The sequence below is a fragment of the Pelobates fuscus genome, chromosome 3, assembly GCF_036172605.1.
Source record: "Pelobates fuscus isolate aPelFus1 chromosome 3, aPelFus1.pri, whole genome shotgun sequence".
NCBI classification, from domain to species: Eukaryota; Metazoa; Chordata; class Amphibia; order Anura; family Pelobatidae; genus Pelobates; species Pelobates fuscus.
In genome coordinates this window covers 397,619,826-397,764,004 of record NC_086319.1, presented here as the reverse complement: position 1 = coordinate 397,764,004, position 144,179 = coordinate 397,619,826, and the positions used below count along the sequence as shown (strand labels likewise).

Genomic DNA, 144,179 nt, shown 5'->3' with positions numbered 1-144,179 from the left:
TTGCAGCACTACATGAGGAAAGGTGCATATCATGTTTACAAGAGCGGTATGTGGTATAAAGTGCAAAACTGTGCAGGCTAGCCACTCGAATAGGGGATCACTCCCAAATCCCAGAAAGACCCAAATAGACAAATAGTATAGTTAAAAACTTATACCGTTGGGGGCTCACAGTCACAAACGTGTGTGTATAATTACCATTAGTGATGTCCCGAACGGTTCGCTGGCGAATAGTTCCTGGCGAACATAGCTTGTTTGCGTTCGCCACGGATGGCGAACATATGCGATGTTAGGTCCGCCCCCTATTCGTCATCATTGAGTAAACTTTGACCCTGTACCTCACAGTCAGCAGACACATTCCAGCCAATCAGCAGCAGACCCTCCCTCCCAGGCCCTCCCACCTCCTGGACAGCATCCATTTTAGATTCATTCAGAAGCTGCATTCTTTTTTTTTTTTTTTTAAGACAGAAGTGTGTTATATTTGAGCATGCTAGGCTGAACGTGCGTATATCATGGCTAGTTGCACTGAGGGTATGAGTATATAGCAGTACATTGTTGTGAAAGATGGCTGTCATGTTTAGGGTGTAGCTTGCACGTTATCAACTGTGTATTTATATCAGCAGCTCCACCACTAGTTATAAATCAAGTGTGAGTCGCCCCATGTGATGAGACTAGTGAATAACATAATACATGAACGTTTAAGGTAAAGTCATGTAAGGAACTACGACAATAAACTCTTTAGGAGGTGAAATAATGACATGTTTAAACGCTTGCTACTTTACGATTAGTTAATGTGCAGAGAGCAGTTCATGTGATCAAAGGCATGGTGTGGAGGATCGGCTATAGTGGGACATGCTTGGCAGGCTGCTGTTTACTGCTTGTGCTCATCCGATCCCTTCTGGGCGCCAGTTGCAGACCCTGTGAGTCCTTGATACCTGGAACAACAAATGCAAGTCTCTGGCTGAGTGCTGGGTTCACGGCTTGAGGTGGTGGAAGCTTGTTTTGTCGGGTGGTCGGATCTGTCCCGGTGGTGCCTCACGTCCGGTGCGGGATTGTGGTGGCTTATGGTGGAGGCGAGTGCTTGACGTGGGGCAGGCTCTGCATTTCTGTTTGTGCCTCCGGTCCCGTCTTCGACGCCTTTTGTGTTGGTGGATTTTAATGGGGACTGCTTCACTTAGCTGTGGTGGAGCTTGTTGGGGCTGTGGTGGAGCTTGTTGGGGCTTCCTGCTTGTTATTTGCTTCCAAAATTGATTAAAGAGTCTGTCCAGCTTAGACTTAATATCCTGCCATGCTTTGCTGGTACCAGGAGGATACGCGGCTGCCGCCATATTGGGAGAGTCGCAGATGAGTATGTCAACCTGGGCGGCTGTGCTCTGTGCGTCCATTAGCTCCAGACAGCCTCACATGGGTGGACCGGGATAACCCCCACCGGTCCGAGGGGGGTGGGTAATGGAGCTCCTGCCGGGAAGTAGCTGCTCCTGGGCATCCCAGGATCGGGAGATTGGCCGCCTCTCCTGCCCGGTGAGCACCAGGCCACACTTGCCACGCGGAGGTAAGTAAGACTCTGTCAAGTTGCATGTCGGGTCGGTCAGGTAGGAGCAACATTGCTGGGTCATCCCCTTCTGGGGTGAAATTCGCTTGTTGATACCTGCTTAAAGTGAGATATTGAGGGAGCTCACACAAAGTGCGTCTTTCCTCCATTACAGCTAGGCCCCGCCCCCGGAAGCTGCATTCTTAGTGAGAGGAGGGACAGTGTAGCTGCTGCTGATTTAATAGGGAAATCAATAGTTAGGCTAGTGTATTCAGTGTCCACTACAGTCCTGAAGGACTCATCTGATCTCTGCTGTAAGGACAGCACCCCAAAAAGCCCTTTTAAGGGCTAGAACATCAGTCTGCTTTTTTTTAGTGTAATCTAATTGCAGTTGCCTGCCTGCCAGCGTGTCAGGCTCACAGCGTATACTGTGCCCACTTGCCCAGTGCCACCACTCATATCTGGTGTCACAATAGCTTGCATTAAAAAAAAAAAAATTTGACTGTAGTATAATAGCAGTCAGTTTCCTTCACACGTGTGCGTTTCAGGGCCTGCCAGGGCACAGTGTCACACCAGTGCAACTCATATCTGGTGTAACAGTAGTGTACATTTAAAAAAAAAAAATACAGGGGGCTTGTTGTCACCTTTCGGGGACCCTTGGTGTTGTACGTGGCTGGGTGGAGGAAGAGATCTTCAATGACATCAGTGAGGACAAAGAATGGGACATGGCTAGCTTGGTATCCAACCTTGTGCAAATGGGAAGTTTGCGGTTGTGCAAATGGACTGTTTGCGGTTGTTTGCGGTGCGTTAAACGGGGAGTTTGGTCTATCACTATGAAGCGGGCGTAACCCTTACACTACCTGATCGATACAACATCATACCCGATGTTTTAAAGCACGTTATTCCAAACAATTTAGGAATGTTAGGTGATTTATGCCCTTTATGGATTAAAACCAGACTCTGCATCAACCATGTAATTTTCCATGGGAGTTTTGCCATGGATCCCCCTCCGGCATGCCACAGTCCAGGTGTTAGTCCCCTTGAAACAACTTTTCCATCACTATTGTGGTGAATCTGGTGGTGAATACTCCGGTCCATTTCCATCCATCTGCATTTCTACATAGACCATCACTACGGACTGCTAGACCTGTGGACTCAGCCTATTTGAGGCACCAGCTTTTTAGCACATATTGAATGTCTTTCAATTGTGCCACACCGTTTGTGAGTGTTTTGAATTTATTTGTTTTACCACTTTTTTATTAAAGGTTACACTATGATGTTCTCTGTTTTATCTCCTTTTATGTGAACATTCCATGCCCATCTATTAGAGGGTAAATATACTCACTATACATTCTTGTGATAAGTGGCGTCCTATTTCTGTACAGTTTCTTTTTGTACGGATGATGTGATCGTAACATAATAATAACAAAATAAAAAAAAAAAAAACATTTTATTTCATCACAGCACTGAAACTACTCTAAATAGCAGATCACTTGATAAAAGTACTTCCCTTTTACACAAAAAATATATTATAAATACACGACTTGAGAAAGTTTAGCAACAGCCCACATCTTTGCCTCTATCTATTTGAGAAAGATGAAGGAGCAGTTAATCTTGCTTTTTCCTGTGATATTTTCTACTCTTAAATGAACAGTACATCTAGATTCTGAGTGAGTATACCATGAGAACATCGAGATTTACAACCTTGTGTACTCACAAGGTCGCTGTAATAATTAGTGTAACGTGAGCTCTGCTAAGAAAATAAGATTTCATGTTTCACTTGTTATTTGAGCACCATGAACAGTTAATTCAATCTTACCTGTGGGTATCGGTACAATCCTAAAATATGAGCTATCTGCATAGAGTAAGTTGAGACAGAGTGACCAATAAGAGCTGCCAAAGGAACATCTTGTTGGCATCTGTACAGGTTGCCCCAAGCCTGCCAGGCTTGTAAAGTGCCCGTCACAACCCTTTGCAGAACTGTACAGGAATCATGGATGTCAAAGCCCAGGGTGATGTTGGGTAAAATGTTTGGATCCTGGTTGATTTCATCAACAGCAAATCTTATTGCCTGGATGCCCTGATAGTTCTCAACTCTGAACCTGTGCGAGTAAAAAGGGAGCAACATACAGATTTTAGGATCACTTGACAATATACACTTTGGGAAGAAACAAAAAGTTAAAAAAAAATTGATTTGCATTTTACTACTTTATACTGATGCTTTTAATGTTTTTCAATTAAAAGCATTTCAATTTGAAAATCTATGCTCAATCCTACCAATTCTCTTGCCCTTGTGATCACAGCATCAACTATATTTTCTATAAAATAGCACATTACTCATTTGCCACCTTACTCTGTTCAAATCTACTCCTTGCAGCACTACGTGAGGAAAGGTGCATATCATGTTTACAAGAGCGGTATGTGGTATAAAGTGCAAAACTGTGCAGGCTAGCCACTCGAATAGGGGATCACTCCCAAATCCCAGAAAGACCCAAATAGACAAATAGTATAGTTAAAAACTTATACCGTTGGGGGCTCACAGTCACAAACGTGTGTGTATAATTACCATTAGTGATGTCCCGAACGGTTCGCTGGCGAATAGTTCCTGGCGAACATAGCTTGTTTGCGTTCGCCACGGATGGCGAACATATGCGATGTTAGGTCCGCCCCCTATTCGTCATCATTGAGTAAACTTTGACCCTGTACCTCACAGTCAGCAGACACATTCCAGCCAATCAGCAGCAGACCCTCCCTCCCAGGCCCTCCCACCTCCTGGACAGCATCCATTTTAGATTCATTCAGAAGCTGCATTCTTTTTTTTTTTTTTTAAGACAGAAGTGTGTTATATTTGAGCATGCTAGGCTGAACGTGCGTATATCATGGCTAGTTGCACTGAGGGTATGAGTATATAGCAGTACATTGTTGTGAAAGATGGCTGTCATGTTTAGGGTGTAGCTTGCACGTTATCAACTGTGTATTTATATCAGCAGCTCCACCACTAGTTATAAATCAAGTGTGAGTCGCCCCATGTGATGAGACTAGTGAATAACATAATACATGAACGTTTAAGGTAAAGTCATGTAAGGAACTACGACAATAAACTCTTTAGGAGGTGAAATAATGACATGTTTAAACGCTTGCTACTTTACGATTAGTTAATGTGCAGAGAGCAGTTCATGTGATCAAAGGCATGGTGTGGAGGATCGGCTATAGTGGGACATGCTTGGCAGGCTGCTGTTTACTGCTTGTGCTCATCCGATCCCTTCTGGGCGCCAGTTGCAGACCCTGTGAGTCCTTGATACCTGGAACAACAAATGCAAGTCTCTGGCTGAGTGCTGGGTTCACGGCTTGAGGTGGTGGAAGCTTGTTTTGTCGGGTGGTCGGATCTGTCCCGGTGGTGCCTCACGTCCGGTGCGGGATTGTGGTGGCTTATGGTGGAGGCGAGTGCTTGACGTGGGGCAGGCTCTGCATTTCTGTTTGTGCCTCCGGTCCCGTCTTCGACGCCTTTTGTGTTGGTGGATTTTAATGGGGACTGCTTCACTTAGCTGTGGTGGAGCTTGTTGGGGCTGTGGTGGAGCTTGTTGGGGCTTCCTGCTTGTTATTTGCTTCCAAAATTGATTAAAGAGTCTGTCCAGCTTAGACTTAATATCCTGCCATGCTTTGCTGGTACCAGGAGGATACGCGGCTGCCGCCATATTGGGAGAGTCGCAGATGAGTATGTCAACCTGGGCGGCTGTGCTCTGTGCGTCCATTAGCTCCAGACAGCCTCACATGGGTGGACCGGGATAACCCCCACCGGTCCGAGGGGGGTGGGTAATGGAGCTCCTGCCGGGAAGTAGCTGCTCCTGGGCATCCCAGGATCGGGAGATTGGCCGCCTCTCCTGCCCGGTGAGCACCAGGCCACACTTGCCACGCGGAGGTAAGTAAGACTCTGTCAAGTTGCATGTCGGGTCGGTCAGGTAGGAGCAACATTGCTGGGTCATCCCCTTCTGGGGTGAAATTCGCTTGTTGATACCTGCTTAAAGTGAGATATTGAGGGAGCTCACACAAAGTGCGTCTTTCCTCCATTACAGCTAGGCCCCGCCCCCGGAAGCTGCATTCTTAGTGAGAGGAGGGACAGTGTAGCTGCTGCTGATTTAATAGGGAAATCAATAGTTAGGCTAGTGTATTCAGTGTCCACTACAGTCCTGAAGGACTCATCTGATCTCTGCTGTAAGGACAGCACCCCAAAAAGCCCTTTTAAGGGCTAGAACATCAGTCTGCTTTTTTTTAGTGTAATCTAATTGCAGTTGCCTGCCTGCCAGCGTGTCAGGCTCACAGCGTATACTGTGCCCACTTGCCCAGTGCCACCACTCATATCTGGTGTCACAATAGCTTGCATTAAAAAAAAAAAAATTTGACTGTAGTATAATAGCAGTCAGTTTCCTTCACACGTGTGCGTTTCAGGGCCTGCCAGGGCACAGTGTCACACCAGTGCAACTCATATCTGGTGTAACAGTAGTGTACATTTAAAAAAAAAAAAATACAGGGGGCTTGTTGTCACCTTTCGGGGACCCTTGGTGTTGTACGTGGCTGGGTGGAGGAAGAGATCTTCAATGACATCAGTGAGGACAAAGAATGGGACATGGCTAGCTTGGTATCCAACCTTGTGCAAATGGGAAGTTTGCGGTTGTGCAAATGGACTGTTTGCGGTTGTTTGCGGTGCGTTAAACGGGGAGTTTGGTCTATCACTATGAAGCGGGCGTAACCCTTACACTACCTGATCGATACAACATCATACCCGATGTTTTAAAGCACGTTATTCCAAACAATTTAGGAATGTTAGGTGATTTATGCCCTTTATGGATTAAAACCAGACTCTGCATCAACCATGTAATTTTCCATGGGAGTTTTGCCATGGATCCCCCTCCGGCATGCCACAGTCCAGGTGTTAGTCCCCTTGAAACAACTTTTCCATCACTATTGTGGCCAGAAAGAGTCCCTGTGGGTTTTAAAATTTGCCTGCCTATTGAAGTCTATGGCGTTTCGCCCGGTTCGCCCGTTCGCAAACATTTGCGGAAGTTCGCGTTTGTCATTCGCGAACGGAAAATTTTATGTTCGCGACATCACTAATTGCCATACATATATTCCAATTAGACATGTATGGAAACAAAAGGAAATATATACATAGTGAAACTGGCGCCATGGGCACCAGGTTCGCACCAAGTTATGCTAACATCTTTGTGGCTAACTATGAATCCTGAGATTTACCAAAGAACATCATCAGGCATGAACAAATTTTGTGCAATAAAAATGATCTCACTCTGTACAGAGAGCAGGAGGTGGTTTCTCTTTGTAGGTAATTTTAGGATATATTTTGTCCACATGAATAGGCAACACTCCACCAATGATAATATCTCCAGGACTTGACATGCCTGTAAGTTCAGTGCTGGGTAATCTGCATCCCTGGTCAGTGGAATTAACTAACTGTAGAACACAGAACGTGAAAAATATCCACATCGCCTTCAAGACTTCAGTCAAGATCATTTAAACGCTTTCTAGAACAGGCAATGGAATCGGAAAATAGTCTCAAAATATGTTAGGTTTTAATAAAGCCTTGGAGAGAAGGAGAGAAAACCAAAAAAAAGGATATTCAATTTGTGTTACATACTTTTAACTTCATAAAATTACATTATCAAACAAATCACTGCAAATCAACTATACTGTGTGTTCATTTATTTTGTTTTAATGAAAAACTTGTTTTTCTTTTAAATTCATATGAAAGATTTTGCTAATTCTATCACAATTCAATTCACGCAATGTAAGGCATATTAATGTATCCCCCCTATACTTTTTTTATGCTGTCCATTAGTTGTAAAAGACTAAACTTATAAGAATGATTGACAGGGAGATAAGATGGAGACGCCCGGTTAGAGAACAAAAAGGTGTGAATTTTTATATTTCATTTTATTTTTAATTTCTCGAAAATAAATATTGTTAAATAAATAGAGATAAGTAAACATATTATTAAAAGTCCTGTGTTGTGACAGTTTCCCTTAAAGCTCAGTTAATATTGTGGCATATGGAATATGACAAAAAAAATAAAAGGCATGTTAAACTCTGATATTTTTAAGCACATATAACCTCTCCTATATCTTGGGAATATCAGACATCAAAATATACCACTTTGTTGCCCACTTTCTGGCCAAACATTGTCCAGCCTTTCTTATAGTTAATAGCTTGAGTTTGATGCTCTATGCTTTTATTTTCAAGATCCCAACATCATGTTTTGCCTGCATAGACTTAAATGTGAAACTCTTTATTGTCATTTGTAGTTCAGTATATTACAAACTACAAAGTTACAAAGTTATGTCTGAGGAGGCCAGAATTACAAGTGAAGAAAAGATTTAGTAGGTTAAGGTTCCAGTTTGCCTACTCCTTATGAGAGCAATATGGCAGCCTCCATGAAAAGTCCAAGGTCAAAACATTCGGGGCTGAAATGAAGCACTCTTAAAGCATACAATAATTGGGAACTATTTTGTATGTAGTGGGTTTTTCGTCTGCTTAGCAGTTTCTATATTAGAAAAGAGTACATTAAACAATTATGTAGATATTAATGCTGCATACCTTTTTATTAACTTTTTTTTAACTTGGACTTGTTGGTTTCCAGGAAGGTAACTAGAAAACCTGTAAACAACGTTAACCAGCTTCCAACTTAAGAAGTTGGTTATAATCAATCAGCATGACGTACCTGATTCTCACAGAGACTCACACATCTTAGCTGCGTCAAAACATTGATATTAGTCTCAAATTGAAATATCACAGGATATTATTGTACCACCTGAACCCTCTCCAGTATCAAGACCAGAGGAGTCACAGTTTATTACAATAATACATAATAAATAAATAAATAAATAAATAAATAAATAAATAATAAATAAGTAATAAATAGAAAGGGGGACCAGGCACATTGTAAAATGCATTTAACCAAGCAGCATTTAATCAATTTATTTAAACTGGTCTGTCAAATGTACGGTCAAAAAAATAAATTCCTGGTCTAGAGGTGCATTGGTAGAACTGTGTAAACCATGTGTGTGGGTAGTAACTGACCCCCTCCAGGAATGTGTATCTGCTGGAGATGAAAAATAATGCAGGAAAGAGGAAGCTTAAAGGGTACTCATATAGGGGTTAACCCAGAAACTAAAGAAGTTAGTGAAAAGAGGAAAAGTGAGTGCCCTTAAAAAGTAACTTTTATTAATAATCTTCCAGGTTAAAATAGGTCATAGTAGAAATCTAAATAAATAAATAAACTAAAGTATATACAAAAATATATGGAGTGAACAAACATACCGGCTACAATACAGAGTTAATACCGTATATAGTCCATGCGAAGTGATAACTTCACATAGCACAAGGTTTGTTACTTACCTAGCTCTATTTTGAGAATTGTTACAAGATGTTTACCTTGTTATGCTACAGCTGTGTTACTTTATATCTAGACAACAGACTTGCCACAATGCAGTGACTTCAATATACATAGCTCATGTGTATTGCAAAACTTTGTTTTGCAGGCATTACTGGCTGAAGGTTTCTGAAAACCTTTGAATAGAACCTCATTACGATTATATACTCTCGGTAATTATCATGTTCACTCCATATATTTTTGTATATACTTTAGTTTATTTATTTATTTAGATTTCTACTATGACCTATGTTAACCTGGAAGATTATTAATAAAAGTTACTTTTTAAGGGCACTCACTTTTCCTTTTTTCACTAACTTCTGCTGGAGATGCGCCTATATATCAGATTTTCCCTAACAGTTTTCACAAATTAAAAATCAATAAAAAACTGTCTGTGAAGGACAAAACAGTCAAACATAAAAAAAATATATTCTCCTACTCTGTTATGTTTTAAATACGTCTATTTTACAAACACAAATATGTTTTGCTTTATTAATTCTCCATAATTCTAAATTTATCTCATAAATCACATTGTTTAACCATTAACATCTCTAACTCACAGATATCTTGAAATCACTATCAATCAGAGGAAGCTGTATTAGGAGTAGATTTTCTAATCACAATAAAAGCAGTCGTAAAATTTAAAAGATTTGTGTAAAAAAATATATTTTTCAGTTCTACGCTGATATAGTCTCTCTCTCTCCCCCTCTCTCTCTGTAATATTTAGGAAAAGTGTACCACTAACACAGTTCTGCATTTGATCTAAGGTTGCACTCACCTCATTCTGTCTGGATCTGAGTCATACAAAGAGTGAATCCTCATTTTATATCCTCAGACATGTCCAGTACTGTTTGTGGATAACTGGTAATTATTTCTCAGCATGAGAAGGGATTGTACATTTGAGAATATTAACTCTCACAAGTCTAGTTTTGCGACGGACGCCCTGAGGTAATTTAAATAATCTGGGGATTTCTTATTCCCAGATATGGGACAGATACTTACCACTCTGATGTTAATTAGTCATGCTCTCTGCAATTATTGAAAATCATCACATTTCTTAAAATGAAAAAAAAAATGCATCAATTTCATATATTAATAAAAAAAATCGAATTTCACAGAAATAAATATAAGTATATATATTTTATAATGTATTTTATTTTTATATTTCATTTTTGTTATGGAGATGATCTGAATAGAGGAGAATATTTGTATTAGCCAAGACCAGAAAAAGATATAAGTTGACCTTGGGCAGCCGCATAGGGTCCATGTGTTAAATAGGGGCATTGAACCCATGAACTTGCTTGCCCCATTCACCATCCCTATGCAAAGAAAGAAGAGTGGGCCCCAAACTGGTAACCTATCTCAGACCCATTGAGCTTTTCATCCTTTTCTGGGCATAATGATAAATACACAGTACCTACATGTCTCTGCATGTCTAAGATTGGTTGGGGTCACACAGAAGCGAAAGTCAATTTATATACTGTTAAATTACCATTAAAGCCACCCAGGTCACTTTATCTAAATGACGTGGCTTGGGTGCAGTGGTCCAGTCAATTTAAATGAACACTCTACTGCTCAAATAAAATTACAAAACCAACTGAGTTAAACAACAAGGAATTAAGAGGGATAAAAAAAATGAGTTTATTAGCCACATATGGGGTATTTTAAAAAAACAAACTCAAAGTGTGTATTAAAGTCTGCATAAAATTCTCAATAGGAATTTGAGAGGTCCGCATAGAGAGGTCTGTTGATTCATCTACTACTTAAAAATCCCAATGGATGTAAATTGGATTATAATAACCAGACTGGTGCAAACCAAAATAATTCGGTATGTCGAATCGATGTTTCAGGTGATTAGGGTTTCGCCCAAGTGGTGTTTTGGTTCCTATGAATTTTATTTGTGTGATCATTTCACGACAAACTATTCTGACACATCAAAATGGCACAGAAATGCACTTATCAATGTAGTGCAAAATATATAGATAATCTAAACACATTTTGCAGTACACAGATAGATGTATTTTCATGTCATTTGATTTACAGATCAAATGAGAAGAAGTAACCAATAGAGGGAAAAAGGTGGTGTGGTAAAACATTATTTCATTATATATTTATCTTTTAAATATTTATTACATATATAAAATATAAATATAGATAGTTTTTTGTTTGTTTGCTTTTTTTGCTTTGTTGGTCACTTCTCATTTGATCTGTGAATACAATTAACATTTTGTGGCTGTGAAAAAACCCATCAATAACCTTTCATTTGGCATCGTGGATGGAACTCTGAATCATGAAACAAAACAACTCATTTACTCCTCATTCACTTCAATTTGAGGTCCAGGATTTCACAGTTGACACAGTAGGGCAATATAAACTGAGTGCTCTGATACATGTTGTATTGTACTGTCAGTGTACATGCTAATAATTTGTCCAATAATCCATGTGCGAATTATTAACTTTTCTGTCACAATTTCCTATTGATTGATTGATAGTAGGGGATGATGTTAACATAGAGGACTAGCAATAGGGGACAATTTTACTTTCCTCTCCAGGTTGCGAGATATGCTTTTCAATATGGATATGTTCTCGGTCATCTATCTCTTTCCTTCTACCCATGGTTCTCAAGAGCTTGATAGGGACCATTTCACATTCCAATAATTTTCTTATAACCATAACATTGTCTCTGACATCAGTTACATCCTATATACAGCACTGGAGGATCCCCTCCTATCTAGTTAACAAGAAATCCTTGCAAGCTCTGTGTGAATCAAATAATTGATTACATGACGCTCTGTGATAATCCCAAGTTTCTATTGGAGACTTCCAAGGCTGTGATGCATGGGTCATAATGTCTCTAACATATATAAAAAATAGCTGCATGATCAAAAGCTAGAGCAATCAGTCAACACCTATGTTATCTCCTCTACAGAACTGACCAAACATGCTGAGCTCCACCACACACAGATCAACAATCTGTCTGCTCATCAGTATAGTTGAGCGGACACCTGGATGTTCAGGTTTGCCAAGTTTGGCCGAACTTCGTCAAATAGTTTGAGTTCGTCTCGAACTTGACCCCGAACTTGACCCCGAACCTGAACCCCATTGATGTCAAGAAGACTCGCACTTTTGGGCACTAAAATGCCTCTTAAAAAGTCCTGGAAAGGGCTAGAGGGCTACAAAAGGAAGTAAAATGGGGGTAAAAGTAGGACGGTGGGTGGGGACCCTAAATAACAATGAGGGGGGACCTACTGTCCTCCCTCTTAGCCGCCACCCCTGCGCGGTAGGTGGGGGCCCCAAATAACAATGGAGGGACCTACTGTACTCCCCCTGGCCCCCACCCCTGCGCGGTGGGTGGAGGCCCTAAATAACAATTTGGGGGGGGGCACCTACTGTCCTCCCCCCCCAGGCCCTACCCCTGCGCGGTGGGTGGGGGTCCTAAATACCAATTAGGGGGGACCTAATGTCCCTCCCCCAGCACCCACCCGTGAGCGATGGGTAGAGGCCCTGAATAAAAATTGGGGGGGACCTAATGTCCTCCCTCCGGCCCCCACCCCTGCGCGGTGGGGGCCCTAAATACCAATTAGAGGGGGGAACCTATTGTCCTCCCCCTGGCCCCCACCCCTGGGCGGTGGCTGGGGGCCCTAAATAATGTAACACCCCATCACCATCTCCCCCCAAAAAATAACCCCTTCCTACCCCCCTTGTCCTAATAATAATGAGAGAGGACACTTATCTAAATACCTGTAAAAAAATAAAATAAATAAACTTACCATTTGATGTCTTCTTTCTTCTAAAATCTTATTTTTTCAGCCCCCCAAAAAAGGCCAAATAAAAATCCATAGTAACCGACGCACTTAAAAAAAAAAAAAAAGAGAGCAAAAAAAAAAAAAACATTTTCACCCATGGAGGGCAGACAGAGCTCTGCAGGGTGGGGACAGGCTTATAAAGCCTTGCCCCGCCCTGCAATTAGGCTCAGAGCACTGCAATTTGACTCATAACTCTCTGATTGGTTACTTTCAATCCACCAATCAGAGTGTTGTTATGAGTCAAATTACACAACATGGGAAAATTCCAAAGAACTTTCCCTCGCTGTGTAAAATGACACAGATCACTCTGATTGGTGGATTTCAAGCTAACCAATCAGAGTGCTGTGACATGTAAATGTAGAGACTGTCAGTCTCTTCATGTCATGGTACCTGTGGTGTCTACCTCAGAAGAGGTCAGACATCTGGAAGTGGTTCCTCAGAAGGGGGCTTGCACACCCGATCGTTTCGGCCTTTCCGGACGTTTACACGCCAGACACGATAGCTCCGCCTCCTTTTATGATGCGGCGCTCAATAGCCGACGTCATGACGTCAATGACGTCACGACCCGCAAGAAACCGCAAATCAGGACATTTTGGGGGCGTGGTCACCAATTAAGGAGCCAAGGTATAAAAAAGACTCATTTGCAATGATTCATTGTCCTGTCGTGGTTCTAGCTTGTCTGGTCACTCAGTGCTCCTATTTCTCTTGGTTATTTGGGTATTGATTCGGCTCAGTATTTCGACCCTGTTTCCCTCTCTTACCCTTAGACTCGGCTTGACTCTCGCTTACCTGTCCTCTCGTTCCCTCGACCTCTGCTTGTCTCTGACCATTCTTTGTCTATTCCATACATTAGTCCGGCCATCCTAAGGTCCGGTATACGTACCTACTCCTGTTTGCATTCTGCGTGTTGGATCCCTGTCACGATCCTGACACTTCATTTACCTGTCACAGCACTCTTATTGGATGACTTAAACCCACCAATCAGAGTGCTCTGAGCCTAATTGCAGGGCGGGCAAGGCTTTATAAGCTTTGCCCCACCCTGCAGAGCTAAGACTGCGCGGAGTCCTCCATTGGTGGAAATTGAATTTTTTTTTGCACTCATTTTTTTTTTTGGCGTTGGTTATTATGGATTTTTATTTGCCTTTTTTGGGGCTGAAAAAAATAAGATTTTAGATGAAAGAAGACATCAAATGGTAAGTTTTTTTTGTTTTGTTTTTTACAGGTATTTAGATAAGGGTCCCCCCTTATTTTTTTTAGAATGAGGGGGGTAGGTAGGGGTTATTTTTTGGGCGATGGAGGGTTACATTTTTATTTAGACCGCCCTGGGGTGGGGGCAAGGGGGGAGGACAATAGGTCCCCCCTTATTCTACCTTTAGTGCCCCCACCCACCGCTCCAGGTTGGGGGCCGGGGAGAGGACAATAGGTCCCCCCTATTCTAAATTTAGGGCCCCCACCCACTGCTCAGGGGTGGGGGCCGGGTGGGAGGACAGTAGATCCCCACCTCATTCTTATTTAGGTCCCCCACCAACCGCTCAGGGGTGGGGGCTGGGGGGGAAAAGTAGGTCCCCCCTCATTCTTATTTAGGGCCCCCACACACCGCCCAGGGGTAGGGGACGGGGGGAGGACAATAGGTCCCCCCCTCATTGTTAGTTAGGGCCCCACCTGCCACGCAGGGGTGGGGGCTGGGGGTGAGGACAGTAGGTCCCCCCCTTCATTCTTATTTAGGGCCCCCACCCACCGCTCAGGGGTAGGGGACGGGGGGAGGACAGTAGGTCCCCCCTCATTGTTATGTAGGGCCCCCACCTGCCACGCAGGGGTGGGGGCTGGGGGTGAGGACAGTAGGTTCCCCCCTTCATTCTTATTTAGGGCCCCCACCCACCGCTCAGGAGTGGGGGCAGGTGGGAGGACAGTAGGTCCCCCCTCAATCTTATTTAGGGCCCCCACCCATAGCTCAGGGGTGGGTGCTGGGAGGGGGAGGACACTAGGTTCCCCCCACATATTTATTTAGGGCCCCCACCCACCGCTCAGGGGTAGGGGCTGGGGATGGAGGACAGTAGGTCCCACCCTCATTGTTATGTAGGGCCCCCACCCACCACACAGGGGTGGGGGCCGAGGGGAGGTTAATAGGTCTCCCTCCACATTGTTATATAGGGCCCCCACCCACCGCTCAGGGGTGGGGGCTGGGGGGTGAGGACATTAGGTCCCCCCTCATTCTTATTTAGGGCCCCCACCCATCGCTCAGGGGTAGGGGCAGGGGGGGAGGACAGTAAGTCCCCACTCATTGTTAGTTAGGGCCCCCACCCGCCACACAGGGGTGGGGGCCGGGGGGAGCACAGTAGGTCCCCCCTCATTCTTATTTAGGGCCCCCACCCACCACTCAGGGGTAGGGGCCGTGGGGGAGGACAGTAGGTTCCCCCCCTCATTGTTATGTAGGGCACCCACCTGCCGCGCAAGGGTGGGGGCCAGGGGTGAGGACAGTAGGGCCCCCCTCATTCTTATTTAGGGCCCCCACCCACCGCTCAGGGGTGGGGGCCGAGGGGAAGGACAGTAGGTCCCCCCTCATTCTTATTTAGGTCCCCCACTAACCACTCAGGGGTGGGGGCCGGGGGGAGGATAGTAGGTCCCCCCTCATTCTTATTTAGGGCCCCCACCCACCGCTCAGTGGTAGGGGCCGGGGGGAGGACAGTAGGTCCCCCCTCATTGTTATTGAGGGCCCCCACCCACCACGCAGGGGTGGGGGCTGGGGGGAGCACAGTAGGTCCCCCCTCATTGTTATGTAGGGCCCCCACCTGCCATGCAGATGTGGGGGCTGGGGGTGAGGACAGTAGGTCCCCCCTTCATTCTTATTTAGGGCCCCCACCCACCGCTCAGGGGTGGGGGCAGGGGGGAGGACAGTAGATCCCCCAAAATCTTATTTAGGGCCCCCACCCATTGCTCAGGGGTGGGGGCCGGGAGGGGGAGGACAGTAGGTTCCCCCCTCATTCTTATTTAGGGCCCCCACCCACCGCTCAGGGGTAGGGGCTATGGATGGAGGACAGTAGGTCCCCCCTCATTCTTATGTAGGGCCCCAACCCGCCGCACAGGGGTGGGGGCCGGGGGGAGGTTAATAGGTCCCCCTCCACATTGTTATATAGGGCCCCCACCCACCGCTCAGGGGTGGGGGCCGGGGGTGAGGACAGTAGGTCCCCCCCTCATTCTTATTTAGGGCGCCCACCCATCGCTCAGGGGTATGGGCTGGGGGGAGGACAGTAGGTCCCCCCTCATTGTTAGTTAGGGTCCCCACCCGCCACTCATTGTTATGTTGGGCCCCCATCCACCGCGCAGGGGTGGGGGCCAGGGGTGAGGACAGTAGGTCCCCCCCTTATTCTTATTTAGGGCCCCCACCCACTGCTCAGGGGTGGGGTCCGGGGGGGAGGACAGTAGGTCCCCCCTCATTCTTATTTAGGGTCCCCGCCCACCACTCAGGGGTGGGGGCCGAGGGGGGGAGGACAGTAGGTTCCCCCCTCATTCTTATTTAGGGCCCCCACCCACCGCTCAGGGGTAGGGGCTATGGATGGAGGACAGTAGGTCCCCCTTCATTCTTATGTAGGGCCCCCACCCGCCGCACAGGGGTGGGGGCCGGGGGGAGGTTAATAGGTCCCCCTCCACATTGTTTTTTTTTGTTTTTTTTTTTATTTATAATCTTTATTCGGAGATCAACTCCTTTTTCCTTTTTTTTTTTTCTTTTTTTTACAAGATCAACATTGTTCACAAAAATAGTAAAAAACATCACATAGCAAACAGTGGGCCAAACTAACAATCGAGTTCCTATTGCATATAAGAAGACGGAATAACAATATTGTTCTGAACACATCCAAATTTATCTAAAATTCCCACTGTAAACACCCCCACAGACAAAAACATACAAAAAAAAAAAAAAAAGAAAAACAGAAGACAAAAACAAAACACCAATTGGTCATATCAGGTCATACTTAATGGAAATATCGGTCTCGATCATGAACCCAAAGTATTTCAGAAGAGTATCTATAAATCACCAGCAAGCATCTAGCCTCCCAAGCCAGGAGTTATATCGCTCTTGATATTTTCTATTTAACCCAGCTTCCATTTTTAATTGGTATTTAATTTGTTCTTTAACTATCGACCAGGATGGCACTAACGCCATTTTCCAATACCTTGCGATAGATAATTTGGCCGCTAAAAGAATATGTAAAATGAGCGGAAGTGAATTGTGACTAGCCTGGCGGATATCTAATTGTAAAAGACACAGTTGTGGTACAGGGGCTAATTGAATCGTGGTGATATGTTTTATCTTAGCCAGGATCATTTTCCAGAACTTCTGTATATAGCCACAATTCCACCATATATGTAAATAGTTGCCACAGACCAGATTACATCTCCAGCATATGGAGTCACCTGAAGTGTTAAACTTCTTAATTTTGCTAGGTACCATATACCATCTGTTTACAACTTTGAATTGACATTCTGCCAGGTTAAGACAATGAATATATTTATAAACCAAGTTTAGAGCTTCTCTCCATTGTTTACAAGTAATCTGAATATCCAGGTCTTTTTGCCAGGAGTTTATTATGGGTTCCAAAGGTTTATCTAGGTCTTTTTGCATTAGGCTTAATCCCATAGACAATAATTTTTTGGGAGAATCTCTGTTGAGGATATTGCTTAAATCTTTCAATCGATTAGAGTTTTCTAAATTAACATATTGATTGCAAAAACCTTTTAACCTAAGGTAATTAAAGATCTCCTTATTATCTATTTTATATAATTGTTTTAAAGTCTGAAAGTCCATCCGCCCGTTACTATTAGATCTTGAAATTTATGTATCCCCTTCTCGATCCAGCTTTTTGAGTTGAAGTTGAGCATATAATGTGATATATTTCCTAAGGGAAGGAGGGGAATTAGCTTATTGTAAAGACCTAGGGATTTTTAAATTTTCCCCCACTCTCTTAGAATATTTTTCAAAACAATACTAAGTGATATGGGGTTCGGCTTGTGATCAGTCCTTAATTTTAAGGGCCAGAAAAGCGGAGACAGATCCTCCAAAAATCCCTCAGTGGGGGTAAGGTCTTGTTCTAGTTTATACCAGATCTCATTCTTACTATCATTTAATTGGGTGATGGCCGCATGTGTGAAAGTCGCGGCTTTTTGGTATTCCTTTAGAATAGGGATCCCCAGACCCCCCATTTTCACTTTTAAGGATAAACGGCTTAGGGCTATTCTTGGGGGCTTATGTAGCCAGATAAATTTATTTATAAGGGATTGAGATAACATTAACCAGCTGTCAGGGCACGGTAAAGCCACCATTCTAAAAAGGTAAACCCATTTTGGGATGATGTATGACTTGATTACATTAATGCGGCCCCACCATGAGATCTCTAAGTTTTTCAATTTTTTCAATTTCTTTGCAGTAAGCTTAAGGAGAGGTAAAAAGTTTAATTCCATAATCCTATTAACGTCTCTTGCGATTTTAATTCCTAAATAACTAAAAGACAAGTCTGACCAATCAAACTCAAATCTTTGACTAAGACTGGCCCTCAATTCCTGAGGAAATTTCACTGCTAAAGCAGTAGATTTGTTAACATTGAGTTTATAACCAGAGTATAATGAGTATTCGTCTAAGCAATTAAAAAGAGCTATTGCGGAGTTTAAAGGCTCTGTTAATGTTAATACGACATCATCAGCGTACATTGTTAATTTAATACAGACGTCTTTAAGATTAAGGCCTTTTATTGCCTCATTTTTCCTTATTGATATTGCTAAAGATTCTATTGTCATTAAATAGAGAAGAGGTGAGAGCGGACAGCCCTGTCTTGTCCCGTTATTCAACGGAAAAAAATCTGAGCTGAATCCAGCCCCCATGACTTTTGCCGAGGGAGTTGAATATAAGGCCATTATTGCCTTTCTTATGTTCCCTAGTAGACTAAAGGCTTGTAGGACCGCGTCGAGGAAATCCCACCTGACCCTGTCAAACGCTTTCTCTGCATCTAGAGACAGGATCAGGAGGGGGCATTTCCTCGACTGGGCCCAGTCCACTACATCTATCAGACGTCTAACGTTGTATACCGAAGATCTTTTAGAAATAAAACCCACTTGATCCCTATGGATTATATCCATCATGATCGTATTTAATCTGCTTGCCATTATTGATGAGTAAAGTTTTAAATCTTCATTCAGCAACGAGATAGGTCTGTAGTTAGTTATTAACTCTGATGATTTTTGATGTTTAAGAATGGGGATTATGTTAGCCTTTAGCATCTCCGGCGGGATATTACCCTTTATCATAAACTCATTAAAAGTATCCGTTAAACTATTTACTAAGTGTTCCTTCAAGGACTTATAGAATTTATTACTAAAGCCATCCGGGCTTTAGCTTGGATGACTTCTTCTGAATTAATAGGTTCATTCAATTTTTGCAGTTGGGAATTCGATATTTTGGGCAACTTTAAATTCTCTAAATATTCTGTTAAATTTACTGGGGCTTGTCTATCCGGGAGATTATATAGTTTGGTGTAAAATGATTGGAAAGCTTGGCCTATTTTTGATGGGTCTAAGAGAACCTTATCCTCTTGGATGGTCTTAGTTACCCTCATCTTGATTGAGTCCTTCTTCAACCTATTCGAGAGTAATTTATCCACTCTATTACCCTTGTAATACCATGATCTTCTTAGTTTTTCTAATGAGAAGTTTGCTTTCTAAATCAGTAAGTCATTGATATTATCCTTAATAGTTGTCAGTTTTTCAATAATGTCTATAGAAGGGTTGTTCTTATTTATATACTCTAGTTTATCTAGTTCTATATAGAGGTGCGCGAGATTGTGGGAGTTCTTTTTTTTTTCTAGAGACCCCAGCTTAATGAGGTGTCCTCGAATTGTACATTTATAAGCACACCAAATAGTGGGAAAGGATAGATCATCTTTAGTATTTTCTTCAAAAAATAAATCAGTAGTTAACTTAATTTGACTTAAGTAGTCCGGAATATTTAGAAGACGATCGTTCAGTCTCCAATTAGATCTATTTTCCTTCAAACCATCGTCTAAAATCATTATTAACGCATTATGATCTGACCATGAGATGTTTTTAATATAGACTTTCTTCAACATTTTTGAGATGCTTGGATTTGAGACTATCAAGTCAATCCTAGAGTATACCTGATGTGCCTGTGAGAAACACGTCAAATCATGTTCCATAGGATGAAGGGTACGCCAGAGATCCAAAAGGCCCCTGTTCTTTAACAAGTTACTAAAGGATTTTGCTGAAATTTTTAGCTGTTTATTGTGATAGTCCCTAATCAAACTTCTCCTATCTAATTCTGGATTAAGAATGCAGTTAAAATCCCCCAGATAGATTACCATGCCCTGACTAATTCTGTCAACTTTGTCCAACACTTTCCGGATGAACCTTATTGGGGCTTGATTTGGTGCATAGAGGTTCACAATCGTATACACCTTATTATTTATTTCACAGATTAATATGTGGTACCTGCCTTCTGGGTCCTGTATTTGATGAATAAGTTTGAACGCTACTCTAGAAGAAATAAGGGTAGCAACTCCTCTTTTTTTTTATCATATAAGGAGGAGGAGAAAATAAACGGATAATCTTTAGAGTTTAAACATGACCTTCCTCTCCATTCCCAATGTGTTTCCTGCAGCCCACAGATGGAAATAGACTCATCTTTCAGAAATTTTAAGAGGATATTACGCTTTTGTGGTGAATTCAAACCCCTAAGATTTAATGTTAATACTTTTATCATTGGAATACCAGTTGAAATTTAGACAATCTCCCGTGGAACCCTCATGATGAGAAAGACCATATATGACCAAAACATAACTAAACAACAAGCACGTACAAAAAACATTAAATCCCCAGTGGCTCCCTACCCTTCCTTCCTTAGGAGCCATCCTTTACCCAATATTGACCGTTACCTACCAAGGTGCAGGCCAATTAAACTCAACCGCCTGGCGGTTGGGGGGAACAGAAGAAGATTATATCTAGTTATCAACCCGTAAGCTTCATTTATAAACTATCTGGAATCTATCAGCAAAGAGGATAATAGAAGTATCCCCTATTCACCCAGGAGGCAAAAAAAAAAAAAAAAAAGAAATATATGTGGAATCTTGGCCTTAGTTTATACCGTTACAATAAAATTAACGACAATCATCCCTTAATCCTTTATCAAATGTGTCTTCTTAGCGAACTCAGTAACATTACTTAACAGTGCCTTACTTAACAGTGCCTGTCCCCCTTAAACAAGTGAACTTATAACTATGTGTGATAGGTATATATTATTTGTGATATGCACTGTAACGTGGAATCACCTATGATGTCTAGTAAAATTTTACCAGTTCTATATTATCGAGTGTAATCCTTATATAAATTATAAATGTACGTGTGGTTGAGTTTAAACCCACTGCAATATTTTATCTAATCGTGCTTCAAGAGGGCCATTATCCTAGCCTTACATTAACCCATGGTAATTCGTGTTTTGCAAAATAAAATTGTGTAAAAAACACTTAAAAAGTTTATCTATCTATACTTCACAGACAAAATCCTTAATCTACCTTTAGGAAAAAAAAAAAAAAAAAGAAATACATAAACTTACTAGCCCCTCCATCAGTTAAATGTTTAATCTGATAATCTGATGATCAAATCTAAATGTTTAGTAATAACCATTGGTGGAGTTTATCCACTTCCTTAAAGACTTCCAAATTATCTTTGTGATAGAACTTTAGCCCTGTAGGGAATAACCACGTATAGCCTATGTTATTTTCTCTAAGCTTTTGTGTACAAGTTAGGAATTTCTTCCTTGCAGTTCTTGTAGCCAAGGATAAATCATTGAAACATTTTAGATCTTCAAATTTTGAGTCCTTTAGGGGTTTCATCCTTAGGGCCAGATTAAATTTAGTCTTTAAGGAGAGGGAATGAAAACTTGCTATAACTTCTCTTGGGATATGTGCTGGCAAACTACTTGGTTTTGGCAGTCTATGTACATTCTCAAAAATGATTGGAATATTCTGCAGCTGGATGTCTAGAAAGTTTAGAAATTCGATCAGATAAGTAGAAAGCATTTGGTTAGATATGTTCTCCGGGATTCCTCTGATCCTGATATTTTTTCTCCGGGACCTGTCTTCCCAATCCACCAATTTTGTTTCCAAGAGATTTATTTTCTGCTCCAAGGAGTTTATCTTATCTTCCATCATATTATTTTTAAGCACCGAGCATTCCAGCTTCTCTTCAATGGAGGTAATCTTAGTATTCAATTTCTTTATTTCTTCTTTGAAAGTAGTTGTGATAAGGTGCATCTCACCTTTTATCTTTTCCATTTGAGCATCGAAGCAGTTATTCAAAGTGTCTCTATCGATATTAAGGAGATCAGCTGGAGGAGAAATACAGTTCAAGTTAGGACCGCTTATATCCACAAGACTTGAATTCGCCATATCTTCTTCGCTGGGCTTGACAGAGCTCACTTGACTTAATCTCCTTTCTTTCTCTTGTGAAAAAAAATAATTTGACAAACGTTTATCAGCTTTTGGTTCGGCTTTAGATTCGGATCTGAATTCAGCTTTTTTATCTCTGTCTTTCCTAGTGTTAGGCTTGTTCTCACCTTTTTTTGCCGCCATCTTTTCCCTTGACGCGTGCAAGCGTATACGGGGAAAAAAAACAAAAAAACAAAGTGCCCTCAAAGTGCCCTCAGTTTTGCATTCAGTTTTAGATGGCACGTTAGAGAAGGACAGATATGTATATGTATAGATTGGATAAGTTATAAACCCTCTGCCTCAAATAATAAAGGCTTTAAAAATGAGTTTTAGGTATAGTAATTATATGTCCCAAAAAAGAAAAGGGAAAAAAAATACATCCCAATAAACGTTCTCTGGGTTTTCTTTTTTTTTCTTTTTCAAGGGCTTTAAGAAGCTTTAAGGAGCTTCTCAGGCTTCTGGCTTCTGGCCTTCTGGCCTTCTATAGCCTTAACCCCTTAATACCGCAGCCAAATGTACAAGTTGTGATCCAAAAAAAACGTAAACAAAACCTGGCATTTGCGCTATATGTCTGTCCAACCGTAATTCACCTCTATTCAGGGGAAACAGGGCTTTCATTTAACATCAAATATTTAGGTATGGAACATAACTTAATATGAATACAATATAAAAAAATGAGAGAAAATAAGATTTTTTAAAATTTTCTTAGTTCTTTGTGACATTCTAACTGTGAATGTCATAATACTGTTTGCTTTTACTGCAATAAAATACACATATTTGTATTCAGCGATGTCTCACGTGTAAAACAGTACCCCCTATGTACAGGTTTTATGGTGTTTTGGGAAGTTACAGGGTCAAATAAAGCATGTTACACTTTTCAGTTTTTTCACATTGAAATTTGCCAGTTTGGTTACGTTGCCTTTGAGACTGTATGGTAGCCCAGTAATGAGAATTACCCCCATGATTGCATACCATTTGCAAAAGTAGACAACCCAAGGTATTGCAAATGGGGTATGTCCAGTCTTTTTTAGTAGCCACTTGGTCACAAACACTAGCCAAAGTTAACATTAATATTTGTTTGTGTGTGAAAAATGCAAAAAACTAATTTGAAAGCCAATTTTGGCCAGTGTTTGTGACTAAGTGGCTACTAAAAAAGACTGAACATACCCCATTTGCAATACCTTGGGTTGTCTACTTTTGCAAATGGTATGCCATTATGGAGGTAATTCTTATTTCTGGGCTACTATACGGTCTCAAAGCCAACGTAACCAATCTGGCGAATTTCATTGTGAAAAAACTGAAACGCAAGCCTTATGTTTGACTCTGTAACTTTTGAAAACACCCTAAAACCTGTACATGAGGGGTACTGTTATACTCAGGAGACTTTGCTGAACACAAATATTTGTGTTTCAAAACAGTAAAAAGTATTACAGCAAAAATATCGTCAGTGTAAGTGCCGTTTGTGTGCGAAAAATGCAATAAATTTCACTTTCCCTGACGATATCATTGTTGTAATACATTTTACGGTTTTGAAACACAAATATTTGTGTTCAGCGATGTCTACCGAGTAAAACAGTACCCCCCATGTACAGGTTTTATAGTGTCTTGGAAAGTTATAGGGTTAAATATAGTGCTAGCAAATTAAATTCCCTATACTTTTGGCCTGGGTTGTTAGGCAGGTCCCGCTAATTGTAATTAATTAGGATACCTAATTATGTAAAATTATTACATAAATATATATGTAAAATTATTATATATACACGTGTGTGGATATATATATATGTATATATATATATGTATATAATTTTTTTACAATTATTTTTATTTATATATAGGTATACATATAGTGATGTATACGTATATACTTAGGTATATACATATATATATTATTTCGTTCTACAAGTATTTTGATATCAATATATATATATTAATATCAAAATACAGTTAGAACGAAATTACACACATATATATATTTTTAATTATTTTTTTTAATTGTTTTTTTTTTTTTTTAACGTATTTATATTTTTTTATTATAAAATATATATATATATATATATATATATATATATATATATAATTATAATTAAGTATATATTTAATCAATATCCTTCTACGTGTATTTTGATATTAATATATATATATATATATATAATTATATATATAAATATTAAAATACACTTAGTGTATGTGTAAATGTGTGTGTCTATATATATATATATTTACTTAGATCATATATATAATATATATATAAATGATCTAAGTATATTTTATTTTTAACTTTAATTTTTTTTTTTTTACTTTAAGGGGTTAAGAGGGGAGGAGAGGGGCAGAGACAGTGTCAGCCAGTGATTTTACATCACTGGCTGACACACAGGATCAGTGATCACAGTGACAGGCTGTCACTGTGATCACCTCCTGCAGATCACGGTAATTGGCCACAGGGGGAGTGCCTGGGTGGCCATGCATGCCCCCCACCGTGATCTGCAGGGGGATCCTGCCTGAAGTTACTATGGGTCAGCCAATAGGCTGACACATAGTAACCTCTGATCGCAGTGACAGGCTGTCACTGCGATCAGATCGCAGGGAGAGGCTGTCTCTGCATTCAGATCGCAGTGACAGCCTCTCACTGCGATCAGACTCTGCAGATCGCGGTCACTGACCGCAGGGGGACTGCCTGGGGGGCCAGGCATGTCCCCCGACCGCGATCTGCAGATTTAAAATGCGGCCGGCTCCATGTGTCAGCCGATTTAAAAATCGGCTGACACATGGTAAATACCGATCGCAGTGACAGCTTGTCACTGCGATCGGAAGCTGCAGACCGCGGTCCCCAGGCACAGGGGGGCTGCCTGGGGGGCCAGGCATGCCCCCCGACCGCGATCTGCAGCGGCCATGTGCCACCGGCCACGTGGGGGGTAAGACCGCCCAGGACGTACTATGCCGTCCTGCGGCGTTTAGAGCCGCCCAAATAAGGACGGCATAGTACGTCCTGCGGTCTTAAGGGGTTAAATCACCAAATCGCCTTAGATCACCAATCGTTTCCCAGCCTCCATGTTCACAATTCACAATAAGAGGTAAGAGGTGAAACCAAGCAGAATTCGAGGAGCAGTGAGTAAGAAGGGTATGAAGGGAATTTATAGCGTTTATCGTTTATCGTTTATCATTTAACGTTTAGCCTTTGAACACAGTTTTGAAGGTTAACACTAGATATCAACTGGTTCCCAAGTTCTGAGTGCATTCTTCATATTGGATTAGGTTAGTTATATTGGTACTCGTTCTAAATACACTTGCTGGTTCGTGCAAAAAAGCGTTATCATGCAGTACCTCAGCAGTACCTCAGCATACTATATTCTTGCTGTACCTTCCCAGCTTCCAGGGCGGGAACTAGGAGCAGAGAGGACCCACCTCTCAAACTTCATCCGAAATTACTGTGTCTCCCTTAATCTCCCGTCATCTTACTCCGGCTTATTCCGCCTCACCTCCCACTGTGCTGCGCCGTGCTGCGCCGTGTTGCTCTGTCTCCCCCCTTCTCACTCCTCAAAGCTCCTCCGGCAGTCATCAGCAGTTTGCGATGGCAATTACGGTAGAAGCTCAGCAGTTATGCAGGCAACACAAAGCGTCCGCCATCAGACGGCTTCGGTTGCCGCTTCCTCTTCCCTCTCCCTCCGCTCCCCTCGTCCGCGCGACGTCACCACGTGCACGTCACGTCATCGCTCCTCCCCCACATTGTTATAGAGGGCCCCCACCCACCGCTCAGGGATGGGGGCCGGGGGGTGAGGACAGTAGGTCCCCCCCTCATTCTTATTTAGGGCGCCCACCCATCGCTCAGGGGTATGGGCTGGGGGGAGGACAGTAGGTCCCCCCTCATTGTTAGTTAGGGTCCCCACCCGCCACTCATTGTTATGTTGGGCCCCCATCTGCCGCGCAGGGGTGGGGGCCAGGGGTGAGGACAGTAGGTCCCCCCTTATTCTTATTTAGGGCCCCCACCCACCGCTCAGGGGTGGGGTCCGGGGGGAGGACAGTAGATCCCCCCTCATTCTTATTTAGGGTCCCCACCCACCACTCAGGGGTGGGGGCCGAGGGGGGAAGGACAGTAGGTTCCCCCCCTATTCCTATTTAGGGCCCCCACCCACCGCTCAGGGGTAGGGGCTGGGGAGGGAGGACAGTAGGTCCCCCCCTCATTGTTATGTAGGGCCCGCAACCGCCGCACAGGGGTGGGTGCCAGGGGGAGGACAGTAGGTCCACCTCCACATTGTTATATAGGGTCCCCACCCGCCGCTCACGGGTGGGGGCTGGGGGGAGGACAATAGGTCCTCCCCCTTATTTTACTTTATGGCCCCCACCCGCCATTCAGGGGTGAGGGCCAATAGGTTTTTTATTTTATTTATTTATTTCTAACAGTGAGAAGCCATAGGCTACTCACTGTATAATAGACATATACCGCTATACCGCGAGTAGGGGCATAATTTACTAATACTTAGTCATCTTTACTTAGTATTAGTAAATGTGTCTGAAAGACCAATTTAGGTCTTGCAGCCTTTTGGTAGATAGCTCACATGCTGCACTGGGCAATCACACCATTAGTAGGCATGGCTGTGATGGCTTCTAAGGGCATACGAGTCAAACGCTTGTTAAATTGGCTGCCCTGCAGCCTTTCAAAACACGCCATTAAATTGCCGAACACCGAACTCCAACCCAAACATACAGTGAAATGTCCGTGTCCGTGTTCGGGTCCGGGGTCCAAAAACTGTAATGTTCGGTACGAACCCGAACTTTTCAGTTCGGGTTCGCTTAACTCTACTCATCAGCTCCTACTGCAAAGGTCTTCAGTTTCTCAAAAGATGTAACAAACCGTCATATAGAAGACAAATTCCTCACTCTTTTAAACAATTCTATCTCCTTATTAATGACCTTATTCTACTATTTATTAATAGTAATTCTACTATTTATTAGTAACTGGAATTTTATGTGACAAATTGCCCTGTGTCCTTGGTTTATGGAGAAGACTAATTGCCAGCCTCCTTCCTCATGATTATGGCCCTGTTGGGTATGGCCCTTTAAGAACAGCATTGGGGCTTTTGGATTTTTATTGGACCGTGCTGGCCCTTTAAGAACCATCTGGGGACATATTGTGACTTTTGGGAACAATGCCCCTTTAAGACTATGTCCCCAGACCTTTAAAATACTTTTCTTATGGCTTTCTCCCACTTGGTTCAGTAAATGGGGCTTACTGAACCAAGTACCACACAGGCGGACCACCCAGAACTGGAAGTGTGCAGCTAATTTACCTCCCAGGCTGGGAGCCTGCTGTAGATAAATTGCCGACCGCTGGGTGGCCGCAGTTTGTGCAAATGAACACGTGGTGGCGGCCATCTTTGTTCATTCGAAAGAGGCCAGCGGTATGTTTAGCCGAATCCATGGAACTGATATCGGCTACACATTTCAACGAACACCGCTGACTCTTACCTTCTCCTACACTCAGTTTTCAGCTACAGAGACTAAGTCCCGTTCGGCAGTTTGAACTCACTGTTATATTAAGCTAAATGCACGAACGGCCCGTTCGTGCGTAAAATGGGACTTAGTCATTTTTCTGTGTAAAATAGACCGATCGCACAGCCCAAATCTATGGAACTGTTTTGTGCAGGAAAATGTGCTTGCTGTCAGTCATAAAGGACTTCCACCTAACTTTTTAACTCCTGGATGGAATTGGCAGAATTTTGGATTTGTTTGTAATTAAAGTGTGCTGAGTTCGAATATGTAATTTTTGTGTAATTGATGGGAGTGTTTGTACTGTATACTACTTGTTTATTGGTTGTTCTGCAAAACCCTATGGGTGGTCCCATGTAGGGAAAACCTGCATAAAAGAAGGCCCTTTGGTGTCAAGTAAAACAGATCTTCTTGACCCTCAACACGTAGTCTTGTCTCGTGATTGGAGGGAACTGCTATATCACACTGGGGATTGCTATGCTCTGCATACTCCCTTAGCTAATCACTACTAAGCTCTTTTAAGAGCTTGTTCCTGCTTCACTCACTTGGAGGAGAGGTTCACCCACTGGAACCTGGAGCCTTGTCGTAGGTCCAGGGTGGGTAGGCGACAGCGAGACTCCAACCAAGCTGCGGCGGTTCGTGTGGTCTGCGGTGGCTGTGGTGTCTGCAGAGCGCTTGGAGCCCTCTGTAAGCGCTAGGAGTATCATTCAACGGAGGTACCCAGTCGGGGTGCCAGGTGATCCGTTACACTACCATAAGACAAACTAGGCAGCCACCTAGGGCGTAGTCAGTGGTGGAACTACAGAGGTTGCTAACATGGCGAGTGCAACCGGGCCCCTGTGTTTCACCTGTGAGTGGGGCCCATGAGCTGGCCGCCTGGCCACCCTAGCACACCCAGGAAGGACGTGACTTTACAGTAAGGCACCTGCTTATCTGAATGTCAGGTGCCTACTATTCCGAAATACATGGGAGGGCTGAGTATGAGCAGCAAGGGGTTGCCAATGCTTTTGATCTTCTTCATTGCTCCCTTACATGCCCTCTGAGGTGATTCTGAGAGCTGGAATGTTGTGTCACTCTGGACCAGCATCCCTAAGCAGAACATGAGGAATAGGATGGGAACCTGGGTTGGCTTAAAAAAATTTAAAAGACTATAAATACAATTAATTTGTGAGTGTGTGTGAGAAAATGTGTTTGTGTGTATGCGAGGTTGTCATTGAAAGCGTGTGTCTGTCAGTGAGTGAATGTGTGTCTGTCAGTGAGTGCGTATCTATCAGTGAGTGTGTGTGTGTATGTTAGTGAGTGTGTCTGTCTGTCAGTATGTCAAATCAGTGAGAGCGTGTGAATGTCAGTGTGTCTGTGAGTGACACATTCACTGACAGTGTTTGTGTATTGAGTGTCTATAATTGAAAATGTGTGTGCCAATGACTGCATTACTGTCAGTAAATGTATGTCAGTGTATGTGTACAAGCAAAAGATGTGCCCTTTCTTAATTTTTTCATATGGGCCCTGTGATTTTTAGTTACACCCCTTGGTTCAGCCTCTCCGCCGGCTTTTATTGTATTATACATTAATAATTAATAATATTGTTTGGCTACTTCATTATCTGGCATCTGACCTCATTACCTGTAACACCTTTGGACCACTGTCAAAAGAATTCTAGGTGGGGATTATACTGTAACGGATCGACGGGCACCTCGACTGGGTACCTCCGTTGAAGGAAGCTCCTAGCGCTTCCTGAGGACTCCAAACACTGCAGCAGACACCACAACCACCGAACCGGAGAAGCATACGAATGCTCTCAAGCATTTGAATGCTGTAAACAGCTGAACAGGAAAAGCATACAATCAGCTTACACTCCTGGCAATCAGCATACAATCCAATTCCTCCAATAACGAGACGACACTTCATTTTGAGGGCAGGCAGAACTGACTGTACTGGCACATACAGCCTCTTTGATTCCCAATCCACAAACATAGTACTGCCCACAGGATTGTATAGAACAACCAATCAATCCCTACAATACACACAGACACTCCCAACAAAATCCTCCCCTCTGCCTGTGATATGATTACTGAACACAATGGGTAATATAATTATCACAGACAGAGAAATACAGTTTTATAAAACATATCACAGGGACCCCAAAACATGCAATAACCCCGTATAAAGTATAAGATCTGGGTGAATCACATATCCAAAATTCACCCAGATCCGTTCAGTAGTTTGGAAGATACAGTTTAATGCAGATTCCGCAGAACATATACAGATTATATAAAATATAATTACTGTATAATGTGTCCCCTGTTGTATAGTTTAAAACTACTGCATGATGTCTTTTTGCACCAAATACCGGCGAGATGGCACCGTGTAGAAAAGTCACAACAGTGTCTGTGAGTTAAAATGGCCGCCATCCATTGTTCTCACCATGTGCTTCATCCATTGTTCTCACCATGAAATGGTGGCCACCCAGTAACTCCACAGTACGTCCCCAGATGGTTCTTAAAGGGCCAGTAGCAGCTTAATAAAATACAATATGCCCAAATCAGTTCCTAGAAGGGCAATACATTCCAGGGCCATAGTCGCAGGGCAGGAGGTGGGAAGACAGGCTTCTCCAATGCCAACCATGCCTGATACATAGAGCAGTCTATCTTCTTATTTTATTAGGGATATCCTAAGAGTGGGGATCAAAAGTGAGGATCAAAGAAACACAATTGTCCGTTTAACCCTAATAATCCTCTAGGACAAGAATGTCAAACATGCGGCCCACAATGGTAATTTTTGCGACCCGGCTGCCCTGAGGCTGCTTTCAGCTGTGGCTGCGATCAGCCGCAAGACAGGAAAAATATTTCCTGATTCTTGCTCTCCCGGCCACAAGATGGCAGTGTGGCTGTGTGTCTGCTGAGCAGACCAGAGCAGCCACATCCCCATCCCTCCTGCTCGCAGTGCCAGAGGAGCATCTGGCCTTCTTGAGCAGGGCTGGAGCTAGAAGACGGACAGCAAATCGTAAGGTAGGAGAGAGGGGCTTGGGGAAGTGGGTAGTGTATTTGAAGGTTGGAGGGGGTAGTGTATTTATTTAAGGAAGGGAAGGGGCCAGTGTATTAGCGTGCTGGGGGGGCAGTGTATTAATTTAAGAGAGGGAAGGGACAGTGTGTTAATGTGGGGGAGGGAGGGAGCCAGTGTATTAAACTGGGGAGGGAGGCAGTGTATCAATGGGAGGAAGAGGGGTGGTGTATTAATGGGAGGGGGCAGTGTGTAATGGGAGGGAGGGGGGTCAGTGTATCAATGGGAGGGAGGGGGGATGTGTTTTAATGGGAGGGGGGCAGTGTATTAATGGGAGGGAGGGGGCAGTGTATTAATGGGAGGGAGGGGGGCAGTGTGTAATGGGAGGAAGGGGGCAGTGTATCAATGGGAGGGAGGGGGTCAGTGTATTAATGGGAGGGAGGGGGCAGTGTGTAATGGGAGGGAGCAGGCAGTTTATTAATGGGAAGGAGGGGGCAGTGTTTTAATGGTATGGAGGGGGCAGTGTGTAATGGGAGGAAGCGGGCAGTGTATTAATGGAAGGGAGGGGGCAGTGCATTAATGGGAGGGAGGGGTGACAGTGTATTAATGGGAGGGAGGGGGCACTGTATTAAGTTGGGGAAGGAGGGGGCCAGTGTATTTGAAGGAAGGAGGGGGCAGTGTATTTATTTATTTGAGGGAGGAAGGGGGTCAATGTATTAGAGTGGTGGGGGGCAGTGTGGTAAAGTAGGGGTAGGGAGGGCAGTGTATTCAATTAGAGCGGAGGGAGGAGGGGCAGTGTATTAGATTAAGGGGCAATGTATTGTAAGTTTGATGATCTCAGCCAAAGTGATAACGATAAAGATAACGTCATTTGTTTTTTACAGCTGTGCAACAGCATACATTCACCATTTCAGTCCCATTACCAAACTTTTCTTAATATGTCAAGGTAGGTGAACTGAAACATTGGTTATATGCAAATGTACGTCTCCTTAAAATAAATTAGCTCTTTTGTTTACTTTGAAGCCCTACAAGTGCGAGGACATCCAGTGTCAGTTAGGCAACTTTTTTTATACTGTACTTTTCTAAATAAACCTACGTTTCTATATAAACTGACGTTTTTGTTTTTTTGCGGCGCACAGAAAGTAAACCTTGTTTATTTGGCTCGTCTTAGCCTTTGAGCCTTTTTGCTCTAGCAGATGGTTTCACCATAGGAAGATAAGTAATTGCCACATGTTTTAAGTGCACTCACAAGTATATATGCTGCTTTATCATTAAGGAGTTCTCTCAAACTAAAACATTTTGGGATGATATCCAAGCTTATCATCACAGCCATAAATTACCATGGCAACCTGTCACCTCTGAATTTGCCATATTGCACATTTCCTTCTACACCAGTAGCCAGTTTACTAACAATAGCTTCCAGAAATTAATTCTCCAGGTATGGGGCCATTTATCATTACCAACACTAATGTTGTCTCAGGTTGTCTTAAGTTTACCTAGCAATTTAGAATAGATGGGCTGCATACACTACTTAACAAACGTGAAAAATCCAAACCAAGAAATACTACATTCCCACATTAGATCCACTTATGCAAAAACGAAAGTTGAGTTAGTCAACCATAGACATTTACACGTTGGTATTCATCCAAAGTGGTATTGGATCATATTGACCTCACATGAGTAATGTGGAGCCAAGGTCTACTCTTTACCGTTATTCCACTTTACCTTAAGCTTCTTTGCTGAAGGATAGACATTGTGATTCATTATTAGGTTCCTTATTGGTTTTGTAGTAAATAGAGTATTCCTCTTTGTCATGTTTCTATTTGTCCTAGTTAATGAGAAGTGTTTTTCTCTTTGTTTAAAATAAAAGTAAAAAATGAGCATAGCTTTCTAATCTTACCAAATATTTCACATTACAGAGCAAAGCTCTGACCACTGAATTGTACTCATGTCCTGAAAAAATGTGGATGCCAAGATAATGCAGAAACATGCCAGTCAAAGTTTTCAGAGAAGCATGGCAACATGAGTCCAATAAATGATGCTTTTTTGATCAATACAAATTTTCGTCATTTCCCAGCAGTTATATAGCACAGAAAAAATAGTGCATGTAATTAAGATATAAAAATCAACAATCATCTATATAACATATTTCTGGCAAGTGTTTTCTTATTCAAAATAAATCATCAATGGTCATTTGTGTGAGCTCTTTTAGTGAGAAGGATCAGAAGAGCCTGGTAAAGAAACAGCAACGTCAGGAGAACATTATTTATGCAGTGTATTCTACCAATCCAAAGATTCTACCTCCTGTCAGAACAATTCTAATGTCACCCAGGATTTTCTATTTTAATACAGGTACTCAAAGGACAAGAGACAAAATGGTGTCATTTATTTTGAAGCAAATACCCTTAAAACAACCGTTGATTGTGTTTTCTTATGGGCGAGAGTTGCTGTAATACCTGAATTGTTTCAATGAACTAACAGATACTTCATTCAGAGGGATCGTTTGGCCTACTTAACCCCTTAAGGACCGAGGACGGTTCAGGACCGTCATCGGCATTTTTGCATTGCCGACCGAGGACGGTCCTGAACCGTCCTAACGGTCCAATGTACTTACCCGATCGCCGTCGTTCCCCCGGCAGCGATCGGCGGTGCTCCCGTTGTGGGGAGACTGCCTGCAGCCCAGACAGTCTCCCCATGGCGGATTAGGACCCCTGGGGCCATGTGATCGCCCAACAGGGCGACCACATGGTCACAATAGGTGTCCATGTCTCTGCCTGCAGGGGGACTGTCTGTGCTGACAGGCAGTCTCCCTGCTTAGTGTAAAATCATAAAAAAAATAAAGTTTAAAGTTAATAAATAAAAATTATAATTATATATGTGTATATATATATGATATATAGACGTATATTATATATATATATAATATACGTCTAAATATCATATATATAATGTCATACTAAGTGTATTTTTATATTAATATGTACATATATTAATATAAAAATACACTTATAATTAAATTACACACGTGTATATATATATAATATATATAATAACTATATATATTGTGTATATATTATTATAAACTACAAATAATAAGTAATTTAAATTAAACTAAAAAAATTAAAAATAATAATAAAAATTTTAAAAAAAATTATATATCTATACGAAATTTTATTCTAACTGTATTTTGATATTAATATATATATATTTATATCAAAATACACTTAGAATGAAATTGTATATATATCTATGTATATATAAATAAATAAAAATAATACGAACTATTCATATGTCCATATACAAAATTACATAAATACCGTAATTATATAAATATACACGTAGACTTCAAATATATAAATATGCATATATATTTAAATTCTATGTGCGTATTTATGTAATATTTTTACATAATTAAGTTATTTTATTGATTGCAATTTAAGGGACCTGCCTGCCAACCCAGGCCGAAAGTTCAGAGAATTTAATTTGCTATCACTGTATTTTACCCTGTAACGTTCTACGACACCCTAAAACCTGTACATGGGGGGTACTGTTTTACTCGGGAGACTTCGCTGAACACAAATATTAGTGATTCAAAACAGTAAAACATATCACAGCGATGATATTGTCAGTGAAAGTGACTTTTTTTGCATTTTTCACACACAAACAGCACTTTTACTGATGATATAATTGTTGTGATACATTTTCCAGTTTTGAAACACTAATATTTGTGTTCAGCAAAGTCTCCTGAGTATAACAGTACCCCCCATGTACAGGTTTTATAGCGTTTTTGAAAGTTACAGGGTCAAATATATGGGTCATATTTTTACATTGAAAATGGCCAGGTTGGTTACGTTGCCTTTGAGAGCGTATGGTAGCCCAGGAATGAGAATTACCCCCATGATGGCATACCATTTGCAAAAGTAGACAACCCAAGGTATTGCAAATGGGGTATGTCCAGTCTTTTTTAGTAACCACTTAGTCACAAACACTGGCCAAAATTAGCGTTCAATTTAGTTTTTTACTTTTTTCACACACAAACAAATATGAACGCTAACTTTGGCCAGTGTTTGCGACTAAGTGGCTACTAAAAAAGTCTGGACATACCCCATATTGAATACCCTGGGTTGTCTACTTTAAAAAAAATATGTACATGTGGGGTGTTATTTAGCGATTTATGACAGATAATAGTGTTACAATGTCACTATTGATACATTTTAAAAATATAGGTTTTGAAACCTCAATATCCTACTTGTACCTATAGCCCTATAACATGCAAAAAAATTGCAAAAAGCATGTAAACACTGGGTATTTTTAAACTCAGGACAAAATTTTGAATCTATTTAGCAGTTTTTTTCATTCGTTTTTGTAGATGAGTAAAAGATTTTTTACATAAAAGTCAAAAAACATGTATTTTTTTCAATTTTTCATCATATTTTTTCATTTTTTAAAAATTAAATTACATGAGATTATATAAATAATGGTATGTAAAGAAAGCCCCTTTTGTCCTGAAAAAAACAATATATAATTTGTATGGGAACAGTAAATGAGAGAGCGGAAAATTACAGCTAAACACAACCACCACAAAAGTGTCAAAAAGATGCCTGGTCGCAAATGTACAACATCGCAAAAACAGTCCAGTCCTTAAGGGGTTAAACATCTTCAGCAAACTATGGTTGTTGAATAATACTGATTACTGAGAGAAATTATTCACAAGGCCCATACAACTGACCAGGTCATTGTTCAAGGGGCTATACTCAACATTGTGTGAGAAAGTAGAATGAGAGAAACACTTTAATTTTACTGCTGACAATTAAATGAAACTTGGTGGTGGAAGGTATCTCACCACCCTTTGACAGCACGGATTATCTCAGTCCTGCTGATAAATTGGATGTGTGGGAAAGGGTGTAAATAGCCTAACTTTAAATTCCAAGACTATTAGCATTGGTAGGTATCCATAATGGTTATGAATACTTACTAAAATCTAGCTTAATTAGACAGTTTATTGTGTTTTCAATATAAGGGTATGGTGATCTGACCTAAGTATTACCTATAGATCAGATAACAGTATTATGATCCCATGATCTGTATTGTCTTGCAGGAAAGTCTTGGTTCCTTTGGTTTGTAATATTAATGTTTTTTTTTTTTCTTTGTTAATGCACTATAATGTTTAGCTATAATATATAAGGGAGACGCCTCTTGTTTACCATTGCTTCTTATTATATAATCATATTAGTATATTGCTTGTCAAAATTAGCAACACTAGATTATAATTAACGTAATGATAAAATAAAATTGCAATTTGATTATATGCCATACATAGTCTTTTATTTTCATATACAACTGTATGCATATTATTATATACATAATGTCAAGAAATTCAGAAAATTACTAAAAAATATTGTGGTTATTTTCAAATCTATTAAGGTTTATGTGCATTAATTGGTTTCGCATTCTAAATCATTAAACCCATAAAATCTCACATAATATATTGTTGTAAAACGTATTAATTATGTTATGATATATTTATAAGATAATTGTGTAAAATACACAACAATCCCCAGGACTCCAGGTTCCTACTACGAATAAAAAACAGTGGAGAATAATTGGCTGCAAAATTGAATTCCCGAGCATCTAGAGGAGGACTTTATCTAGATGATTTAAGTAGTCCAAATTAGTCTATTTATTTTTAACATATTTTCTGCACAACCACTTGTTTAAAAATAATTAAGGATTTTTAACTAATGTAAATGGCCTGCAATTTAGATCTGAGTTCGATGTATTCAGGTGTAGTTTACATTATTTTCAGAAAATAGTACATAGTCATATAATTATATAGGCTGAAAAAAGACTTGCGTCCAGTCCAATTAGTTAAAAACCTACCAAATGTAACAAACTTTCCTCGTACACCCAGAATGAAATCAACCATTGATAAAGAACATACATATGTTAATTAAATATATTTGCCAATATTATTTTAATATCCAATGGTCACACTATCAAGGAATGCTGACTGTTTAGCAATATGAACATCTGGATGATAATCTGTTTTATATAACAAAAAATGATAACAGTTTTTGTAGAAGTAAAAATACATTTAGATTTGTTTTTTCTTCCATTTTACTTATAACGATTTTTTTTTACTTTATTAGTGTCACTCATTAGATGCTTTTTGATGTTCCTATTAGGATGTAATAAGATGATATAACATTTGGGAGCAAACATGAAACAGACAATTGCCCAGCTTGACGACTGAATGGCAAAAATCTCCATGGCTACAGTGTACTTTCCACGGGCACTTAGTGAGGCTGGGATAAAAGATACCCATACAATGAGAAAAGCCAGCATACTGAAAGTAATGCATTTGGCTTCATTGAAGTTGCCAGGAAGTCTCCGAGCCAAGAAAGCAACAAGAAAGCTATTTAGGGCAAGAAACCCAAGATATACTAAAGTTCCCCAAAAAGCTGTGGGTGAACCTTCATTGCATTCAACCACAAGAACTTCAGAGTTGTAGCTAGAATTGTGTTCTTGGAAAGGAGGAGAGAAAGCCAGCCAACAGATACAGATTAAAAACTGCATGAATACACCAAGACCGATAACTAGATAAGACACTTTTGGCTTGGCCCACGTCTTTAAGCTGCTGCTGGGCTTTGTGGCCCTGAAAGCAATTACTACCATAACTGTTTTTGCCAGAATACATGAAACGCAGAGTGCAAAGACCATGCCAAAAGTCACCTGTCGTAGACGGCATTTCTCCAAGTGTGGATAGCCAATGAAAGCCAGGGAACAGAGGAAGCAAAGTGACAGCGATACCAGAAGAAGACAACTGAGAGTGTAATTGTTAGCTTTCACTGCAGGAGATGTCCGGTGATATACCAGTAACCCTAGAATTGCTATAGGAATCATGGAAGATGTAACACTGGTGGATGAGAGAGTAATACCTAAAGGCTCTTCGTATGAGAGGAATTCAATGTACTTTGGAAAACAGCTATTTTTATGAATACTTGGCCATTCATTCCATGGACACGTAAAACATTTCAGTGAATCTAGGGTTAGAGAGAACAATGAATTATGAAATCATGTTAGTCTTCTCTGTATTGTGTTTTGCTGTTTCATGCTCTACTTACCAGTTTCATTGGAAATTTCTCCTGGTGGACAAGGGATACATTCAAAGCAACAGATAGGTTTTCCTCTGATTGATGCCTTTCTAAACCCTGGTTGACAACTCTTACTGCAAACTGAGGGCGGAATCTGAGGATAAAACAACCACTACTGTTCTTAAGAAATATTTTTATACAGGTAAATATGAACTAAGTTTTCCTCTAGGTACCACAAGAATATGCACATTTCAGATATCTTACAGTGATATAATGATATGGTACTATGTGCCTTTGTTTCTTTCTCTGGCTGGTTGCAATCTGTAACTCTTTATTTTTTATAAAAATACATGGATTTGCATTCTAATCTGAGAATTTACATCTTAAGAGGACCCTCCAGACACTGCATTTTACTGTAACAGTTATGATGCAAAGAGTTTTTAGGTGTTTCAGTCAAACTGTTTTTGAGAAGTTTGACAAAATACTCAACTCTCACAGCACCTCAAACTCTGATGCTGCCACTGAGATAAGAGATTGATTGACACTAACCAATGGGATAGAGGTGAATTACTTTTTACATGATAACCTTTATATTTAGCTGTTGTAGTAGTACTTTGTTCACTCATTTAAACAATAAACAAAGTATTTAATAAATGTATGCATTAACAGTTAAGTAATAAATAAGTCTTGGAATACTAGAGCACAAGCTCAGCATTAGTTTAAATAGGAAAAGTATCTTCAAACTGTTTTTTGTGTGTCTTTTTTGGGATCAACAGCAAAAAAACAGATGTGAGGAATGCTGAAGGATGCACATCAACATTTACAAAAAAAATGCAAGCTAACTGTAGAGTAAAAATAAGAAATTAAACAAAAAAATATCATCAAAATAAATAAGATTTGTAAAAAATAATATAGAGATGTTCCAAATAATATAAGGCAGTGGTTCCCAAAACCAGTCTTTAACCCCTTAACACCGCAGCCAAATGTACAAGTTGTGAACGAAACAAAATGTAAACAAAACCTGGCATTTGCGCTATATGTCTGTCAAACCGTAATTCACCTCTTTCATATTAAATGCACCCCCCTTATTATATATCATTTTATTCAGGGGAAACAGGGCTTTCATTTAATATCAAATATTTAGCTATGAAACATAATTTAATATGAAAAACATGGGATAAAATAAGATTTTTTTTATTTTTTTAGTTCTACAAGACATTTTAACTGTCAATGTCATAATACTGTTTGCTTTTACTGCAATAAAATACACATATTTGTATTCAGCAAAGTCTCACGTGTAAAACAGTACCCCCTATGTACAGGTTTTATGGTGTTTTGGGAAGTTACAGGGTCAAATATAGCGTGTTACATTTGAAATTGAAATTCGTCAGATTGGTTACGTTGCCTTTGAGACTGTATAGTAGCCCAGGAAATAAATTTACACCCATAATGGCATACCATTTGCAATAGTAGACGACCCAAGGTATTGCAAATGGGGTATGTCCAGTCTTTTTTAGTAGCCATTTGGTCACAAACACTGGCCAAAGTTAGCGTTAGTATTTGTTTGTGTGTGAAAAATGCAAAAAACGCCAATTTTGGCCAGTGTTTGTGACTAAGTGGCTACTAAAAAAGACTGGACATACCCCATTTGCAATACCTTGGGTTGTCTACTATTGCAAATAGTATGCCATCATAGGGGTAATTTTCATTCTTGGGCTACCATAGGGTCATAAAGGCAACGGAAGCAATTTGGCGAATTTTAATGTGAAAAAAATGAAACACAAGCCTTATATTTGACGCTGTAATTTTTTAAAACACCATAAAACCTGTACATGAGGGGTACTGTTGTACTCAGGAGACTTCGCTGAACACAAATATTTGTGTTTCAAAACAGTAAAAAGTATTGCAGCAGTAATATCGTCCGTGTAAGTGCTGTTTGTGCGTGAAAAATGCAAAAACCGTCACTTTTACTGGCGATATCATCGTTGTAATACATTTTACTGTTTTGAAACACTAATATTTGTGTTCAGCGAAGTCTCCCGAGTAAAACAGTACCCCCCATGTACAGGTTTTATGGTGTCTTGGAAAGTTATAGGGTTAAATATAGTGCTAGCAAATTAAATTCCTTATACTTTCGGCATGGGTTGTCAGGCAGGTCCCGCTAATTGTAATTAATTAGGATACCTAATTATGTAAAATTATTACATAAATATATGTGTAGAATTAATATATGTATATATATATACATATGTGTATATATACGTATATATATATATATATTTTTTTTATATTTTTATTTATATATAGGTATATATATAGTGATGTATACGTATATATATTTATGTATATAGATAAAGATCAAAGGTAGGAAAAGCACTCCAAGGACTTCTTTCAATGTAGAAAATAAGTAAATTTTATTCGGCAACTGCCATAAAAACTTCAACGTTTCAGTCCTGTGTCAGGACTTTCGTCAGGATCCTTTTTTTTATGGCAGTTGCCGAATAAAATGTACTTATTTTCTACATTGAAAGAAGTCCTTGGAGTGCTTTTCCTACCTTTGATCTTCATAAAATTTGCTGACAAGCACCGGGCTATACCTACATCTTTACAGGAGTGCAAGCATTGGACAATATTATGTATATAGATATATATATTATTTCGTTCTACGTGTATTTTGATATAAATATATATATATATTTGTGACGAGAGCAATCTCGCCACATTGCATTGGAGAAGCCTGGCTGCCCGCCTGCTGCCTTTGGACTATGGCCCTGGGAGATTGGGCCCTTTAAAAACAGTATGCGGCCATACCAGAGTGTATGTCACTCATTCTGGCCCTTTAAATACAGTGGGGTCATTTGGTACTTGCCCTGTGTGAGCTGTGGTAACCCAGATAGCTATGCCATGGAGCCTATTCGTGTGATTAAAGACTTTGGCTCTATGGCGATTAAACTGTATTCGGTTGGTCTGAGTGCAATTCACCTAATAATGTGCACTCAGACTTGAGCTATCTGGGGATATGTGAAATGTCTGTGTGTTATGTGTAAAATGTGACTTTATGTATTTTAAAGTGTTTTATGTCGTTTTGCAACCATGTGGTTAATGGAGTCTGCCTCTAGTCCTGGATAATTGGATTACTTCTCCAATTATCTCCAGGGCAGAAGGGAGGAAACCGGGATGCATTGTGGGGATGTTTTTCTTCTGTTTGAGCCAGATTTTGCCATGCTGCAAGCCAGGGCCCAAAAGATACTTTTACTAACTTTTGAACCCCTGGTCTGATTCATGCAATTTTTGAGTATGTTGTTTCCCCGAATGGATTGATTGTGAATATGTATTGTTATGTGAATGTGATGTATGGTTTTAAAGTTATGAAAGTTGTGTAAAAGTATATTTTGAACTGTATGCATAATGGGATTATGTGTCACACTAAGGGGAGGGGATGTGTGGGATGTAACATCTATGTCATTGGTTATTTTATGCCTCCCCCTGGGTGTGGCCTGTATGTGTACTCATGTAATAAAAACCAGGCTGGGTGCCCCAGCACCTCAGACCACTGCTTGACCTTCAACACGGAGCCTTGTCTCGTTCTTGGGGGAATTCACTGTATGCTGTTGGAGATTGACTGCTAGGAGTTTAAGCTGATTGTCTGCTTTTCCTGTTCGTCTGCTAGCAGCTATTTGTGAGGTTCCAGGTATCCAGTTCGGGAGTGTGGTGTTCTGCAGTAGCTGTGCCTGTCTCTCAGAAAGGGGCATATCGCCTAAACGGATTTTAACCCCTTGTCTGCTGAAACGGTCCGTTACAATTGGTGGCAAGCGGCGGGATCGTTCCTACAGCCAGAAGAACAGCTACAGGAAACACAATTTCTTTGGATTTAGAAGTGGGGGCAACGCATGTCCCAGTACAGCGACTCTAAAAGCAACAGAATGGAACCAGCAGTGTTATACGAGGAGGAGGACCTGGATCGCCGGGATGCATTAAGGAAAAGCATCTGGTACCAGGCCCTGGATGTACAATACCAGCGGGGTGAGAGTCTCCCCAGTGAAGAGCAGCGGTTGCAGAAGCAAGTGGCCCTGCGGATGCCCTTCCTGGGAGAGCAGCCCCTGGAGGAATGGATGAAGGAATTGGAGCTCCGAGTATGGCAGGAGATTTGGCTGGAAGATGCCTACCAGGCACTCTGGTGGTATATGGCACAGTATATACCCTGGACAGCCGAGCATGACAAGCCAGAGGGAGAGGAGTTTGATGGTCCTGGCTTGTTATGGGAGTCCTTTGCAGAGACGGACTTCGGGAGCCCTGCGCAGACCAGACTTCAGGATATTTTCTACACAAGGGAGGCTAGGCATGACTGGGATGACCCCCATGAGGTAGGGCAAGACCTGCTTCACCTAGCAACCAGGGAGTGGGAACTGGAGCAGGACTACCGAGATCTCTTCCACTCCATTGGGAAGGCTCAGCAGGACAGTAAAGTGACAGACCCAGATCCAGACCCATTCCGCTGGGAAGATATTGTGGAGATTTACTGGGAAGAACCCCAGGTGGCCGGTAGAGATGGGACCGAGGTCTCTCCACCGGTCCTGCAGGGAATTGGGAGCCCAGTCTCCATTCCCCAGCGGCAGGCTGAGTTACAGGGGGCAGAGGTAGTTGGTCCTACCCCCCAACAGCAGAGTGATATGCCGGGAAGGCAGTGTGAAGTGCAGGGAGAGGAGAGCAGCATCCTCCCTCCCCAGCGGCAAGCTGAGTTACAGGGGGCAGAGGTAGTTGGTCCTACCCCCCAGCAGCAGCGTGATTTTTTGGGAATAGAGAGCCCAGTCTCCTTTCCCCAGCGGCAGAGTGTCCAGCAGGGAATAGAGAGCCCAGTCTCCTTTCCCCAGCAGCAGGACACTGTATTGGGAGAAGAGACAGTCGGTCTCCCTCCACAGAGGATGGAAGTATGTATGGGAGAGGAGCTTGCTACCACCTCTCCCCAGCGGCGGATCATTGATGAGCAGGGAATAGAGAGCCCAGTCTCCTTTCCCCAGCAGCCGGACACTGTATTGGGAGGAGAGACAGTCGGTCTCCCTCCACAATGGCGGAAAGTATGTATGGGAGAGGAGCTTGCTACCACCTCTCCCCAGCGGCGGATCATTGATGTGCAGGGAATAGAGAGCCCAGTCTCCTTTCCCCAGCGGCAGAGTGTCCAGCAGGGAATAGAGAGCCCAGTCTCCTTTCCCCAGCAGCAGGACACTGTATTGGGAGGAGAGACAGTCGGTCTCCCTCCACAAAGGCGGAAAGTATGTATGGGAGAGGAGCTTGCTACCACCTCTCCCCAGCAGCGGATCATTGATGTGCAGGGAATAGAGAGCCCAGTCTCCTTTCCCCAGCGGCAGAGTGTTCTATTGGGAGAGGAGCCTATTACCCCCTCTCCCCAGCGGCAGCTTAAGGTACCAGGGGGAGACTGTAAGCCCCCCACCGGTGCAGATGGGACGTGGTCTCTGCACTTACCACACAGGGGGTAGGGATGGTCGGTCCTGCCCCCCCACGACAGGGCTTTTTAGCCAAAGGGGAGACAGTCGGTCTCCAGCAGCAGAGCAGTGCAGCTAAAGGGGAGACAGTCGGTCTCCAGCAACCAGGCTTCAACCAGACTACTCCCGTGGTAGTGCTGGCATCAGGGCAGAGTACCGCTGGTCTCTGCCCACTCAGCAACCCACCAAGGCAGCCTACCAGTCCCCCACACAGCCATGGTGAGGCACCTGGACATGGACAAATTTCTCCTCTACCCAGGTGTAGTAACCAGTTATTGTGGGTGGGCTGTACTGCTGTTTCTGTTTTGTGGGTGGGCTGCTGGACTAACAAGGGCACTGACCGGCAGGAGGTCAGATACCCTGTTAGTCTGTTTGGAAAAGGGGAGAGATGTGACGAGAGCAATCTCGCCACATTGCATTGGAGAAGCCTGGCTGCCCGCCTGCTGCCTTTGGACTATGGCCCTGGGAGATTGGGCCCTTTAAAAACAGTATGCGGCCATACCAGAGTGTATGTCACTCATTCTGGCCCTTTAAATACAGTGGGGTAATTTGGTACTTGCCCTGTGTGAGCTGTGGTAACCCAAATAGCTATGCCATGGAGCCTATTCGTGTGATTAAAGCCTTTGGCTCTATGGCGATCAAACTGTATTCAGTTGGTCTGAGTGCCATTCACCTAATAATGTGCACTCAGACCTGAGCTATCTGGGGATATGTGAAATGTCTGTGTGTTATGTGTAAAATGTGACTTTATGTATTTTAAAGTGTTTTATGTCGTTTTGCAACCATGTGGTTAATGGAGTCTGCCTCTAGTCCTGGATAATTGGATTACTTCTCCAATTATCTCCAGGGCAGAAGGGAGGAAACCGGGATGCATTGTGGGGATGTTTTTCTTCTGTTTGAGCCAGATTTTGCCATGCTGCAAGCCAGGGCCCAAAAGATACTTTTACTAACTTTTGAACCCCTGGTCTGATTCATGCAATTTTTGAGTATGTTGTTCCCCCGAATGGATTGATTGTGAATATGTATTTTTATGTGAATGTGGTGTATGGTTTTAAAGTTATGAAAGTTGTGTAAAAGTATATTTTGAACTGTATGCATAATGGGATTATGTGTCACACTAAGGGGAGGGGATGTGTGGGATGTAACATCTATGTCATTGGTTATTTTATGCCTCCCCCTGGGTGTGGCCTGTATGTGTACTCATGTAATAAAAACCAGGCTGGGTGCCCCAGCACCTCAGACCACTGCTTGACCTTCAACACGGAGCCTTGTCTCGTTCTTGGGGGGATTCACTGTATACTGTTGGAGATTGACTGCTAGGAGTTTAAGCTGATTGTCTGCTTTTCCTGTTCGTCTGCTAGCAGCTATTCGTGAGGTTCCAGTTCGGAGTGCTATTTTGTATCCAGTTCGGGAGTGTGGTGTTCTGCAGTAGCTGTGCCTGTCTCTCAGAAAGGGGCATATCGCCTAAACGGATTTTAACCCCTTGTCTGCTGAAACGGTCCGTTACAATATTAATATTACAATACAGTTAGAACGAAATAAAACACATCTATATATTTTTTAATATTTTATTTTTAATTATTTTGTTTATTTAATTTTTTTACGTATTTACATATTTTTTTTTAATATTATTTATAAATATATATATAACAATAATTATATATATATTTAATCAGTATAAGTCTACGTGTAATTTGATATTAATATATATATATATATAATTATATATATATTAATATTAAAATACACCTAGACGGTGTATGTGTGTGTGTGTATATGTGTATATATATACTTAGATCATATATATATATATAATATATATATGATCTAAGTATATATATATTTTTTTACACTTATTTAATTAATTTTAATTTGATTTTCAGCCAGCAGGGGGACCAACTGTCATTACAGTTGCTCCCCCTGCTGGCAATGCCTGAGCCAGCTATACCGGCCATGTGATTGTGAGGTCCTCGCAAGGACCTCACTCTCACATGACCGGGGGACACCGGAGGAGGAAGATCTGCCGCGGGGGGGCTCTCTGGGAGTCCCCCCAATCGCGATCGCCGGCGTGGGACCACCGGCGACCGGGTAAGTTAAAAAAAAACGGCGGGCGTATATTTACGTCCTGCGGCGTTTAGAGACGCTTTTAAAAGGACGTAAATATACGTCCGCCGGTCTTAAGGGGTTAAGGCACCCCTATCAGTCCAGGATCTAGGGATTACCCAGTTGTTGTTAATCCCTAAATCCGAGACTGGTAGAGGTGCCTTGAGGACAGGTTTGGGAATCACTTGTACATGGAGATAAAAAAGCTATAGCTACACAATTAGGCACCTTTCTCTCACCAGTAGCCCACTGTATCATGCTTGTATTTATGAAGAGGACTTTATCTAGAGGAGATGAAGTTGCATAGCTTCCCACCTTGATATGTTTCATTGTGCTTTCTGGACCCATTTGCCAATTTACAATATCATATGCCGGAGGAGGGTTCCCATTGGAATCAAAGAACATATCCCTTCCACTGCTTAGGCTGAAATTAATCCTCTTCATGTAGTGCAGCAACTGCAAAGACACCACATCAATATCTTAATCATGAATATCCGCTCAATTGCAAAAGCAACTTACTATTATTCAACAATGTGACTGAAATGACTATGGCCTCAAATTAATGTTGTTGGACACGCTTATTAAATAATGTAATATTTTTGGATAAGCTTTGAAAATATATATTTTTTTCAAAAATGTTTTCATATAACATTTCAGATAAAATGTTTTTGTTTCTAACAAGTATATCAATATATCATAAAATATATCAAAATATTACAAAGGACCACCTATGGGAAGTCATTTCTGCTCTCGTCTAGTCATTCAAATCATGACATTGAGCCTTGTGATGGATCTGCTGTACTCCCACTTAGTACACCCACCATGTCAGCTTCCTCAGTGCTACCAAGGGATTTTGAAGAGTTTCAAACCTAGTCATCAAAGCTTGTCTGAGGACATTTTCACTAGTTCATAAATTAGTTCTTCAAAATACTTTCCCGAGTGAGTACTGTGACGTTTAATTAATGAAAACTATTATTTTCTTATTTAAGGTTGATTTACAAGGCATGATTATGTCAGGGTATTTATCAAATTCTCACTATAATATCATTGTGAGACTTTGTCGCAACCTCCTGGGTCATTTTGGTCATACTTGTGAATTTATGCTTACTTAATAACATGGTAAATGTATACCCGAACAAACCCCTTGTCCTTAAGGTAATCAAGTACTACATGTAGTGTTATATTGTAAATGGAAAGGGTTATCTTTTTGAAGTCTGATATCTTTGAGATCTAATCCATATGTATAACTGTTGGCAATTTTACCACATGACAGGAGGCTTCATATTTGCATATCTTTCTTTACTGAAAACTCCAGCAGCATAGAAACATATCAACCAATCAGAAAACAGTTATGGTGCCCATAAAAGGCCCTGTCTATGACATCACTTCCTCTTTATTTGCTACTCCAGCCTACAACAGGTCAGAGTATTTTGCCTCTCCTGTGTAACCTCATTTTTACAGACTATTTATATTCGTGTTTACTTTCATACTTCTTGCTCCTATACCTGTCCCTCCTTGACTTATACTGTATCCATGACTGTTTTCTCACTGTCCTCTGTTATACTGGTGCATTACCTGTAGCAGTTTTGTTTCCTTTGCCCGTGCCCCACGCGTTCCGCGGACCTGTTCTCCTTGTATTTCATTTTCCGGCACTGGTTGGGACTGTGTGGGGACGGGTGGAGGGAGGGCGGGGCGTTTTTTTTTCACCGTTGCGGACATTTGCGCGCGAACAGCAGACATCTTGGATCTTGTGTCTCACGAGATCTACGACGGCCGCCTTCCCTCTTGCTTTACAGAGAATCACTCGATCTGCACCTTTAGTGTTGCCTTTTCCTCAGGATTGCTACTCACTGTTATAAATCTAACATCACCAAATATACTTATGATGAATGTGTAACACTACCTGTCAGTTTTCCAATACACTTTCCCTCAGGATTGCCCTCACTATATCAAACTGCTCCATGTACTGGTGATGAGTGTTTTACACTGCCTGGCGGTTTCACATATATGAACTAATTACCAATCCACTTGCTGGATATTTGAGCATGCAAATCATTAAAGGAAACTAAGTGTATTGCAGAGTACCCTTCACAGGGATACATATATTTATATTTACTGTACCTAGTGTACATATTGAACGTGGGTGTCCTCGGGGTAATTTTTCATGTCACACCACCTGAGGCGACCCCCAGATATGCATGCAATGCTTGTAAGGTGCCAATAATTATAATGTGGGTGTCCTCTGGGTTACCATGGCACACCACCTGGGATGAACCCCAGCCGAATGCACGAGGGTCCTGCGGCTGCAGACCTTAAGGAGACAGGCCCCACACACTTCTATAATAAGCCTGATTGTTAAAAAACGTGCATACAGCTCTGGCGTACATCCCTGAAGAAGTCCAACATTTGACCGGACGAAACGCGTTGGATTAACCCCTTGTGGACATTCTTTTATTTATGTGTGTTTATTTTACATTTTGCTGTAACTTACTGCTGCTCCTAACTCCTACTGTGGTGACTTTGAAGGAAACATCCATCCAGGAGTGTACATTAACTTGGAGATACGCTGTTTTTATACTTCTTAAGTGTAAGTGCGACCAATAAATTTGTTATACATTATTTTATACGTACTTCACTATATTTTGATCTTCTTATTTCACATATCTGGTTGGAAGACATTACATCTCATCTCATACTCATCAAATACCCCTGAGTGGGTGAAAGGCCTGATTACCTCATCCGTTTGTGAGTGTATTCATATCACATTTATTTCACATCCTTATTACATACTATTTTACGCTATGTTAGCTATTTGATTTATTCACACAGAGCATATGCCTGGAGAGTCTACCTAAATACAGGTCATTCTATTATATATTGTATCTATACGTATTCTGGGTGATTTCCACTTCTTTGTATATGTGTATATTTTCTTAGGTGGCTGTGAAGTACACCTGGGATCACTTTCAGCTATACGTTTTCTTCACCTCTAGTGTATATACTTCTCTTTTTTTGGTTTTACACTAATTGCAAAGATGGTCTATTTTGCGGATCTGGCGCTCCACCAGGGTACACAACTCAACCCTAACACCATCAGAGAATGGGCGCAATGCTCGATATGCCTCCTGGGCAACGCAAATGACACACTATGCGCTGAAAGACGCAAATCTGCACTGGTCCGCATCGACAACAAACTCTTCGACTTAGGAACGAAATAATTTGGTCCAAAAGCACAAGGCCTACTATTTGACGAAGCGTTCATTGCAGAACTCAAGAAACACGTGAATTTATTCACCACACTAAATTAAGCCCAAACCTCGCTAAAACAAGTCTTCCACAACCCCTACGGGGAGAGGTGTTTTTGGGAGGACTGGTCGGTAGCGTAACCGAGCCACCAGCCGCTTCTGGGCGACAGGTTCCAGATCGTATACACAGTCCTCATATTTCTCCCATCTACTACACAAAGTACCTCATCCTACAGAGGCGCGGATAGAACCAGAGGCTTCAGAGGTTGGGGCCGCGGCTGCTCCTCTACTAGTGAGTGCCCCTACATACCTAACTGTTTCCAATTTTATGACCGCAGCCTGTCTCTGTTTTACAGAATTAGGAGACAATTACCAAAGACGCCTGGGTTCTCCAGACAGTACAAGGCTACGTCATAGAGTTTTTTTTATCACAGCCGTTCAGGTTGCCCCTTCACCTCCAATACGCATGCTGGCGGAACAGTAACGCCTTGTGGCCAAGGAAATCCGCACCCTCTTCAAGAAGGGCGCAATTCAATATGCACCGGAGGGGAAGGCTTCCTCAGCAATATTTTCCTGGTCAAGAAGAAGCCAGGAGACTACATCAATTGAACTCCTACGTGGTATACAAACACTTCAAGATGGAGGAAATTCATCTTCTACAAGACCTCCTGAGCGATAACGACTGGTTTACACATCTGGACCTCAAGGACGCATACTTGTCAGTATCCGTTGCCCTAGACTGCCGACGTTTCCTCCGATTCCAGTGGAGAGGACAAACATGGCAGTTTACGACTCTGTGGTGCTCACAAAGCTACTGAAACCAGCGAGGGCACGCATCCGAGAATTTGGGCGTGCAATGTCTTGTATACCTGCAAGACTTGCTGATCCTTTGCGCATCCAGGCTACGATTGCAGACAAAATTTGTCGCTCACTTTCTGGAATCCATGGGTTTTGTATTACACAGACAAAGATCACTTCTCCCTCTGAGTCGGGCCAGTTCCTCGGTTTCGACATTGACTTGGAGAACTGCGTTCTGCATCTGTCTACTGCAAAGATCGCCTCTATAAGGAAAGATATCAGACTTGCTCTAAGGTTGGATACGATTCCTCGCAGGATACTCGCCCGGATTGTGGGACTCCTCTCCTCCTCCATAAAAGCGATATTCCCGGACCCACTACACTACAGGGCCATGCAACGACTGAAGGCGAGATACCTACGCACCGGTCACTCATACGACCACTGGATCCCACTGTCAGCAGAAGTGAAGATGGAATTTCGATGGTAGTTACTTCACATACAAGCTTGGATTGGCAAAGCGATCTTTGGCTCTTCCTCTGGATCCGAACTTCGAAGCGGTGGATGAATCCCTGCAAACGTGGCCAGCCATTCTCCACGATAGCAAGGGTGCTTCGATACACACGCACGCACAAGATATCGCTCCTGCTCATAACACCCCTCTGGCAGAGCCAACCATGGTTCCCGGATCTCCTGGAGATGTCTCATGAAAACCCTCTACTACTCCCTACCTTCCCTCTACTTCTGACAGGACCTCGAGGGGAAGCCCATTCCCTAGTCCTGGAAGGACAGCTGGCGCTAGTGGCCTGGACAATTTCAGGGGATCCTGGTCAGTCCTGATTCTGATCCCTTTACTGCCCCTGTCTCACTGATCCTTAACTACCTATCTCATCTGTTCTCGCTGGGACGATCATATCGATCCCTCAATGTGATCAGATCTGCCATATCGGCGGCACACGTTCCGGTACAAGGCAGACCAGTAGGTCAAGATCCACTGATTTGTTGGCTACTGCGGGGTACCAAATTAACGAGACCCCCAGCACCCAAGTATTCACGCCTCTGGCAGGTGGATGTGTTGCTGAAATTCCTTAGGGGTTGTCCGGCCATTCCCTATCTGTCGCTGAAACATCTCAAAACCAAACTGGCCCTCTGGTTATGCCTTGTCTTATTTCGACGGGTGGCAGACGTTAGAGCGTTCGATGTGGACGGTTTCTCTCTCACACCGGAAGGAGTTAACTTTTCCATATCAAGACGAACTAAATCAGATTCATCTTCAGTGGCATACCCGTATTTTGGGACAGACCCCAAACTATGTGTTGTCAGGACACTAATGAGGTATTCAGAAATCACAGCTCCCCTTCGAACTAATTTGATGGGTCAACTCCTGATTTCTTGCGTAAGGCCTCACGGACGGGTGTCTACGACAACACTGGCTAGATGGGTCCGCTGGCTATTATTGTTAGCGGGCGTTGAACCTTGCTTCGGAACACACTCGGTCAGAGGGGCGGCAGCCTCCCAAGCCTTAACGGCAGGCGCCTCCCTAATCGACATTTGGTGCTGCGCGGATTGGACCCTTGAGAGTACATTTAGGACGTTTTACTTTTGGCAAACATCTCATGCTTCCTTCACATTAGTCAATTCGAAGCTTTAAAAATGCAAATATGAAGCCTCCTGTCATGTGGTAAAATTGAAGATTGTATTAGCTTTAGTGTACTAATAATCTTAATTTTAGTAATAACAGGAGGCGAATATTTCCCGCCCTATAGGATCCCTCCCATGTCTTACTCAAGTTGAACAGAATACGTCTTTTATGTTCAGGAAGACATGTACAATATATGGTTGTATGTTTAATACTTAGACATGTATCTTGAGATGATTGTACAGGGTGAATAATTAGACATGTACCTTGTTGTGTATATATTTATTAAATAACATTAATTTAGAATTAATATATTGATTTGTTACCCATTCAGGCATCCAATGTTATGTCAGATTCTTAATGTTTATTGTATGCGGACAAATTATCACGCCAGAGACCTTTCACCTTTTTCTTTTCTTGCAGTGTGAACGTCTTCTCAACAAGACAAAGATTCACCTTCCATACCTCTACATCACGGAACTACTGGAGTTAGATATTCTATTATGTTATTGAACTGTTGGTGTTTAATATGATTATGTTTTATAGTTGTTATTTGTTGTTTCGCTTCAAAGAAAGAGGAAGTGATGTCATAAACAGGGCCTTTTATGGGCATCATAACTTTTTTCTGATTGGTTGTTATGTTTCTATGCTGCTGGAGTTTTCAGTAAAGAAAGATATGCAAATATTCGCCTCCTGTCATTACTAAAATTAAGATTATTAGTACACTAAAGCTAATATAATCTTCAATTATTTAATAACAATTTAATCAGGTTTACCATACTACATTACAGATATGATCACTTAACTCTGTGATGTTTATATGGAGTCTTAGGTCTGTATTTTAATAAGGTGACTATATATATATATATATATATATATATATATATATATATATATATATATATATATATATATATATATATATATTTCATTATGATCTTCCTACATTTAGAATAAACTAATCCTGGCTGGCATTTTACCACTGTATTCTTGACTAAATGTAATTTGAATGCAATTGAAGAAAAGGCAAAGGCACAGAGGATGATACTTGCCTGGAAAGAGATATCTTCTGTTCCTCTCCCAAGCAAGTATCAACACTTCTGCCTACTGTGTCCAACTACTGTCTTTACAAAGGCACTTGTGGCCTAGCTTTTTCTTAACTTTTTCCGGCTATCCGGGACCACTGCAGCCAGCCTACAGGTCAGAAAACTCTGTTACTTAGATCCATGAATAAACCAGACAGGACACACAGTTCCCAATGAAACTAACACACAATACTTTATTTTAACTCAAGACTAGTATTACACTTAACTTATGGCAACAAACTAAATCCAATACATATAACAAAATAAACATACAGACACTCATAATATCACAATATAATATTTGTGAAGGTGTGAGGAAGACAATGACTAACAAGAAATATGTCCCCTGCCTGCATAAACTATAACATGCTTTTGCCACATTTTTTTAACACTTTAAAATTTAATTTTAACTAGATGCAATTTTGATGAGCAATATGACTTCTTACCTGCCATGGTTGAAACCTCCAGTTATCAGGACAGTTTCCATTAATGAAAAACCCTTTTCCAATTTTGGAAGAGCTCATGTCATGCAAAGCTTGAGCTATTACATGCACAGCACTGTATAAATTGGATAATATTGCTGTATTAGACACATTATTCAGTAAGACCTGGAAGTTTTCAATTTCATCTGTTGCTGTGCAGTTCCGTGATTGCTTCTTCCTGGGAAATGCAAAGTTCTGAAGATCTGTTAATAGGCAACCAATTTGTTCCTCCAAGAACATTGTATACCATGCCTCTCTTGGTGGTTCAGTGAGACTGACTTGTTTGATAAATTCATGAAATCCAGGGATATCGCCGCTATAGAAGGCAAATCCTAGGGTTCCTGCAAGAAGGCTGGAATATGTGCTTGTAGATAGGAATGCTGATTTTGCCCAGGCTTCGCTAGCCACCCATATCTTCTGGGATACATTGTGTTTCAATATCTCATCAAGAAGAGGAATGAAGCTTATATCAGTTGAAAAGACAACTACAACATTGGATGTTGACCGCTTTATGACCTGGGCAATATGTGGAATATTGTTATTAGGCCAAGTCTTTTGGATGTATTCTGTAAACTCCACACATACTCCAGATTTAATTAGTTCTTTTCTGATTACCTGTATTCCTTGTTGACCATATTCATTGTCCATAGCCACTAGCCCTATCCACATCCACCCAAAATGTAAGACCATCTGTGCCAATCCCATTGACTGGAAAGCATCACTTGGGACAGTGCGGAAGAAAGATGGGAACTGTGTTCTGTCACTAAGGAGGGAACTGGTTGCAAAGTAGCTGACCTGTTAGAGGAATTAACAATTTTTCATTCATCAACATTCATTGCATAACTGCAAGAGTGAGTGTGTTACATACAAATATAGAAGAATCCTGTAGATGTATGATACATTCATTGTCCTCAAAAGTCCAAGTCATATGAAAAAATACATACAATTAGGAGAGCCTGTGGTTTAGATGGTGCTGGTGGCTTTTAAAGTAGCAACTGTTCCTTCTTTAGTAATTTTCAATAGCGTCTTGATATAGTACCTGTGGACCCAGCTGAAGTGTAACTTGTGTGTTCCTTATGGATGGATCTCCATAACCTGCTCCTAGATGTAATCAGCAGACTTGGATATTTAATGTTGGCAGAATTGCAATTCAGCCAAATTTGGGTTGAAAAGAATAATTCTGAGCATAATTCCTAATCCCAAAGCAATTAAAATGGCCAATGGCGGAGTCATATCAGTTGCTTCGGAATTCAAAGTTCACTATTTGTCCGCTGGCTGCTGGTGCTAGGAAATAGTTAAAAACGACCTGTGGTACACTGTATTAGTACAAGGGAGGTTTTATATCTATACCACGTCACCATGCTAAACAGTGAGCAGCCAGTGACTGCTCGCTGAAATAAAAGACTAGCGACTCTGCATTTATTGCTGTCCATCCACTATTAATTTCTCCACCCATGCCCCCACAGTGTGGCTCTAATTAAATTTAGATAGTGTACCCCTCATGGAAACACTCTCAGTCAGCAAATAGGGGCTAAAATTCAAATAAATGATTCAGGACTTAGTCTCACCATTGGCCCCAACCCATGGTCAGTGGGTGTGGACTCTAATTAGTAAACCATGGTGATCCTAATATCCCCCTCTTTCTTCCACCTATGGACAGAGAGTGGGGGCTATAATTTTGATAATTGGGGGTGGACATGCCATTGTACACCCCCAAAAATGATGTCCACTCCCAGTAAAATCAAATATGCCTACCCCCTTCACCCTATTAAAAGTGATGTTGTGTGGGGCCCAATTGATTTATTACCTGTAAAAAAATATATACTTACCTTCAGTTGTCTTCTTTTTTTCCTAAATGTTTAGCCCCACAAAAGGCCAAATAAAAATCTTTAATAACCGACTATTAAAAATAAAATAACCCAGGGGCGTGGCTGAACTGGTGAGCCGCATGGGTGCTCTGTGCTAGTGCTCCGGCGGTGTGAGGACGGAGGGGCTATTACAAAAGCATTTTATCAACGGGAAACCTGACACTTACGTGGGAAGAGATAAAGATGTCCCAGAGACACAAAATTAACCAGCAAAAGCCAACAGAGTCTCTTTCTTTTTGGTGAAAGCAGCGGCCGTGAGGATCAGAGAGGGCCTTGAAAAGTCCCAAGATGGCGGCGCTCCACGATTGTGGGATAACTCTTTCTCTCCTCCAAACTCCCCAACCCCATCACAGGACGATGGGCACATTACCACAGCCACCATGAGGGCCATGATGGCAGAACTAGCCACAACTCTCCAAGCCACGATCACTGGCCAAATACAAGTTATGGCCTTGGACATCTGCAAAGAAATGCAGGAGATTGGGCAAAGGACCTCCAAGGTCAAAAACAAAATGGCAGAATTACAACCCCCTACAGAGCCTTAGGCTAGATAACGACTCTGCCTGAGAATATGTGTAGATGCTTTCTATATGGAACCTTACAGTGGTCTCATGTCAAAGGATGACATTTTGTCATGTTAACAAAAACAAACAAAAATAAATAAATACATTCTCACACAGAACCCACCTTTAGAGTGCACTTTACATTCATGCTAGGTTGTTATTGTGTTTCTAATGTTTGGTTCTGTTATGATCCTGTAATGTGTCTGGTTGCCCACCATTTGCCCCTCTACCTTCTGCCAGGGAAACCCCCCCTCCGAGATCCATGCCACTCTAGTGGAGAGAGTGTCAGCTCACAATGTGTGAGCTCTCCCTTTTTTGCTGTTGGCTACTAGCCTCCTTCCCCCCCCCCCCCCCCTCCTCCCTTACCACTGGGTCACTAAATCCATGTTTTGTACACAACACTATACGCTTTAGGCCCGGATCTAGGGCTCATTATATCACTAGTAACACAAATAAATTGTTGTTCCTATCTAAGACAGGATTCTATCCCCCCCCCCCGAGGGGTCATTAATCCTATTATACTTGTCATGATGCGACCACCACCCCCATCACATTATGAAAATAGTCACTTTTAATGTAAAAGGGCTTAACTCCCCTGGTAAATGGAGACTGTTGTACCAAGACTTTGAAAAACAGGGAGTGGATATTGCATGTGTTCAGGAGACATTTAAAAAAAATGCAAACTCCAATTCTGTACTCTAAGTGTTATCCCATACAGTTCCATGCATTGTCAGAGACTAAAACTAAAGGTGTCTCAATCCTCATCCATAAGAATGTGGCATTCACACTACAAAGAAAACTTATTGATCCGCAAGGTAGATTTATAATCATACAAGGCCTGTTTAATGAGATCCAATATACCCTAGTTACAGTTTACTTCCCAAACATGGACTCCAGGAACTACCTCCAGGCCTTACTTAACAAAATAGAACCCTACAGACAGGGAGGCAACGTAATTCCGTGTGTAAAAATATAACCAAAGTGTCTTCTTTATATGGCCTCTATGACGCCTGGCCAACATCACACCCCACTGAATGGGACTACACATTTAATTCCAGAGTACATAATACATACACGCACATAGACACGTTCTATGCAAACAATTTGGCCCTATCCCAAGTATCCACCTGTGAGGTGGATGATTTCACCTGGTCAGCCCATTGCCCAGTGACTATCCAACTTTTTGACTCATATCAATTCAGGGGTAAAGGTAACTAGAGACTCACTGAATCCCTGCTCACCGAAAAGACTTTACCCGACAACAAAGCCGCCCCCTCCCCTGCCTTGGTAGAGCAATTGGGTGTTCTGTACCAATGCCTCTATTCCCTTAACTCTGTTAAAACAGCATACTTCCTCCACAGATTGAAAGCCACTTCATACCACATGAATGGGAAAGTAAATAAATATTTAGCAACTAGGCTCTGAGATAAACTAGCAGCTACTAGGGTACCACACCTGACAGATGAGAGGGATGGAAAAATATTGGGCCCTCAAAAAATAAGCGAACAGTTTGCAAAATGTTATACCAATCTATGCAACCTACAAAGGGATCCCAACACCCACAACCCAACCCCTCAAGATATACAGTCATACCTCGACACCATTCCATTGACTCGAATCACATCTGACCACAAAAGAAATTAAGGACACTATCAACCTCGTGGAAATGAACAATCAAGGCCTGGTGCAGGGAAACCACACGCCCCCTGGTGTTGAGCACCAGGGTTTGTGTGGCAACATACCAGGGCCCTGATGCAGCTTCTGCAGATCCCAGGAACTAGAAAATATGCAGACCTCCCAGGATCTGGATAGGAAGGCTCTGCAGCAGATATGTATCTAGTACTAGAAACAAAGCAAGACTTGAACAGGCACCAAACAAGATAAGACAAGACTAGATTAGACATACGGGGAAGTGTTGTACTACTCCCTAAACACCTGCAAAACACAGGCGCTCTTGCTGGGAATTCCAGTGAGTGTCCTTTCATGCCTACACCGAACCTTTCAGTTTAAATGGTGAACAGACACAATTAAATACCTAGGCATTACAGTCATGAAAAACCCTGCAGACCTCTATGCTGCTAACTATATCAAAACCTGGAATGCTTGTTGGACACTATTACAGAAATGGAACACATTTTTTCTTTCCTTTTCGGAAAGAATTATAGCACTTAAAATGGTTGCTCTGCCCACACTCATGTACCTATTTCGCACGATCCCCATTGCACTTCTATCGGTCTGTTTTAAGTCGATATAAAGGGACATAACCAGATTTGTGTGGGCGGGAAAGAGACCAAGGGTGAACCTAAAATTAATAAAAGCTCCTAAGCTCAGCCCTTCCCGATCTCCAAACGTACTTCCATGCCACTGTGGTAGCAGCGAATATACCGCATCTAATGTTGGAGATTCCTCCCCAATGGGTAAAACTGGAGAATCACCTCCTTTCCCCTCATTCAGTTTCTGCAATAATGTGGCTACCAAAACACCTACGCCCCCCAATACCAACATGTCTTAGGGAGGTTGCATTGTTTCTCAATATATGGGGCAAACATAAGGGTGGCATGTGTGAGGACAGGGGTCATATCCCTGGCAACCCTGCTGGCGGCTCTCCCATACCTGATACCAGTGGTGTATCCTGGTTGTGTGCTGCCCTAGGCAGGACAAAACTCAGGCGCCCCCCTCCTCTTCCCCCACGCAACCCCTTCCCCCCCTCCCCGTCTTCTAAATACACACACACACATTCACTGACAGATACGCATACACTAACAGAAACACACACTCACTAACAGACACACACCAACAGACACACACTAACAGACACACACACACACACACACACACATACACACACTAACAGACACACACACACACACACACACACACACACACTAACAGACACACACACACACTAACAGACACAGACACACACACTAACAGACACACACACACTAACAGACACACACATACACACACACTCTACAACAGACACACACTCACTAACAGACACACACTCACTCACATTAACCCTTTTTTTTTTACTTTAACCCCCCCAGCCTCCTTACCTTTTGGAATGCTGGGGGGGGTCATCTTTCTCCCTGGTGGTCCAGTGGCTGCTGGGCAGTCGGGCAGCGCTGGCGGGCAGCTGGCGAGGGAGCACTTCCTCTGAGCTGTCTGCTCAGCTCCCTCGAGCGCCGCAGAGTGAGGCTGGGAGCCGGAATATGACATCATATTCGGCTCCGCCTCCCAGCCTCACTCTGCGGCCCCCTGGAAAATGCAGCCCAAGGCAAATGCCTTGTTTGCCTCGCGGCTAAAACGTCCCTGCCTGATACCGATCTTTAATGCAAGACCCTGGATAGCTGCATCCACCTCCAGCAGCTATTTTACCCACATATCCTCCTGAAATGTGACACTTTGCTGTCCTCCTAAGACCACGATTACAGAATAGGAAGGTATGTGTATTAACCAGTTTAAACAGTTAAAAGGTAAAACAATCTCCATGTGTTATAGACTGTTTTCACAACACTCACACTTTGCTAACCCAACTGCGCAATGGGAGATAGACTTGAAGTACAAATACACCCAGAAGCAGTGGGAACATATCATTAACCTACCCAAGGTAAACTAACAAAATCTGCTGCACACATAGAGCAACACTATAAAATCCTTTTTAGGTTGTATATGGTGCCAAGCTGCCTACACAAAATCAACCCCACCACATCTCCAACATGCTGAAGGTGCGAGACAGAGGTGGGATCTGTGCTACATGTGTGGTAGCAGTGCCAGGTAGTATCAACCTTTTGGACGGCCATACACAACATTATTACACAACTGGCAGGGTGCACATTGCCCTTCTCACCCCACACATGTCTCATTCTAGATATACCCACTGACAGGGCCGGACTGGGGCTACACAGCAGCCCTGTAAAAATCTATGGCAGCCTCGCAGGACGGCGTGGGGAAAAAAAGGTGAGTAAAAACACTATTTTTAAACACACACAGACACACCATGACAGACACACATATATACCATGACAGACACACACATCCCATGACAGACACACACACACACACCCCATGACAGACACACACACACATACCATGACTGACAGACACACACGTCTTGACAGACACACACACACATGCACACATCATGACAGACACACGCACACGTCTTGACAGACACACGCACACTATGACAGACACACGCACATGACACAGACACACACACACACCATGACACAGACACACACACACACACACCATGACACAGATACACACACACCAAGACACAGACAGACACACACACACAGACAGACACAGACAGACACACACACACACACCATGACACAGACACACACACACACACACCATGACACACACACACACCATGACACAGACAGACACACACACACACCAAGACACAGACAGACACACACACACCAAGACACAGACAGACACACACACACACACCATGACACAGACAGACACACACATACACACACCATGACACAGACAGACACACACACACACCATGACACAGACAGACAGACACACACCATGACACAGACAGACAGACACACAGCATGACACAGACACAAACACACACTGACACATAATATAGCTACCTGTCAGCGACCGGCGTGCAGGGCAGACAGCTGGGTCAGGTGTGCTGGCGGCCGCTGGGGGGAGCTGGCTGTTCCGGTGACTGCTGGGGGGAGCTGGCTGTTCCGGCTCTGCTCCCCAGCACGCAGCTTAATGAGACCGGATATTCCGGCACCGGTCTCATTAAGTAGCGCGGGGGAGCAGAGCCGGAACAGCCAGCTCCCCCCAGTGGCCGCCGGAACAGCCAGCTCCCCCAAGCTGTCTGTCCGGCCTCAGGTGCCGACGGCCCACCGGGAAATTTCCCGGTATCCCGGTGGGCCAGTCCGGCCCTGCCCACTGAGATACCAAGCTGATAGTACATACATACTATCATACATACATAGTACAAACCGAACAAAAATTAATAGCTAGAGCGTAGTAATCAAAGTCAAAGAAATCGACTCTTACGGAGGTGCTTTATAAGGTAGACAGAAAACGCTCCATCGAGCGGTACATTAACCCCTTATTCACACCAACTAAAATGTATCTGCACTCATGGCAGATGTGGGATACATGGAGATTGAGTACTTGAAAAGAAGAGTACGAACTACTCCCAACTGAGCTGAGCAAGCAATCAGAAAAGTGGCTTTAACTGTCACTGTTAAAATCTCCTGACGTAAGACTTTCTGTAATATTACTACTATTAAACTGGTTCATGGATTGCAGGATAAAACTTACCAGGAAAGGTTAAAGGATCTTAACATGTATAGCTTGGAGGAAAGACGAGACAGGGGGGATATGATAGAAACATTTAAATACATAAAGGGAATCAACACAGTAAAAGAGGAGACTATATTTAAAAGAAGAAAAACTACCACAACCAGAGGACATAGTCTAAAATTAGAAGGACAAAGGTTTAAAAATAATATCAGGAAGTATTACTTTACTGAGAGGGTAGTGGATGCATGGAATAGCCTTCCAGCTGAAGTGGTAGAGGTTAACACAGTAAAGGAGTTTAAGCATGCGTGGGATAGGCATAAGGCTATCCTAACTATAAGATAATGTCAGGGACTAATGAAAGTATTTAGAAAACTGGGCAGACTAGATGGGCCGAATGGTTCTTATCTGCCGTCACATTCTATGTTTCTATGTTTCTATGTTTCTATGACTGAAATGTAACCCTGTGTAAGATACTTTGATGTATTTCTCTAATTTTTGCAATAAACATGACTTTTGTGTATTAAACAATTACCTCCCCCCCCCCCCCCCCCTTCCTTCACTGCCCCTTTTTCTCCCACCTTGGAAAAATGAATAAACTTTCAATTTTGAAAAAAAAATAAAGCACTTGAAAAGAGGAGTACGAACTACTCCCAACTCAGCAAGCAATCAGAATAGTGGCTGTAACTATGTCTCTGTCACTGTTAACATTTCCTGACGTAAGGCTTCCTGTAATACTACTGAAATGTAACCTTGCTGTGTAATATACTTTGATGTATTTCTCTAATTTGTGCAATAAACATGACTTTTGTGTATTAAACGATGACCCCCCTTCTACTCCCCCTTTTTTATCTTCTGTGCGTTGGAAAACTTCAGAAAATTTCAAGTTGAAAAAATAAATAAAAAAAATAACCCTATTTGCAAAAAAGCTGCAAAATAATGAAAATCGCAATGCATTAAATAACATCCATCTTACTGATTGGGAGAAGCTTTGGGTGCAGTATGGAAAATACATTGATTCAAATTCTTTAACTTCAAACAATGGTAGGTGTGAAGATAAGATTAACGACTGGCATGGTGAAAGAGTGTGTATGATGAAATATATCCACGGTAGAAAAAAAAATTGAATCGTGCATGGCAATAATTTTGGGTTCTTCTAAATTAATACGGTCTGATTTTCAAAATGTTTCGGTGCTAAAGAATTTCAGTAACAAATGTTCGGTTCAATTTGAAACTCTGTTTCGAGTCAAAAAGTTCGGGGGAAGTGCTTAAATGAAGAGTAAACTGTGCCTATAGTGTCCCTTTAACAAGTCAACAAGTATCAAACTGTAAATTTGTGATTCAAAGTTGGTGTTAAGTGGCAGAGGTTGTTAGACTTGTGCCACTCCTGAATATCAAAATTTTCCAGTTGTGAAGAATGTTGGAAGAAATTTAATATGAAATTATGTGACTCGAAATGATAACAAATTTCCAAGTATAGAAAATATGTTAAAAAAAAAACTAAAATATTCTTGTACTTTGTATCTCGTTTATTATAATCTGTCACTTAAACAATTATAGAGTATTAACATGTTATGCAAAGGCGAGTTCACATCCTATAAATCATATCACAAAATTACATCATTTTCACTTACTTGTGGATACCTGCTGAGGCCTAAGATATGAGCCATGAGCATTGAGTTTGTTGAGGTGGAGTAGCCAATAAAAGCTGCCAAGCGGTTAATGCCTTGGCACTGAAAGTTAGCCAAGGCTTTTTCTTGACCTGTGAGCATCCAGAAAGTACCTTCTAACTCCCTTTGTAACACAACACAGGAATCATAAATCTTGAATCCCAGGGAGATATTGGGCAGTATATTGGGATTACTGTTGATTTCTTCTGCAGCATGTCTGACTACTTGTATCTGCAGATAATGCTCCAGTGGGAATCTAAGTGGAGAGATATAAGTATACAGATGTCATGTGATATAAAGGTTTCTCATAAATAAATCACTCTTTACTAATGTTTTGTCTGAATAAAAATCTGTATACAATTATTACATTTTTTTTTATTTAGGACTGGTCCTAAATGTGACTTTTCCACTATGCATTATTTACAAAATGTATAGCTCAGTGTATGGAAATTGGGAAAATAAATTATTCAAAGAGAGATAGAGATAGAGGAAGTTGTCTTTATTAGCTGTTGTGGTGTGGTGACATGTTACATTCTACTTTACTAATTAGAATTTTGTTCTTATTTTGTTATGTTCATTGTATTGTTTTTCTTAATGCATGTGGCGGCATGGTACAGGCAATTTATACACAAACCCGCAGCAGGGGGTCTCTATACAATTAAATACAGACTCCTCCCCGGAGTCTCTGTGTCTGGAAGATAATTCAGTGCACTTTGCTTAAACTAGTTATATCCCAGTCACAGAGGTACAACGCACCAAATATTAAACATCCCAAAACACTCACAACTTTACAAAGGACCCCCACAAATATTATATAACCAGATAGCCTGGATCTGAGCACCCAACATATCCAAATATCACTCGGATCCCATGAACACTGTCGAATCACCACCAGTGTAAAGTTTTGACCCAAACGAGTCCCAAACGAAAGAACTACCGAACAGTTCCTATGGCTCTTTGGTAGCAATTGTTCGCATAGTACATGCAAACAATCTTACTGAATGGCACTCTCCTGAGATTCTTGGAACAGAAGCAGGCATTTGTCAAAGTTCAGCGGTGTTCACGAGTTAGTGTGTCCGATTTTAGTTCCATGCAATCAACAACCGAACACCACTGGCAGCATTCATGCACCATGATGGCCACCCAGCCGAACACTTGGGACACAAGGTGTAAACCGAAGATTGAGGTGTCAGGAGAGGTTAATAGGGTGGTCCGCAATTCGTGCGTTTGTTCAGTTCCCGAACTAAAAAAGGAAAACACACGAACCAAGTATTTTAAGGGTCAGTTACATGGCCCATAGTCCTTGGGCAGGAAGCTAGCCAGCATGCTCCTCCAGGAGCTCGTGGCATAAGCATCTTTGCCCCAATGCAGTACACAGAAAATATATTAAAAGTAATGCAATCAAAATAAAATTGAAAACAAATTAAAACAAAACAAAAAACGCTTACCTTCTAAGATCCTGAATCTGTCAGGTTAGATGATTGTATGCAGCACAAACAGGAGCTATTTCTAAATAAGGGAACTTGACTTATCCCATAAAGTTCTGCAGAGGCTTATGGGTTAAGTCGTAATGAGGGTTAAGTAAGACACATGCAAACAACTCATGCACTGGAATATATCATTGGTGGGACACACTGGGTGGGTTGGTAGGTGTAGTTGACTAGGTGGGTAGGAGTATGTGAACAGGATGATAGATAAGGTGTGACATTATGGGCCATGCACCCATTCTGTCTCACCGCTGGCGTCATTAATCTATTTTGAGCTTATATTTATGAAATCTTGTGGTGCGTAAACTCTATTCCTGGAACTTGAACCAGCAATGAAGGCGTGATTATGCAACTCAGTATGAAATTGTCTGATAATATTTATTATTTGTGGCAAAACCAACCTCGCCACTGTGAACTGGAGAAGCCTGGTTGCTCGCCTACTCCCTTTGGACTATGGACCAGACTTTAAAAAGGTTTATTTCCCTGCAGAAAGGCTTATTCGTGCCTTTCTGCCAGGGTGTTCGGTAGATTTTATTTACCGAACAAACTACCGTACGAGGGACCACCTAGGAGATGGAGTGTGCCGTCAATTGACCGCCCAGAAGCTGCGGTTAACCGCAGCTTAATTGATGAACGCTATGTGGCCTTTGTTTGTTTGCCGAACACGTGGCAGCGGCCATTTTAAGTCCCGAACGGCTAGCGGTGTTCAGCGCTAACACTGTGGAACTGAAAACGGACACTTACTTGCGCGAACACCGCTGAGCCGTCCGCCCCCTGGTTCCTATTCATGCCCTTGGTGTCGAACACCGGTTCAGTCAGTACTTTGGGATATGTGAATATGTTAACCCAGATAGCTAAGCCATGGAGCCCATTCGTGTAACGAAAGACTATGTGAAAGACTTTGGCTCTATGGCATTTAAACTGTATGTATGTGATCTGAGCGCCATTCGGCAGTAATGTGCGCTCAGATCTAAGCTATCTGGGGATATGTAGAATGTATATGTTTTACGTACTAAATGTATCAGAATGTAATTTTATGTCTTTTACTGTCTTTTTGGCTGCCATGGGTAATGGAGTTTTGCCTCTGTACTTGGAGATAATTGGATTACTTCCCCAATTATCTCCAGGCCAGAGGGGAGGGATTGTGATGCATTGTGGGATTGTTTAAAGTTGTATGTCTGTGATTGGTCCGTGGTCAATATGTTTCCCAGTTTCCCATCTGGTCCCCTAGGGGAATGTCCACAAGGTGGGAAACCTGCATAAAAGCCGGGCAGATAGTCCCAGTAAAGGGGTTGCTGCTTAACCCTGAAGGTGAAGTGTCATCTCATTCTTGGGGGGAATTTGACTGTATGCCGATTGCCAGGAGTGTAAGTTGTTCGTATGGCTTTTCCTGTTCGGCTGCTTCCAGGGTTCGTGTGTTTCCTGTTCGGGAGTTGGTGAATTTGTGCAGTTTGGAGTTCGGGAGGTTGGTGATTGCAGTAGCTGCTGGTCTATCTGGAAGGAGATTGTCGCCTAAACGGTTTTTATCCCCTTGAGAGCGAAACGGTCCGCAACATTATTATTTATTTTTGGCATTTATATAGCACCAACTTTTCAGCAGTAATTTACAATATTATAAAAAGGGGGACATTTAATAATAAATAAGGCAATAACAAATTGTTATAGGAACAATAGGTTGATGAGGACCTGATGAAACAAGCTTATAGATAAGATACACAACATAATTACATTCTCTCTATTTCTCTTTCCTTCTCTGGCATCATGATATCCTTTCTAGCCAATGTTATCATCATGCAGAACTACTGTGGTTTTTTTAAACAAGGATAGGAAATTCAGGACAACTAAATGTAATAATTCATGCCCTTTTTCATGATAGCATTATTTTTCCACTTTAACTGAACTGAGATGATAGTCTATTTGTGTTTATTTTTTAATAGAACATAGAATATGACAGAAGATAATAAACATTTGGCACATCTATTCTGCCAAATTTTCTAAATTCTTTCATTAGTCCCTGGCCTTTTCTTATATCTAGAATAGCCTTTCCCAATCATACTGAAACTCCCTCACTGTGTTAACCCGTACCACTTCATCAGGAAGACTATTCCATGCATCCACTACTCTGTTGCACATAGAAGGCTTATCAATAAACTGCAATCTTTGAGTTTGGATTCCAATATTGTTGAATGGGTAAGGCAGTGGCTGAGTGACAGGCAACAGAGGGTTGTAGTCAATGGAGTATATTCGAAGCTTGGGCTTGTCACCAGTGGGGTACCTCAGGGATCTGTACTTGGACCCATTCTCTTTAATATTTTTATTAGTGATATTGCAGAAGGTCTTGATGGTAAGGTGTGTCTTTTTGCGGATGATACTAAGATATGTAACAGGGTTGATGTTCCAGGAGGGATAAGCCAAATGGAAAATGATTTAGGTAAACTAGAAAAATGGTCAGAGTTGTGGCAACTGACATTTAATGTGGATAAGTGCAAGATAATGCATCTTGGACGTAAAAACCCAAGGGCAGAGTACAGAATATTTGATAGAGTCCTAACCTCAACATCTGAGGAAAGGGATTTAGGGGTGATTATTTCTGAGGACTTAAAGGTAGGCAGACAATGTAATAGAGCAGCAGGAAATGCTAGCAGAATGCTTGGTTGTATAGGGAGAGGTATTAGCAGTAGAAAGAGGGAAGTGCTCATGCCATTGTACAGAACACTGGTGAGACCTCACTTGGAGTACTGTACACAGTACTGGAGACCATATCTTCAGAAGGATATTGATACCTTAGAGAGAGTTCAAAGAAGGGTTACTAAACTGGTTCATGGATTGCAGGATAAAACTTACCAGGAAAGGTTAAAGGATCTTAACATGTATAGCTTGGAGGAAAGACGAGACAGGGGGGATATGATAGAAACATTTAAATACATAAAGGGAATCAACACAGTAAAGGAGGAGACTATATTTAAAAGAAGAAAAACTACCACAACCAGAGGACATAGTCTTAAATTAGAGGGACAAAGGTTTAAAAATAATATCAGGAAGTATTACTTTACTGAGAGGGTAGTGGATGCATGGAATATCCTTCCAGCTGAAGTGGTGGAGGTTAACACAGTAAAGGAGTTTAAGCATGCGTGGGATAGGCATAAGGCTATCCTAACTATAAGATAATGCCAGGGACTAATGAAAGTATTTAGAAAACTGGGCAGACTAGATGGGCCGAATGGTTCTTATCTGCCGTCACATTCTATGTTTCTATGTTTCTATGTTACTCTCTCAGTAAAGTAATAGATTCTGATATTCTTTTTAAATCTTCCCCCCTTTCTAATTCAAGACCACGTCCTCTTGTTGTGGTAGTTTTCCTTCTATGTTTCTATCATTTCCCCTGTCTCGTCTTTCCTCCAAGCTATACATGTTAAGATCCTTTAACCTTTTCTGGTAAATTTTAACCTGCAATCCATGAACCAGTTTAGTAGCTCTTCTCTGAGCTCTCTCCAAAGTATCAATATTCTTCTGGAGATACGGTCTCTAGTGCTGCGTACAATACTCAAAGTGAGAACAATGGCATGAGCACTTCCCTCTGTCTTCTGCTAATACATCATCCCTATACAATTTATTTTTTTATATATTTTTGCTGTATGTACTGTATCTCTTCCAACAATAGAGTAAAATTCGTATCCACTGGTTGAAATTCTGATGATACCAAGACGTTGACATTGCATAGTTTAAAGCATTAATACTTCCTTATAAACAGGCCATTGTGGCTTGTCTACCTTGCATTTATGGTAATGATTGTATTTTGAATATTTTCAAATCTCCGTGATGATGTAACCGACTCCAACCAACAGACAGTTTTGTTTCCCCTCACAATTTACCAACATTGACAACATTAAATCTTACACTCTACAGAGAATTGGTCCCGGTCTTTCAGTGTACAGGATTTGAGGGTACTCTTTATTCACATGAAGGGGTAAGACAGCCCCAATGTTGATATCGCCATTGCTAACAATCCCTAGCAGATCTGGAGAATCCAGAGAACAGCTCTGTCCATTTGAGTAACATGTTGGAACTAGGTGATACATAATGATGTACCATAGGGTCTTGTAAAACAATGTCACCAACCTAGGAGCAGGAAACAAGAACAAAATTAAGCTCACTAGCCTAGATTGCAATAAATTACTATTATTACTATTATAGAAGTACTGAGAAAGAAAGTAACATTGTAACAGTCTAAAGTCTTAAACATATCCTATAATCATGTAAATCATCAAGATGCAGAAAGGCAGATATTAAACAAATGCTTCATTGAAACCAGTGAAATAAAGTAGATTCCAGTCTGCAACCATAACAAACAGAACAAATCCCAGTCTGCAACCATACAAACGGAGTACAACCATACAAATAAAAAAAAAACCTAGTCTGCAACCATACAAACAGAACAAAACCCAGTCTGCAACCATACAGACAGAGTACAACCATACAAACAGAACAAAAACAGTCTGCAACCATACAAACAGAACAAATCCCAGTCTGCAACCATGCAAACAGAGTACAACCATACAAACAGAACAAAACCAGTCTGCAACCATACAGACAGAGTACAACCATACAAATAGAAAAAACCTACTCTGCAACCATACAAACAGAACAAAACCAGTCTGCAGCCATACAAACAGAACAAACCCCAGTCTGCAACCATACAGAGTACAACCATACAAATAGAAAAAACCTAGTATGCAACCATACCATCAGAACAAAACTAGTCTGCAACCATACAAACAGAACAAACCCCAGTCTGCAACCATACAGAGTACAACCATACAAATAGAAAAAACCTAGTATGCAACCATACCATCAGAACAAAACTAGTCTGCAACCATACAAAAAGATCAAAACCCAGTCTGCAACCATACAAACAGAGTACAACCATACAAATAGAAAAAAACCTAGTCTGCAACCATACAAACAGAACAACAGTCTGCAACCATACCACTAGAACAAATCCCAGTCTGTAACCATTCAAATAGAATATACTCCAGTCTACAACCACAGCAAACAAAACAAAGCTCAGTCTGCAATCATGCAAACAGAACAAACTCAGTCTGCAACCATACAAACAGAACAAACCAGGTCTGCACCCATACAAATAGGGCATACCTCAGTCTACAACCATAGCAAACAAAACAAAGTTCAGTCTGCAATCATGCAAAAAGAACAAACAATAGTCTAAAACCATACAAACAGAACAGACCCAGTCTGCAACCATACAAAATGCCTGGTGGGCCGTGGTGGCCAGGGCCCGAGGCCGGCAGGGGAGATCACAGGATCTCCCCTGACGGTCTTTGCAGGGCCGGCACTATCCGAGCGCCGGCCCTGCAGTAGTCCATGGCGGGCCGGTGGGGAGATAAAAGATCTCCCTCACCGGCCCACATGCAGGATATTGCGGCCGCCGCCGGGGAGAGAGAGAGGGAGCCAGCCTGCCAGGAGAGGAACCCGGCGGAGCTCTAACTTGCAGCTCCACCGGGTTCCTCTCACGAGATTCGGAGCGTTGCCATGGCAACGCTCTGGATCTCACGAGAGTGAACTCTAGCCTCACAGGCTAGAGTTCACTCACCACGAGGACCACCAGGGATGGATGGCGGCAGGAGCAGCAGGATCCCCCTTCCCAGGCATAAGGTAAGCAGGGAGGGGGGAAATAATCACTCAAGTCACATCAGCCTCACAGACACCCCTAACACTCACAACAGCACCCTCACTCACACACGCACACTGCACCTCTGACACTCAGTGCACCTCTAACACTCACAGCACCCTCACTCACACACTCACACTGCACCCCTGACACTCACCGCACCCTCACTCACACACACTGCACCTTTGACACTCACAGAACCCTCACACACACTGCACCCCTGACACACACAGCTTCCTCACACGCACTTAGCACCCTCACGCAAACACAGCACCCACTCACACACAGCACACACACACAGCACCCTTACCCACATAGCACCCTAAAGCAAACCGCACCCATCACTCACAAACACCTCACACACACTGCACCCCTCTCGCACACACACTACACCCCTTACACACACACACACACACACACTGCACAATATGCTTTCCTAGCATATTTGTCTCCTGGTATCCCAACTATGGAGACACCAGTGACAAATTTCAAGCAAACACAGTGCAAGCATGTTATTCAATTTTCTTGCGCTGTGCAGAACAAATACAGGGTCTTTTTCTCATGCCAGAGCTCTTCAGCAGAGCTCTGTGCATGGTCTACCCTGGAAGAGCATTGAACCAACATGCTCACTTTGTGATGGGGCGTGCTTGTCATTGGTGATGACAAAACACACCCTATCTGGCCCCGCCGCCTTTTTAGTGGGCCGCTGTAATTAAAAAATGCCCGGGCCGAATTTTTTTCCCAGTCCGGCTCTGCAAACAGAGCAAATCCCTGCTAGCAACCATAACTTATGTCACTACAATTGGAGAGTAAATCAATGTGAACCTGAGATAAAAATGTCCCTTGGCACAAACTCAGAAAGCCAAGAGGACAGTTACAATCATGAAAACAAAGATGAAAGTAGAGTTTTGGCCTAAACACGCAGAACTAGCATGTGAAATAGTGTCACAAGATAAAACAAAAGAAAAGAAACAGACTTGTACTTTGTAATTTTGTAACTTCTGCTTTTTTAACTATTTACAGATCTTGGATTGAATCATTATCTAGTTTTGTAATCAGTAATGGGTTAACTGTTTGTGTGTTAGAAATATGCCCAGTGATAAATAGATACAGATACCAGAGCTCCCAGACACTGCTTGATCCAGAGCCCAAGTCAATTCCTTATCAATTCCTACATATGATCAGATGTTATGTTCCATGAATGGACTCTCCATGCTATAGATAGATAGATAGATAGATAGACCTCTCTCCACTAGTGATGTCGCGAACGGAAAATTTTATGCAAACTCAAACTTCCGCAAATGTTCGCGAACGGGCGAACCGAGCGAACCGGGCGAACCGCCATAGACTTCAACAGGCAGGCGAATTTTAAAACCCACAGGGACTCTTTCTGGCCACAATAGTGATGCAAACGTTGTTTCAAGGGGACTAACACCTGGACTGTGGCATGCCAGAGGGGGATCCATGGCAAAACTCCCATGGAAAATTACATAGTTGATGCAGAGTCTGGTTTTAATCCATAAAGGGCATAAATCACCTAACATTCCAAAATTGATTGGAATAACCTGCTTTAAAACATCAGGTATGATGTTGTATCGATCAGGTAGTGTAAGGGTTACTCCCGCTTCACAGTGACAGACCAAACTCCCCGTTTAACGCACCGCAAACAACCGCAAACAGTCCATTTGCACAACTGCAAACTCCCCATATGCACAAGGTTGGATACCAAGCTAGCCATGTCCCGTTCCTTGTCCTCACTGATGTCATTGAAGGTCTCTTTCTCCACCCAGCCACGTACAACATTAAGGGTCCCCGAAAGGTGACAACAAGCCCCCTGTATTTTTTTTTAAATGTAAGCTATTGTGACACCAGATATGAGTGGTGGCACTGGGCAAGTGGGCACAGTATACGCTGTGAGCCTGACACACACGCTGGCAGGCAGGCAACTGCAATTAGATTACACAAAAAAAAAAAAAACAGACTGATGTTCTGGCTCTAAAAAGGGCTTTTTGGGGTGCTGTCCTTACAGCAGAGATCAGATGAGTCCTTCAGGACTTCAGCACTGAATACACTAGCCTAGCTATCGATTTCCCTATTAAATCAGCAGTAGCTACACTGTCCCTCCTCTCACTAAGAATGCAGCTTCCGGGGGGCGGGGCCTAGCTTTCATGGAGGAAAGACGCACTTCGTGTGAGCTCCCTCAATATCTCACTTTAAGCAGCTATCAACAAGCAAATTTCACCCCAGAAGGGTAAGCAGGGAGGGGGGACCCAGCAATGTTGCTCCTACCTGACCGACCCGACATGCTTAATAGCGGTCAGCAACTCGACAGAGTCAAACTTACCTCCGCGTGGCAAGTGTGGCCTGGTACTCACCGGGCGGGAGAGGCAGACGATCTCCCGATCTCCCGATCCTGGGATGCCCAGGAGCAGCTACTTCCCGGCAGGATCTCCGTTACCCCCCCCCCTCGGACCAGTGGGAGTTATCCCGGTCCACCCCTGAGAGGCTGTCTGGAGCTAATGGACGCACAGAGCACAGCCGCCCAGGCTGACATACTCATCTGCGACTCTCCCAATAAGGCGGCAGCCGTGTGTCCTCCTGGTACCATCAAAGCATGGCAGGATATTGAGTCTAAGCTGGACAGACACTCTTATCAATTTTGGAAGCAAATAACAGGCAGGAAGCCCCAACAAGCTCCACCATAGCCCCAACAAGCTCCACCACAGCTAAGCAAAGCAGTCCCCATTAAAATCCACCAACGCAAAAGACGTCGAAGATGGGACTGGAGGCACAAACAGAAATGCAGAGCCTGCCCCACGTCAAGCACTCGCCTCCACCTTAAGCCACAACAATCCCGCACCAGACGTGAAGCACCACCGGGACAGATGCGACCACCCGACAAAACAAGCTTCCACCACCTCAAGCCACGAACCTGGCACTCAGCCAGAGACTTGCCTTTGTTGTTCCAGGTATCAGGGACTCCCAGGGTCTGCACCTGGCGCCGAGAAGGGATCAGATGAGCACAAGCAGTAAACAGCAGCCTGCCAAGCATGTCCCACTATACCCAATCCTCCACACCATGCCTTTGATCACATGAACTGCTTTCTGCACATTAACTAACCATAAAGTAGCAAGCGTTTAAAAATGTCATTATTTCACCTCCTAAAGAGTTGATTGTCGTAGTTCCTTACATGCCTTTACCTTAACTGTTCATGTATTATATTATTCACTAATCTCATCTCATGGGGCGACTCACACTTGATTTATAACTAGTGGTGGAGCTGCTGATATAAATAAAAAATTGATAACGTGCAACAGAGGCGGCTCTAGACTACATGAGGCCCCACTAACAAAAAAAGTGTCACATTTACACATTGATGCACAGTTTACCTGTGTATGTGCCTGAGAGTGTGTCTTACAGAGAGTATCCTTGTGTGTGAGAATGTATGTCTCTGTGAGCATGTTTGAGTTTTTCTCTGAGACCGAAGTGTGTTGTGTGTATGGCGGGTGATGGTGTGAGGGGGTGATGGTGAGAGGGAACGGGTGTGATGGTGGGAGGGAGAGCGGGGTGATGGTGAGAGTGAGCGGGGATGATGTTAGAAGGAGGGGGGTGATGTGAGAAGGAGGGGGGTTGATGTGAGAGTGAGGGGGGTTGATGTGAGAGTGAGGGGGGGTTGATGTGAGAGTGAGGGGGGGTTGATGTGAGAGTGAGGGAGGGTTGATGTGAGAGTGAGGGGGTGATGTGAGAGTGAGGGGGGTGATGTGAGAGTGAGGGGGGGTGATGTGATGTGAGAAGGAGGGGGTGATGTGAGAAGGAGGGGGTTGATGGTGAGGGTGGTGAGGGGGTGAGGCTGAGGGTGGTGAGGGGGTGAGGCTGAGGGAGGTGAGGCTGAGGGGGTGAGGCTGAGGGGGTGGGGTGAGGCTGAGGGTGGTGAGGGGTGAGGCTGAGGGGTGGGAGGTTGATGCTAAGGGTGGTGTGGATGGTGAAGGGGGTTATGCTGAGGGGGGTGAGGGTGGTGATGCTGAGGGTGGTGAGCGAGGGTGATGCTGACGGTGGTGAGGGAGGGTGATGTTGAGGGTGGTGGGGTGGTGAGGCTGAGGGTGGTGGGGGTGGTGAGGATGAGGGTGGTGGGGGGTGGTGAGGCTGAGGGTGGGGGTGAGGCTGAGGGTGCTGAGGCTTAGGGTGGTGGGAGGTGCTGAGGCTGAGGGTGGTGGGGGGTGCTGAGGCTCGTGGGGTGGTGAGGCTGAAGGTGGTGAGGGGGTGAGGCTGAGGGTGTTGGGGTGGTGAGGCTGAGGGTGGTGGGGGGTGCTGAGGCTGAGGGTGGTGGGGGGTGCTGAGGCTGAGGGTTGTGGGGTGCTGAGGGTGGTGTGGGTGGTGGGGAGGTTGGGAGGCTGAGGTGTGGGTGGTGGGGAGGTGGTGAGGCTGAGGGTATTGGGGAGGGTGGGGAGGGTGGGGAGGCTGAGGGTGGTTTGGGTGGTGAGGCTGAGGGTGGTGGGGGGTGCTGAGGCTGAGGGTGGTGGGGGGTGCTGAGGCTGAGGGTTGTGGGGTGCTGAGGGTGGTGTGGGTGGTGGGGAGGTTGGTGAGGCTGAGGGTGGTGGGGAGGGTGGTGAGGTTGAAGGTGGTGGGGAGGGTGGTGAGGCTGAAGGTGGTAGGGAGGCTGAGGGTGGTGGGGAGGGTGGTGAGGCTGAGGGTGGTGGTGAGGCTGAGGGTGGTGGGGAGGGTGGTGAGGCTGAGCACCCTAGGGAGGGTGAGGAGGCTGAGGGTGGTAGGGAGGGTGATGAGGCTGAGGGTGGTGGGGTGGGTGCGGAGGCTGAGGGTGATGGGGAGGGTGGTGAGGCTGGCTGAGGGTGGTAGGGAGGGTGATGAGGCTGAGGGTGGTGGGGAGGGTGGGGAGGCTGAGGGTTGTAGGGAGGGTGAGGAGGCTGAGGGTGGTAGGGAGGGTGATGAGGCTGAGGGTGGTGGGGAGGGTGGTGCGGAGGGTGGTGAGGCTGGCTGAGGGTGGTAGGGAGGGTGATGAGGCTGAGGGTGGTGGGGAGGGTGGTAGGGAGGCTGAGTGTGGTGGGGGGTGAGAGAGCCTACCTTTAGTCCCTGGTGGTCCAGTGGGCTCCGGTGGCCACTGCTTCCGGTCTGCAGCTCCGCAGAGCTGCAGACCATGTAATCTCACAAGACCATCAGAGCGTTGCCGTGGTAACCCGCGGCAACGCTTTGATTGGCCGGTTTTCGAGAGACACATGGTCTGCAGCTTTGCTCTCTGCGGTGGCTGGCCGGGCAGCCAGGAGGAGCCTCACACCCGGCGGCATACCGGGCAAGCCGCCGGGCCCCCATCCTTGTGTCAGGTCCTCGGTCAGTGACCGAGGACCTGACACAGTTTGCCCACAGGCGATTTAGGCGGCCGCGAGGCCCCAGCCAGCGCGAGGCCTTAGGCGGCCGCCTAAACCGCCTAATTAGAGAGCCGCCTCTGACATGCAAGCTACACCCTAAACATGACAGCCATCTTTCACAACAATGTACTGCTATATACTCATACCCTCAGTGCAACTAGCCATGATATACGCACGTTCAGCCTAGCATGCTCAAATATAACACACTTCTGTCTGGGGGGACCTGACACAGTCTGCCCACAGGCGGTTTAGGTGGCCGCGAGGCCCCAGCCAGCACGAGGCCTTAGGCGGCCGCCTAAACCGCCTAATTAGTGAACCGCCTCTGACATGCAAGCTACACCCTAAACATGACAGCCATCTTTCACAACAATGTACTGCTATATACTCATACCCTCAGTGCAACTAGCCATGATATACGCACGTTCAGCCTAGCATGCTCAAATATAACACACTTCTGTCTGGGGGGACCTGACACAGTCTGCCCACAGGCGGTTTAGGTGGCCGCGAGGCCCCAGCCAGCACGAGGCCTTAGGCGGCCGCCTAAACCGCCTAATTAGTGAACCGCCTCTGACATGCAAGCTACACCCTAAACATGACAGCCATCTTTCACAACAATGTACTGCTATATACTCATACCCTCAGTGCAACTAGCCATGATATACGCACGTTCAGCCTAGCATACTCAAATATAACACACTTCTGTCTAAAAAAAATAAAAAGAATGCAGCTTCAGAATTAATCAAAATTGTATGCTGTCTAGGCTGTAGGAGGGTCTGGGAGGGAGGTGTGACAGAACCATCCGTCTGTCTATTGTTTGTGGATTCGTCTATTTTATTCCGTCCGTCCAAATGACTGTTTCCAGTATCATAACCATACGAATGACTGTTTTTCACGAATAAAGCTACTGAACGGTTGGCCACCCAGAAGAGAAGTGTGCTGCTGGTTAACCTTTTGATCCCAATTAGAACGTTGTGGTTAACCGCAGACACTTCTCAATAAAACCGACTTCAGGGTGGCCGTCGTTCGTATGTCGACCACGAGGCAGCGGCCATTTTTAACCGTACGAAAGCCCAGCGGTGTTCGGCTCTGATTCCATGGAACTAAAAACGGACACTCTTTCTGCCGAACACAGCTGAAACCATGGGTCACCTGACTGTCTCGACAAAACCGTACGAATACCGGCTGTTGAGGAGTTTTACCGTCAACGAAAAGTACTTAACCCAGATAGCCTTCCCATGGAGTCAATCGCCTGCCGAAAGACTGTAAGAACTTTGACTCCATGGCGATTGAACTATACGTATGGGATCTGAGCGCTATTCGTCAATAATGTGCCCTCAGATCCCGGCTATCTGGGGATATGTGATATGGATGTGAAATGTACAGTTATTATGAAGTTATGCATTTTTATGTACTTTCTGGTTTTATATTTAAAATGGCGATGGGTCTTCGTCCTGGAGATAATTGCATTTCTTCCCAATTATCTCCAGGGCAGGAAGGAGGAAACCATATTGCATGGTGGGAAAAGTCTATGCCTGTATGTCTGGAATGTCCTACTGTACATCTATAATTTCAGTCTTCCATTTGGTCCCCTAGGGGAGTGTCCACCAAGTGGGAGACCCGCATAAATACGGGCGGGTACCCCACAGTAAATCCAGATCCTGTTTGACCCTCAATACGGAGCTTCTGTCTCGTTATTGGGGGGATTTATTATTCACGCTTAGAGACGGCTTATGGGAAACGTATGCCGCTTGGTGGATGTCGTGGTTCGGCTGTTAGCGGCAGTTCGTGAAGTTCTGTTCAGGAACCGGAGTCCTTTCACGGATCCTGTTCGGGAGATTACCGCTTCCCCTGGTTATGGTTCGTTGATTACAAATTATACGAACAGAGAATTGATACGGTGAGAGGGGAAGGTGAACTAAACAGCGCTTTTACTTATAGACACAAAGGGTGTCTTAACAGGAGGGTCTGCTGCTGATTGGCTGGAATGTGTCTGCTGACTGTGAGGTACAGGGTCAAAGTTTACTCAATGATGACGAATAGGGGGTGGACCAAACATCGCATATGTTTGCCATCTGTGGTGAACGCGAACAAGCTATGTTCGCCAGGAACTATTCGCCAGCGAACCGTTCGGGACATCACTACTCTCCACTTATACATACATTATTTCATGTTATACATACATTAACAGCACATTATACATACATTATCTCCACTCTATACATACATTATTACGTTATAGATGTAATATCTCCACTTTATACATACTTTATCTTCAGGTAATATGTACATTATCTTCATGCTGAACCTACATTTCTGCACTTTCTGAATACATTATCTCCATATTATACATGTAATATCTACCCTTTGCACATTAATGATCTCATGCTCTCCATGATATACATTTGTTTATTTCATGCTACACATGCATTAGCCATGTTTTAAGTATATTTCCTTGTTATACATATAATACCTTTATGGTAAACATGCATTATTTGGTATACCTATACTATCTCCATGTAAAATATCCATTATCTACATATTATACACATATTATCTCCATGTTGTGCATACATTATCTCCATGTTTTAAAAGTATTATCTTCATGTTTTACATATAACACATGTATCTTATCCATAGTCTGTATCCATTTTCTGCACAACATATATGTGATCCATGTTATATTTACACCATCTCCAAGATAGACATTGGTTGTATTTTACTACATCCCAGCTTGGGCTTTAATAATTAGTGGAAGAAACTTTCAAGTTTTAGAGTGACAGTACATTCTGGTTTATTTTTCTGGTTTATACAGTATGTATTTACATATTTTATTTATATGTTTATTTACAATATGTAAAAAAAGAGATAACTGCACACTGTGCTTGACAGGTCCTTGAATTTAACTGCTGTCCTAGCTCTCTGTTGAATGGAATGTATGAAATTCCATAAGATTGATGATCATGTAGACCCGTGATTGTCACATGGATAATTTTCTTGTCACCTTTCTAATCTCGAATTTGAAATTAAAGTTTCAGTTAATTTTATCATGTTCTCATCATCACCTCCAGCACAGTTTTTTTTTAGTTATCTCGAGAGCTTTTCCATTATGGAGCTCACCATGTCTTGACATACTTTAACCAAGTTCCTTACAAACCTTCGACTTTTAGGATACCTGTCAACTTACTGATTTACTCATTGTGCTGCAGGAATTATCTCCAACTCCCTTACCAGTGCCTGTTCAAACCTTATCACACTTTCGTGTACTAAAGTTACTGTATAAAACACACAGTGTAATCATACACACTCACCTGTTTTGATATGTTGCTGCAGGCTCATGATCGGGAAGAACATCCGCAACACTTCACACACAACAAATAGTTTTACCTTTATTTTTCTTTCTTTGTGTGTTCAGCATGCCTTTCATTTATGTCAGTTCTCTCAACTCACTCGATCACGGTCAATTCTATTATTCTATTGTACTGATTCTTGCAAACCCAGCTCGTTATGCAACAGCACTTTTTAGTAGCTAGCACCATGTCTAATTAGACTGTCATTTTTTTCTACATAACTCAGTTGTGACATGTCAGTCTAGCCTGTCCTTGCCTGTTAGTTTTCTATAACAAAAAATAAATAAAAAAGAGGTAATGCCAAACGATGCACTGCTTGACTCTATATGTACAGCTCTGCTTTGAATGTCACTCTGCTTGTTATACTTATATCCATAACTCAATAAAAAAGTAGATTGGCAAATGAAATACACAGTGAATATACATTATGGATACAGGTAGGTACAGGTTATACACCTGGCTATTTTCTGGACATACAGTGATTTAGGACTTGTAGTGAGTATAGGGGCTGTGTTGAGGGTGATAGGGGATCAGTAGTGGGGTTTGGAGTTTGATGGGGTATTAGTAGGGGGATGGGGCAATATATATAAAAATAAAATTTTATTTGGAAAAAAAGTAAATTCACCCTCCTTGAGGCTAACTTATTCCTACAGGTTCGTGGTAAATGCTGCATGTCCCTGGTGGGTGCAGATAGTTCCTTCCAGCTGGCCCTGGGGAATGTATCACATAGTTACTGTAGTAACGCTCTGATACAGTAGAAGGAGGGAGATCAAGTTCACTCTCCTCCCACTTGGCATCCTTGTAGCCTGTCCAGATCTTTGATCAAACATAGACGTTTGGTCGAAGTGTACATGAAGGGCAATGCATAATCTAGTATGGGCAATAGCCTCCACTCGCCCAATTCAGTAAGGACTTTGGGTCTTGGTGATGTTTTATTTACATTTTGCCCTTCCATTAAAGGACATCAGATCTTTTGTAGTTCTTTGAGTACATTACATTGGTCTGAGGAGGGAGGCTATTTTGTTAAACTGACAATGGGTAATGTGTTCTTTCCACTACTATACACTTATATTGCAGTCAAAAATATTTTACATGTTACTTATCTATAAATAAACTAATAATTATATTGATAATAAACTAAATTAACTTTTACCAGGTAAATAACAGGGGGTATAACTGGAGAGCCAGTGGTAGCAATAAAGTCTGGTACCTGCATATCCTGAGTATTAATTATTTTAGAAATTATTAACACAAAGACTAGAAACATTGGTTATAGAACAAGGATTAATATGAGATGTATTTTTTCTGAAAAAAAAAAAAATAGCCAAGAAACAGAACTTTGGATTTTTATTTTAATCATAACATTAGCAGAAGTGACTGTAGAACAATTTTGTATTGATTGTGGAACAGAGCTTGGTATATTTACAGGTTAAGAATTATCTCATGGTACAATACCTGTCTCGAAGGTGTTGTACCATGAGAGTGTATATTATCGAGCACTACATAGCATAGGAGAGGTTAGGATTGCAGCCAGGGAAGCACTGATTAGAGGCAATTCTAGTAAGATATAAATGGAAGAAGGATGAAATGCTAGATTGGCAATAATCAGAGCCCTTTGTTAACTGTGGGGCTTTGAGTAGGACGTAAAGAAGATGCAAGTGCAGAAACATGGGCAGAGTGGTTAACTGAGAAAGTATCAAAGACATAGAAGGGATGGTTGGAAGATCATTTTACTAAGTTGAATAATTTATTGTATTTTATGGACAGCAGTGTAAAACAGAATACTTTTACATTAACCCTCCTTCCCTGGGTCCTCCTTATAGCAATAAATCCTCCTGCTGCTGTATTCAAAATAGAATGGAAAAAACTTTGTATTTTGTGATGTGTAGTACATAGATGTTATGAATGGATGCTCGAATTCTGGTAAAAGAGACAGCAAACAAATGTACGGGAAAAGACTACAGGGTAAAACCATTGCTGTAATTTAGGAAAGTGTGCATACATAAAGAGAGATGTGCTCTTGGATGTGTGAGGCAATTAGTGGGCAGGATAGGGTTTGTACGTATGTTCGATATTTGTCTCTCTGTATGTAGTAGTTCCCTATTCATCCATCCATCCATTATAAAATGAAAAAATAAAGCACTATCATTTCATAAAAGACTTTAAAAAACAACATTTGTTGGAGAATATATTTGTATGTGAGACCTGGTAGCCAGGAGTGAAGATCCCATGAAAGGTACAGATGTTCAATGAAGAAACCTGGCTGTAGGTAAGGAACTCGGGAAATCACATGGAATATTAAAGTTGATTGTAATAATAAAGTGTTGGATGAAGCTGTAACATACAGTAAGGACAGAATACAAACAAGCCAGCCTCTGCATTAAAATATGTGAGCTGTATAGGAGTGTTGCATACCAGATCCATGCAGGGAAGTAAAAAGCATAATACAATTACACTAGCAAAAATGACTTACCTCATTGTGCTCTGTGAACTTTACATATAAGACCTCACTAATAAAAATAACCTTATATACACCATACATAGCTTTATATACTGAACAGCAATAGGCTCATGAGTCCCATCATGTGTAATTAGCATTACCCCTTAGCACAGTGCGAGACACACAGAGCTTTACACAAGATTGCTGGGGCAGGGACAGCATGTACAGTAATTTACAGTCTCTATGGTAAATTAGGCAACATATGGTTTGTTTCTTAATTAATTTCTCCCCAGGGACTTTGTTCTTCCTCAGAGAGGAATACATTCTCAATCACATACTATAGCGATTACCAGACCAGTCCCAATGCAGATCGGAGTGAATGATGTTCTAACTGGTCTAGCAAAGATATTAATAAACCACCAATGTTCAATATTTCTGTGACTTTTATATTTATTTTAATTTTTATGAAGACACATAGAATCAATTAATCAATCTTTGACATTGACACATAGAATCAATGTCAAAGATTGTAGACATACACAAGGCTGGAATTGGCTACAAGACAATCGCCAAGCAGCTTGGTGAGAAGGTGACAACAGTTGGCCTAGCCATTCTCCAAACCTTAATCCCATAGAAAATATGTTGAGGGACCTGAAGGTTCGAGTTGCTAAATGTCAGTCTTGAAACCTTAATGACTTGGAGAAGATCTGGAAAGAGGAGAGGGACAAAATCCCTCCTGAGATTTGTGCAAACCTGGTGGCCAACTACAAGAAACGTCTGACCTCTGTGATTGCCAACAAGGGTTTTTCCACCAAAGACTAAGTCGAAGGGGTCAAATACTTATTTAACTCATTGACATGCAAATCAATTTATAACTTTTTTGACATGCCTTTTTCTGAATTTGTTTTTTTGTTATTCTGTCTCTCACTGTTAAAATATACTTACCATTAAAATTATAGACTGATCATTTCTTTGTCAGTGTGCAAACGTTCAAAATCAGGAGGGGATCCAATACTTTTTTCCCTCACTGTATGCTAAATCTTCATGTTTAACCTTTAACTTGCTGATTTCTATTAAACTGCAAAATTAAATGGCTTTAACATTTTTGATTTTATGGAGAGATGTCATACATTTAATGGGTTGCATTATCTTTGAGAATCGCCATAGGAAACTATATTTGTTCTTGTGATTTAAAGTAGTTTTAGAGAGAGATCTTGCAGAACCAAATAAATTACTGATAATTTATTCCATCAAGTGCCCAAGAAATGTCACATTTTGATGGGCATGTTGTAATATATCTCACTAGGAAGTATGTCTATGGTTATAAACTTGAACAACTTCTGGACTTATCTTTCTAAGTTAAAATAGGATAGGAGGGGAATTTCAATAAAAAATGAAGTACAATTGAAAATGGTATGGGTTTTTAAATGAAATACTCTCCATCCACACGGTCCTAATCTTGACTTTGAAAGACAACTTTTTAACTTAATATATCACTATTTTTTAACATAGAAGGTTTTATATAGATAGTTACCTGGTTTTATTAGTGTTTATTTTAGTTTAAGGTCATGATTTTTGGATAGTTATATTGTAGTGTGTTACTATTTGTGGGGATTGAAATATATTATTTTTGTCTCTTTATTGATTTGAGGATATCCTTTATAATCAAGCTATTATATAAATATTCCTAGTTCCTAGTTCATATTGATTATGGTTTTATACATTACTTATATGTACATCAACAGTCATGAGGAAAAGAACGTACACCCTCTTTGAATTCTATGGTTTTACATGTCAGGACTAGTTTTGTCACGAACAGTTCACCAGGAACACGCGCGATGTTCGGTCCGCCCCCTATTCGTCATCATTGAGTAAACTTTGACCCTGTACCTCACAGTCAGCAGACACATTCCAGCCAATCAGCAGCAGACCATCCCTCCCAGACCCACCCACCTCCATGACGAATAGGGTGCAGACCGAACATTGCGCGTGTTCACAATCGCGAACACGCTATGTTCGCTGGCGAACGGTTCCTGGCGAACTGTTCGGGACATCACTAGTCAGGACATAATAACATCATCTGTTACTTAACATTAGGTAAATACAACCTCAGATGAACAACAACACATGACATATTACAGTGTGTCATGATTTATTTAACAAAAATAAAATGGAGATTTTCACCAAATTGAACATTTGTGTGGAATGCAGTAAGCAGTTTAACCGCAAGTACTTCTTCAAGAAAGCATATTAACTAACCTGTTAGCAGGTTTTCATCCCCCACCCTCCATGACTCCTCTCCTGCAACTGTCAAAAATTACCTACTAAGCCCTCAATTAATACTTCTCTAAAAAATACTTTTACCCTTTGTGTCACTATACTACACTCCCTCTAGAATGTAAGCTCATTGAGCAGGGCCCTCAGTCCCCTCTGTTCCTGTACATCCAGTTGTCTGGTTACAATTACATGTCTGTTAGTCCACCCATTGTACAGCGCTACGGAGTCTGATGGTGCTATATAAATAATAATAATAATAAAAGTAGGACGGATCAAGGGAGCCTGACATCACAATTAGACAAATACCCAAAAGCAGAGGCTGGCAGGGATGAGGGGCAGGAAGGCAATTGCCCCCTAGGCCGCCCTAATCTTTTTTAAAAACGGCAGCAGGTGGGTTACCAAGGCAATGCTCTGACCGGGTCTCGCGAGATATGGAGATGCAAACCTGATATCACCACCGGACGACCAGGGAGAAAATACTGGACCACCAGGGATTGACAGAAGGTATGTAGTCCCCCCTCCCTCACACCATCACCCCCCCACACATTATTACCCCCTTTCTCTCTACATCACCCCCTCACTCACAACAACAAACACCCCCCTCTCGCTCACCATCACCCCCCTCCCACACATTTTTACCCTTCCTCAATCTGACCATGACGCCCCTCACGCACACCCCCTCCCTCTCACTATTCACCCCCTCCCTCTCACCATCATCCCCCTCCCTCTCATCATCACCCCTCACTCACACCAACAAACACCCCCTCCAGCTCACCATCACCCCCGTCCCACACATTATTACCCCTCCTACCTCAAACCATCACGCCCCTCACTCACACCCCCTCCCTCTCACCATCACCCCCTACCTCTTTTCATCACCCTCTTATCATCACCCCATAACTTACACCAACACCCCCTCACTCACATCATCACCCCCTCACTCACACCAACACCCCTCCCTCTCATCATCATCCCCTTCACTTTCACCATCACCTCCCTCACTCACACCATCACCCTTCACACCATCACCCCCCTCCCTTTCCCCATCACCCCCTCTCCCTCACACCATAACTCCCCTCCCACACATGGGGAGCGGTCTGGGGAGGAGAGATATATCTGGGTGCCATTAGCATACACAGTGGAATCCAAATAAAGTAATACGTTTGCCAAGAGAGGCAGTATAAAGAGAAAATAGAAGGTGACTAAGGACAAAGCCTTGGGGGACTCCAACTGAGACAGGACGAGGGGATCAGGTATCTTTAGAAAAGGAGACACTGAATGAGTATTGGGATAGATAAGAGGAAAACCACGAGAGGACAGAGTCACAGAGACCGAGTGATTGAAGAGTTTGAAGCAGGGGAGGATCATCAAAGGTGTCAAAGGCAGTTGAGAGGTCAGGATGAATTAGTATGGACTAATGGCCTTTGGATTTAGCTGTGATTAGGTTGTTAGTAACTTTGATAGGAACAGTCTCGGTAGAGTGGAGAGGGCGGAAGCCAGATTGAAGAGAATCAAGGAGAGAGTTGGAATTGAGGAAGTGAGACATACGGTTAAAGACAAGTCTTTAACCTATACAAGACAGGGGAGAGATATTTGTTAAGGTGAGATGGGACAGGATCGAACAGGCAAGTGGCGGGGCGAGAGGAAAGAAGAAGCGCAGCCCAGCACCTGCCTCTACCAAAAGCAAACCATCATGTCACTTGAGGTCTTTTAGGAGCCTAAGAATACTTGGTATATCCTTTAAATGTGATCATGTTTAATCACATATGGTTAGATGAATGAGTCAATATTTTGAGACAAGTTCGAAGTGAGCGTTTCAAACCCAAATATAATGGGTCTTGCTGATGGATTTAGCCTATTCTTGTGAACCTTTGGTAAATAATAAAATATTTGAATTTTTGAGAATTCATTAAAAATAAAGTATACTAACTTTTATTTAGTATTCCTAAGGATAACCTATATAAAAGATTTAGTAATTGTTTCATTTTCTCTTTAGTTGTATCTGTGGGCAAAGGGATGTTTGTCTCCCTATCACCAAGTAACCTCATAGACTCTTCTGTGTGCTGTTTTTTGTTTGGATAACAATACCTCCCCCTTTGTCTGCTTTTTGGTTTTATGATCTATCTTGCATCATTCTTCAACTGTTCCAAAGCTTCCCTTTCTCCTTTTGTTAGATTGTTTTTGCTGTAGTTCATCCTCTTTTTCAATGTCTTAATGTCGACTGCTTCTGTAAATAGGTTAATTTGTGGGTCGTCAGTTGTTGTGAAAAGTTTTTGAGGTAGATTTTAGTTCACTATGTTTGAATAAACTTTTAACTTCGGTCTGATCATCTATTGCATTCATAATAGGTTTATCTTGTTCCCTAAAAAATGTATTTCAGACATAATTTCCTAAAAAAAATAGCAAATATCCACATTCCACAAAAATTAGCAAATATCCACATCCGGCTAGGTGCCAATCGCTGCTTCCTAGCTGTCACCGTGTACCATAAGCACCGCACCGGACACCATAAGCACCGTAACCCCTTAGCTGCTGCAGCTAGGCTGGGGTCTCGCCGTCCCTTCTCACCCTGGACCCAAGTCAGGGATCCAGCTCCCAATGACAAGACCTCTCCTCCAAGAAAGTATAGCAGGCATAGCAGTGTAGCTCTTACAAGAGCTAGTATTTATCGCAATCCAAAGAACAATCCCAGGATCAGGGATTAGAGCTGGTATAGCCTTCCCACACAAGCACAAGACAAGGCTCTGTGTTGAGGGTAAACTGGAACTTATTTATTGGTAGCCATAACTGGCCTTATATGCAAGTCCCCATGCAAGGGGGTTTCCATGACTTATTCCAGGGACATTCCCCACTGGACTTGAGAGGGGACTATGACAAAGTACACACTGTGATGACATTGGCTCTCAGGTCCAGGACACTCTCACACAAAATAGGATAATCCCTCCCCTGTGCCTAAGAGATAATTGAGTCAGGAACTGTACTAAACTCAATTATCTCCAGGCACAGAAAAGATCAATTTTACAATATCCAAAAGTATCCCCAAAACACATGGAAACCCCACAAACGTCACATCCCCCGACCCCCCATCTGGGGAACCAACATATCTAAAAATCACCCAGATCCGTTCAGGGGTTCGGGATTTTCATGGAAGTCCTAATTGAAACCGACCGTGCACATTGTCCTATGCCCAAAACAGTTCCAGGAAATTAGGGCTAACGGTCGGTCTCTCTTTCTGGAATACAAAAGTACATAAATCACATACATTTTTAAAGTGCCCATAGTCTTTTGGCAAGAGGCTGGCCAGCAGGCCCCTTCAAGAGCCCGTAGCGAGGTTACTTTTGCCACACACATGGAAGTTGAAATGCTTATACTCATTCATTGTAGCAAACTTTAGTTCTTTATTAAGGACTCTCATTTGGACGCAGTTAATTTTACTCCTTTTTTATCCTTTCTTCCCTAATCTGCACCTTGAAATTCCCCTGTCTTTTTCTTATTTTTTTGTGGGGAATTCGTTAGTGGGTAGAACCAAGTAGTGAGTAGTTGGTGGCTCCAATCTAAAATAATTAAAACCAGCCTTATAGTTGCCTTATAACTGGATTTCAAATCTGTCATCTGTTTATTGACATGCTTAAATGCTCTCAAGAAAGCTTCTACAGACAGCGATGAAAATGTGTGTGTGTGCGGAGGGGTGGGAGAGAATTCAGAACTAAAACCTGTCAGAGAATCAAAGAGATACAGTTTTTTTTTTTTTTTTTGCAAATCCATAGGCAATGGCTGGAGTATGTTAAAGGAAGACTATAGTGTTAGGAATAGAAATGTGTATTCCTGACACTATAGCTCTAAAATCACTGTTTAGGTGGTCTGCCTCCATGTTCTCACCTTAAAAAGTTGATTTACTCACCTTTTTACAGTGCCATGCAAGGCTCCCCGTGGGTGGCCCTGCCCGCACTCTGTCTCCTTGGCTGACATCATCAAATTTGATGATGTCAGCAAATCTAATGCTTTCCCATAAGAAAGCATTGGGAAGCTATTGCACATGCATAGCAAAACACTGTGCTGCACCAATAAGCATCTCCTCATAGAGATGAATTGAATAAATGCACCTCTATAGGGAAACATTCAGTGCCTCCATGCAAAGCGTGGAGATGCTGAATTTGCAGCACTGACCCAGGAAGCACCTCTAGTGGCTGTCTGAATGGCTGTCACTAGAGGTGTTAATAGGCAGTGATGTAAACACTGCCTTTTCTCTGAAAGGACAGTGTTTACATTAAAATGCCCTCAGGGACTGACTATACTCACCAGAACAACTACATTAAACTAAAGTTGTTCTGGTGACTACCATGTCCCTTTAATCTACTCGCCTCTCCCTTGTTAATTTCCACTTACTTATATCTCATGTGATTTCTACATCTCTACATTCATTTCAACATGTAATGAGCAAATACATTTAAACTGGTAGGTGATTCAATAGAAATCATTTGTTTTTCTTAGTTAGCCTAAACATTCCCACGCATAGCAGGGTTTTCTATTGCAAGAGTAAAGAGTATAATTTAAAAGACTTCCTCGGAAGCTGTTTTTGGCTAGAATGTGACAAAAAAAGGAAAGAAGGGGAAGTGAGGCTTCTGAAAAGCATACGCTAATATTCATGTCTGTGTGGTAAACTCAGTTCCCCTTTTATTTGAGTAAGAAAAGTAAAATCTATCTTCCTATTCAATACTTCCCAGGATGAATCTTCTGCTATATCTCTGCATGTCCGCTCTGCTGGGTATGTACATTTGCCCTTCTGCTATAACTGTTTCTTCATCAATGTGGCTGTACGCCTATTTTATTCGAAGTTATTTACTTTATTCTGTTAACAGTTTCTAGTAATTTAAAAGCCGTTGCTGGGCTAAATATGTGATTTAAAAGCTTGTGTATAATCACAGTGCAGCCATCAGTCAATGATAATTCCCCATGAGTAGAAACTGATTATTTTTTAACCCCTTCAGGGCGGAGTCAATAGTGCACGTTCTGATCAAAACAAAACGTAAACAAAAACTAGAATTTGCGCTATAAGTCTGTTCACCCGTAGTTCCCCTCTTTCAAATTATATGCACCCACACTTATTATATATCATTTTGTTCAGGAGAAACAGGGCTTTAATTTATCATTAACTATTCATATATGTAACATAATTTATTATGAATAAAATAAAAAAAAAATGTGAGAAAATAAGATTTTTTTTACAATTTGCATTTCCGTCTGACATTTTAGCTGTAAATGTCATAATACTGTTAGGTTTTACTGCAAAATATGCACATATTTGTAATCAGCTATGTGTCACGAGTACAACAGTTAACAGGTTGTATGTTGTTTTGGAAAGATACAGGGTCAAATATAGAACATTCCATTTTCAAATTGAAATTTTCCAGATTAGTAATGTTACCTTTGAGACGGTGTGGTAGCCAGGAATGAGAATTACCCCCATAATGGCATACCATTTGAAAAAGTAGACAAGCCAAGGTATTGAAAGTGGGGTATGTTTAGTCTTTTTTAGTAGCCACTTAGTCACAAACACTGGCCAAAGTGGCTACTAAGAAAGACTGGACATACCCCACTTGCAATACCTCGGGTTGTCTACTTTTGCAAATGGTATGCCATCATGGGGGTAAATCTCATTCCTGGGCTACCATACGCTCTCAAAGGCAACATAACCAATCTGGCAAATTTCAATGTGAAAAAAATGAAATGCAAGCCTTATATGTGACTCTCTAACTTTCCAAAACACCATAAAACCTGTACATGGGGGGTACTGTTATTCTTGGGAAACTTCACCAAACAAAAATATTAGTGTTTTAAAACAGTAAAACATAGTACAACAATAATCTAGACCATAAAAGTGCAGTTCGCTTGTAAAAAAAATGTGAAAAACGTCACTTTTACTTAAAATATCATCGTTGTAATACAATTTACCAGTTTGAAACACTAATATTTGAGTTCAGCGAAGTCTCCCGAGTAAAACAGTACCCGCTATGTACAGGTTTAAAGGTGTCTTGGAGAGTTACAGGGTCAAATATAGTGCTTGCGAATTCAATTCTCTGCACTTTCTCCCTGTGTTGTCAGGCATGTAATCAAATTTTAATTAATCAAATCACATAATTACGTTAAAATATTATTTAAATATACACATAGAATTTGAATATATATGCATTTATAGGTATTTCAATTCTACGTGTATACTAATGTAATCTTTTATGCAATTATATGTATTTATCTATATATAAATATATACCGTATATACTCGAGTATAAGACGAGTTTTTCAGCACATTTTTTGTGCTGAAAAACACTCACTCGTCTTATACTCGAGTCAGTTGTCTGTATTATGGCAATTTTCATTGCCATAATACAGACAAGGACCGGGGGCTGTCAGGAAGCTGTAACTTACCTTCACCGCAGCTCCTGTCAGCTCCCTTCTCTTTCCTCCGTCCGTGCAGCTCCCAGGTCAGCTCCCTCTGCAAGTCTAGCGAGAGCCGCGGGGTCAGAGCATTGCCACGGGTTACCGTGGCAACGCTCCGCGCGGCCGCGAGACTTGCAGAGGGAGCTGACCTGGGAGCTGCACGGACGGAGGAAAGAGAAGGGAGCTGACAGGAGCTGCGGTGAAGGTAAGTTACAGCTTCCTGACAGCCCCCCTCCTACAGCCCATCCACTGGACCACCAGGGAGTGAGAGCCCCCCTCCCTGGCCAGCTAACAAGCAGGGAGGGGGGACGAAAAAAAAAATAAAAAAAATATATAAAAAAATAACATAAAAAATATATATATATTACAATAATAATTAAATAATAATAATAATTAATAAAATGCCCACCCCCACCAATGCTCTGCACTCACACACACACACTGCACTCCATTCATTATATACACACACTGCACTCATACATACACACTGCACTCATACACACTGCACTCATACACACTGCACTCATACACACTGCACTCATACACACTCTACACTGCATTCATTATACACACACACTGCACTCATACACACACACTGCACTCCATTCATTATATACACACTGCATTCATACATACACTGCATTCATACATACACACTGCATTCATTATATACACACTGCACTGCATTCATTATATACACACACTGCACTCATATACACACACTGCACTCCATTCATTATACACACACTGCATTCATACACACACTGCATTCATACACACACTGCATTCATACACACACTGCATTCATACACACACACTGCATTCATACATACACACTGCACTCATACATACACACTGCACTGCATTCATTATATACACACTGCACTCACACACTGCATTCATTATATACACACTGCACTCACACACTGCATTCATTATTTACACACTGCATACACACTGCACTCATACACACACTGCACTCATATACACACACTGCACTCATATACACACACTGCACTCCATTCATTATATACACACTGCATTCATACACACACTGCATACACACACAGCATTCATATACACACTGCATTCATACACACACACACACACACTGCATTCATATACACACTGCATTCATACACACACACACACACTGCATTCATACACACACACACACACACTGCATTCATTATATACACACACTGTAAATAAATATTCAGTTAATATAACTTTTTTAGGATCTAATTTTATTTAGAAATTTACCAGTAGCTGCTGCATTTTCCACCCTAGTCTTATACTCGAGTCAATAAGTTTTCCCAGTTTTTTGGGGTAAAATTAGGGGCCTCGGCTTATATTCGGGTCGGCTTATACTCGAGTATATACGGTATATATTTGCGGTTATTTGTATTTTATATATAGATAGATATATCTATAGAATGTCATTCTAAGTGTATTTTGTTACCAATATATATATATATATATTAATAACAAAATACAGTTAGAATGAAATTACATATGCATATATAATTTATATTAAATTTTGTTTCAATATTTAAATTTTTAATTTTATTATTTTATTTATTCATTATTTTAATTATACGTATTTATATATAATATATATATGTACATCTATTATATATATAATATATATACATATTATATATATGTAACGTCATTCTAAGTGTATTTTAATATTAATATATATACTTATATTAATATTAAAATACACTTTGTATGACGTTACATATATATAATATGTATATATATATATTATATATATATTATATATATACATATTATATATATATATATATAAATATTTTCAATTTATTTTTACACATGTTTAATATTTTTTTTTTACTTTCCCACCAGCAGGGAGACTGTCTGATATTTCAAACAGTCCCCCTGCTGGCAGATCCATAGCCAGCTATAGGGGGCCATGTGATCGCTCTTTGAGAGCGATCACATGGCCCCCGGGGACCTCATTTGCCGGAGGGGGGCTGTCAGGCAGCCCCCCAGAAAAGGATCGCGGCAGAGGTGAGTACACCTCTCCAACAGGGGCTCAAAGCCGTTACGACGTACCATACCGCCGCAACGGCTTTAAAGCCCATTTAATGCGGGACGGCATGGTACGTCGTAACGGCGTTAAGGGGTTAATCAGGTTTCATGATTATAAACACTTTTTCCCTGGGACTAATGGCATTCAAATACTTCCTCCGCTTAACTCAGACATAAAGCAACACATGGAAACGTAATAACTGTCATACTGTGATAAATTGACCGATCAATTAAATAATCTCCCTTTCATACTTCCAAATCTTTTCTGTATAAGATTTACTGTTATACTGTTTTAACAAACGAACCTGCACAGGGAGAGTTAGGGATAGTAAGTAAAACGGCTGGTACATGTGCTTCCTGTTACGACACTCACCTCCAGGGGAATGAAGCCGCCGTTTAGTCGATAATCCCCTTTCTCCAGAAATGCAATTTCAGTCCAACCGATCATAAAACTCCCAAACGGAGCATACGAATGCGGTAACTCCCGATCAGCAATCCATCCGAAATCCTTCCACAGCTAGAAATAAACGAAAACGCTGTCCCAATAGTAAATCCCTCCACAAATGAGACAAAGCTCCGTCTTGAAGGTCAAGCAGTAATGTGTTTGTAATGTAATGTAATGTGGGGGCTACCTGCCCGGTATTTATGCAGGTCTCCACAAGGTAGACACTCCCCTAGGGGACCTTGTGGAAGACTGTAAAATATATTATACAGTAGCCAATCGCAGTGGCTATAACATAAGCCCTTCCCATTTTACCCATAAGTCATTCTTTCCTATCCTGGAGATAATTAAGGAGAAACCTAATTAACTCCGAGGATAGGGACCATCGACATTTTAAAATCAAATACGAAAAATGCAATAAAATACATAAAATCAGAAGTACCGAATGTATAGTGTTCGTGCAACGTATCCCCAGATAGCCTGAATCTGAGGGCATATTCCTACCGAATAGCGCTCAGGTCCGATGTACACAGTCCAATCGCCATGGAGTCAAAGTCTCTCATAAGTCCTTCGGTATACGAATGACTCCATGGGACGGCTATCTGGGTAAGTCCATACGAATGAGAGAAACTCCCGAACTGACCGGTGTTCGTACGCCTCCAAGAGAATAGAAGGGGGCGGCCGTCTCCAGCGGTGTTCGGTAGATAAAGAGTCCGTTTTTAGATCCATAGGTTTTGCACCGAACACCGCTGATTCGCCTCGTGTCCAAAATGGCCGCCGCCTCGTGTTCGGCATACGAACGACGACCACCCGTACGAATGGAATGGAGAGGTGTTTGCGGTTAACCACAACGTTCTAATTGTGGTCAAGGTGTTAATGAGCCGCACACTCCTCTCCTGGGTGGCCGATGGTTCGGTAGTTTCAATCGGTACTTAGGGAAACGTACGAACAAGAGCATACGGACAGGAAATCCACGAATCCAAGGCAAACAGACGAACCAGCAATACAGGTCTATGCAGCAGGGTTCGTCACACTTCCAAAGCACTTTTGTTGGACAGTATTTCACAACCAGACAACCCTTTTATCGGGCTCAGTTGCTAGAATTTTGGCTGGTAATAAATCCAGTCAATATTTTGTAAATATATCAGCCATAAACAGACATTTTGTTATTGACCATTTTCAGCATACAGAATGGAATTGAGATATTAATGTGATAAATGTTATTAACTACTATTTCTTACAGAAATTACTATGAAAACTGTTATTATACGTGTATGGTATTCCAGTGTGTCAATATGTATGTTAATGTTCCTGTGTGCGTGTAATATCAAAATGTGTGTTTGTTGATGGACCTGTGTTTGTATGTGAACGTGAGAGAAATGTCAATGTTTGTATATCAGTGTTCCTGTCTCTCTCTCAAACCCTCACTTTATCTCCTGCATTATCTCTTCCACAATTTTCTTTTTCCAATCCCACTCTTATAAAAAGAGTGGGAGTCTCTTTTTATGCCAATATTACCTTGACTCTAATCTGACTTAGTGCTCAGTGCAATTCTCCTTCCTATACAGCCTTAAAACTTGCTTGTCTGGCAGTCACCACCTATGTATCCTTGTCCTGTTGCCAATTGCATTGTGTTTATTCCTAATCAGGAAGGAGAAGGACTGTGTAGTAGTACTGATAGACGTACTGACAGCCAGTCGAGAGCATGAACTCGTGGGTGATGGAAATAGTTAGCCTTTTTATTTGTCAGTTGAGGAGTTCAAGGAATCATCAAGTAGAACCAATATGTAGGGATATTTCAACAAACATGTAGGCCGATTAGTGGTCCACTGTGTACATGGAAATTTATGAATATTAGGATTAGTGGCAGCTGGTGATGTTTTAAAGGTTTCCTCCAACCCTTTGTTTCCCCTCCTTTTTGAATAATGCTCTATCAGGCATTTTACTTCAGGCCTCCTGCCAAAATAAATGCTTAATAATATGCTTAAAATAAGGTTTTACATAACAAAAAATCTGGAGAGATTGGCCTTTAACCTTTGTGAAACTGCCCGAGCATTTATATTAGGATACTCTAAACTGATATTTTGGCAATTACTGGATAAAGAACCCCCCATCACTCCTCCTCTCTTCCCTTTTCAAATAATGAATTATTATTATTGCTAAAACATCTATTTGACTTACATAATATTTATTCTTTTAGCACTATATCGTTTGAATGTTAGTGATAGGTAGACTTACCTTTGGTATTTTTACACGAGGCTACTTAAAGGGAAACTCCAGTGCCAGGAAAATGATCCGTTTTCCTGGCACTGGAGGGTCCCTCTCCCTCCCACTCCCCAGTCCCCAGTTACTGAAGGGGTGAAAACCCCTTCAGTCACTTACCTGAGGCAGCGGCAATGTCCCTCGCTGCTGTCTCCTCCTCCGCGCCGCTCCTCCCTGTGCTTCCGTCGGCCAGTGGGTGAGACTGATCCCGCCCACCGGCCGATGAGACCTAATGCGCCTATTGGAATTTGAGCGACGCTGGAGGTCCTCACACAGCGTGCGGACGTCCAGCGATGCTCTAGCACAGGTTTCCTGTGCTATAGAGCAGGAAGTTCCCTCTAGTGGCTGTCTAATAGACAACCACTAGAGGTGGAGTTAACCCTGCAAGGTAATTATTGCAGTTTATAAAAAACTGCAATAATTACACTTGCAGGGTTAGGAGTAGTGGGAGTTGGCACCCAGACCACCACTCAAATGAGCAGAAGTGGTCTGGGTGCCTGGAGTGTCCCTTTAACCCCTTAAGGACACATGACATGTCTGACACGTCATGATTCCATTTTATTCCAGAAGTTTGGTCCTTAAGGGGTTAATGTTATGCTCAATGTAAGTTTATGCCTGTGTGATTCATGTCCATTATAGAGTATATGTTTTCTTAGTTTGTCTTATAATATAATGTAAAACTTAAATAAAGAAATAAAAAATAAGGTTTTACTTACCCTTGAAAAAACAAGAGACAGGTAGCGGGGGACAGACCGAATAACTGGACCCAGCCGGGACAGTCACAGTCTGGCCACGCTATCCTGCGTACCGCAAGGAGACTCCAGGGGTCTCCAGGGGCTTAACCCCTAAACTGAGTAATTGCAAAACAAGAGAAAAAGGGTGCTAAAGGGTCTCAAACTAAAGCAAGCTATGAGACCCTCAGCATCCCCTTGGATATAAGTATAGCCTACTGGAAAAATACAAAATATATATAAATGCTAATTGGCTCCAGCGCCCAAAGCAGAGAGGGAAGTACTACAACACAAATAAATAAAGTATATACAAAAGATCTAATCCCTACTGAATGGCAAAGCTGGGATACGGTACATATGCACTAACATCAAAGTGATAGCTGTTGTTAACTAGGCAAAAGACACTGTCCTACAGTGAGATTTTAAACAAAGTGTACCTTTCCCTGCATTCAGTCTTCTCCAGCAAGTTTTGAGTGTTAACGGCAGCAGCTAAACAGTCGCGACTGGGTTAGGAACTAGTCAGTAAGTAGAAATTAGTGACTCCCATTATGTTGTATGGCAGCCATTAACAATTGCAGCAGCTTGTATGTACGTAGTGGGGAATCGCGATGCAGCCTAGAACAAAAACTAACCCCATTCAACCCCCCAGTAACGACAGACCACTTAGTATGGATAAAACAGACCACAGCATTTATTATCACAAACTAAATTACTGCATAACACATCCATAACTTTATTTATTAAATCTCTTCTTTTTCTGTAACCAAAAACGTTAGACATAAATAAGCATAAATTAACATATATACATATATAACTCCACACATAGTGTTATACAGTGACCCAACCGTCCTTGCCAATAAACATCCAGTGGTTCCTAATCACCACTTCCTCTCACCTCCCCCCTCGTCATAAAAATCATATCTTTCCAATGCCCGCCATCAGCCGACCTTATCCACGCTCGATGGGCACGAGACCTCAGGCAACCTAATGTTAAACCTTTTTTTTTTATTCTTTATTTTTGTTGTGCAGTTAGTTACTGTACGTTGTCAAACGCCACAACAGCGTACTTAAATGTCAGACAGGTTTAACATTGGCGAGAAAGCGTGCACACATTTTTTTTTAGATAGAAACACATTCAATTATAACAAGCGGAACATAACTAATGGGATATTGCTATGTAGATTAAACAGGGCGATATCACCATCCCTATCGGTAATTAAGCTCAAGGTTTGTGTAGTTGGCATATATTCCTCGTGGGTGTTTAACATGCCTACATTGTACCCTGTGTAAGCCAAGCAGAATAATAGCTTTAACGGTATGATGAAGTTGTGCATGCAAATGGAACGTTGTTAAGGCAATCAGGCTGGGGACATACGTCTACAGCGAGTAGGTGCAGCTAAATTATTATAACAATGTTACAGGATTTTCTAGGCATATAGGTTGGTAGCATTATACTACCATAACATTTTATGGTTTCTGAAGGCACTCGAGTAATGTGGGGAGTAGGTGCAGGAGATGCATTAATGACATTCGTGCGCTGCCTTATGCCAGATCAGCTCTAGCGAAATTACAGGTGTGTCGCTGGGCATCAATATCATCTGAGGGACAGTGTAGGAAAACGTGGAAAGGTATTGCTGGTGAGTAGGTGAGGCGCAGCAGCCGCCTAGGCAACAAAACAAAGCTTAACAGTCAGCCAATTCCTCTCATATGGTGGGCACTGCCCCTGTAGTAGCAAAGGCACAAGTCCCGCACAGCAGAGTCCTGCCGTCCCCAGGTTGTAACACAGTCCATGGCGTCATTCCAGGGGGCTTTCCAGGTACCAGGTTGTCTTCCCTTGTGGGCAGTGGTGATCTTCTGAGAGTGTGGGTTGCGCTTGGTGAGGCGTCCCCTCTTGATCCTCGGTCCGGGAAGGTGGTAGTCCTTAGCAGGGTTAAGCTCCTGTTCCCGCCGCGTCTGTTGGGGCACCAGCCTCTTTGCCGCCCTTTTCAGCGTTGTGTTTACACTATGCCCAGCGGGCATATGCTTGGTGTCGGTGTAGGCGAGATCTTGTTGAACTGCTAGCGTGTCTTCCGATCTCCCTGATAATGCCCTGTCTCTGTTGGTAAAATTTACCAGATGGAAAACAGTTGTTATTCACTAACAGTAGAGACAGGCAGTTTGGCAAATGGCGACTGGCCAATAAATAGTAGCAACAAGGTTGAAAATGAGGACTATTTTGGGTACAGGGTTTCCATCTCTGGGCCATATCTATGAATATTCTCAGCCATATACATATTTCTTCTTTTTGATTTATTTTTTATTTATTTGTTGGTCATTATGAATTTGCCGACCTCTTCATTGCCTGGCGCTCTTAGTGTCTAAAAACTGCACACCTCTTCATGACTGGTACATTCACTGACTGGAATGCTCTTGCTGACGGTTGCCCTTCCAGACTGAAACACTCTAATTGTCTAATTTGTTTGAGCTTTTATTGAGAATAACTTGTTGATTCTCCCGAACACTTGTTGCGTGAATATTATTTAATGAATGGTACCAGCAGTGAATGGCTATCTGGTGCCTCTCACTGACTGTTCATTACTCAGTGACTGCTCATCTACTCACATCTGGGGTAGACAACCTTTGGCCTACATCTCCCATGATGCTTTGCCGGTATTATGCCTGTAAGAGCATTATAGGTGATGTAAAATCAAAACAAAAGACAAAACACTAAGTCCTTAGCAAATACTATCCCAGCAATCTTCTTTTGCATCACTATACAACACTCCCTCATGCGGGTAAGCTCATTGAGCAGGGCCCTCAGTCCCTATGTTCCTGTGTGTCCAACTCATCTGGTTACAAATACCTGTCTGTTAGTTCACCACTGTACAGTGCTGCACAATTTGTTGGTGCTTTATAAATGATAATAATAATAATAATAATAATAATAATAATAATAATAATAATAATAATAATAGTAATAATGTAGTCCAAAACATCTGGAGTGCCGAAGGTTACCTATCCCTAATGTAACTAAATGGAATTCTCTGATTGATGTGTGTTCTCACAGACTAAAACTCTCCCACGGAGTATCACTTCCATTTGAGGACCACTCTCGTTGACCAACTGCTACCCCTGAGTACTCTCCATTACTTTGTTCTTACCATATTAATATTTTACCTTTTTTATTTTCTTCTAGTGAGTTGCAATGAGAAGAAAGATTTTTGTGCAGACCAGCCTTATGGAATCGAATTGTTTGCTGGACAATCGGTCACACTACCTTGCACATTTGTGTTTCCAAATACATGGAATCCTATTTCTGTTACAAGCTTTGCCTTGAGATTTGGTAATCAGATTTGTTCTAATGAAGAGTTTTCCAACATCGCTGCCAAAGATTTTAATCATAACAAAAATAGAGCAATCTTTTCATTTAACGTGACAAAAGCAGGATGTTTCTGCTGCCGGGTACGTTTGGAAGTCAAAAGCTCTAAACAACAGGAGCAGTTTCAAAATTTACATGGTACCACCCTGACTGTGAAAGGTAAATTCAGTTACTCATATATACCTTATACATTTACAATGATGATATATTTTGCTGCCCAAATATAATGATGTTGGAACCTTTTCTTATCAGAAGTACTTGCCAATTACAGTGTTAGGGAATTAGATTATCTGTAATTTAAAAAAAAAAAAAAAAACAATTTAGCAACGATGTTATTGACATCTCTCCATTATCAGATTTTTTTCATTCTCCATTATTTGACTGCCATGCATTTTATTTTAGCACTTAAGGATTTTATGTTTCATGGTAATAATACCATCATGGGAAACAAACATCATCATGGGAAACACATCATGTCATTTTTCATAACTTACATAGTATGGGAAGTTCTAACAACACTGTTTAACCCCTTAAGGACATGTCATGATTACCTTTTATTCCAGAAGGTTAGTCCTTAAGGGGTTAAATCTATTTTATATCTTAAAGTGGATGTTACTGCCATCTGCCTTTTAGAAATCAATCTGCCTGCCAGATTGTATTTAGATGGACAAAAGTAATTGGAAAATATTATTTTATATAGGGGGATATCAAGAAGACCATCCTCAACAAGCTAACAGTGTATGAAGGAACATTTAGAGGCAAGGTGGTCTGACCAGGATTTGAACTTGGGTGTAAAGTACCTTCCAGTTATATATGCACCCTTGTTAATATGAGCAAAGCAGGCTGTGAAAAAAGGCCTTTATTGTTTAACCTGCTTAGCCTTTGGTAAAAAAAAAAATAAAAAAAATAATCTGCACTCATGAAAACAATTCCAAACATTACACAGGTTTATAAAAAAAAAATATTTGTTAAATATATGTGTGGCACAATTATTGGCCCACTTTTAGTCAATACTGTGTGCTACCTCCTTTTGATAAGATTACAGCTCTGAGTCTTCTTCTATAATGCCTGAAGAGGTTGGAGAATACATAGTAAGGGATCTGTGACCATTTTTCAATACAGAATCTCTTCAGATCCTTCAAAATCCGAGATTAACTTCAGTTCACCCCACAATTTTTCTATAGGATTCAAGTCAGGGGACTGAGATGGCCATGACATGACCTGGATTTTGTGGTCAGTAAATAATGTTTGTGTTGATTTTGATGTATGTTTTGGATCATGTCCTGCTGGAAGATCCAATCACGTTTTCCAGGTGTTTATTTAATATCTGATGATATTTGATAGTCAATGAGAGTCCATAATGCCATGTATTCTAACAAAATTTCCAGGTCCTCTGTCAGAAAAACAGACCCAAAACATTAAAGAGCCACCACTATATTTATTTATATTTGGACATTAGGTACTTTTCCATATGGCTTCCTCCCTCCCAGAGATGGAAGAAAGGCAAGCAGTGACACATTGCAGTATGGCAGGGGAGAAATCCGGGTAGGAGAGGTACATCTAAATGTCATCAGCGTACAGGTGGCATTGGAATCCAAATGAGGTAGTACAAAGAGAAAATAGAAGGGGACCAAGTACAGAGCCTTGGGGGACTCCAACCAAGACAGGATGAAGGGAGGAGGTATCATTAGAAGAGTAGACACTGAATGAGCATTGGGAGAGATAGGAGGAAAACCAAGAGAGGACAGTGTCACAGAGACCAAGTGATTGAAGAGTTTGGAGAAGAAGAAAATGGTCAACAGTGTCAAAGGCTGAACGGATGGAAAGTAACTATGATCGACTGAAGCACACCACTCTAAAGGATTTGTTGGAGAGCCGTGGGGGGACTGCCAGCAACTGACCTAGGAGGGAGCTGGATCAGAGCTTCATCATGGCAGAACCCCCGGGTACTGCCAGAGATGAAAAGACCAGGATTATAAGAAAGAGACTATCACTATTCGGGCCAAATCCATCCGAAGAGAGGATACTACGGATAATTGCCGACGTAGATGCAGAAATACTGGCATCCAGGGAGCACAAAATCCGCAGGATAACCGCTTAGCATGCCCCAGAGCCAGCCGTAGCGCCAATGGTCCCCATCAACACTGGGAAGAAAAAGGTCTCCTTCGCAGCTTTCAAGCAGTTCCAGGAAGCCGAAGGGGAATTAACGAATCCCTGGTGGATTTCGAACGCCAGTGTGCCCTCCACCAGATACCCACAGACGAATGGGTCACCATCCTGTCCGGCAAGCTATCGGGGCAAGCATCCGAGGCATTCCGGGCACTAACAGAGGTGGAGATTCAGCAGTATTCTCTGGTTAGGGACTCTTTGTTAAAACGGTATGCCGTTACCCCAGAGACCTACAGCCAACAATTCCGGGAACTGAAAAAGAAAAACAATGATACACATATGGAATGGGCCAACCGGCTACACAGAACCACCACCCACTGGATTAAAGGGTGCCAAGCGGTGTCAGCAGAGGAGGTGTTGCAACTCTTCCTCCTAGAACAATTTTACTCGGGAATTGACCAGGTCCTGAGGGAATGGCTGAGGGACCGGCAACCAACCACCCTAAGTGCAGCCACACGGCTAGCCGACGAACATACAGATAGTCGGCTCCATGAACCCAACACAGCAAGAACCAACTCCCAAACGGAACCCCGGGACAATTACCGAACGACACCTCGACCAGAGTTTAGGGCTCAAAGGCGCATTACCCTACACTATCTCGTGAGTGCAATCTTTGTGGGTTAAATCCAATTATTGTTAATGTACTTCACTATGTGTTTTATATTCTTTTTTTTCTAGTTATTCAGCTGTATCCCATTTTTTGTCTATATCCATACTTATATTTGAGGTTCGTTTGGGGGAAACCTCTTGGGAAGCTGTATCCATCTTATACGCAGTTAAGTACCTCTGCATATTCCTACCATTAAGTTGGTTAGGTGTACTTGTGTATATATATTTTTTTTTGTGTGCATTTTTTTCATTTTCATACATACACATATGACAAAGCCAGGATAACATGTCACCGGTGTCACGAACCTGGCCACTATGCCAGACATTGCCCTCTCAATGCTGATCGACCATTGTGGAATAACCACAAACCTCACATGCCATCAGCCCCTAATTGAAAACCTATGGCTCTCTGGGTGAACCGAGAGTCGCCCTTAGAGGAATATTTAGGGTGACTACATGAGGCCAACCCGGTATACACAGCTTCAGAGGATAATCGCCAACACCACAGGCAGGAGGTGCAGCTGGATGGTTGAACAGCGCAGGGATGAAGAGACACCGGCGCTACCATCACTTTGGTTCAGGGCCGTTTGATCCCGGAGCACAAAAGACCTGGACAGATGGTAGCTGTTTGGGTAGCCGGGGGGAGGGGGGATGTCTACCGTTTACCCACTGCTAGGGTGCATTTGAACTGGGGAGCCGGAGAGGGTCATGTGAACGTGGGGATTATGGCCAACTTGCCCACGGAAGTATTGTTGGGCAAGGACCTGGGGCCGATGACATCTGCCTGTGCCCCATCCTACACTGCAGGGGCACATCCCGTGACTACTCGAGCTCAAGCCAGGACAGAGCGAGATCCTTCACCAGTGCGGGAGACTCAGGTAAGACTACCCCAGACTGTGACTTTCCCCTAGCCCCCCGTCCCATGGGATACCCCTGAGATCTTTGGGGAGGAAACTAAAGCAGATTCGACTCTCCAGAAATATAGGGAGAAAGCCGAGGCTGGGACTGGAGGGTTAGATAATGAGATGTTCATCTGGGATCAGAACAAGCTGTATAGGTTGACAGAAAAGAAGGGAAACCAAAAACGCCAGTTAGTTATTCCGAACCGAGATCCTGAAGATAGGGGACTGTGGCAAAATCCAGAAAAAAAGTGGAAATGTTTAAAAGACTCGTCTTCTAACTTAGAAAAGGAAGCACTGCAAACAACAATCAGCTGGTAAATAAATCTCTCCTGTGGATATAACCCTAGAGTGGAATCTCCACATTGTTCCAGGGTTACCTAAACACATTGCAATGGATCAAACGGCCTTGGTCATTGGCTGGCAGTACCACTATCTCTTTGCCCTTCAATACATCCTCTGTCCTGCCCAACTGGTTCTTATATGGGCTTTCTGCATTTTCACTCAATAAAACATCCTTGTTCTGGCTGTGCAGGTGATGGTTCATCTCAACACCAGTTAGATGAACCAACAGTCTCCCTCTGCTTACTTCTTCCCTGCAAAGTATGCACTTTTGAAAATAGCATATCTCCAAAGCTTTTAAAGTGCTTTTAAAGTGATCCAAAATTTTGCTTCTAAGTTGGACTTCTCCTTGACAAAGAACCAGTGCCATTTGCATATCAGACTGATCCCACCCGAAAGGTTGGTTCAGATCCGAAACACGGGATGGCCTGCATTTTGGATCTGGACCGCCCTTTTGGGTGGGATCAGTCTGATAGGCAAATGTCCTTGGTTCTTTTTGTAATGGCACAAGATGAGCTAAAACCAGCTTGAGATCTGAGCGGGGACCCACCAAAGGAAAAGCTAATTGAGCTCTTGTCCATTCTCAGTACGCTCTTGAACCTTTCTTTTTTCTCTCCCTATTAATTTATTAAACAAAACTAAAGTGTAAGGGCTTGTGTGGGTGCTGTGTTTTGTGTTGACATACTGTGTATGTGGTGTTTTTTGTGTTATGGTGTATGGTGTTAAACTAAACTTTAATTAAACATTTTTTTAAAAATGCTGCTAGAATAACAAACTAGCTCAAAAGGGAAAAATAACTATCTCTGACTAGTGTAGTGTACTGCAAAGTACAAAGAAAACTGTATTACAGTTTAAATTCTAGTACAGGCAATATACATTTTAGTCGAATTAGCTAAAACCATTCTAATAAATCAATCAAACAAAACTACTAAAGTAAGTTCATTTATATTAACTGCAAAGCGAGCACACAGTCAGTGACACAACAATTAGTCACTGAACTAGTACCTAATTGGCCTACTAGCATAGAACTGCTGCAAAAACAAACAAACAGTGGAATTAAGACATTCAAACGTTATATTACACCCTTAGATTAGAAAGACATGTGTTAAAAAAAAATAACAAATAGAACAAAGGTGTTGACATTAACAGCTATATCAAAACAGATAGTTATCATTTTCCTTCTTGGATTAAAAATGTGCCAAAAGTCAGTTTTTCATATTATATAGAAATTGTCCTGAGAAAGAGAAATTTGAAGAACAAGTTACTGCAATAAAATAACTATTTTTAGAAAAAAAAAAGTACAATCAAGAGGATAGAGAAGTTAAGGTGTTAGATAGAACACAACTTATACAGTACAAATAAAAAATGATAATAGATTAGATTGTGAGAAATTTGAACAAATGATTCCTAGTATTATGGACTTTAACGAAAACTTTAGAATTATTAGAAATATCATAAATAGACATGCATGTTTTAACTCTTAACCCAACTTAAAAAAAAATATGGTGGGTGAAAAGCCCCCCCAAAAAACATGAAGCAAAAAATTAAAAAAGGGATTAGTTGTTAGCTTTGTTAGAGAATAGATTTTTAAACATCATAGTGGAACCCTATTGGGGGAAGAGGTGGTTTTTCTTCCATGAAAACAGTGTTTGGCATGCAAAGCTAACTCCTTTAAGTAAAAAGAGGCAACGTTCCTGACCTCTAGCACTTCAAATCTTTGCTATCTATTGTAACTCAAAAATGTGGGGATGACCACAAGGGCACTGAAATCAAGAGTGCCAGAACACATTAGAAATATTCCCATTTCAGCACACTTGTCTCTGTGCCATCAGGGAGTACCCTTCCTCCTTTCATTTATGGCTATTTAAAAAAAGAGGAAAAATTGGAGAGATGGTGAAAACGTATGCGAGTTAGAAAAATCTGATACCAAATAGATTTTGTTTGAAATACATACGTTGGCGGCAGGTTTGTATTTGGATTTTGAGTTAAAGATATTTTTGTATATTTGAAGGGTAATGGGATTGGTGCATTTACACTTTTAAGTGCACTGGTTGTTGGGGATTTAGTTAATTATAAACATACACATATACATTATATATACATATAAATGAAAGAATAGGTACACATATTATCATATTGTCTTTTTCTTATATAAGGGCAAAAGGAATATATTTTGATGGTTTAGTCCTTAAAGGACTGCTATAGGCACCCAGACCACTTCAGCTTAATGAAGTGGTCTGGGTGCCAGGTCCCCTAGGGTTAACTCTGCCTGCTGTAAACATTACAGTTTCAGAGGAGAGTCCACAGCGCCGAGAGAGCCCGGTGCTGGAGAAATTTAAGTGTTTAACCCCTTCCTCCAACTTCAGCCTGGCGGGAGTGGGGCCATGATGGTGGGGGCACCATCAGGGCACTATAGTGCCAGGAAAATGAGTTTGTTTTCCTGGCACTATAGTAGTCCTTTAATCAAGATAATGCTTTATATACCTTATTGTGCAATATATACTATACTATGAAGTTCTTAGTTTTATTTTGTTAGATTTAACTCTATCCTCAGTCCTTACTTTATATTATAGGACATAATCACATATGTGAGGTTATTATACGTAAGCACTGTGCGCACTTTACTGTTTTTAATTGTTTGTTGTTTTAGAAAAGTTAATTTGATGAGAATCAAGAAATCTAGAGGAACGCTTTCTCAATAAAAGCAATTTCATGCACACCTCCCATACCTTCAGAAAATGATATTGATAAACCTCACTTATATTTACTATTTTCTCTTTCTCAGATAAGAATTCAATGACTATTCACCAACCGCAGTATATTCCAGCACTTTCTGGTGACACAGTGATCATTCCTTGCAACTACTCAACTATTGATGGCTCCAGTATCTCTCTATCTAATGTGCAGTGGTCCACTTGCAGTGATAAGGGCTCAGGACCATCACTTTTTAACAGTTCTGATAAGAGACATAATTCACAATTCTCTTTATTCGAAGAACTGGCTCATTTACAAATCAAGCAAGTCAACATTTCGGACTCTGGGTTTTATTGCTGCAGAGTGGAATGGAATAAGACTGGAACCGTTTATTCAACTCAACGAGTCAATGGAACTCAACTCATAATCAAAGGTATTTATCTTATTTTATTCTTTAATTACATCTAATAGAATGAGGTTGAATACAGACTTGCAGTGAAACATTGCATAACATTCAGGATATTTTAGGGCAATATATATATACAACAATAAAGAAGGGTTTAACTTAGAGAAGGCTGAAATGTATTCACCTAACACAATGTTCTGTGATCTCCTTTGTTTTTCGCAAAAAAACCAAAACTTAGGAGGTCTGAGCTGGCCAGGATACCTTCGTTATATTAAATATTACTATTAAAACCACAGATTCACAGCCAACAAACAGTGGGTATATATAAAATATTATATAATTACAAAAATACATATTGAATGTGTAATATCAATTACATTGAAGATAATAATATTTAGTAAATCATTGAAACAATATGAAAAGAAAATTAGATCTCCAGGTTTTGCCAAATTATATGTACATTTAGATATACTTGGTTCTCAGAATAAAGACACTCCTTCTAGGGAAATCACTCAAAAAATAAAAGACTATCAATAGGCATTAATAAATAGAGTTAACTATATGTTGGACGGGTTAAAAAGGAAATAGTATTACAGGGCTAATAGACCTGACAGACTCATGTCTAATAAGATTAAGAAAGATACATCAAATAAATATATAACAAAGGTTAAAGATAAAGGGGAAATGATGATTTATGATTAAATTGGAAAAGCTTTTGAAGAATTTTAAAAATCCTTGTATAACCTACCATTTTCTCCATCTGTAAATACTATCAATGATTTTCTAAAAAATATATAATTTTCACAAAAAAAAAAATTCAGGACAAGAAGGGCTTTCTTTTTATACCATTATTTGTATCATGTTATATAATTTGCTTTAAAATAAAATAAAAAATATGGTGAAAAATGTAATAAAAAAATACATTTTTTTTTACTTTTACAAATCTTTTATTTATCTTTTGAAATAGATTAAATGTTTTGTCCTGAGTTTAAAAACACAGAGCTTTTGCTGTTTCAAAATATACATTTTTAAATTTATCAATAGTGACATTGTAACACTGTTATCTGTCATAAATCTCTGAATCACACCTCACATGTACATAATTTTATGTACCCAGGGTATTCAATATGGGGTATGTCCAGTCTTTTTTAGTAGCCACTTAGTCACAAACACTGGCCAAAGTTAGCATTTATATGTGTTTGTTTGTTAAAAATGCAAAAAACTATTATGGTATGCCATCATGGGGGCTACTAAAAAAGACTGAACATTTGCAATATTTTGGCTTGTCTACTATTGCAAATGGTATGCCATCATAGGGGTAATTCTCATTCCTGCACTACCATACGCTCTCAAAGGCAACATAACCAACCTGGAAAGTGTCAGTGTAAAAAAATAGAAAATCAAGCCTATATTTGACCCTGTAACTTTCAAAAACACTATAAAACCTGTACATGCGGGGTACTATTTTACTCAGGAGACTTCGCTGAACACAAATATTAGTGTTTCAAAACAGTAAAACGTATCACAACAATTATATAATCATTGAAAGTGCCTTTTGAAAAATGCAAAAAAACATCACTTTTACTGACAATATCATCGCTGTGATATGCTTTACTGTTTTGAAATACTAATATTTGTGTTCAGCAAAGTCTCCAGAGTAAAATAGTACCCCCAATGTACAGGTTTTAGGGTGTCATAGAAAGTTACAGGGTTAAATACAGTGCTAGCAAATTAAATTCTCTGGACTTTCGGCCTGGGTTGTCAGGCAGGGCCCTTAAATTGCAATCAGTAAAATAACATAATTATGAAAAAATATTACATAAATATGCATGTAGAATATAAATATATACATATTTACATATGTTAAGTCTATTATTTATGTACTTTTGTATATGGATATATATATATGTTGGAAGGCCATTTGGCCTGAATTTGTGGGAAGAGTTATGACCCTTTATAAATTCTACCCCCCTATTTACCTTTGCCGTTCAAGCTGTTTTGACTTCCATAGTTGCCTCAAACAAGCAGCAGTCTTCTGCAGCTCCTGCCGTCCTCCTCCGGGCTCGTCCACCGGCTTCCCCGCGGTATTTCCTACTCATTACCCGGCTATCGGGCTTCCGGTCACAAGACCGGCACGCACACATAAGCATCAACATGGGAATAGCGTTCGGCTATTTCCCACGTTCGTGCCTAAAACTGTGGGGATAGGCTCCCTAGATATATATATATATATTACTTACCTGTTCATGTAATTCCGCCATTCGAGTACTTCTGCATTCGTGCAGCTTTTTACCGACCTCAGAGTACACACACTTTCGTTCTTCTTTCGTTAAAATTTTTTACCGAACGCTTATACTCACCTTACGTTAGACGAAACACGTACGAACGGCTTTGTTACTAGCATTTCATTTTTAAAAAATCTATCACATGCCTATTATATCCTATTATATTCCTCTTGCACGTTCGTTAGCTGAACGCATGAGGTTTTAAGAATTTTTATTTTAATATTTAAGTATGTTCCTCTATGTATTAATTTATAACATATGTTCACGGTTCTCCCTACATTTTCCCTTACTCTAAATGGCATTATTCGCCACTCATTGTCACAATTAATTATGCATATATTCCCAGGGGTATTCTCTTAAAGACACAGTTAACCCCTTTACGGTTTGTTTTTTCCTCTCTCAATGGGCTGAGTCCCATCAAACCTCTTAAATTTACCAAGCTCCATGCTCACTTTTTTTCAGTAGCTCTTATTTCTAAATCTCTGTTTATATTGAAACACTATACTCAGGTTCCTTATTCTTACTAAATGAAAAATGTTTTAGGTTGTACTACTCTTTCTTCAAGAAGACTCCAGGAGGTAGTTCCAGTATCCCGTGTCATGGTATCAGGTAAAAAAAAGTTAAAATGTTACGTTTCTCCTGAGGCCTCATTTCAGCCTCCATGGCCCTTTTTTACAATACCCTCCCACCTCCCAAAGTGGGTTCAAAACTTTAAACACACCAGGTTTAAAGATGCCTTACTCTCCATGTTACTATTATATTAAGTGTTAATTCTGTTTTAATTTCTACATATCATTACTTAGACCTGCACCATTGCGCAGATTCACTACGCCTTCAACGAACATCAGGTTACCTGGTTCCCGACGTTTCAGTAGCAGGTATCTTTAAATTTTACTCACTACAATTACGTCCTTCTAAGGCTTCACTTCGCCTTCATATCTGTCACAAAATACTGCTTAGTTGTGGGAACCTAGGGGCTTGTCTCAAAAACTTTTTTGGACCAACGTTCAGGTCCCTCTGATTACACAGGTGTTTACAATACAGTTTTACTGTTACACACCATTCCATACGTTCTACATTTTTACACTTGGCATACCAGTGGCACGCCTCAGGCCTACTAGCATCTTTCTTACCCCTAGGTTCCTGGACTGGACCTGTTCTTCACAGTATATAAAGACATATATATTGAAGTCGCCCTACTTCAGGCAGCTACTCATCTGACACAATTCAATATTAGAATCGATTGGTGTCAGATAGATACTGAGTTATTCTGCCGTCATTTTGCTGGTTTGAGGCCCCCGTCTTGTGCCTCTTGTGGTTCCACTTCACACTCCACCGATCTACGCCCTGGGGACGCAGACCCTTCCATTTCCACTTTCTTACTCCACCACCCCCTCACCCCACACCCAAGACAGGAAGGTGTCCAAAAAGACAAGCTGGGCACATTCTTGGGTAAGGTGCAGTTGTGCAATAACTTTAACACAGGCGTATGCAGTTACAGCGCATGCAGGTTGTTGCACATCTGCTCCATATGCTTCAGAGCCCACACCAAGACCATGTGCCCGACCCGTCTGACACCTAACAAATAAGCTGGTTTATCACGCATCAAATCATACGACGACACCACGTCCAGACGATGTCCTATCCCGTTCACAACCTAACCCGTCACGGGGGGCTGCTTACTTGCACTCCAAGTAATATTTCGTATCTTTTTCCTTTCCCTCTAGATCCAGGAGTAGTTTCTGTGTAATTTTGTTGTAATTTCCCTGCATTCTACTATTCCAGCATGTAGGGATACATGGTTAAGCACCTCATTTACTACACCTCCTCTACTTAGCTGCTAACACTCTTTCATGCTCTTAAATTTCAGGTCTCTGGCCAGGCTCCCCCTCCAGCCCACCTCCAATCAGCCGGGACACCATCGTTCCTGCGGCTAACCCTGGTTCAAACAAACTGCTCCATGCACAAATACTCATGCACCTCGCATTGTCTCCCAACACCACTATCTCTTACGCTAGGGCACTGACTATATTTAACAAATTCACAGCTGAATTTTGCTTACAAGTTGACCTTTCCATCAAAACCATGGTGGCTTTTTCCTCCTTTTGCCATTTACACCTAAAACTTTCACATAATACCATCAAACTCTACCTTACCAGAGTACAACACCACAACTTCCCTAACCACGCTCCTTTTCTTTCTTCCTACCCCATTGAAAAAATCCTCAAAGGTATTTTCAAGGTCACAGTCCCTCCTAGCACGACTAGGCTACCAATAGACGGTCCAATATTCCGACTCCTTAGCGACCTATTGGACAAATCCCTGTTTGACCATAATACTAATTTAGTCATGAAATCTGCCATCTTTTTGGCTTTCTATGGTTTCCTCAGACCTAGAGAGTTCACCGTGATACGTCAAGGAGACACAGTACGATGCCTCAAACTTTCTCAATTAAAGAAATTAGACGACCATTTTGTATTCTCTTTGCCTTCTACCAAAACTAATCACTCTGCCTATCCCACTATCATTCCCCTCTTCCCTAACGAGAATTTGCGGTGCCCTGTACATGTTCTGAATATGCTCCTGGTTTCTCACCTCACGCACTCACCAGATACTCCACTACTTCTACTCCAAGGACACCCACTCACCACAGCTAAATTTATGTCACACATCAGAACTCTATTGTCAAGGTTAGGCTACAACCCAGCTTCCTACTTTGGTCACTCATTTCGCATTGGAGCAGCATCATCAGCTTCAAGCACTAACACTCCCGTACACATCATTAAGAGGCTCGGACGCTGGAAATCCTCAATATACAACTCCTACATCCCTCGAAAGGGAGCTCAGACAGGCTTTCAGAAATCTTGCAGTTTAAACTTGCAATAAAGTGTGTTTACTTTGAATTCCTTTTTGCCCTCTTTTTACAGGCCTACTCATACATTGGTTTAAGCACACTTCAACCAACTTTGCTTTTCCTCTACATCCCATTAACATAATAGAGATTACGAGCACAAGTTGGAAGGCCATTTGGCCTGAATTTGTGGGAGGAGTTATGACCCTTTATAAACCCTACCCCCTACTTACCTTTGCAGTTCAAGCTGTTTTGACCAAAACCACCTACACCCTCCTTTACACATTTCACTTTGTAGGCCCTCTTTTTACAGGCCTACTCGTACATTGGTTTCGGCACACCTCCACCAACTTTGCTTCTCCTCTACATCCCATTAACATAATAGAGATTCCGAGTACAAATATATATATATATATATATATATATATATATATATATATATATATATATATATATATATAAACAAATGGAAGCTTGGCACTCTCCTCCAAAAATAATTAATTATATCACATGTGCCTGGGTGCAAATTGCTGCCGTCAGATATATATACTCATAAATGAAAAAAATCAAAATGCACTCACAGGTCTTCGAATTAGTGGACAAATTGGTGCTTTATTTGGTCATCAAAAAAGTGTACAAAAATCAATCGACGTTTCGACCCTGCCGGGTCTTTTTCAAGATCATAGAGTACATGACAGTACTGTGTTTATATATCAAATACAAATCTAAAAGAAAGTGCACTTACCCAATGGTGAAGTGAGGAGGAGTGAGTCTGTCCGTTACAACCCGGAAGTGATTGGAAGCCGTATAGGACGTCACGTGATCGGGACGTCGGGCGGAGTCAAAGTGGTTGCCGAGGCAACAATATACACAGAACATGATTACATGCCGGGCACAAGTGAAGCATTAGGGAGGACTAAGTGAAAACTGCTGAAGGGTCTACTTAACCCTGATGCCAGAAAAGAGCACTGGTAGACAATAACCAGTGCTGTGCAATACTGTGCGTGGTGTAAAAAAACACACAAGTGATAAAGTGTAGCCACCAAGTGAATGCAAAGCAGTGAAAATATATATATACATGACATCCTAAATAAAATGAAATAAAATAAAATCAAGAGCAGAGAACAACATATATTCATACATTGCTGTATATGTAAGATTTGTGCAAGGGTACTGGATCTTGCATGTTCTATGCACTAAAGCATATTATAAGATGTACTAATAAAATGTTAGTACTAATGAGTATGTACTGGACTGCACAGATGACACTGACTTGTTCAACTGTATACATGTACTATCTGAATATATTTCCTTTCTAGAGGACTAGGATGATCAGAAGGACGACCTACTAGATATCTAACTACCCACAAATAGAATAATCTGAAATTCCATGTAGACAGAAAAAATAAAAATAAAAGAGAAGTAAATAAAATAGATGACTGGAAGCCACAAGTAGGAAAATTTAGCATAGTACCTGATATAGACACACGATGAACTGAAAAGCATGTGATTGCTGTATACAGAAGGAAAAACTTGTAGTATATAAAGAAACAGCAGTAAAACATGGGTCTAATGTATATGAAAGCTAGACTCCAGCCACAAACTAAAAAGACACCTGTCTCTAAATATTATCCTCAAAAGGATTGATTCCTCAAAAAATCATAATTATAGCATGCGTATAGCATGTGATTGCTGTATACAGAAGGAAAAACGTGTAATATATAAAAAACAACAGTAAAACATGGGTCTAATGTTTATGCTATAATTATGATTTTTTGAGGAATCAATCCTTTTGAGGATAATATCACATGCTTTTCAGTTCATCGTGTGTCTATATCAGGTACTATGCTAAATTTTCCTACTTGTGGCTTCCAGTCATCTATTTTATTTACTTCTCTTTTATTTTTCTTTTTTCTGTCTACAGATGTGATCTTGATAAAGACCCAGCAGGGTCGAAACGTTGATTTTTTTGTATATACCACAGATATGTATTCTTTGGGAATGCAGTAAATAGTTTTGCACTATTATTAAGACCTAGTGTGCTCCCTTTATTGCTTTTTATATATATAACGCGGGATTGCACCTAGGCTTATCTATATTTGAAAGTTGTTTGATAAGTGTCAGGGTACCTGTGGTCTCTACCTCCGAAAGAGGTAGAGACTTAGCTGTTCCTTCATCCAGACGGTCTGATGGCTCCCTTCCCCGCGGTCTATCCGGTCATGCAAGGCCGGCCGCGAGGGAGTGACTGCCTTTTACAGCATCTAGGCAGGAAGTTGTCATCAGGACACTCCCCCGGAACAACCTGTCAGTCAATTGCTGCAGGACCAATCAGGACGCCTAGGAGGCGTGGTTACTGCTCTAGACAGGGTATTTAACAGAGCTTCTTTCATTAGCTCATTGCCCTGTCGTGGTTCTAGCTTGTCCTAGTCACTCAGTGCTTGTGTATTCTCTTATCCCGTTTGGTTTTGACCCGGCTTGTTTACCTTACTCTGCTTATCTCTGTTACCCTTGATTCGGCTTGTCTCTCGCTTACCTGTCTTCTGTTACCCTCGACCTCGGCTTGTCTTTGACCATTCTTTACTGTACTACTTACGTTAGTCCGGCCATTCTAAGGTCCGGTATACGTATCTGGCTACTGTTTGTACTCTGCGTGTTGGATCCCTGTCCCGATCCTGACATTACGACAGGGCCAATGGATCCTGCAAGTACAAACAGTCAGCAGGCTTCTCCTGATCCTAGGTTTTTAGCCATGGATCACAGAATGGATCAGATGGCGCTTGTGCTACAGGCTCTATTATCTCAAGCCAATAACCCACCAGAGGAAATACGTAATACCCCTGTTTCTCCTGTCGGTTCAGGTCTAGAGGTAGCCACAGTGGGTGCTTCTTCTCACATTACCCCCCCAGTACGCTATGGTGGGGCTCCTGAGAAGTGTCGTGGTTTTTTAAACCAAATTAGTATCCACTTTGAATTGCAACCTTGCTCTTATCCTACAGATAGGGCAAAGGTAGGATTTATTATCACCCTACTTATTGACAAAGCTCTGAGATGGGCCAACCCACTATGGGAGAACGAGAACCCATTAGTTTATAACTATAACGCATTTGTAGCTGCTTTTAGAAGAACATTTGACCCTCCAGGTAGAAAGGTTAATGCAGCCAGATTACTGTTGCGCCTGAGACAGGAGAACCGAACAATGGTGGATTATGCACTAGAGTTCAGGTCTCTGGCGTCAGAAGTCAAGTGGAATGAGCAGGCGTATATGGATGTATTTGTGAATGGCCTATCTGATGTAATCCTTGATGAGGTTGCTACCAGAGAACTCCCTGAGAATTTAGAGGATTTAATTTCGTTCATCTCTCGTATAGATGAACGTTTAAGAGAGAGACAGAACACTCGAGACAGGAACCGGAGACCTTCTTTTAGGTTAGCCCCCGCTTTTCCAAGTCCTGACTCCACGGTATCTTTGCTTCCTGAACCTATGCAGATAGGGTATACCCGCCTCTCTGAGGAGGAAAGACATTACAGGAGAAGAGAGGGTTTGTGTATGTATTGTGGGGCCAAGGGCCATGTACTCTCGAACTGTTCCAACCGCCCGGGAAACGCTCGCACCTAAGTCTCTCTAGAGGACAGGCCTTGGGTGTTTCTATTTTGTCCTCTACTCCTAATTATATCGATCACAGGCTTCTGCTACCAGTTTCCTTAACTTGGGGGAAGGAAGTAGTAAGGGCTATGGCATTGATAGATTCCGGTGCTGCTGAGAATTTTATCGACCAAGTCTTTGCTATTAAAAACAATCTCCCATCCCAGCTAACGGAGACACCCTTGGCCGTTGAGGCCATAGATGGTAGACCACTACTAGACCCTGTTATCTTTCGTGAAACCATACCCATTAATTTAAATGTTGGTATCCTACACGTGGAGAATTTATCTCTTATGCTCATTTCGTCTCCTTCCGTTCCCATAGTTCTGGGGTACCCATGGTTGAAAAAACATAACCCTATTATCGATTGGGAGTTAGGGGAGATACTCTCGTGGGGCCAGGGCTGCCAGGATAGGTGTTTGTGCAAGGTTTCTCCTTTAGCTAATGTTAGCATACCAGAGAATCCTACTCAGTGCACAGAAAGACAAATACCAGACCTTTACCTAGACTTAAGGGCAGTGTTTGACAAAAAGAATGCCGATTCTTTGCCGCCACACAGGTCATTTGACTGTAAAATTAAGCTTCTACCCGGGACTATGCCTCCGAGGGGCCATGTATATCCTTTGTCTGTTCAGGAAAACTCGGTTCTAGAGGAGTATATTCAGGAGAATTTAGAAAAGGGATTCATCAGGAGGTCTTCTTCTCCGGCCGGGGCTGGGTTTTTTTTCATTAAGAAGAAGGATGGCACCCTGAGACCTTGTATCGATTACCGAGGCTTGAATAAAATAACTGTCAGAAATGCCTATCCTATCCCACTGATTACCGAGTTATTTGATCGTCTTAAGGGCTCCAAGATCTTCACCAAGTTAGATCTCAGAGGGGCTTACAATTTGGTGAGAATCCAGCAAGGTCACGAGTGGATGACGGCATTCAATACCCGTTATGGCCACTACGAATACACGGTTATGCCATTTGGACTATGTAATGCTCCTGCAGTATTTCAAGATTTGATTAATGAGGTACTTAGGGAGTTTCAGCATGATTGTGTTATTGTTTACCTGGACGACATACTAATACACTCTAAGGAGATTGAGACTCACCATAGACAGGTCAGAAAGGTATTACACAAGCTGCTGCAACATGGTCTATATTGCAAATTGGAGAAGTGCAGTTTTGATCAGACTCAGGTAGACTTTCTTGGGTACGTGATTTCTGGGGAAGGTTTTAAAATGGATCCTGTAAAACTCCAATCTATTTTAGACTGGCCTTTGCCCAAAGGACTCAAGGCTATCCAAAGATTTATTGGTTTTTCCAACTACTATAGGCGCTTCATTAAGGGTTACTCCTCTATCATTGCGCCTATTACCAATATGACCAAACAAGGGGCTGATACTAAGTTCTGGTCTAAGGAAGCTCTTGGAGCTTTCAAGACTCTCAAGGAACTTTTTGCCTCGGCTCCTATTCTAGTCCATCCTGATACGACTCTGCCTTTCTTGCTCGAAGTCGATGCCTCTGAGACAGGAGTTGGGGCTGTTTTGTCTCAAAGGTTAGGGGTGGACAAACCGTTACACCCTTGTGGGTTCTTCTCTAAGAAATTTTCTGGGCCTGAGAGCAGATATGACATTGAGGAAAGGGAACTGCTAGCGGTCATTAAGGCTTTAAAGGAGTGGAGACATTTACTGGAAGGGACATTACACCCTGTTACTATCTTAACGGATCATAAGAACTTGTCTTATATTGGGGAGGCTAAGCGCTTATCCGCCAGGCAGGCTCGCTGGTCCTTATTCCTCACTCACTTTAATTATGTACTTACATATAGGCCTGGTTCTAAGAACTCTAAAGCCGATGCTTTGTCTCGTCAATATGAACCATCCATTATAACTGAACCAGTCCTGTCCTCCATAGTTCCTAAGGGGAATATCATCGCGAACACTAATCTCAGGATTCACTCTCCATTGCTTTCCGAGATCATGAAGTTTCAGCACTTGGCACCCAGACAGACTCCGGGGGATCGACACTTCGTTCCTGCCGCTCTCCAACTGGAGGTGCTACGCTGTCTCCATAACAGCAAGGTGGCTGGGCATCCTGGCATCCGCAAGACATATGCTCTGGTCTCTAAAGATTTTTGGTGGCCTGACTTACGTAAAGACATTAAAGAATTCATCGGGGCATGTGAAGTTTGTACCAAGACCAAGCTACCCCATTCGCTTCCATGCGGATTTCTGCACCCTTTAGAGGTTCCTGAAAAGCCTTGGTCCTGCCTGGCAATGGACTTCATTGTTGATCTGCCTATCTCCAAAAAGCAGACTGTCATTCTCACTGTGGTGGATAGATTTACTAAAATGGCTCACTTCATTCCCTTACCTAAACTCCCATCTTCGCCCGAATTATATTCGCCGAGATATTCGCTAGGGAGATTTTCCGTTTGCATGGGATACCTTCCCAAATTGTCTCTGACAGAGGCTCCCAATTTGTTTCCCGTTTTTGGAAATCGTTCTGCTCCCAACTGGGCATCAAATTGAATTTCTCCTCTGCCTATCATCCTCAGTCCAATGGAGCTGCTGAACGCACTAACCAAAAGGTCGAACAGTATTTGCGTTGTTTCGTTTCTGAGCACCAGGACGATTGGGTCGGTTTGATTCCTTGGGCGGAGTTTGCACATAACAATCTCACTTGTGATTCTACGCATTCTAGCCCTTTTTTCTTGAATTATGGCTTTCATCCTTCCATCCTTCCTTCGGAATCTTCTTCTCAGGGGGTACCGTCGGTGGATGTTCATGTTGCCAATTTAAGGAAGTTGTGGGATCAGACTCGACAAATTCTTCTGCGCAATTCTATGCTGGTTAAAAAACACGCTGACAAACGTAGAAGGGCAGCACCAGTGTTTGTTCCAGGCGATAGAGTATGGTTAAGTACTAGAAACATTCGCCTAAAAGTGCCGTTCATGAAGTTTGCTCCTCGTTACATTGGACCTTACAGGGTACTGTCTCAAATTAACCCAGTTGCGTATCGTTTAGCGTTGCCTAATGCCTTACGCATTCCGAATTCATTTCATGTTTCCTTGCTAAAACCACTAATTTGTAACAGGTTCTCCTCCACGATCGCCCCTCCTCGCTCAGTTCAGGTGGAGGGTCAGGAGGAGTATGAGGTCAATTTCATCGTTGATTCTCGAATCTCTCGGGGGAAACTGCAATATCTGGTCGATTGGAAGGGTTATGGTCCTGAGGAGAGAAGTTGGGTACCTCAGGAGGAGGTGCATGCTCCCCGTCTCCGCAGGGCGTTTCACTCTCGATTCCCTTCTCGCCCTGGTGTATTCCGCCCGGTGGGCGTATCTGAGAGGGGGGGTACTGTCAGGGTACCTGTGGTCTCTACCTCCGAAAGAGGTAGAGACTTAGCTGTTCCTTCATCCAGACGGTCTGATGGCTCCCGTCCCCGCGGTCTATCCGGTCATGCAAGGCCGGCCGCGAGGGAGTGACTGCCTTTTACAGCATCTAGGCAGGAAGTTGTCATCAGGACACTCCCCCGGAACAACCTGTCAGTCAATTGCTGCAGGACCAATCAGGACGCCTAGGAGGCGTGGTTACTGCTCTAGACAGGGTATTTAACAGAGCTTCTTTCATTAGCTCATTGCCCTGTCGTGGTTCTAGCTTGTCCCGTTTGGTTTTGACCCGGCTTGTTTACCTTACTCTGCTTATCTCTGTTACCCTTGATTCGGCTTGTCTCTCGCTTACCTGTCTTCTGTTACCCTCGACCTCGGCTTGTCTTTGACCATTCTTTACTGTACTACTTACGTTAGTCCGGCCATTCTAAGGTCCGGTATACGTATCTGGCTACTGTTTGTACTCTGCGTGTTGGATCCCTGTCCCGATCCTGACAATAAGGAGGAGTGCCTGGCTCTGGAGTTTGTTTCTATATATATATATATATATATATATATATATATATATATATATATATATATATATATATATATATACATGTATATAGTATTATTTGTATTTATGTATATATACATATAAAATTTCATTCTAACTGTATTTTGAGATATATATATATATATATATATATATATCAAAATACACTTAGAATTATATTTTATAATTATATATATAATGTTTTTATTATTTTATTTTTTTAATTTACTTATTATTTATATTTTATAATACAATATATATGTGTGTGTGTGTGTGTGTGTGTGATTTAATTATACGTTTATTTTTTATCAATATGTGTATATATAAAAATACTCTTAGTTTGACATTATATATAAGATATATACATATTATATATAGATATAGATATATATATATTTTTTTACTCTGACTGATTTGCTATATCTTTTTTTTTAATCTTTTTTTTTACCAGCAGAGGGACTGCCTGTTAGTTCAGGTAGTCCCCCTGCAGGCAGATTCATGGACGCCTATTGCGGCCATGTGACCGCTCTGTTAGAGTGATCACATGCCCGCGGGGTCCTAATTTGCCAATGGGGGACTGTCTGGGCTGTCAGGCAGTCCTCCCAGACCGGGAACAACGCCAATCCACAGCAGGGGGAAAGGCAGTGATTGGGAAAGTAAATATTTCCAATATAACAGTCCAGGACCGTCATCGGTCCACAAGGGGATGTTTCAGATGATGGTCCTGAACCGTCATCGGTCCTCAAGGGGTTAAATCAAGTCATCTGGACCAAGTAGAATATACCCATAGAAGATTATCAGTGCATAATATCCAAATAATAATAGACATATTAGATACTGTCCAGAAAGGAAAGATTCTTGTCCTGAGATCCTGTCGCCGGATGCTGAGAAGGCATTCAACAGGGCCAGGTGAGGTTATCATAGATAGACCTTATATAATTTTGCATATGAGGTTTTTTTTTTTTGTTTGTTTTTTTTAGATATGGCCTTATATTCCCATTCAATGGCAAGATTGGTGTGAAATGGGTTCAGCTCTGGATAAACATAGAAACATAGAATGTGACGGCAGATAAGAACCATTCGGCCCATCTAGTCTGCCCAGTTTTCTAAATACTTTCATTAGTCCCTGGCCTTATCTTATAGTTAGGATAGCCTTATGCCTATCCCACGCATGCTTAAACTCCTTTACTGTGTTAACCTCTACCACTTCAACTGGAAGGCTATTCCATGCATCCACTACCCTCTCAGTAAAGTAATACTTCCTGATATTATTTTTAAACCTTTGTCCCTCTAATTTAAGACTATGTCCTCTTGTTGTGGTAGTTTTTCTTCTTTTAAATATAGTCTCCTCCTTTACTGTGTTGATTCCCTTTATGTATTTAAATGTTTCTATCATATCCCCCCTGTCTCGTCTTTCCTCCAAGCTATACATGTTAAGATCCTTTAACCTTTCCTGGTAAGTTTTATCCTGCAATCCATGAACCAGTTTAGTAGCCTTTCTTTGAACTCTCTCTAAGGTATCAATATCCTTCTGAAGATAGGGTCTCCAGTACTGTGTACAGTACTCCAAGTGAGGTCTCACCAGTGTTCTGTACAATGGCATGAGCACTTCCCTCTTTCTACTGCTAATACCTCTCCCTATACAACCAAGCATTCTGCTAGCATTTCCTGCTGCTCTATTACATTGTCTGCCTACCTTTAAGTCATCAGAAATAATCACCCCTAAATCCCTTTCCTCAGATGTTGAGGTTAGGACTCTATCAAATATTTTGTACTCTACCCTTGGGTTTTTACGTCCAAGATGCATTATCTTGCACTTATCCACATTAAATGTCAGTTGCCACAACTCTGACCATTTTTCTAGTTTACCTAAATCATTTTCCATTTGGCTTATCCCTCCTGGAACATCAACCCTGTTACATATCTTAGTATCATCCGCAAAAAGACACACCTTACCATCAAGACCTTCTGCAATATCACTAATAAAAATATTAAAGAGAATGGGTCCAAGTACAGATCCCTGAGGTACCCCACTGGTGACAAGCCCAAGCTTCGAATATACTCCATTGACTACAACCCTCTGTTGCCTGTCACTCAGCCACTGCCTTACCCATTCAACAATATTGGAGTCCAAACTCAAAGATTGTAGTTTATTGATAAGCCTTCTATGTGCAACAGTGTCAAAAGCCTTACTGAAATCTAGGTAAGCAATGTCTACTGCACCACCCTGATCTATAATTTTAGTTACCCAATCAAAAAAATCAATAAGATTAGTTTGGCATGATCTCCCTGAAGTAAACCCATGTTGTCTCTGGTCTTGAAATCCATGTGTTTTTAGATGTTCAACAATCCTATCCTTTAACATGGTTTCCATCACTTTCCCCACTACTGAAGTAAGGCTTACTGGCCTATAGTTGCCCGACTCCTCCCTATTACCTTTCTTGTGAATGGGCACAACATTCGCTAACTTCCAATCTTCTGGGACTACTCCTGTTATCAATGATTGGTTAAATAAATCTGTTAATGGTTTTGCTAGTACACCACTAAGCTCTTTTAATAGCTTTGGGTGTATTCCATCAGGTCCCATTGACTTATTTGTCTTTACTTTTGACAGTTGAAATAGAACCTCTTCCTCTGTAAACTCACGTGTAATAAATGACTCATTTATCCTTTTTCTTAACTGAGGTCCCTTTCCTTCATTTTCATCTGTAAATACCGAACAAAAATATTCATTGAGGCAGTCAGCTAGACCTTTATCCTCATCTACATACCTTCCTTCTTTTGTTTTTAATCTAACTAATCCTTGTTTTACTTTTCTTTTCTCATTTATGTATCTAAAAAAAGTTTTGTCCCCCTTTTTTACCGACTGTGCTATTTTCTCTTCTGTGTGGGATTTGGAAGCTCTTATAACTTGCTTAGCCTCTTTCTGCCTAATCTTATAGGTCATTCTGTCTTCCTCACTCTGGTTTTTTTTATAATTACTAAATGCTAACTTTTTGTTTTTTACTATTTTGGCCACATCTGCGGAGTACCACAGTGGTTTCTTGAATTTTTTGCTTTTACTGACAAGCCTAATGCAATTTTCTGTTGCCTTCAGTAGTGCAACTTTTAAATAATCCCATTTCTTTTGGACTCCATATAAATTGCTCCAGTCTGATAATGACTCCTTTACACATATTCTAATTTTAGAAAAGTCTGTTTTTCTAAAGTCTAAAGCTTTTGTTTTTGTGTGGTGTGACTCAGTCACTGTTCTTATATTAAACCACACTGACTGATGATCACTGGATCCTAAACTTTCACCTACAGTAATATCTGATACCAAATCTCCATTTGTTAACACTAAATCTAGTATGGCCTCTTTACGAGTTGGCTCCTCAACGACTTGTTTTAGAGACAATCCCAGTAGGGAGTTTAGAATATGTGTGCTCCTGGCACAAGTAGCTATTTTTGTTTTCCAATTCACATCACGAAGATTAAAGTCACCCATGATGATAACTTCCCCCTTCATTGTCATTTTAGCTATTTCTTCAACTAGTAGATTATCTAACTCTTCAATTTGTCCTGGGGGCCTATAAATCACACCTATTTACTGTGTGATTACCAAATTCTAACGTAACCCAAACGGACTATATGTTCGCCTCACTAACCTTTATTAGGCTAGATTTTATGCTATCCTTTACATACAGGGCCACCCCTCCCCCTTTCTTGCCTTCCCTGTCTTTTCTATATAAAGAGTACCCTGCTATTGCTATGTCCCAGTCATTTTTCTCATTATACCATGTCTCAGTAACAGCGACTAAATCTACACTATCAGTTGCCATTATTGCCACAAGTTCATGGATCTTATTCCCTAAACTGCGAGCATTTGTAGACATGACTCTAAGCTTATCATTTTTTAACACACTTGCTACAGGCACCTTCTGTCCTTGTTTTGGGGGACAATTGGATTGATGTTTTATCACCCTTTTGCCCCCCCCCCCCCCTAGTTTAAAAACATCCTAGCAAAACCTCTGAACTGCTCACTGAGAACATTTGTTCCCTTTTGAGAAAGATGCAACCCATCTTTTTTGTACAGTTTATTTCCATTCCAAACAGAGCTACCATGTGCAATAAAGCCAAATCCTTGCTCCCGACACCATTCACCAAGCCACAAGTTAAAGTCCCTAATACGCATCCGCCTGTCGTTCTGAGTGTTATGCACAGGCAGAACTTCAGAGAATGACAGTGTGGAAGCAACCTGCCGTATATCATTGGCAAAAACACTAAAAACTTCCTTAACCTCTGAAACCTCATTGCAAGCCAAGTCATTTGTCCCTAAATGGACAAGTACATCCAATTCCCCTTCCTGCTTTGCTTGTTTAACAATATTACAGATATGTCTCCTGTCTCTGTGAGCAGTAGCTCCGGGAAGACACCTCACAAGACCACCATTGTCCATCTCCACACCTCTTATGATGGAATCCCCCAACAACAACTGCTTTCTATTAGGCCTCACCATAGTCTTCAAGCCTCTCTGCACAACACCACTAGCCTCAGTGCCTCTCTGCACAACACCACTAGCCTCAGTGCCTCTCTGCACAACACCACTAGCCTCAGTGCCTCTCTGCACAACACCACTAGCCTCAGTGCCTCTCTGCACAACACCACTAGCCTCAGTGCCTCTCTGCACAACACCACTAGTCTCAGTGCCTCTCTGCACAACACCACTAGCCTCAGTGCCTCTCTGCACAACACCACTAGCCTCAGTGCCTCTCTGCACAACACCACTAGCCTCAGTGCCTCTCTGCACAACACCACTAGCCTCAGTGCCTATCTCCAGGACACCACTACACTTTGAAAGTGCAGAAAATGAATTATGTAGAACAACAGACTGTGCAATATGCCTTTTATCCACAACTCCAAGTCTACCAGATCCTACAGTAATCCATCTGCCATTCCTAGTATGTCTCTGCGGCAATGGCTTTGCAGCAGTTCCAGCCTGAATTTGTTTACCAGATAATTTACAAATCTCAGACTTCAAAAATACAATCTCCTGCCGCAAGATAGAGAACTGTCTACAGATTAGACAACAACCAAACCTCCAAAAAGTGGAACGTGAAACAAATGCAAAGCAACTATTACACTGAAGTCTGCCATTCCAATGAGGCGAATAATTTAAATCAAACAAATTTTACCTTTTTTTTTTTTTATTTATCCTCCTGAATACCTCAGATTACCTCCAGGTTATCTCCAGAATATCTCCAACCACACACACACTTAGAAGCAACACTTAGATGAAGCAACCAAGCTTATGGTTCGTCTTGGGAATGGCACCAATTATGGTTGCCCATTCTCTCCACTACTCTATGCAATTACTCTAGAACCATTGGTATTTACTATTATAAACAATAGGATTAAATGTTTTGAACGCCATGAATCTAATATCAATTTGTATTCTGATAATTTAATACTAACTTTGCAGGGTCCAATACAGTCTATGATAGAGGTGGTGACTGTAATTGGGGAATTTTTTAAAGTATCAGGTTATAAGTTAAATCTTGATAGGTCCTTAGCTTTAGCATTTAATATTCCAGCAAAAGAAAAGAATAAAAAAAGAACTAGATAAGATTTATGGCTTAAAGTGGGCCTGCAGGTTCCATAAATTACTTAGGATTTGAAATAAGTATGGATATTTAAAAAAGTATTGAATTATATTTCCTTCCTTTATTAAAACAAACTATAGACAATTGAATGAATGGAAGAATATTTAGATTTCTTGATGTGGTAGTATTAACATCATAAAAGCATATATTCTTCCTAGATGGACTTACCTTTTAGATTGATTCCTAATAACGTCCCGAGTAGTTGGCTTGCAATGATATAGACAGGTTTCAGGAAATATATTTGGTTATGAAAATAATCTAGAGTGAAAATGAGAACCCTTATGCCAAAGCCATCACAGGGTGGAGTATGTACTGTCCTTACCTCACCTGACATTGTATTTTATTGCCATCAGGAGAAGAGATGTTTAATAAAGTACTGCCTTTAAGGAAGCAGTTTATGCACATTTATATATATATTTTTTTTATTTTTTTTGTTTTGTTTTTATTTGCTGTCACATGTTTTTTATTTAGTTTGATAAGCTTGGGCTTCCCTGATAAGCCATTGTGTTCAAGGAGAATGGACCAACTAGTATTGCAATCACTAGACACAGCTCAATGGCAAAACTGAGGAATTACTTGAACATATAGCAGGTGACACATGTTACTTAGGTGCTACATATTACTTAGGTATCAGCAGTGTGTGGATCCTGTCACTGCTGGTACACTTTACCCCTGTATGTGTCTCCTGACTCTGGTCCTACTATTGACATAATAAGCTCACTGTTTTATTTCCTGTTCCTGTCACAGTTTGCTCACTCCAAATCCAATCTGCTGGCATTGCAGATATTCAGAGAGAGTCTGTCCATATCTTTCCTTAAGTAATTCCTTCATGGCCCCTGCACTGTCTGCCCTGTGTGTGTTTTCTCATAATGATACCAATATGGCTTGTGTATGCCTTCTTTCACTGATGGCACATAGTGTCTGTATAGATCTGTGTATGTATATGTGGATGAGTAAGTCTCAATATGTGTATGTAGTAAGTGTGTCTATTGAATAATCAATAGTAATAGCAGGACTCTGTGGAGATAGTTATTAAGGCAATATGAGTTCACAAAATAGCAATATTGTGTAACAAATGTCTCAGCATTTTGTATATTTTCTTCCCATATGTGGTTAAACCTTTACTAGATTAATTTTATTCAGCTATTGTTTCATTTTTCTTGCCCACATATTATTCAATAGACACACTTACTATTTACACTTTTAACCTCAGGTGGCGGTTATTCTCGCAGTGATTCAGTGGTTATGGTACACATATCCGGTCTCATCGTTTAAAATTTGAGAGTTATTCACCAGTGTAAGCTGGAGTTTATCTATTAAGTTACTTTTGAAAATCAATATGTGTATGTGTCTTTTTGAGTATGTGTCTTTATGAGTGTGTCCTTAGGACTTTGTCTATATTGCTGTTTGTGTGTGTTTACATGACTTTGTATCAATGTGTGTATATCTGGCTGTATGACTGTGTGTATTTATGTGTATATGACTTTGTGAGGAATATTTAAATGTTTTAAAAAGTAACATTTTGAATAATGTTTTGTCACTGAAAATGGCATATATTGAAAAATTATAAATAATGTACAAAAGAAGCAACAGATAAGAACCTGATTACTTAGTTAACATTTTTTTTATTACAAACACACAACCCCCACACATAATCACAGTTTGCCAAACAAAATAAGCCAAGCCCCACTGTTTGCATTCAGCAACCACCCCACAATAACAATTTGCTAATCCACACAGGCAATCACACTCACATTCACAGTCACACTCACATTCACAATCACACTCATAGCACATTTAGCTAACCACATACATCTCACAAACATCAACCTTCACACTATAACACAGCGGAACTCTGTGATACATTCAATAATTAATATATACTATGAGGGACACTGCCCATGGGGCACCAACGAAGGTAAATCCAGCCATGATAAGTTGAGAAATAAAAGTAGCAGTGAAAAGTGGCATTCACTTGGCAAAACTGTTAAAGAAGAGAGCAATGAAACAATGCCAGGAAAATAACTGGAATGCTACCAGAGAAGGCAGAGAAAGGCACTTGGAGAATGTAGCCACATGTAACAAAAGCACAGCTTAGTGGAAAGGGGCCTTGCCAGGGGTTAGGAGGTGGGCATAGGAGGAAGCTACCGTATATACTCGAGTATAAGCCGAGTTTTTCAGCACATTTTTTGTGCTGAAAAACCCCAACTCGGCTTATACTCGAGTCAGAGTCTGTTTTATGGCAATTTGCATTGCCATAATACAGACTGGGGGGAGAGGGGTGCTGGCAGAGCTGTACTTACCTTTCCTGCAGCTCCTGTCAGCTCTCTTCTCCTCCGCGCCGTCCGTTCAGCACCTCGGTCAGCTCCCAGTGTAAGTCTCGCGAGAGCCGCGGCCATATAAGTAGGCAGACATCTTAGGACAAATCACTTTTAACTTGCCTACCTGACTGATTTTGTCCCACCCTCTCTCCCTGGGTTTTGGCAATAGTGTGGTTCCTGTTTTGTCACAGCGGTGGGATAGGGAGCTATAGGAGAGGAAATAGGCTCCCCGGTAGGAAGGTTATGTTAATGGTTATTGGTAAGTTGGTAGGTTTCGAGTCCTGTCGGTGGCTCAGAACCTGGTGGGGTAGGGGTATCCGGGTATACCCCTACCATGGTTAAGTTATAATAAATGGTTGGCACTTTAAGTGATGTTATGTTGGTATAATGTTATGCATATATATGTTATTTAATAAGGGGATCATTGCCGTTTATACCTAACGGAAGGATACGGAAGTAAGGGCGGGGCATAGGGCAATGAAACAAACAGTTTCTATGTTAAGTTATTATTATTTATATATTTAATAAAGCTGTGGACAATTTTACCCATATACCCTAGTGTTCGTGTTTTATTGGGGTCAGGTATGTGGGGGTTTGTCCAAGGTTCTGGATGCCCATATGGCGACGATACACCGGTCAAGGCGATACCCCTGTCTAGAACATTTGACTAGTGTTTAATTGTGTGTGGGAGGATTGAGTGTGACAGTGTGGATATGTTTGTGGAGTGGGTGAGAGTAACAGGGTGTTTGTGGACTGTGGGGGTTGACTAAGTGTGATTCTGCATGTAGGGTGGCTATGAGTCTCTCTGTATACTGAGTGACATATACAAGGCTCTGTAGTGTGAATCCCTCTGCATACTGTTAACACACACAATGCTCTGCACAGTGAGTCTCTCTTTATACTGATTGACATACTCTGCTCTGCACAGTGAATAATACTGACTCAGTACACGGGATTCACTGCGCACAGCATTGCATGTTACTCTGTAAATAGAGGGATGTGTGCAAAAAAAAAAACACTGTCAATCGATGCATGTACCTTTAAAGCAACACCTCTTGCAACTAGCAATAACGACCACAAGATGGCAACCATTTTCTATAAATATTGTCAAACAACAGCATGTACAATATTAGTTTTAATAAATGGATATGTGTGTAAGTGTCCTACATGAACCTGACATAATATACTCAATATATGTAATACCTTAACACTCTACATTTTAATTGTAATTTTAGAAAAAACAAATACATTGAATATCAACCAGTCAACTGAAGAAGTATTTCAGAGCCCTACAACCATCAACTGCAGCTTCACTGAGCCACAAGACAAAGATCCAGTGTGGGTGGGAATTTACTGGGTGGTTGGAGAATCACGAGATGTCTTTGCCTATCACCCAGACCCTGCCATGATCCACAAAAATTACACAGGAAAAACACGGCTTGTGGGAAAGGCAAATCTCCTTCTAGAAGACTTCCAGGGGCCAGATAATACCACCTTCTACTGTCGGGTGGCAATACGATCGTGTGTTACAACTAGGGAACAGCTTAATACATTTGATATGAAAGTGGAGGAAGGAGCTGGAACAGTACTAAGATTCTATGGTAAGTAAGAAATAATATAAGTCAGGGCCGGACTGGGACAAAAATTCAGCCCGGGCAATTAAAGGCAGAGCAGCCCACTATTAGGGGCGGGGTCAGAAAGGGGGCATGTCATGTCACCACCACCCAATGAGTATGTTAATGTCACGCTTCTCCAGAGCATCCAGTGTTTTTAGATGGAAGTTAATGCCATGTTGTTTCTTTTGGGGCGCAAGCATGCGCTGTGTTTGCTTGAGATTTGTCTCTGGTGTCCTCAATAGTGGGATACCAGAGATCAAAACAGGAACAGGGCTGTTAAAGTGTTGTGCATGTGTGGGGATGTTCCCTGTGGTGTTGTATATGTTTGGAGGTTGCATGTGTGTAGAACAGACTTTTTGTGTTGTATTGTGTGTAAAGGGGTCTGTTTGTGGCGTACTGCATGTGGCTAGGGACTGCAGTCTGTGTTTCTGGGTTGTAAAGTATGTGTGTGTGTGTATTTATATAGGGCCTGTGGAGTGTGTGGGCCTAGTGGATGTAGTGTGTGCATGTAAAGAGCTGTACTGTGTGTTTGTGAGTGTATCTAGGGGCTCTAGTGTGTGTATGCATATAGGAGCTGTACAGCACATGTGTGTAGGTGCAGTGATGTATGCATAGGTGGTGTAGTGTGTACAGGGGGTGCGGAATATGTATTTATAGGGGATATAAATTACTGTGTTTGCATGCAGGAGGTGTAATGTGTGTGTTTAAAGGGTCATAACGCATAAAAGTGCAGGGAGTGTAATGTATGTTTAGGGGGTATAGAGTGTGTATGTGAGTGCCGGGGGTATAGTGTGTATATAAGGGGTATAGAGAGTGTGTGAAGTGTGTTTGTGTGTAAGTGCAGGAGGTGTAGTGTGGATATAGGGCTATAGAGTGTGTGCCGTGTGTTAATGCAGGGGCTGTAGTGTGTATATAGGGGGATAGAGTGTGTTTAGTGTGTCTGTGTGTAAGTGCAGGGGGTGCTGTGTGTTTGTGTGTTAGTGCAGTTGAGCAGTATGTTTGTGTGAGTGCAGGGGGTACAGTGTGTGTAGTGTGTGTGCTAGTGCAGGGGGTGCAGTATGTTTGTGTGTTAGTGCAGGGGGCAGTATGTTTGTGTGTTAGTGCAGGAGGTGCGGTGAGTGTAGTGTGTTTGTGTAGGGGAGCAGTATGTTTGTGTGTTAGTGCAGTGTGTGTATTGTGTTTGTGTGTTAATGCAGGGGCTGCAGTGTGTTTGTTAGTGCAGGGGGTGCAGTGTGTTTGTTAGTGCAGGGGGTGCAGTGTGTTTGTGTAGTGTGTAGTGTGTTTGTGTGTTAGTGCAGGGAGTGCAGTGTGTTTGTGCAGTGTGTGTAGTGTGTTAGTGCAGTTTGTGTAGTGTGTTTGTGTGTTAGTGCAGGTGGCTGCAGTGTGTTTGTTAGTGCAGGGGGTGCAGTGTGTTTGTGCAGTCTGTGTAGTGTGTTAGTGCAGTTTGTGTAGTGTGTTAGTGCAGGGGGTGCAGTGTGTGTGTGTGTGTGTGTATGTGAGGGGGTGTATATAGTGGATGATATGGCCATATACGATTTTGTTTACCAAAATTTGTACATCATTGGGGAGACCTTCAATTGGCTTGGCCCAACGCTCAACTTCTTCACATTATTAATTTAAGAATTAAACAAAAAAAGTAATTACAAAAAAAAATAATACCATTTACTCCCCCCTTTTAACTTGGCAGGGGAGAGAGGAAGCATTCACATACCTGGTGGTCCAGTGAGGAGGGAGGGCACGCCACGCAACGATCCCAGGTGGTCCAGCGGCAAGTAATTCAGTCTGTACCCCGCAGGGTACAGACCATGTTTCTCTCCCTCTCGCGAGCGCTGGGTTTTCAGAGCGTTGCCACGGGTTACCATGGCAACGCTCTGATAATCTCGGAGCTCGCGAGAGGAAGAGAAGGAAGCTGCTCTGCGTTCTCCCCTCCGGCCCATGATGGGAGACAGGACTCCACCTTGGGGCCGGTGCTGCCCTGCATGGGCCGGCAGGAGAGATCTCTTGATCTTTCCTGCCGGCCTCGGCCCATGGCCATCGCGGCCCACCGGGCATTTGCCCGGTTTGCCCGATGGCCAGTCCGGGCCTGATATAAGTAATAGAAATAAATTAAATGTATAAGCCAAAATGTGAAGCATTTTTATTTACTGGGACATTACTTGACTTATCTGTATCTTCCAAGACTATAAATTACATCTGTAACCTTTTTTAAAAAAACTAAATAAACATTTTTATAAATCCAGGTCATCGAAATGACTTACTTCAGTATGCACCCTGTGGTTATTCGGAACTAAGTGCGGTTCCTTCAGTTGTTTGTGGTAACAACATGACTTAAAGGGAAATCCACTGCCCAAATAAATAGAATTATTAATGTTTAATCAATTTCATTGTTTAGTAGAAATGTCCTCGGTGAAGACATGCATGTATTTTTTTATTACATATATACCTAAAAACAGCTTATTAAAGCTGCATATCTCTTGTCTGCTGCCTTTGCAAGCCTTACCCTTCTTCCTCAGCCCATACTCTCTGTGGCTGTCCAATCACAGACTTCCCAATGCAGCTCAATGAGAAGTATTTTCAAGGCAGGTGCTCTGAGCAATTGCTTCTTTGCGTTTAGCTCCAGTGAGCAACTCAAACCAGGAAGTAACAGGACCGGTTTTCTGCTTGACAGCCAGGTTTGTGTAACAAGGTTAAATTACAAAAGTGCTAATTTCTATTGAAATCTGCACATTTTTGTCCGGGGTGTTCCATCAAAGCTCAATTTGGTTCTATACAATTGTGTTTAGAGTTGTTTCTATGAAATAACTGTGCGTGGAATCCATGAAAAAAATACCTAAATTACATAAATCAGTCTACGTATCCCAATTTGATGATCCTGATCCATAACATATATGTAAATTAACATAAGATTTTTTGAATAAGTAAAACATTTAATTTCTGAGATTATGGGACAAATATGACTATATAATCTACTTGTTGTTTTTAATCACGTTTGTGTTTTTACAGATTCTTCACAGTCGCATTCAAGTCTAGCTTTGTTTGCAGGTCTGATTGTTTCTATGATTTTTATTTTCATTGCTACACTGGCTCTGTTCTGCTTCGTGAAAAGAAAAGGTAAGATCGTAGACTTCTATCCCATTTCAGGCAATTTACTAACTGGTTTGTTTAATTAAAGTGAAAATGGTTTCAAAATGAATTGTGATTTCAAAGTGAATTTAACATTTTAGACCATGGTAACCATGATGCAGGCTTAGCTAGCTTGGCAAACGTTTCCAACTTTGCTATTCTGGCCTTATATTTTAAATTCATTTTAAATTCATTTTGAATTACTGACAATTCTAACTTTTGTAAATGTCCTATATCTGCTAAGTTAAACAATGGTTTGAATTACCCCTGGGGTTATTATCAATTTTAAAGCTCCCACCTTCTGCCAATGGGTGTGGATGGGTCTCTTTCCCAGTTAATATTAATTTAAAAGCCTCCACCCACCATCAATGAATAGAGGCTGGGAGAACAGTAGGTTCTCCAGGTTATTATAGTTAGAGCTCCAAACTGTGATATCTCCTGAACGTAGCATACAGAATGAATTTAACCTCTCACACCTAGCACTGGGTGAGGGGGCTATGGGAGTGTAATGGAAACAGGGAGTAACTTGTTTCTGACATTTGATCCCAACCTGTCCTGCTATGTTGTCCATCTCTTCTCTAGGCAGGTATCCATTCTTCAACCATCTCCTTCTTCCAGGCAAGAATAGTTTCCACTGTGTCTCCAATTTCCAGGCTGCTGTTGACCCCTCTGTCCTCTCTTCCTTCCAGGCAGTGTTTGACCCCTGTGCCTGCACTGCCTAAAAATACTGCCTTTACAATGGCACTTGCTCTGGCTTAGCTCTTTACCTAAAGGTACAACTGTTCAGCTCATCCCAAATACCAGGGAGTGCAGGCAGAACACCCTTAGACTCCTGGTAAGGAACTCACTTTACAGATAGGGCCAGCACATCCTATAGGCAGATTAGGTGGCTGCCTACCGTGCTTCTTAAAGGGGGGGCTGCCCCCTCTATGTGGGACACATTCAGCATTGCGTGCTGCAGGTCATGGCACCAGGCGATAGGGAGCACTTACATAGGGTCAAACTAGCTCCCAGTGCCATCAACCTCAGCACACAAAGAGCACTGAGATCCACCCCCCTACATACCTCATATCCCGGCAGTGCGTGGGCACATTGTACGATCGATCATGCCCCTTCTACTGTACTCGGGGTGAAGTGGGTGGGAGGATCGCAGGGGTGGAGCTAAGAGTGTAAAGGCAGCCAGGCCTGGACTGGGACCCACAGAGAGCCTATGTGAAATGAAGGCAAGAGGGAGACTTAATTGTGTGTGTGTGTGTGTGTGTGTGTGTGTGTCAGCCTGTTTCAGTCAGTATGTTTGTGTGTGCTTGGGTCAGTGTGTGTGTATGTCTGAGTCAGTGTGTGTGTGTGTCTGGATCAGTGCATGTCTGCTTGGGTCTATGTGTGTGTCTGCTACGGTCTCTGTATGTGCATGTCTGCATGGGTCAGTGTGTGTGTATGTGTCAGTCTGCATCAGTCAGTGTATGTGTATGCTTGGGCCAGTGTGTGTGTGTGTGTGTGTGTCACTCTGCGTGAGTCAGTGAATTTATGTGTGCATTGGTCACTGATTGTGATTGTGTGGACCATTGAGTTTGAGTGAGTGAAAGAGTGTGAGTCTGTGTGTGTGTCTATATGTAAACATGGCATTGTGGTGGAGTTGTCTCTAGTGGCTGTCACTGTGACAGCTACTAGAATTTTGTTTAACCCTTCAAGGTAAGGCAATGTTTTATCTTGTGGGGTTAAACCTACAGGACCACTGTGGAGCGAATGTGGCAGCAATTTTTATTTTCCTAGGGCGGCAATAATCCTTGCACCGGCCCTGCTTACAGACATACACAAGGAGTGCATCGATCAGTCGCCTAAGGCATGACTATAATGACGGCTTTAGACATGAAAACGTTAGGGCAATTACACAAAAGCGATACTCACGGCTCAGGTGCTCATAAAGGACAATTCTGTCCCAGTATTCACAGCCATATAATCAAAACAGAAATATCCGTTACAATTTTGTTGTAACCTTGTGGGATATTAAAAAACAAAAAGTAAGTGACCACTAATATTTTGTTTGATAATGTTTTCAAGACTTTATCATGATCCTAACAACAGAATAAATAGGGCTACAGAATCACTAGTCTCCATCCTAGTTAATCCCTTATTTTCACTAGACTCCATCCTAGTTGATCCCTTATTTACTACCAGACTTTGAGTTTCAGTGTCGGTCGTTCATCAATTTGGTTGAAGAAGTAAATTCTGAGCTGCCACATTCCATAATCCCAAAGCAACTGAAACGGACAATGGTTGAGCCATAATGGTTACTCTGGAATTTAACCCCTTAGGGACCAAACTTCTGGAATAAAATGGAATCATGACATGTCACACATGTCATGTGTCCTTAAGGGATTAAAATGGCACCACATTAGTACAAGGAATGTTTAAATGTGCCCCATGCCCCCATTCACAATGCCATGAGTGGAGGCATGTCTGCTAAATTCCCAATTGCTAGTAACATACAGGGAGGACCAAGCACAGGTCCAAGTACAGGTCCTCTCTTTGCCCCACCCATTGGCATTGTGGTGGGAGTTCCATTGATAGGAATAGAGGTTGGACTGATAACGGGGGCAAAAAAATTAAATATCTATTATTAAAAAATTATACTTTCCATGAGACATCTTCTCTCTTTTTACATCTTCCTCATCATCTTGCACTGGGTTTCCCCCTTTCCCATTCATATTATTTATAACCTCTGTGATAACTGGCCTCCATTATCGTCAGAGTGGCTCCACCTTGGACTGCGATTATGTGAGACTTGGTTTCCTGTTATGGAAGTTATGGAACTTTGAGTTTTTGTGTTTCTGATACTTCTCGTGGTTCCCCAGATATCTGTTATGTCTGTTATGGGATGTTCACAATTTGGGATATCTTTTTATAATCCAACTTGGATTTGTGCTTGCCCAGAACTTTATTCAGTGTTTATTTTGAAAGTTTCTATTTGATGATGTTTGTTGATGCATGCACGTCTGTATTTGCCGTGTAAATAGCTGTTCTGGTGCTGCGATCAGTTATGCCTGGAAGTCAGTTAGAAGATCCATGATATTTATTATCATGTGTCGCAGGCTGGCTCTGAAAGTAAATCATTTCAAACGTGACATCATGTGACTTCCGAAGATAATTAGGTCCAAAAAAAAATAATTAAAGGATTCATATTAAATGTTTGTTATTTTGATAAATTCGTATAGTTATCAATTATATGACTTAACAAAAAAAAAAAATCATATATTGGTATAAATGTAATAAATTTAAGTTGCTGAACCAGAATATGAAACATTGCATTTTTTGCATTTTCTTCAATGATCTGTTTATTGGCATATCAATTGGAATATTTTAGTAACAAAGTTCCTAAAGATTTTACAGACAACTACTGTAATGAATATTGATTTAAGCACACATAAAGAGTATCTTTATATTAATTAAATATCATTTTGCATACTGTTGACCGTATCTCTACTATTGCTCCTAGAAGTCTTAATTTTATATTCTCATTTCTGCATTTTGTGGTCTAGCACCATGATTTCAGTTTTAGCTGGTTTCTAGTTATATATGTTGTTTTATTATGTTACGTGTCTCACTTCCACTCACGCTATCTGCCTTCTCCCAATTACAGGGTGTCTTGCAGAAGGGAAAGATGGAATAGGCAAGTTCTATCACTTTTACATACGGTATATTCAGTATATATAAGAATGAGTTATATTGCGACAATATGATAAAATATTGATAGTTATCAATGTACAACGTCTTTTTAATTATATCTTCTTCTGAATTTTACCCCAAATAACAATTCTACTACAAGTCTGTGCACTTCATTTACTGATACAATGCTGATCTTAACTGCTCCATGGCCAGAGTAGTATGATCAGCCCCACTCCCCGCATATCGTCGTCTGCAATTATTCTCTGAGAGCATAACATTCAGGTCAGCTTTTATCTCACTCTCCCTCACAGCAATCACAAGTAAGCGGGTCTTAAATATGAGTGAAAACCATGTCTCTCTCCATCCAGTATCCCTAATGGTGTTGACAATTGATTTCCTCTGCTTGCAAATTCCCTATCTATTGAGCTTCTCTAGACTGGGCACTCATTTACTCTAACTAGATTTAGAATATAACCCTTTACTAGCAAATTATTCCAATTGTAACAAATAGAAAATTTAATTTATTTAAAAAAAATAAACTTTAAACTTTCAGCTAGCACATAAACATAAGAAATAAATAGCAATTATGAGTACAACTTGCTGTTCTGCAATGCCTAAAAATTAAAATTATGTTAATACACACAATCATATATATATATATATATATATATATATATATATATATATATATATATATATATATATATTAATGTATTTTCTTTTATATGTAAATATAACAGTAATGTATTTTAAAATGCCATTTAATTTTATTTCCTAAAGGGCATATACAGTAAATATAAAACAAATCCTACATTTTATAAAATATTACAAATATTATTTATTTAATATTAGTAAATATTAAATTAAGTCATAAATGTTATTCCTGAGAATATACATTATATGGAAAAAAAATATATAATAAAGAATATAAATAGTTTATTTTTTTTTTCCAACGACACATAAAAAATAGAATCCCTCTAAATTATATTGAACTGAAATCCAGATAACTAATGTAGGCAAAACTATCTAGCATTTTCCAACTCAATATCACATATCTCAAATATTATTACAGCTTGGCTAATTAAGCCTCAAGTTTGCAATTAGATTTTCATTTCACTACTGTGTGGAGTTTAGTGAATAGTGCTATTTATTTTATTTAGTGTGAATAGTGCTATTCTTATTGATATGCGAAAAGATGAATAAGTGTACATAAATGAATAAGTGGATTTATTGGCCTTATAGATTTATGTAAGATAGTTATGTAAGCTAGTTATGTTGTTTAAGCAGGTTTAACTTTGCTGTCAGATTGCAATGCGGTACTCGCCTGATTATTTTTTTTTTAAGAAGTTCGATTAACTTTCGTAGGTGAGCTCATGCTTTATAGAGGAGACTTTTTTAGAAGAGCGAACGTTCCAAATTTCTTCATCCCTGTAAATGCTGTTTTAGTGTTTAAAAGTGTTAGACACTTTTGCTCAGTAAAAAACAAAGAAAAAAAAGTTACCTGTATTCTCTCCCCTATCTATATTTAAACAAATTGAGGTTATTAAGTTACTCCAATGGCCATTGGAGGGAATGCCCACCTGCCACGTCAAGGCAAACCTCTCAGGTGGGTCCTACACTAAGCTTTCACCTTGCTTCCTTGAGCCTCTGGCAAAGATATCTCTAATGAGACAGAAATGTAGCCCATGGAACAGCGCAGTCAGGGGAGTGGGCCTTGACAGAGCCAGGAGTAGGCAGGGGAGTAACCAGTTAAAGGGGTGTGGTTATTGGTAAATGGGGGTTGGACTATAGGAGTATATTAAGCGGCCATTTTATGTCCAAGGGACATTTTAACTAAACTGACACTTACCTGGTAATTGTTTTTGGCAGGTCTGTGTTGGTTTTTTCTTTTGTCTTGCAGATCATGGCATCAATGGAAGAAATCCTGGAGGGAGTGAGAGCTGCTGTGCGGGATAGAGGACTGGCCTGGCTTCACGAACAACTGGGGGCTCAGGGTCCCCCCCCTACAACCCCTGCGGCGGCTGCACGGCGTTCCATGAGGAGGGCGAGACCGCCCCAGCGGCTGAGCCCGGGCATGGAGCCTGAAGTCGGCAGACGGAGGAGCCCGTCAGCGGAGTCTGTTGGGGCCCTGGATGAGGTAGCGGGCCCCAGCGGAGTGGATGTACCGCGGCCGGCATCGTCGGTCCGACGCGGTGCTGGCCGGGCGCGGGCAGCAGCTAGGCCGAGGCCTACCACGCGGTGTGCGCCCCGCCGGGAGGCGGCAGGCGGGACGGTTGCGGCTGGAGCCAGGACCCAGAGCAGATCGGATGGTGGAAGCAGTGAGCGGTTGCGGCCCGGTGAGTCAGGGAATGGCGCTGGGGCTGGGCAGCGGGCGGGGGGCAGAGCGGAGGCCTCTAGTGATCAGGCGGTCCCCCTGATGGCAGGGGGAGCCCCTGGGCAACGGGACACATCGGGGGCGGCCTCTAGTGGGGCCAGGTTCAGCACAAGGGACGCAGACGGCGGGTCCGCTCAGCCAGGTACATTGGGGCCAGCAGGGCCCGCGGCTTTAGCAGACAGAAAACGCCAGGATAGACAGGCGGAATCCCCAGTTCGCAAGGCGGCCCAAAAGGGGCCAGGTTCAGCAGGTCGGGAGAGCTCCCAGGACTCAGCTCAGGGCATGGAGACAGGACGGGCTGGGAGAGAGCGGGAGGGCCGCAGGGGCGGCTCCCGGGGACCGAGGGGTCTCTCGCGGAGCCCTAGGCCGCATTGCAGCAGGGAGCGGCACGGCGTCAGTGCCAGGCATGACAGGAGGCAGGATGACGGGTGGAGGGGTAGAGAGAGGAGCAGGTCTGCAAGCAGGTTTAGCAGAAGGAGATCGGCCTCAAGGGACCGGAGGTGGAGGCAGCGGCGCAGTGCGTCTGGGTCCTCAGGCAGGAGCTCGCCAGGTCAGCGGCGCAGTGCTTACGGCCGGGAGGGCCAGGCAGGGAGTCGGGATATGGTGCGGAACTACAGGCATGAACATAAGGATGTTGGGCGGGTATGTGATCATGTGGACACACTACCCAGGTGTCGTTCTCCTTGCAGGTCTCGCAGCACTACACCCGCGGTCCTGAGGCAGGGCCAGGCTGACGGGAGTCGGCGCCAATTGGATGCTCCGGAGCCAAGCATGGCGGACGGAAGGGAAACGAACCCACAGCCTTCTGCGGCTTCGGGCTCAGGCGGTGAGTCAACTGTTACACCACACGCAGGAACACTATTGAATTGCTTAAAATCTTTCTTAGATTCATGGGCGGGTGGGGAAATGGCTTCACCTCAGTTTGGGAGAGTGTGGACGTGTGAGAAAGGCCAGGGGTTACAAGGTAGGGCCGTGGGCCCAACGCTAGATAGCGAAGTGGGGTTATCTGGGTCGGAAACTAGTAAGGAGTCGGGGGACAAGGTAGGTATTGGGGGCGAAATTACCGACGCTGCGCGGCAAAACGTGCACGTGTCTTTTTCGGGCCCATTAGGTTGTCATCTGAAAATGGACATCAAGGAGAAAATTTGGAAGGGTGAGTTTGTGGAGGTTTTTTCCTTGCTCCCGCTGGAGGAGTTCTTAGACATGAAGGAGGAGGACAAGAAGGACGCAAAGAAAGAGGAGGAGGAGAAAAAGCGTAGGTATCGGAAGATTCCTAAAACGTTTGGGAACTGGCTGCGGGCCTTCTGTATCCTGGCCAGCGTGATAGGGGAAAAGTCGCCGGATAAATGCTCCCAATTGTTTTGCTACCTAGATGGGATTGGGGAAGCGTACCGGACCTATGGCGGGGTCGCCTGGTGGCGGTACGACGAGCAGTTTCGCCAGAGGTTAGCGGCGAATCCCAGCATGCGGTGGGATCAAATGGACCTTCCCCTCTGGATGCGGCTCATGATGGCGCAAAAGGCTGCGCCCTTTCAAGGGACGGCCGGTGCGGCCCCTGGGGGACCTGCATCGGCCGGGCAAAAGAAAGGCTTCTGTTGGCTCTTTAACGAGGGCCAATGTAAGTGGGGTGCGTCGTGCCGGTTTAAGCACGAGTGCTCAGGTTGTGGGGGTGCACACGGAGCCAGCCGGTGTTTTAAGCGAGGTAAGTCTACACCAGGAGCGGGAGCCGTTGGAGCGTCGGCCCCCTCCGCTGCCGCGGGGGGCAACCCCGGTGAAAGTAGGCGAGATGCTGCCGTGGCTAAAACAGTACGGTAACCGTCAGGACGCTGAATTCTTATGGCACGGCTTTACGGAGGGTTTTTCAATACCGTTTCAGAGTAGGGATGTGGGGAGGTTATGCAGTAATCTCAAGTCGGTGGGTGAACACCCGGGAGTTGTGAGGGACAAGTTGCTGAAGGAGGTGCAACTGGGTAGGATGGCTGGGCCGTTCGAGGCTCCGCCGCTGCCTGACTTGAGGGTATCCCCGCTGGGGGTAGTCCCCAAGAAGGAGGCGGGTAAGTTTAGGTTGATTCATCATTTATCATTCCCGAAAGGGGCGTCGGTAAATGATGATATCGATGAGGCCCTGTGCTCCGTATCGTATGCATCATTCGACCATGCTGTCGAGTTGGTTCGGAGAGCAGGGCGGGGGGCTTTAATGGCGAAGGTGGACGTGGAGGCAGCATTCCGGCTCCTTCCTATCCACCCAGACTGTCACCATTTGTTAGGGTGCCTTTTTGAGGGTAAGTTTTTCGTGGACCTGTGCCTACCCATGGGTTGCTCCATTTCGTGTGCGTATTTTGAAAAGTTTAGCACGTTCCTGGAGTGGGTAGTGCGCAGGGAATCGGGCGGGGGTACGGTGGTCCATTACTTGGACGACTTTCTGTGTGTGGGCCCGGCTGGGTCCGACAGATGTGCCCAAATACTGCGGGTGTTCCAGAGGTTAGCCCAACAGTTTGGGATTCCTCTGGCCGAGGACAAGACAGTGGGCCCGACCGAGTGTCTGAGTTTTTTAGGGCTGGAAATCGACTCGGTCGTGGGGGAATGTAGGCTGCCGGAAGAGAAGTTGAGGGCGCTCCGCCAGCAGGTGCACGCGATAAAGGGCGCTAGGAAAGTTACGCTGCGGGGACTGCAGTCCTTGCTCGGCAGCCTTAATTTCGCTTGCAAGGTGATCCCTATGGGAAGAGTTTTTTGTAGATTGCTGGCTAGGGCTACCTGTGGGGTCCGTCTGCCGAGTCATTACATCAGGGTGTCGGTAGGTATGAGAGAGGACTTGGACATATGGGACCGCTTCCTCACTGAGTTTAACGGACGGGTGTTTTTCAGGGATGTGATGAAGGCATCTGGCGAAGCCGGGCTGTTTACGGACGCCTCGGGGAGCGTTGGCTTTGGGGCTTACCTTGGGGGCAAGTGGTGTGCCGAGGTTTGGCCTGAGGCCTGGTCCGAGAGCCCCTTGATTCGGAACCTCGCCTTTTTGGAGCTTTTTCCAGTTGTGGTAGCGGTGTCACTATGGGGCGAGGAGCTCAGGGACAAGAAAGTTATCTTTCACTCTGATAATATGGCAGTGGTACAGGTAATTAACAGTCTATCGGCTTCGTCCCTGCCAGTAGTTAGGTTGTTACGGCAGCTAGTGCTATTGTGTATGTCTTGGAACATTGTCTTCCGGGCGCGGCACGTGCCGGGCCTGCTGAATGTGGTCGCTGACGCTCTGTCTCGTTCACAGTGGGTGCGGTTCCGGGAAGCAGCGCCGGACGCACAAGCGACAGGGCAAGCATGCCCGGAGGAGATGTGGCGGCTCGGGACGTTGTGCTTGGGCGATACATAAGGAGCTCACTGGCGCCGGGGACTTGGACCGCTTATACTAAGGTTTGGTGTGAATGGGAGGAAATGTTGTCCCAGGCGGGAGCAGGCGATTCTGCAGCGGGTAGGTTGGACACGCTGTTGTGGCTTCTTTGCAGGTTGGTGGCAGGTGGGTCATCCCCTTCTAGGGTGGAACGCTACATGTCTGCGTTAGCCTTCCTGTTCAAGTTTAACGGGTGGGAAGACCTGACCAAACATTTCTTGGTAAAGCAAACTTTGAAGGGTTTCAAGAAGGGCAGGAGGTCTGTGGATACGAGGAGGCCTGTGTCCTTTGCCACCCTTCAAGGGTTGGTGGGGTTGTTGAACGAATTGTGTAGTTCGGCATTTGAAGTAACTTTGTTCTCCGTGGCTTTCGTGTGGGCTTTCTTTGGGGCTTTTCGTATTGGCGAATTGGTGAGCGCCAATAGGTCGGGGGCATCGGGCCTCCGGTATGAGGATGTGGCTATAGAACAGGACAAGGTTGTGATTTGGCTCCGGCGCTCGAAGACGGACGTCTTCGGAAAAGGTAAGAATGTTGTCCTGTCCTCACTTCCAGGGTCCCCGGTGTGCCCGGTTGCGTGTGGGGACGTGTTTTTACGGGTTCGCCCGCAGGTTGGTGGTTGCTTCCTGATTCATGAGGATGGGAAGGCGCTGTCGCGCTTTCAGTTCTTGCGAGTCTTCCGCATGGGATTGACGAGATTGGGCTTGCAGCCCGGACAATTTGGTACGCACTCCTTCCGTATCGGGGCTGCGACTGAGGCGGCGCGGCTTGGGCTGGGGGAGGAGCGGATAAAGCAGATTGGGAGATGGGAATCCATCAGGTTCCGTGCATATGTAAGGCCGGAAAGGTTGGTGTGAATGGAATGTTGTGGATGTGGGAAAAGGGTGCTCTGCCGGTTAACTGAATTTGTTTCCTTTCAGGCTTGGTCGCTTGGCTGGTGGGTCACTCGTTTGTCTACTGGGCGGAGAAGAGGGCCGCAGTTCGGAGACAAGGCACACAACTGGGTTTTCTTCGGGACACAGTGGACCTGCGGTGGTTTGGTTTTAGGGGTTTCAGCTGGCAGAGTATAAGTGGTGAAATTTTTGGGATGTTGGCCAAGGGGTTTGCCCCGGATATATTGTTGATTCACGGTGGGGGCAATGACTTAGGTTTGGTCCCCCAGAAGGTGTTGGTCAGGAGAATGAAGAGGGACCTGGACAGGGTGAGGGCTCTGGTCCCTGGAGTTACAATAGTTTGGTCTGAAATGGTGCCGCGGTTGAACTGGAGGCATGCCAGGGACCCGGCGGCTGTGGCACGTTGCCGTGGTAAAGTAAATAAGGCCATGTCTGTCTATATTAGGAGACTAGGGGGGGTCCCAGTGAGGCACTTGGAATTGGAGGGCGGGTTGCCCGGTTATTTTAGGCGGGATGGTGTGCACCTGTCTGATGTGGGGTGTGATCTACTAAACTTAGGATTCCAGGAGGGTATTTCCAAAGCCCTATTTATGTGTGGTGGGGGTCGCTCGAGACATTAAGGGGTCAAGTCTCTTGCTATGGCGGGATAGGGCTTGGGTAATTGGAAGGTAGGAGGAGTATAAATTGGTTAGGCTGGATTAAACTGGAGTGTGAAATGGTTTGTGGGTTCGAGCTCATCGGTGGCTCCGAACCAGGTGGTGTAGGGGGGTCTCGGTACACCCCTACAGTTTAAAAAGTTATGGATATGGGGCCTCTTTGGTAGGCCATATGTTATGTGTTAATTGGTTATTTATAATGTTATTTATTGTTATTGGCGGGGTCATTGCCGGGGGTAATTTATGTACGGTGGGGGGTGGAGGTATATTTACTTTTGTGGCAATGACCCCAATTTGTTATCTTGTTTATAATAATAAATAAAGCTGTGGACTTTTTTATTCCAACAGAAATACGGTGTCTGTAAGTTATTGGGGGGTTTGGGGTAAACAGCGCACCTGCCGAATAATCGACTGTGCGCATGTCATGAGTATTTTTTATTTACACCCCTATATACTTATTAACCCTATAGGGAACACATGGGATGGGCGGCAGCATTGTAACATAGCTCAGTATGTAAGTTAAACAATAGATTTCTGACACATTTTGAAAATAACTTGGCACATAATGCAGTTATACTAGCAAGATCACCCCTTTAACCCCTTAAGGACGAAACTTCTGGAATAAAAGGGAATCATGACATGTCACACATGTCATGTGACCTTAAGGAGTTAATGGTAGTATGAGTAAAAGTCTACTAGCAGTGGTGGTGAGTTTGTCAGTGTGGTAAGGAAACTAATTATTAGTGTGTGTTAGACATGATTAGATCTGCAGTCCCTCCTCCCCCCCCCCCCCTCCCTTAAATAATGACTGGAGATATTGTTGTGAGGCTGGGCAATTAGTCATATTAACATTTTGGGATATTTGTGTAACAAGAATTACATTTTCTGCATTCTTGCAGAAAGGTCATGAGATCACATATGCCCTAAAAGACAGGATCATGGAAATAATCAGTGGGTGGGATTTACAATAATACGATTATTTTCTTTAATATTATTTCTTTTATACTGGTTATTAAATATTTTTCTTTCTCAATAGTGAATGAAGTCCCAGAAGAAATTAACCGGAAACATCAAGGGGTAAAATATATTTACTATGTTTTTTTATATGTGTTTATCAGTGGCAGAACAAATATAGAGAGGGCTTTGGTGCAATAATTTGTATAGGCCCCGCCTTTAGAGTGGCTAAAAGGTAGTGGCTAAAAGGTAGATGCCCATCCGTCATACTTTGACAGCTAGGGCTTTACCATATTACTATCTCTGCAGGGTTGTATTTAGTACTGAGCAGTGTTTGTGTGTGAACGTAATCAGGTTTTTGTATGTTTGTGTTAATGTAGGTAGGGGTGTGATTGTATGTAGTGATGACGTTTGAATGCAGTGATGACGTTTGAATGCTGACATGTATGCACAGATAAACCTGCACTGTGATTCACATACACACACACAGATATGCACACTGACACACATTAACACATATGCAGATGCATGGATACACACACTGACACATGCAAAGATAAAGACACACAGATAAACACACTGACACATATGCAGATATAAAGAAACACAGATACACATACATACAGACAACATACAGATACACAGACCTATACTGATATACATACGGACACACTGACAGATATACAGACAAACACACACACTGACACACATGCAAACTGACACAGATACACATATAGATACACACTGATACGCATGCAGATACACAGACACATGGATATACAAACATACAGACATCATACACATTCAGACACACATTAACATACCGACAGATATATAGACACACAAAATGACAGACATACAGGTACACATAGAAAGACACACACACACACAGACACACATGCTGGTAAAAATGTACACTTTTATAGCCATCCTCCAGATTCTTACCTTTGCAGGAGGGTGTGCTTGCTCAGGAAGTTGGGCATTAGGGTTTGTCTGTCACTGCCTCTCTGTCTTCTCCTCCTCCCTCCCGCGTGGCTCCTAGTCTCTCTGGGAGGAAGTAACTCCCAAATACAAAATGTACTACTTAGTAGATATGCCACCAGTGAAAACATGCATGCAATGCATTATACATTTTTACATGGGGGTATATCTAAAAAGAGTTTGGAAACTTTACAAATCTCTCATTTGCAGCCTTTGCAAGCAAGTCTCTTCTACCCCTGTCCAAACCTTCTGTGACTGTCCAATCAGAGACTGTCCAATGCAAAGTCATTGCAAGGCAGGTGCTCTGTGCAATGAGCTGAGCTACCAGGAAGTAACAGGACTGGTTGTCTGATTGACAGTCAATGGGGTGTAAAAGGGTTAAATTATAAAAGTGATCATTAACTAAAGAGTAAATTGCTGGGAATTTAAAATAAGTTTCAAAGTTTATTCCAAATCAAACTATGCTAATTTATTATTTTATATTATTGATAAGATCCACATCCATGGTGGCTATAATATTGATAAATTAACGAAACTATGGGTGGGGACTCTAAAATTAAAAACAGGAAGTGAACCTATGTCCACCTCCATTCCCCCATTTAGTAGATGCAAGTGATTGCTATATCATTAAATGGGGGGGGGGGGGGGGACATAATGCCCCCATCTATGGTAGGTGAATTGGGGATCTAATATTGCTAACAAAGAGGGAACTGTAACGGATCCCCAATACTCCGGCTGAGTATATCCGTTATATCTCCCGAGTCCCA

General features: G+C 42.2%; 2 protein-coding genes and 1 pseudogene across 2 annotated transcripts; 1 reads left to right on the top strand and 2 right to left on the bottom strand.

Moving 5' to 3' along the window:
* LOC134601894 (extracellular calcium-sensing receptor-like) overlaps nucleotides 1-7,027 on the bottom strand; it is a 19,438-nt pseudogene extending 12,411 nt beyond the window's left edge.
* Nucleotides 7,028-36,735: 29,708 nt separating this feature from the next.
* Nucleotides 36,736-86,678, bottom strand: LOC134601893 (extracellular calcium-sensing receptor-like). Its single transcript, XM_063446398.1, has 10 exons — nucleotides 86,611-86,678; nucleotides 67,472-67,693; nucleotides 62,052-62,343; nucleotides 54,767-55,019; nucleotides 53,731-53,792; nucleotides 52,656-53,486; nucleotides 45,761-45,901; nucleotides 37,872-37,995; nucleotides 36,889-37,790; nucleotides 36,736-36,789 (listed from the first exon to the last, which is right to left on the bottom strand). The coding sequence occupies exons 1-10, from the start codon at nucleotides 86,676-86,678 to the stop codon at nucleotides 36,736-36,738; spliced, it is 2,949 nt and encodes a 982-aa protein (XP_063302468.1).
* Nucleotides 86,679-87,434: 756 nt separating this feature from the next.
* On the top strand, nucleotides 87,435-131,234 carry LOC134601892 (uncharacterized). Its single transcript, XM_063446397.1, has 6 exons — nucleotides 87,435-87,474; nucleotides 97,816-98,157; nucleotides 104,803-105,144; nucleotides 127,009-127,374; nucleotides 130,393-130,500; nucleotides 131,095-131,234. The coding sequence occupies exons 1-6, from the start codon at nucleotides 87,435-87,437 to the stop codon at nucleotides 131,232-131,234; spliced, it is 1,338 nt and encodes a 445-aa protein (XP_063302467.1).
* Nucleotides 131,235-144,179: the final 12,945 nt, after the last annotated feature.

What these genes read in the sequence shown, in the direction of transcription:
- LOC134601893 (XM_063446398.1), bottom strand. Translation starts at nt 86,678, where the DNA reads ATGTCAGCCAAGGAGACAGAGTGCGGGCAGGGCCACCCACGGGGAGCC. An exon ending in CACTTCAGCTGGGTCCACAG is followed by an intron (nt 53,487 to 53,730) that starts GTACTATATCAA and finishes TTCCTCTAACAG; the next exon opens with GTCAGCTACTTTGCAACCAG. An exon ending in GCACAATGAAACATATCAAG is followed by an intron (nt 37,996 to 45,760) that starts GTGGGAAGCTAT and finishes TTTTATCCTCAG; the next exon opens with ATTCCGCCCTCAGTTTGCAG.
- LOC134601892 (XM_063446397.1), top strand. Translation starts at nt 87,435, where the DNA reads ATGAATCTTCTGCTATATCTCTGCATGTCCGCTCTGCTGG. An exon ending in CTGCATGTCCGCTCTGCTGG is followed by an intron (nt 87,475 to 97,815) that starts GTATGTACATTT and finishes ATTTTCTTCTAG; the next exon opens with TGAGTTGCAATGAGAAGAAA. An exon ending in AACTCAACTCATAATCAAAG is followed by an intron (nt 105,145 to 127,008) that starts GTATTTATCTTA and finishes TTGTAATTTTAG; the next exon opens with AAAAAACAAATACATTGAAT.